Source organism: Leptosomus discolor, chromosome 9 (genome assembly GCF_034619465.1).
Source record: "Leptosomus discolor isolate bLepDis1 chromosome 9, bLepDis1.hap2, whole genome shotgun sequence".
Lineage (NCBI taxonomy): Eukaryota > Metazoa > Chordata > Aves > Leptosomiformes > Leptosomidae > Leptosomus > Leptosomus discolor.
The window spans coordinates 42,056,557-42,193,507 of record NC_141399.1 but is presented as its reverse complement, the minus strand read 5'-3'; the positions used below and the strand labels follow the sequence as shown (position 1 = coordinate 42,193,507).

At 46.5% G+C, this 136,951-nt stretch overlaps 11 protein-coding genes and 1 non-coding gene across 15 annotated transcripts in view; 7 read left to right on the top strand and 5 right to left on the bottom strand.

Moving 5' to 3' along the window:
- The window catches only part of MCTS1 (MCTS1 re-initiation and release factor), a 6,450-nt gene extending 5,152 nt beyond the window's left edge, over positions 1-1,298 (bottom strand). The window contains exons 1-2 of the mRNA XM_086469796.1: positions 1,257-1,298; positions 287-439 (exon numbers count right to left, since the gene is read on the bottom strand). Of these exons, the coding sequence (XP_086325922.1) occupies positions 287-439; positions 1,257-1,267 (164 nt within the window). The 5' untranslated portion in view covers positions 1,268-1,298. The remainder of the gene's footprint in view (positions 1-286; positions 440-1,256) is intronic.
- A 4,528-nt stretch (positions 1,299-5,826) lies between these two features.
- CUL4B (cullin 4B) lies at positions 5,827-31,552 on the top strand. The gene is made up of 20 exons (XM_086470610.1): positions 5,827-6,424; positions 9,135-9,250; positions 14,028-14,131; positions 15,087-15,156; positions 15,632-15,705; positions 16,745-16,907; positions 17,008-17,097; positions 17,384-17,466; positions 18,605-18,672; positions 19,810-19,928; positions 20,764-20,956; positions 22,073-22,177; positions 22,455-22,565; positions 23,315-23,400; positions 24,222-24,329; positions 24,593-24,706; positions 25,661-25,766; positions 25,853-26,025; positions 26,576-26,728; positions 27,952-31,552. The coding sequence occupies exons 1-20, from the start codon at positions 5,896-5,898 to the stop codon at positions 28,045-28,047; spliced, it is 2,661 nt and encodes an 886-aa protein (XP_086326736.1). The 5' UTR covers positions 5,827-5,895; the 3' UTR covers positions 28,048-31,552.
- Positions 31,553-40,415: 8,863 nt separating this feature from the next.
- Positions 40,416-53,910, top strand: LAMP2 (lysosome associated membrane protein 2). Of its 2 annotated transcripts, none has more exons than XM_086469948.1 (9): positions 40,416-40,476; positions 41,524-41,642; positions 42,150-42,363; positions 42,975-43,136; positions 43,926-44,143; positions 44,678-44,797; positions 45,070-45,148; positions 45,971-46,138; positions 53,768-53,910. In XM_086469948.1, the coding sequence occupies exons 1-9, from the start codon at positions 40,419-40,421 to the stop codon at positions 53,908-53,910; spliced, it is 1,281 nt and encodes a 426-aa protein (XP_086326074.1). In that variant the 5' UTR covers positions 40,416-40,418. The 2 variants fall into 2 exon arrangements, with proteins under 2 accessions (XP_086326074.1, XP_086326073.1); XM_086469947.1 differs by lacking the exon at positions 53,768-53,910 and adding an exon at positions 47,388-51,806.
- A 4,465-nt stretch (positions 53,911-58,375) lies between these two features.
- Positions 58,376-68,215, bottom strand: ATP1B4 (ATPase Na+/K+ transporting family member beta 4). The gene is made up of 8 exons (XM_086470352.1): positions 68,153-68,215; positions 65,268-65,430; positions 62,393-62,521; positions 61,442-61,546; positions 60,964-61,160; positions 60,298-60,354; positions 59,470-59,565; positions 58,376-58,537 (listed from the first exon to the last, which is right to left on the bottom strand). The coding sequence occupies exons 1-8, from the start codon at positions 68,213-68,215 to the stop codon at positions 58,376-58,378; spliced, it is 972 nt and encodes a 323-aa protein (XP_086326478.1).
- A 2,907-nt stretch (positions 68,216-71,122) lies between these two features.
- Positions 71,123-97,896, top strand: TMEM255A (transmembrane protein 255A). Of its 3 annotated transcripts, none has more exons than XM_086470161.1 (9): positions 71,123-71,180; positions 75,579-75,721; positions 80,289-80,351; positions 86,005-86,094; positions 87,920-87,982; positions 88,963-89,051; positions 92,115-92,277; positions 94,097-94,240; positions 97,738-97,896. In XM_086470161.1, exons 1-9 carry the CDS (start codon positions 71,123-71,125, stop codon positions 97,894-97,896), a joined length of 972 nt encoding a protein of 323 aa, XP_086326287.1. The 3 variants fall into 3 exon arrangements, with proteins under 3 accessions (XP_086326287.1, XP_086326286.1, XP_086326288.1); XM_086470160.1 differs by having other exon boundaries at positions 87,920-88,000; positions 88,903-89,051; XM_086470162.1 differs by lacking the exons at positions 88,963-89,051; positions 92,115-92,277.
- A 5,625-nt stretch (positions 97,897-103,521) lies between these two features.
- ZBTB33 (zinc finger and BTB domain containing 33) lies at positions 103,522-112,340 on the bottom strand. The gene is made up of 2 exons (XM_086469900.1): positions 112,313-112,340; positions 103,522-106,464 (listed from the first exon to the last, which is right to left on the bottom strand). Exons 1-2 carry the CDS (start codon positions 112,338-112,340, stop codon positions 104,423-104,425), a joined length of 2,070 nt encoding a protein of 689 aa, XP_086326026.1. The 3' UTR covers positions 103,522-104,422.
- Positions 112,341-112,606: 266 nt separating this feature from the next.
- NKAP (NFKB activating protein) lies at positions 112,607-117,883 on the top strand. The gene is made up of 9 exons (XM_086469960.1): positions 112,607-112,860; positions 113,301-113,381; positions 113,747-113,820; positions 114,030-114,149; positions 114,578-114,623; positions 115,030-115,145; positions 115,256-115,331; positions 115,808-115,957; positions 116,608-117,883. Exons 1-9 carry the CDS (start codon positions 112,607-112,609, stop codon positions 116,780-116,782), a joined length of 1,092 nt encoding a protein of 363 aa, XP_086326086.1. The 3' UTR covers positions 116,783-117,883.
- Positions 117,884-118,170: 287 nt separating this feature from the next.
- AKAP14 (A-kinase anchoring protein 14) lies at positions 118,171-120,676 on the bottom strand. Its single transcript, XM_086470686.1, has 5 exons — positions 120,565-120,676; positions 120,401-120,492; positions 120,065-120,244; positions 118,626-118,678; positions 118,171-118,255 (listed from the first exon to the last, which is right to left on the bottom strand). The coding sequence occupies exons 1-5, from the start codon at positions 120,674-120,676 to the stop codon at positions 118,171-118,173; spliced, it is 522 nt and encodes a 173-aa protein (XP_086326812.1).
- A 3,829-nt stretch (positions 120,677-124,505) lies between these two features.
- On the bottom strand, positions 124,506-125,442 carry NDUFA1 (NADH:ubiquinone oxidoreductase subunit A1). The gene is made up of 3 exons (XM_086470313.1): positions 125,304-125,442; positions 124,917-125,006; positions 124,506-124,601 (listed from the first exon to the last, which is right to left on the bottom strand). The coding sequence occupies exons 1-3, from the start codon at positions 125,403-125,405 to the stop codon at positions 124,581-124,583; spliced, it is 213 nt and encodes a 70-aa protein (XP_086326439.1). The 5' UTR covers positions 125,406-125,442; the 3' UTR covers positions 124,506-124,580.
- Positions 125,443-125,864: 422 nt separating this feature from the next.
- Positions 125,865-133,801, top strand: UPF3B (UPF3B regulator of nonsense mediated mRNA decay). Its single transcript, XM_086469813.1, has 10 exons — positions 125,865-126,041; positions 126,224-126,330; positions 126,448-126,554; positions 128,049-128,147; positions 128,488-128,598; positions 129,306-129,349; positions 129,998-130,186; positions 130,682-130,833; positions 131,529-131,841; positions 132,724-133,801. Exons 1-10 carry the CDS (start codon positions 125,868-125,870, stop codon positions 132,868-132,870), a joined length of 1,443 nt encoding a protein of 480 aa, XP_086325939.1. The 5' UTR covers positions 125,865-125,867; the 3' UTR covers positions 132,871-133,801.
- A 95-nt stretch (positions 133,802-133,896) lies between these two features.
- RPL39 (ribosomal protein L39) lies at positions 133,897-136,351 on the top strand. The gene is made up of 3 exons (XM_086470100.1): positions 133,897-133,965; positions 134,235-134,338; positions 136,011-136,351. Exons 1-3 carry the CDS (start codon positions 133,963-133,965, stop codon positions 136,057-136,059), a joined length of 156 nt encoding a protein of 51 aa, XP_086326226.1. The 5' UTR covers positions 133,897-133,962; the 3' UTR covers positions 136,060-136,351.
- Positions 135,435-135,566, top strand: LOC147414923 (small nucleolar RNA SNORA69). Its single transcript, XR_015183801.1, has one exon. It is a non-coding gene; the product is annotated as a small nucleolar RNA SNORA69 (small nucleolar RNA).
- Positions 136,352-136,951: the final 600 nt, after the last annotated feature.

Here is a 136,951-nt window from a genome sequence, read left to right as displayed (position 1 = left end):
TGTATATGCATAAAAGCTGAATGCTTCCCTTCAACAACAGGCTGATCCCTGGAAAGCCCCCAACTATGTTCACTACCGGGCAGCATTTTTGTTTTCCTCCAACATCCCACCAGCATGCCTTCAAGAGCAGGATAAGCACACGCAAACCTTTTGGTTTGTCCAAAACATGGACTATTATCCCTTAAGAAACGATAGATGCTTTCCAAAAACACTAGGTTCACTACTATACAAAATAAACATATCAAGGAAGCATTTGGAAGCAAAGTTTGAGAGATAAGAAACTTACCATCTTACTATTTTGACTGGGTCTTTCTTTGGCATAATTTGGTTCAGCCATGGTTCAATAACAGGAAACTGGTCTATCAGTTGATTCTTAATACCTTTAATAACTGAAGTCTTCAGCTGGATGCAGTTTGATACATTCTCCTTTTCATCAAATCTATCAAGTGAGTGAAAGTATTTCAGAAATGCACAATTTGCTGCCCTAAAGATACCATACCTCGACAGCATTCTTCAAAACCGTTTACAAGTTTGCCATGAAACCTTAGCACTACCGCATCTATCCAATTTTCAAATCTAAGATTTCATAAGGCTTAAGTTTGTCCCCCTGGGAACACAGGGCTCGGGGAAGGCAAGGGGGTCCCCGCTAGGAAGCTGCCTTTATCCTTAAACTTTGTCTACATCCACAAAACATATTTTAGTCTCACAGATACACCAAGGCACACGGCGTTATTTCATTCAACTCCCAGAGCAGCCTTTGCCGGTAACACTAACACCTATAGCCCTGTTCAGGGGTATCTAGAGGAGTCCTTTGCCTTTACCCCAGCCGTACAAGCTGCGCCTTGTACCACCCCAAAGCTCAGACACGTTAATGACTCAGCTGACTCCCCAGCTCTCGATCTTTTGACAAGCAAGCGCCCGAACGGCTCAGGCCAGCGCGCCCGAAGGCAAAGCTGACGGCTGCGGGGCGGCGCTGCCCCGCGGGCTGAGGGCGCGCCCTGCGCCCCGAGGAGGCCGCGGGGGCCGGCGGGGAGCGGGACCGGCCGCTCCCACGCTGCCCCGACCCCAGCCCCCGAGCAGGGCCTGGCCGTGGCACTCACGCCAGCGCAGCGCTAAGCCCGGGCCGGCAGGGCCGAGCCCCGGGGCAGGGAGGGCGCTGGGCCAGTCCCGGCCCCCCTTCCCCCAACACTCCCGCCGCCCCCCTCCCCCCCGCGAGCCCCGGCCTTTCGGGGGCGGCGGGGCCCGGCCCCACTCACTTCTTGAACATCCTGGGGGCGGGGGGCGCCGGGCGGACGAGGCGGGCGGGGGCGTGGGGCCGGCGGGCGGCGGCGCGGGCACCCACGGCCTCCGCGGTCCCTCACACGAGGCTCCCGACCCTCCCCTCCGCGCCAGCCGGAAGCGCCGCGCGCTTTACGGCCTGTCGCGCCGCTCCATAACAACGGAACGCGCGTGGCGTCACCGGGGCGGGCGGGGACTACAATTCCCAGGGGGCGGTGCGGTGCCTCAGAGCATGCGCAGCGCCCGCGGGCCGGGACGGCGGCGAAGCCTGGCCGGGTTATCGCCGAGAGCCGCCGCGGCCCGGGGCGGTTCCTCCGCGGCTCGGCCTGCGGCATTTCGGGCCTCCTGATCGCTCCCCGCCGGTCTGATCCGGTACTGCCGTTCCTGCGCTCCTGCCCCACCGGCGTGACGTCATTGTGAGCGACAGCCGCGCCAGGAAGGAGGAACTCCCGGCTTTGGAAGTGACGTCATTTCTTCGGACCTAAAGCAGCCGCGCTGGGGAGGGACGTTCCGCCTGCGGTTTTCTCAGGCGTGCGTACAACCCGCGCCTGCCCGCGGGCGCGTACAGGCGCGGCGCGGGGGGCGCAGTGCCCTCACCCGGAAGGTCTCTGGCGCGCCCCGCCGCCCGCGAGCGGCTCTGTTGGGTTTGCGCAAGAGCTCGGTGCCGTCACGGGCAGCCACGGCGCTGGTCGCCCGGGTAATAGATCGCTGGTCAGAAAGGAACCCTTCAACACCGAAGCGCTGGTAACTCCTGACGTCATTTAAACACGAAATAATGTCGTACGGGCAAAACCGCAGCCACCGTCAGATGAGCAAAGGAGAAGCGGTGCTTCCCCCCGGTGTCAGAGCGGGACACAAGATCCTGCCCATCGCGTTCCAAGGGAATAAAAAAAGGCGTTTCTTGCTCAGCGGCTGGAGGCGGGCAGGGAATCGGTCGGAGGAGGCAGTGCCACGTCCTTCAGGGTGGAGCGGGAGCAGGAGAAGCGCGGCCTGCAGGGAAGGTCTCCGCTGCCAGACAGAGGGAGGGCTGCTGGTGAAGACAGGCATGCCACGCAGCGTTTGTTGGAATCAAATTAGGTTTTGCTTGGTGATGGCTGCAGTAATTGTGAATATTAATAGAAAAAAAGTAGAGGGAGGGAATTTACCGTGCTGCTTTGTAACTCTGAAGAGCAGACACGGATGGGTTTGCTCTTTAGGCCGGCAGCTGCTATAAAAGCACACGTACGGGTCACCATCCTGTTTCTTTTGGGAGTAATGGAAGTGTTTCCACTGGCACAAAGGGGAGAGGACATAAAAGACCAGGTCATCACTTATGCTAACTACCAAGCGCTTTTTTCCATACAAAACAAATTAATCAGCTTTGATACTGTAACAGCAAATTAAAACTAATACTTCAGAGTTACATCAGCCCATATAAAGTAAAATTAAGCCTTTACACATGCTATCATTTATTCAAATAGAGTCAGGAACACACTAATAACTTTTAACAAGGATAGGAATGAACTATGGCATTATATAAATATTCAGGCATTTAACTCATGAACACCACCTCCACCTACTTTGTAGCATCACTAAAAATACTAAGCTATAATCAAGGATTTAATTTTAACCGAAACACAGTGACATTGCTCATGCCCAGATTAGAAACAGAACAGGAGTTTATCACGCCGACAAAGTATTCCGTACATTTTTCGTGCTCCTCAGAATAACTTTTCTTAAATAATGCTTTGGCAAGGAAATAAATCCTTGCAGGTGTGCTCACATTTTTAAAAACAGCAGTGAAAAATTCATCACACTCCCACCTCGAATGTTAGAAACAGAAGGTAAGCTTTTACCCTCGATGACCCCCGATAAATACGGCACATCTCACCGAAACCAACCGAACCACCGCTTTCATGCTAGCCTAGAGCAGCAAGATGGGTTCCTAATTTTCAGAAGTCCCTTCTGTCAACAGGAAGCTCTTCTGTCCATTCTTCTGCTACCACAGAGCACCTGGTCTACTGGCTTCCTTCAGGGCTGACCTAACCTTGAGTCTGGTCTCAACATCTCCATCTTCTCTTCCAAATGCTTTTTGTTGGTGGAGCTGCAAGAACTTCAAGGCCAGCTAACTGCTTGCACAATCTAAATTTGCTTGTACAGAGGGTTTTGAAGAAGGCTCTGAGCACCTAGACCAGAATTTTGTAGTACAGCTCTTTATTCTCGGTCGGCCTCACCACCAAGGAGCTGCAGACGTTTGCTCTGGCTGCAGTGCCACTTGATTTTAGAAGCGTGGTACCTGGGTAAGACTGACAAAGCAAGAGGCACACCCAGCAAATGGCTTTACAGCCCAGCAGAAACCACCCCTCAGGATCCTATGCTAAATAGAAAGGATTTAGAATCTCTCCCCTGACATGTTTCTAAGGGGAAAAGGGCAAAATCCATTGCACCTGGCTTCCTCCTGGGTCCCCAGCGCTCTACCTTGCCTTCACCCACCTATCCCAGACTGTGAGTGGTCAGGAGCTGCATATCCTGACTGATGGGACACAGTCACTGACTCTTCCCCACCTGCATGGACAGGATCACCCTCCCGCTTCTCCAGGAAAAGGCACACTTACGTCTCCTCTTTTATAAGTCGTTTTCAGAAACCACAAATCTGTAGACATTTAAGATCTCTTACGTCTCTACACCTCTTGCCTAATTTGGCTTAAGTGAACATGACAGTTACTGGAACAGAGGAAAACCTGACAGCATAATTGTATTAGTTTCATTTACTTAGCAAAGCCGTTTGTTTCTGTTACATCTGACTTGGAAGGTAACTGTGCTTGGGAACTATGCAACCTGTTCTAAAGCCAGTCAAAAAGACACTGAAGATGTTTGTGGGTTTTTTTTTTTAATCTGGAAAAAATACTCTTCTACACATCACTAGCACTGCGTTTCAGGCCTCAAGAGCTGCCTGCCAGGTACTCAGACAGAAAACACTCCAGAAAAACCTCAGTAAAATTACATTCGCATCTCTAGGAACCACAGTTTCTGTCAAGACAAGTTAGCGTGTCTTTTTCTATCAAACACAGACCTGCCAACAGCCTTCCCCCGAGAAGCTCTGCTGTCAGGAAGGCAGGTGTAAGCTCACGGCTGAAGTCCTCGGAGAATCTCATCTGGAACGAAACCTCATCGCTCGCTTTGTTACTTTTGCTGCAGCTATTTCACAACAGGGACTGAATCACAGCAACGCTCTCGGAGAGGTCACGTTTCCTTTGGTAACGGACACACCGGCATCAAAAAAGAGCCACTAAAAGGCCCACGATTTCTGTTTTGCTTCCAAGTGTTTAAAAACAAACCAAACCAAGCCAACAACCCCAGGCTTTAGCCCAACGCAAGTCCGTACGGATTAAAATCGTACGAAAAAGTTGACACTAAACGCCTGTTTATAAATAAACGTAAGAAAAAACACTTCCAAACTAAGCCAACAGGCCGAGGCCTTCAACTCGACCCGGGCTCAGCGCGGAGCCCCCCAGGCCGAGCCCCACCGCCCCCGTTCTGAGCCACGGTTACCTCAGCCGAAGCCCGCGGCAGGCGGGGGGCAGGACTCCGGCTCCCCGCGCGTCCCCGGGGCAGGCCGGGCCGAGGGGACAGGGACGGGGACACCCCCCCCCCCCCCAGGTACGGGGCGCGACGAGGGACAGGGACAGGCCCGGCGCCCCCAGCCCCCAGAGCCCCGCCCCCTCCGCGCTCCCGCCACGCGGAGGTGCGGCCACGCCCCCTTCCCCTCACGACGCGCCCTGCGCCGGCGCGCCAGGGGGTTAACGAGCGCGCCCGTTACGAGCGGTCGGCAACCATGATCACTTCCGGTAGGTCAGCGGGTCAGCGGAAAGGAGCGGGGGGCGCCGACGGGAGCAGGGCCGCCGGGCCGGAGGTGGGGCCTGCCGCCTACCCGGACTGCCCGGCCGCGCTTCCGGGCGGCCGCGCCCCAGCATGCACGGCGACCGGATGTGCCGCCATCTTTAGGCTCCCTCTCTTCCGTTTATTGACAATAACAAGCCCCGGGCCGGGCCGTCCCCCCCCTCAGGAAGCGCAAGCAGGAGGCAGAGAGGGGGGAGGCGGGAGCCCGAGGAGAGCGGGCCGCGGGGGGAGAGCGGGCCGGGCGGCGGCGAGGGAGCGGGAGGCGTGTGGGGCGAGGGGCTGGAGCCGAGGCGTGAGGGATCCGCGCTCAGGCGTCCCCGCTGCTGCTCGGCGGAGACGAGGCGGCCGGAGCAGGAGGGGAGCGGAAGGAGAAGCTGGGGGAACGGGCAGCCGCGGGGAGATACTGGTGTTGGAGAGAAGAATTGAAAGAAACTAGTGGGTGGCGAGAGGCAGGAACGGAGGCGCTCCGCTGAGAGAGGAGTGAAAGCAGGAAAGCAAAGACAAACTACAAGAAGAAACAAAGTAATAAAGAAAAGGGGAAGAGAGGAGATAAAGTGATTCCTCCGAGAAAGAAGGCGGCGAAGGAGAGGGAATTCGGAAGGACTCCACTGATGAGAGAGAGGAGTTGAAAGACACCCCCCCTCGAGAGACACCAGAGACTGACTCTAAAACTCTCTCTCTCTCTTTGTCACACCACAAGGATTTGATGCCCCTCAGCCTGTTCACTTCTGTGTGTTCATGTTTCCCACAGGTTTCTCTTCCCCCAACCCCCCAGCTGCAGCCCAGGAGGTCAGACCTGCCACTGATGGTAACACCAGCAGCAGCTCCTCCTGCAAGAAGAGAAAGTTAAATAACAGCAGCAACAGCAATTCTGAAAGAGAAGAATTTGATTCCATTTCTTCCTGCGCCTCTTCTCCTTCCAAAAACACCTCCTCATCATCTTCCTCTGTCATCACCACCTCCTCGTGCTCCTCCTCAGGGGTTGCCTCCTCTAACCATCACCTCCAGAAGAAGCTACGCTTTGAGGACTCCGTGGATTTTATTGGACTCGATGTGAAGATGGCTGAAGAGTCTTCTTCCTCCTCTCCTGCTGCCTCTTCTCAACAGCAGCACCAACAACAGCTCAAAAATAAAAGCCTTTTAATTTCGTCAGTGGCTGTGGGGCACCATGCAAACGGCCTGACCAAAGCTGCCTCCTCTACTGTTTCCAGTTTCGCCAACAGTAAACCTGGCTCCGCTAAGAAATTAGTGATCAAGAACTTTAAAGGTAACAGGCCATAAATTGTCACAACCTATGGGGAGCTGACACTCGACTTTGTGTTTTGTTTTCAACATGAAAACCGGTTGGCTTTCAAATAGCTCCAGGTTTTACAGGAAATGCTTTTCTGTGGTAGATGTTCCTGTACTTATGTAAAGGGGGAGCAGTGTTTTATGGTGCATACTTGCCCAGTCATGTACACATCCTGAGCTACACTTCGCTGCTTGGGGTTATTTTTCAGACGCCTTTCACTCTTGTCTCGCAGGAAGGCCCTAACTTGTGTGTTAGACGAAAGATTTTGCTACATAACTGTAAATAGCCTTTCTTCAGACTTTTAATGTTTGATATCTCTTTTCTAATAATCCTGATTCAGGGCTTAGTATATATTTTGGCCCAGTTTATGTTAAGTCATTGCGCAGAATGCATGCTTTTTTAGTTTGGGCCTGAATCTGTATGTCTTGCCTCTATCCATGTCATCTGTTTATAGGTTAATCTGCCTGTGCTTAGTTTTAAATGTTGGAGCTAAGGTGATTATCAGGCTATTATGGCGGATTTCCTTTCTGGTTTCCCCACCTGCCTTTAAAATAGGTAGTTCAGATTTTTGCTGAGTGTGTTGCTTGGAATAGCCTTGCTGTAATTTTCGTTATTTAACTCTTTAATGTCTCTTTTTCTGTCTTGACATACTGTCACTTTACAAGCTTATATTATCTTATAAATTCTCTCAGAAGATGTTTGATATTCTTGAGTATTGTTACTAGAGACCAACTGAAGCAGAGAAATGAAACTTTTCTGCTGTGATGCTGCTTCATTTTCTAGTAAACAAATACAGACAGGTGTAGGCAGAAAGGTTATCTAAAATTATGTCATTTTTTTTCCCTGTAAAGATGGGAAAGTCATGGGCTTTTCTTATTTCCTGCCTCTTGGTATCTTCTAAAGCAGTGTGACAACTTGCTTTCTTGGGTGATTTTTCTTTTTCCCCATGTGTTTGGGGTTGGGGAAGATATTAGTGACATTATAATTAATTTCTAAATACACAGTTGAATCAAGTGATCTGTAGAGGTGTCACAGAAGGTAAGGATTAGGATGATTTTAGCCACTAATGTTTTACAGCAATTCGTGATCACAGTGTAACTTCTTGCTTTAAGGCCCTCTAATTCTCAAAAATGTTCTCCACTCATCATGTCATCATAATTAAATTTGACTGATTATTTTAAAATTTATACTTATGATGCATGATAGTGAGAAATAAATGCCACTCCTCTGTTGCTTGTACACTGTTATCTTTAAGGGAAGTCAACTTTTCGTGTTTAAAATATTTGTTAAATGTCATGGATTGCATGGTGCTGCAATCATCGTTGCTTAAGAATTGGTATTCAAGTCACTTGCTTAAAAAGGATGTCTTAAGGATCTTTTGGCTTGGTTTTTTTTTTTTCTGCTGTTGGATGCTGAACAGGATAATAATCATAAGATTATTGGTTTTATCTCAGTGTGATAGCAATAACATGCTTTACAACTTAAATAACTTCCTAAAATCCAGAATCTTGGTATTTACTGCTGCGTAGCGTACTCATTAGTTGCTAGTGAAAATAGGTAAATCTCACTCGTAGTTAGTTGTCTCTCTAGATTCTTACGATCCAGCTGATGTTGGGATGTTGCCAGTACTGTAGGGGAATGCTTGGGAGGACAAAAAAAATTACTTCTCTCTGCTTCTTATTTCTAGAGAAATCATAAAACTTAACAATCTGGGTTTTACCTTTAGGTATGTAAAAGTCGGTTTTAATAGAGTATAAACTGGGCCAATTTCACCCGTTGGTGGCACGGATGCACATGTGTCTTCCTAAATTTTCTCCTCCTTCCTTCTCTATTTGGAAACGTGCATATTAGAACAAAACCGGTCATTTTAGCTAGTTATGAGAACACACAGAACTTTAAAAGTCCTCGTATTCTGCGGATGTGACATGGGGAATCTCTCTTAGCCTGCTGTGAATGCTTTAGTCTTGTTGAAGATGCTGCATACATAGCAGGGGCACCTCTGGAAAAGAGGCTGAAAAAAATAATGGAAAGAGTCAAATTGCAAAGCTTGAGAGATTTGAACATTAAAAGAGGGCTTAACACCACCAAATATCCACTGGCCAAACCCAAGAGAGACATAAATGGGTTACTTTAAAATAGGAAGTTTTTCCTCGTGACCATAAAGCCTGCATTGTAATTACAGTATTTCTGTGCATGCTTCTTGAGACTTTCTTTCCAACTGTTAATACAGAGGAGAATTCATGAGCAGTAAATTAAAAAAATAAGCTATACACAACTCTGCATCTTTTAATCCATCATTTTGGGCTTTCTTTTAGCCGTGCTTTCCTGGTAGTGGAAAGGAGTGTAAAGATGGAGATCATTCTTGCTGGTTTTTAGCCTATATCCCTTCTTGAGCTGCTCAGACAGTGTTGTGATTTTTGTAAATCACACATACTGTGTGGGCCACAGATGCTGTGATGTGTATGTGAACAGTAATGCTGGGTTTTTACAATGCCTTACTATTTCAAATGTAAATAAGATGCTGCTTTTACACGAATGCTTTCTTTTCAAGTAAGTACAAATTAAAATCGAGAGCATCAGCCCGTGCCTCTTTCTTCTCAAAGCTGCATTTTTCGTTTCTGTAAAAAGGTAAAATGTTCTGCTTTTTCTAAGTACTTCCTCAAACTCCATCTAATTTCTTTTGAAGATAAACCCAAGTTGCCTGAAAACTACACAGATGAAACCTGGCAAAAGCTGAAAGAAGCTGTAGAAGCTATCCAGAACAGTACTTCAATTAAGTACAACTTAGAGGAGCTCTATCAGGTAAGTGCTTTAGGTAAAAGCGACGGGGTAGGACTTTTTATGGTGGTGTTGGATTATTTTGCTTAAAACACTTTTGATAGAGTAGTAAGAATATGACATTTTGCTTGATAGCTGCTTTTCCTCCAATAGTTTCTCAAATTTTAAAAATAATCAGTAAAAATTTCACAAGACATTGAACTCGGAATTATTTTTTTTTTATTTGCCACAACATAATCCAAGGTATGGTTTCCCTTGCAACAGTTGACAAGAATTAAATAAGGCAAGGAGCTGTATTCCCTTTACTGTTTTGGGGTTTATGGTGTGTAGCTGCTAAAGGAGAAATGTGATATCCTAAAACGTTGGTGTTTAGGTAAGAAAAAGACGATTTATATTAAAATATAATCCTTTTTCTGAAGACAGTATCTGTTCGTGATTGCGGATCATAAATCATTTAAAAACTGAAACTTTTTATTTGACTTCTTAAACAGAATTGTATTATTATGGTTTGATTGTCATTTTTTATCAGTCAGCATTCTGTCTAACAACTGCGCCTCAACATTTATTCCCTGCAAGAGCTCTGATTGTTTTGCCCTAAATGTTGCAGGAAGTAATCAGACTCGAACTGCATTTCCAAACTCTTTTTTTATAAGCTCCACTTCTGCTTTTTTCAGCTGACTGTGTTAGGGAGACTTCTCCCCCTCCTCACCTTTTCCCTACTGACATCATGCTACTTGTGGTTTTAGCGGCCTAGCAACAGTACTGCTTTAGCCCGGTATTAAGCAGCACACTTTCCACTCTACGTTAAAGCCTTTGTCACTTGGTTAGCTGTTTGATTTGTTCCTCTGTGTGTATGTAGCCTTCTCTCCAGCTGGTTTTAGTGTCTCTTCTTCCCCTGCTCTCTGCTTTGGATGTGACTGACGTCTGTGAAAAGTTGGGGAGAAAAACCCTACTTGCACAAGGTTTGGGGACAGATTTAGGGAAGGATAAATTGCCATTCCTCATGGAACCAAGAGCCTCCTGGGCAGTGTTCCTCAGTCCAGTGTGTCTAAACTCATTGTAATCTTCTATGATGTTCAATTGATATAAAAATAGCTTTTTTTAACAGTTTGGCAGGATAATACATAGAATTGTTAAAGTAACAATACAATATAGTATTGTTACTTTTATTACAAACCAATACAGTAGTAAGATAACTTTTGCAAAGTTTGGTGAAACTAATAACAAATTACGATCCACTGTATTGGCTGGTGTTGTAGATTACTTACTCTAGACTGAACAACAGAGCAAGTGACTTAATTAAATACTTGAAGGATATCCAAAATGGCTTAAAAATACAAAGTTCTATTGAAAGCCTTGCTTCTGCTTCACACTTACCACTTAAATTTCTGCTCGCTTTTACCACAGGCTTAATTTCATGTTGCTTGTGCTCAGAAAACAAAAAATACGCTTTTTTTTCTTTTAAATCTCAATTTTAACATTGTAATAACTTCGATATTTTTCAATGAAATAGAGTTCAATCACGTATGAAATTTTTCTTTATAAATCTGAAAGTAAATGTTTTGATTTAAAAGTAGTAATAGGAATCACTATTTTAAATGTTAACTAAACTCATGTCATTTCTGAACAGCTGCTTGGTAAATGGATCTGATGCCCAATGTGCCTTGGCAGACGCCATTACCCAAGCATAGAGGGGAATTGCAAGAGTCTGCAAAAGTTCTGCTGCACACCTCAAAATAAGATACTGCTTTTTTGAGTGGAGTTAAACTTCTTGAGTTTGGCTTAGCTCTCATCTGTGTTGGAAAGTCCCACTGAACAAACGTTTTGAAGCTTTCTTTGTGGGACACTAGATTCGTACTTGCTTTGTTCCTTGCCAGCAAGAGAAATGATACACATATTCTGAGCAGTTCAAGTGCTACAGAATTTAAAGCTTATTTATTAGAATAATTTTCCTTAGATTAGTACCAGAAAATAGAAATCTGGATATTTGGTACCAAATCCCTAGTGGTTTTTTTTTAATTAATCACAGAGTTAAGTCCTTCTGGAAAGTTCTAATTTTCTTTTATCAGAGCGGTGTTCAGTTCTTTTTCTTACTTTTCCCCAGCACACAAACCCAGCTGTGGATGCTGCAAGTTAAAAAACCACCACCAACAACAACAAACCCCACCAAACCAACACAAAAAACCCAAACCAACAGCAAAATCTCAATGTATGATACACAAAGGAAATACAACAATTTGCCTTCAGATGTTCAGACCATCTTCAGGGCACAGGTTCCCTTTTCAGAAACCTTTATTCCACGAATTCAGAACAAGATAATTTTGTGAACTAGAGCCCCTAAATTTGTTGGGAATTTTTGATACATTACAATTATTGTTGTGTAATGGCAGTAATTAAATTTGCAAAGCATCATATTGCCGTAGTGGTGTTATGCTCCACAGAGCAAATCTTAGTAAAAGGTTTTGTATTCATGTACTTAGAAAGTTTAATCTCTTTAAAAAAAAAAAAAAAAGCCAATTGAGCAGAATTCACAAATTAAAACGTTTTTATGGATGTTACCAATGAAGATGCAGAAGTTTTTGCTTGATGTTCAAACCCTCAGTACTAGCAGGCGTGTTTAATGCTTTGGCATTTCTGATACACAAACGCAAAAGCACAGCTTTATAGGAACACTACCTAAAAGTAAGTGTAAATTAACACATGTTAACTTATTTCACCAGGAGTTAATGGTATGCATTTGTCCATGTACAGTGCAGAGGCTAATTCTTTTAAGGATTTGGAGCAGCATGGTTAAGTAGTACTTGTTTTGATAGACAGCAGTTATGAAAATGTTGGTAGTTGAGACGGATGAACTGACCAGAAGTACAGCACAATGGCCGCTGGTGTCCTAGGCTGGTAGGTAGAAGCAAGACTAGCTGTGGTTATGTGAGTGACTACCAAGTTCTGTCTAAAACATTCACCTTCCCAACTCTCAGTTGGCTTCTCAAAAGTAAGCGGGAAAAAAGAAACCCATTTGTTGCACTTCCTGAAGGTCTAATCAGGGTCTTCAAGCTTAGTGTTTTCCAATCCCTTTTTCTTCTGAAATCGAAGCAGCAGCAGCAGTTATTTCCTGTTTTGCTGCTGTTTCATGTAGAGCCTGTGCCTACAATAGCAGAATAGACTTGAGCAGTGTCCATAACCTGCTCTGAGCGGTGAACTGTAGAGTGTGTTTTCCTATCACATCATTGTATTTGTTTGGGGTTTCTTAAGCGTTAAGGCCGAGAGTTTAATTTGTTGCAATTTCCAAATATTAAGATACGTACACTTCGAAGATAATTCTGCCTTTCCTGATAGTCATCATTCAGACTTGTTTTAGTCTTAATTGGCACACTCACTCTCTTGCTGCACCAGTTTGTTTCTGACAGGAAGCTTATGCAGGTTTGGTTTTCTCTTGTTGCAGTTCTTGTGTGGGATGGTTTTGTTGTGGAGGTTCGGTTTTGGTTCGGTTTTTTAATTCCTGTATCTCCCAGAGCCAATATTACCCTCAGTGCACTTGCTCTAGAGGGTTGTTTACTGTTGATACTGAGAATGATTACTGTTGATATCCTAGGATAAACTGAGGAACTCCTTGTTTAGTGCTTTTGATTGTTGCTGTGCTTTTAGTGATGACTGCTTACTGTTTGCTGGTGGCTTCTATTTGGACTGTTGGGAAATATTCTGGGGGACTTCAGTGTAATGGAGTAGATCTGCTCTGGGTACTTCTGAACTACGCTGTCCCTGCATGGTTGCCTGTGGTTGCTGGGGAACAAACTTGATCTTCCAGTCCTTTTTTTCCTGCGAGTCGGTTGTACTAGCAACTGAAGTATTTTCCATTTTTTTAAAAAAAAAAAAAAGAAAAAATTGAGGCATTAGCTGAAAATCATATATATTTCTCCTGTCTGTCTCCTATAGATGTTTTCCAGAATAATCACATATTACGTCCTTCGCCAATCTACAAAGAGTTAAAATTGCTCAGTTGCTTTCCAAATGTGGGCAATAGGTGTAAGTTTTGGAAAAGTGTTAACCCTTAGGGACTTAAGAATGTTTGTTTGCTTCATTGATCTCCAAGACATGTCCCTGTTAAATTTCTTTTCACGTCTCGCTGTGAAGCACAGCAACAATTCTTCTAATACTCGATTGTGATCTAGAAATCAGAGATGTGTCACTGTAAACATCTGGAATGTAGTCATGCTACTAAAAATTGTTAAAAATTGGTTTGGATTATTACTAAACTTATTCAGACAGGCAGTGATGGATGGAGATATATAGGTAGATGTATAGATGTGTATATATGTGCTTTTGGGGATGAGGGAAGCTTAATCAAGGAAAGGACTGCAAAAGGAAGTAACACTAGCAGTGCTTTTCTGCTAACACCAGTGCGACTTGCAGAGTACAGCAGTTAATAAAATTAAGACCTTAAGTGTCTGCTTTGAAGTATGAAACCCAGCAAGCTGCTGGAACATATTAAACTAACTTCCTTTTTCTTAGACATGCAAATCCTGCAGTTCCTTGTGAGATATCGGTACTCCAACTGAAATTAATACACTAAGCCGTTCAGTGCATGGCCTTCCTTTGTTTCTTATTACTGTTATAGTGCCATATGTAGTGCCATGTCTCTGGTGTTTTGCTTGCAGCTGTTAACTATGTTACAAGTAAAAGCTGGTAGATTTTTGAGTGAGAAGTGGGAGAATTCTATGGTTGTTTGGGGTTCCCCCCTCTTCCTTATAAAACCCCCTATAAGAATATAAATGGATGTCTTAGTATCTCTTTCTCTTTACTTCAGGCTGTTGAAAATCTCTGCTCCTACAAGATTTCTGCAAACTTGTACAAACAATTGAGACAGATCTGTGAAGACCACATTAAAGCACAAATTCACCAATTCAGAGAATATCCTTTTTTAGCTGTTGACAAGCCAAAACGTTTTTACCTGCCAGTATGTGGTGATGGATTTCTTTGACTAGTTCAAGACACTAGGCTGTGGTAATCTGAATTCCTAGGTTTTGCAGAATTTGGCCTGTTTTTTTTTTTTTTTTTTTTGTGGTACCTTAGAGAACAGTACTAGTTCTTTTATGTCTGTAACCATTTAAAAAGTTTGTGAGAAAATTTTATTGGTATTTATGAAACACTTTGACATCTTACAAAAGAGCTCATGTTAGACTTAACAGCAAGGCTTAAAAAAGCTGCATTGGCTGTGTCACTTCAGGCTTTTTTATGTGCTGAACTTGCCATGCTCAGGTAAACAGAAAAGTCTTCCAACAAGTAGTTCCTGTTTTCTTTTTGAAAGGGGCTAACGATCTGGCAGCGTACAATGTCAGTGCTTCTGAGGATCAAAATGTCTTATTTTCAAAAGTTTTGAGTTGTATCAGATGGAGATCCTGTTAAGTGGATATTAGTACTGGAACTATGCAGTGAGCTGAATACAAATTAAATTTCAAGGACAAAATTTATCTCTTAAGGTTATCTCTTAATATGAGCTGAAATTACAGTATCCGTGTAGTGGTGGGCTCTTACATGTGTTGTGGACTGTTGGTGTTTGAGGTGTGGGGGATGTGTATGTTTGTTCTATTCCTCAGGGATGGAGGATTAGACAAAACATTCAAAAACAGTTAGATCTTTTCTTTTTAATTGTTCAGATAATTTTGATTTCTCATTATTAACCCAAGGACCCTCATTAAAAATAAAAATAAACATGTTGTAAACAAGTAACCTGTTCTTTTGGGGAGTAGGTGAGTTTGTTGTGCTCTGTTAAGTGTGTGGGGTTTTTTTAAAAAAAAATACCATTGGTTCATTTCATTGCTAACACTACCTATGTAATCGTGATTTTTCTTAATGATTTCTTCATGGATTCATTGGATAGTGTCCTTTTTCTAAAGAAAATAGACAAATGTTGGCAAGATCACTGCAGACAAATGGTAAGTTTTTTTATCTTTTCGAAGAAAACCAGTTGCCTAGTCAGCTATGTTTTGCTTAGCTTCATTCCTTTGCAAATATACTGTGCTTCTGATGTGTCTTAAATGTATATCAGGCTTCTTCATGAAATACAACTGTATCTAGTTTGTTAGAAATCGAAAATACTTGTCTGTAGTGTGTTTCTTGACACATTGATCTGATCTTGGGCACGCACAGCTCCTAACCATTGTTTCTATGCAAACCTTTCTCCTGGTACATTATAAAAGGAGCTATTCTTTTATACAGAAGGATGCTAAATGTCACATTGCTCATCTCGCTGAGATTGGCAGAATATTTTAAACAAATCAACATTGTCTAAGAAAGCACTGCCTGAAACCCATCAGTAGGATTTTTTGTTGTTGTTGAGCATAATTTGTGTTGCTTTTCAATTTCAAGAGTAAAATGATTGTGGCTTTTTTTTATTCCTTCTCATAACAGATTATGATTAGAAGTATCTTTTTGTTCTTGGATCGAACTTACGTACTTCAGAATTCAATGCTGCCATCTATTTGGTAAGGGCACAAAGAGTAAAATTATTGGGGGGTGTATTTAAATTATTGCATATATCTTGCTGATTTTTCAGGGTTTTTTTTAGTATAAACTTTATGGTGACCTGTAAATTAGAGGGTGAATGCATACCTGCTTGGTGCAAAGGTAGATTTCACTTTTAATTTATTTGCCATGAATTATAAGATTCCTGTAGAATAGCTGTGATAGCAAATTTCAGCTCAGTAGATACCAACCTGCAGTTTGCACAGTTAAAGGAAAGGGCTTGTTCAGCAACTGAAGTACGAGGGTTTGGGTTGCCCAGTTACTGGCTTTAACATATATAGTATTCTAAGTTCTGTAAGTAGTTTTGAAGGAAAAAATTACCTAAAATAAAAGTAAGTAACTCCCTTTTGGACTTCAACCTCTGTGCCCTGCCCCCCTCCCCCCCATATTTTAGTTATTAGCAAATGCCGTGCGGTGCCTTTGGCACTACCTCAATTGCTTTGCCAGAGATTGGAGTGATGGATGGAGAGCCTGGCTTTTTCTAAAAGTGTCCAGACCCACAGTTTCAAATTCATGGAAGGTTTTAACTGGGATGCCCAAAGCAGAGATCCGTGTCTTTCACATCACTGAGTTGTTCTAAACTCTGCCTGAGAATTAGAGATTAGAAAATGATGGACAAAAAAGACTATTGACCAGCAGCTTAACCATGGAATTGGGACCCAGGATGACGTTATACTTTTCTCGTGAAGGCTGCTGTTCATTCGGTTTCCATCATCCTGCCAACCAAGTGAAAAATAAAGATGCTGCAGAAGTTAGGTGGTCATTTAGGAAGAAATATGTGCTTTGGTCTTTAAAATCTGTAGCTTAGGGTTAATGATTTTTCATGGTTTATTTTGGTGTTTATGTGTTTGTTCATGTTGAGCGATTTGGGGGCAGAGGAGTTTGAAGAATGCTAGTATTTATTGGCCTCTCTTTTGATCTGGTTCAAATTTTATTAATAGATAATATTCGGGGTTGATTCTTACTCAATTTATTGAACAGCGTTTATTTTCTTTTTAGGGATATGGGGCTAGAATTGTTCAGAACTCATATAATCAGTGATCAGAAGGTTCAGAACAAAACTATTGATGGCATTCTTCTGCTGATTGAGAGGGAAAGAAATGGTGAGGCTATCGACAGGAGTTTACTGCGAAGCCTTCTAAGCATGCTTTCTGACTTGCAGGTGAGTAAACTTGTTTCACCTTTAAACCAATGAAGAGCTCCGATTCTTATTTAGTGCTCAGTAAGCTTTACCCTGGATTGCTGTCGTGTTCTTTCCCTAGATTTATCAAGACTCTTTCGAACATCGATTCTTGGAAGAGACTAACCGCCTGTATGCAGCAGAGGGACAGAGGCTTATGCAGGAACGAGAGGTATTTTGAATGTTTAACAATATTTGTTACGCATAATAATGAAGCGTTTGTCAGGGAGAGGAACTGTTCTGCGGCCTTAGCCAGCATACAGGGCTGGCTAAAATGCGGCCTTTATGTTTTATGGTACTCTGAAAAAGGGAATTCACATGTTGCCTTCAGTCACAGCACTAATGATTTCTGCTTAAAACTGGACCTGCTGTTGCTGTCACACCAGTTCTGTCTCTTTTTGTTTTTATTTTTCCTCTTAATTTGTTTAAAACATACAAAACTACTCTGGCATTTTCAGGTTCCAGAATATCTTCACCATGTCAACAAGCGCTTGGAAGAAGAAGCAGACAGGATAATAACTTATTTAGATCAGAGCACGCAGTAAGTGCAATCTCTCTTTGCTCGGTATTGTTAGCTGTTCGGCTCCTCTTCTGTGGAAGGCCATCTAATAGCTACAATTTATTTCAGTTATTGACTGACCATCAAATGCTTCTCACTTCCCACAATTCCTTGTTCATAACGGAGCACTGTCTTGGCTCACACAGCTAATATCCTTTGCTTCTAAGCCACTAGTTACCTTGACATAAATGTTGTTGGGTTGCATTTGGTTGGAGAAAAATAGTTTGCCACCCCTAGTCCAAACATATCTCTTTTTTTTTTTTTTTTTCTGAAATGCAATTAATCAGCTGTTGTCCTACCTGAGAAAGGTAGGAACTGGGATAGAGAATTCTCAAGCTAAAGGCTCTGAATATTTACATTAAGATATTTGCATATACTTTATAGAGTCTGGGAATTATTGACTAATGTCACTCTTCAGGCATTCTACTTAGAGGCAGGATTTCCTCAAATACAATCAAGTGGAGGTCACGACTGGTAGGACAGGAGAAATGTTCTCTTAACATAAAGCCACAGCTGTCATGTCTGAGGGAAAATGCAGGTCACTAATATAACAAAACTCTTTGAGCAAGTGGTCACAACTTCTTAAAGAGCAGGTACAGGGGATCTCTCTGAGAGGAAGATGTTTTAATGCTACTGTCATATATTTTTATTCCCTTCCTTCTTCAGCTATTAAAAACACTTAGCTTGTTTAGTGGCTTCCTTCTTCCACTTCATTACTAGTGGCCAACTCCCTATTTTGTTTCAATACCTCTTGACTTGTGAGGTGTGTTTTTTCTTCTCCTTGGTTTGTCTCCCCAGACATGAATCTCCTCCCACAAAACAGAAGGTACATTCTTTGACAAACTTGCCCAGTTTCTTCGCTGATGGAATCATTGTACGCCTGCCTGGAGGTCATGTACAACAGGCTTATTGTGTGAATAAAATCCTCAGTCAGCAAACAGAAGAAAAAATTGCTTACTGGGAAGGAAAAAGGATAAATATGTGTATAAAATTTTAGGTCCTTGGCCTCAGATAATTAGAGCACTCCCAATGACAAGTGTAGTTAACTATCTCAAAATAAACAATATAAAACTGGTAATAATGGAAAAAGGAAAGTAATTCTAAACATTTTTTTCTGTAGGAAGCCACTAATTGCTACTGTAGAAAAGCAACTTCTAGGTGAACATTTAACAGCCATTCTTCAGAAAGGTAATCTTTTTTTCTTGATAGAAATGTTTGTAATTACTGCTTCGGGGCTTTCAATTCCTGTGCTGAAAAAGAAAGTGCCAGATTCAGGTGCTGGGGGAGGACACAAGCACGCCCTTTGCTACTCAGTTCATGAAATAGCATTGACCATGTTGCAGGAGGGCAAGTACCCTTCTCCTTGTGAGAGGTAAGGAGAGGCAGTGCTGTCTTCAGATACACAGCGAAGCAAAATGAAAACTAGAATAGGGGACTCCTGAGTTCAGTGTGTTAAGCAGCATTTTGAAGACTTGGAGGTGAAGGAGTAGCCTTTGAATTATGGCTGTAGCAGAAAGGGGAAACATTGATTACTTGCTGCTCACAAAAAGCAGCTTGTTTTCAAAGTTTAGTACAAGCTGAGCAGTGAAGTACATTGCCTCAGTTCCACAGTAGTCTCTGTGGAGTCAAGTGCTGTTCTGTTTCTGTGAGGGATAGTCTGGAAATAGATAGGGGTGCAGCAAGAGTTGAGTGATAGAAGAAAATTGTCAAGTTCTTACTAGCCAGATTCTGGATGAAACAGGTATGTGAGCATCTTCCTGCCCATCTGTAACAGACTCCTTACTGAGAAAAGTATCAAGTTTGCAGTATTTACCCATCTACTTTCTTAAATCCTCGCTGTGGAGCATTGGGCCTTCTCTGCAAAAAAGTTAGAAAGTGAAAGGTGAAGATATTTCTTGCAGCTGCTTGCTTTCAAATGTCTGTAAAGTTTATTTTACAGCTGGAATTGACTCAGAGCTCTGTCTTGCCAAGGAACCTTTCCTACAGATCAGTACAGCGTAAACTTTTCAAATCTTTAGGGAATAGTAAAGCACGAGTAAGCAAAGGTGTTGTGATAAGTATGTTATGTAAAGTACGTGTAGCCTAAGATATCCAGTGCAATAACAAGGTTTTTAAGGTTTGAGGCAGTTCAGGTAGCCATTACGTGTTTCATTCTTAAATTGGGTAGCTTAAAAACAAACAAAGAACCAAACCCAAAAGCACACCACTGACTGCTTGGTAAAAATACCAGCTTTGAAGAGGTCCCTTACTACAATAATACGCTGCTGAAAATATTTCTTTGGCTTACTCTGTTTTTAATTTCTACTGAAATTCTGTCATTTGCAGGTTTAAACCACCTTCTTGATGAAAACCGAATTCAAGACCTGTCTCTCCTGTATCAGTTGTTCAGTCGTGTGAGGGGCGGAGTACAGGTTCTCTTGCAACACTGGATTGAGTACATAAAGGTACTGTCCTAGAACTCTGGAGCAGGTACCACTGTTGTATCGGTGGGGTGTATACACAGATGTTTGAGTCATCTCTCTAACCTATTGCATTTTTCTAAGAATTAAAGACTACTTGCTTACAAATAGGTATTTAATAGGCAGCTTTTGAAACTGTACTAGGAAAAGTACAGTAACTGTTCTAGCCCTATCGAAGAAAATATTGAACCTTCAGTTGAATTATTGAACTCCAAATAAATTTGAGGTTTTTATCTTGCTTACAGTTAGTTGTGGGCAACAATTACATTTCTCCAGTAGACATTTTGGTAATGGCAGAATGTTTCTGTCTTCTCCCTGCTAAAATTTGTTGTCAGAATGAGTGGTAGCTGAAGTTACCAACCAGCTGAAGTTCAAAAAGCACTTGAATATCACTTAAGGTATTTCATCTTATTACTTGGTGAAAACGTTGCCACAGAAAGTGTGGTGGTTGTGAAGAAAGGCTTTGTAACGGCATAGAAGTACTGCTAAATCAAATTGAATTTCGTAGGAGCTTCACCTGTGTAAAACCTGAGGATATAGATGTTTTAAAAGAGTGTGTTAATTTTGTCATGCTTAAGTTGATTTCTTCAGACAAAAGTTCTGGATCTCTTCACTTATTCATAGATTGGCTTTGAAGCAACATACAAGTTCTAGGTGTGGTTATATAGTAAATACACCATAATGCTCTTACTTCTGTTGTGTTAGTGGAATTAATGTGAATACCAGAAACAAGACGTTACAAAGATAACTTAGGCTTTTAGAAGTTTTGTAATTTAAATTCATTATTTAGGCTAATTGAAAGGTATGTTTTATTTTGCAGGCATTTGGTAGCACCATAGTAATTAATCCAGAAAAAGACAAAACCATGGTCCAAGAACTGCTTGATTTTAAAGACAAAGTTGACCACATTATTGATGTTTGCTTTCTCAAGAATGAGAAGTTTGTAAATGCCATGAAAGAAGCCTTTGAAACATTCATTAACAAAAGACCAAATAAGCCAGCTGAACTCATAGGTATTTTTCTTCAGTTTCTTCCCATGTGAGAATTTGGTTGGGGGCAAGAGGGAGTTGCTGATGCAGCTTACAGATGGGATGCGATGTTGAAAGACATTCTGCGCAATGCATTGTCAAACTGGGGATCTGCCATGCCTCGTGATGCACGGGAATTATTTGATAGGATAGCAGTAAGCATTAAGAACAAGCTCTATTCATGGGTTCACTGGCTAGGCTATAGAAGAGTGAAGAACATTAGGACTTGGACATTCCAGCAATTGACTGTTGTCCAGATGCGAGGATACTGCTAATAATTTGACTTTTTCAGAAGCTGGCATAAGTGTGCCACCCACACATGTGCACGCAGCTATTGGGGATCTACATAAATATCTGTGTTTTAATATCTAAAAGCAGAGAGAGGTGAGGGTGCGCTGTACCTCTCGTTACGGGGACAGAGCCTCTGTAGTTTGCAAAGAACATCGTTTGCAGAGGTGTGCATGACAAGTCTGGCTCTCTGCGCTTTGGAATACCGTAGTCATTCCCCCACCCAGTGAATGATACCTGCTTTGCACTCTGTTGTGCTCTTAGGCTTGTGGAGTGATGCTTTCTGCCCTCCTCCTTTAAAATTAATTCACCAACTGTAATGTGCTTAACAAACCATTTGAAATTAAAACAAGCAGTAATCTGCTCGAGAAATTCAGCAGAATAGTCAACACATTTAAATAATTAGTTTACATATTTTTCTTCTGATCTTTTTGCTTCTATTACAGCCATGTCAATCTATAGCAATAGTGACTTTTTAATTTGAGATCATGATATGGACCAGGATTTTTACATATGCAAAAATCTTTTTTAACTTTATGTATGCTAATAAAGTTAAGATGCAGTAAAAAAAAAAAATGCAGATAAGATCGCTTATCTGAAAAAAGAGATTAGGCTATAATGTTTTTATAACTTTGTAGCCTCTATGAAAACTGGGATGAAACTGATTTGAGGGTGATTTCAGGATCCTTTATATTTCCAAAAGATTTCACAATATTAGATTTAGCAAAAAAAAAAAAAATCAAAAAATTACGTTATTGTTTCACTGTGATACTAAGCATATGCTATACTTTTTATTCCTCAACACACTTTTAGCTAAATATGTAGATTCAAAGCTTCGTGCAGGCAACAAAGAAGCTACTGATGAGGAACTTGAAAAAATGCTGGATAAAATTATGATCATATTTAGATTCATATATGGTAAGTATTTTTTTGTGGGCATACAGTTATTTAATCAGTAACATAAAGGTACTTCGAAATAATTTTTGCAGTGTCTCTGCATTTGTAAGTGTTCATTCTCTGTAGATGCTGTTTGCGCGTTAAAATGCCGATAACAAGACCTGACTCAAAATCTGTGGAAATCCTAATGCCAAGGCCCTTGTTAGCTTTACTGAGCTTTGAATTGGGCCTCTTGTAGGTAATGTTTGTTTAAAACAAACAATGATTTGTGATCACTGTCAAATCTCATCTCTTACAGGAAAAGATGTCTTTGAGGCCTTTTATAAAAAAGATCTAGCCAAGAGACTATTAGTTGGGAAGAGTGCATCAGTAGATGCTGAAAAATCTATGCTTTCCAAACTCAAACATGGTAAATAATCTCTATCAGCTTGCTTTCTTTTAAAAATAGTCGTTCTAATGGGCCTTCCTGGAAGTGCTGTTTGTACTTCCCCTCTACATGAGGGCAAAAACCTCGTGTGCAAGTCTTGATTGACTGGTGGGTTTTGAGGAGACTCATTTGCTTTTAGTTTTGTAGTTGTAGCAGCAGGAGCCAAAAAATGGGAGCTTAAAGTCCACAGTGTATCTTGGCCTGTGGGACAGAGTCAAGGTTCCCTGCTGAGTAAATCAGTGATGTGCTCAGAACTGGAGGTTCCCTTCTGCTTGTTACTCACCCCGTATGAGGTCTGAAACATGAAGCTGCCAGCCAGCAGCCTTCTAGTCTGGTCTTCATGGTTTCATAGGATGGAGTGTTTGGGTGGTAAGAGTAAGGTTTTTATAGAACTTGATCCTGTTCTACCATCAAGAGACAGTGGCAGCAGCTGGTGGGGATTAGAATTGTTTTCTGAGCGACAGGTTGCCAGTAGAGCCCTAGGATGAACAGTCATGTCCCTGTGGAAAACCAGCTGGGTTGCAAAATAGCTGCCATGTGGAAACATTTCCCCCTCTTCTTGTTTATAACCTTACTCTGTATCTTAATTCGAATCCACGTCTTTATGTAAGAACATACTCTAAATATCAGAATGTTACTTTGAAGCAAGATGACATATTTCAGTGTAAGTACTTTATGGTGTTGAAAATAAACAAGATTCATTTTTCAGATTTACATTTTCTCTTTTGTAGAATGTGGAGCTGCTTTCACCAGCAAACTTGAAGGAATGTTTAAAGATATGGAGCTTTCAAAAGACATAATGATACAATTTAAACAGGTACTGTGGGAAAGCCTGCCATGGCTCCTTCATTTACTTTGTTTTTGAATGAGTTATTCTCAGAAAGCCTAACGAGAGAGTTCAGGGTGTCTTCAGTTGCAAACATTTGTTGTAATTGTGTTTAAACTCCTTTTGAATTACTCCAGTTGTCTGTAATGTTCTTTCACTACAGCAAAAAGGACTTTGTAGGTGATTGCTTTTGGAAGGGGTGGACAAAAGCCCAACTTGGAAAACAGTCTCTACTGAAAATCAGTCAGAGTCTATTTCTTCTGTGCTGTTTGTGTTTTTGAAAATTTTACTGAATTTATTAATGGTTTTCCTGAATAACAAAGCAAAAAAACCTGAAATAAGAAGCTTCTTAAAAAAAAAAAAAAAACACACACAACAAAAAACCCCAAAAACCTCACCTGCAGTAGTAAAAGTTTTCAACATCAGTTATAAAACATTAACACCACTATATTCTGATGGACTGGCTTGTGAGTGCCCATTAGTTCTGCAGGTTCTGTCATGTTTTGATTACAAGCAAGTTTTAACATTCTTTCCTCCATTCACACGTATTTAGGTACATCTTCACATCAGCCTGCTAAAACACTTCTTTTGCTGTTTTCTTCCTGTATGGAAGTGCCTTTAGAACTTCAGAAAAGTGCTTTTTCTTGTCCTAATTTTCTAGTATGTAATTTTCAGTTTATATAGCAAAGACATTGTAAGGTCACTTGTCTTCTGTGCCCTCATAATGCCTGTTCTAACTAACTCTTCAGTTCTCCCTGAAATAGGTTTTATAAACATTGCTTTATTCCCATTTCCTTTGTGTCTTTCTGCAGTATATGCAAAATCAGAATGTACCTGGCAACATTGAGCTAACAGTGAATATTCTGACCATGGGTTATTGGCCAACCTACGTGCCTATGGAGGTCCACTTGCCCCCAGAGGTAATCGATATAGACATCTTAAACCGAGTATGAGCCTATCAGTAATGTGTCTTGGTACCAACTGCAACTTCATTTTAAATATGCATCTGATATCTAGAAAGAAATGCAGAAGTGTGTTTTTGGAAGAAAGATTGTTTTCTTTTCTTGCAATTCCCTTCATCTTTCTAAGCCTTTATTTACTGCTTGCTTGATTGTTGAGGAGGGAAGGATGCTTTTAAAGTAGAAATTGTATTTTAGTGGTTTGGGTTTTTTCTTTTTTTTAGATGGTAAAACTGCAGGAGATTTTCAAGACCTTTTATTTAGGAAAACACAGTGGTAGGAAACTTCAGTGGCAGTCAACACTAGGACACTGTGTACTAAAAGCAGAATTTAAAGAGGTGAGTGCATTGTTTCTCTTATTCCTGTTGCTTGGCCAATTCCAAGTCTGGGTTGTACCTTAGGGATACATGGAGAAGCATTTTGTGCTGTGATGGAAAACTTCGCGCTGATTTGCAATTACTTTTGACCTCTTGCTATCATTTCCAGGGTTGGTAGTTTCTGATATAGATGTATTAAGGTCTAATTTCTGTCTCGGTGGAGAAAAAAAAGTTGTTGGTTACTGCTTGAGGAAAATATTGAGTGGGTTTAGTTCTGTATTTAAAATGGCACTAATTTTTATACTGGGGAAAAATAAAAAGGGGCAGCGTTCCACAGATGATCTTACTTCATCTGACAGAATTAAGCATCTTTACAGTAAGCTTTTCAGTACTGAAATACAGAAGAGTTTTTTGGATTGTACAAGAACACAACTGTTTTTAAAGGGCTTCCAGTTATTCTCCTTCAGCATTTCTTCATGGGCACAAATACATTTCAAGAAAATTTCCCTTGGAATAGGAATGCTTACCAGTTCTAGTTTTCAGAAAAATGTTAATGGTAAAATAAGTATTATCAAACTTAGCTATTTCAAAGATCCTAGTTCCTAGTACTGTGTTGCTTACACTTTGACTTAAAGGTCTTTCAAATTGTAATTTTAAGCACTCAGTGCTTTGAGATTTGTCTTAAGTTGATGCGTATCTTGGCCGAGTTCTGTCACTGGCTATAATAGTCTAACCTTCTGGCTTCTCATTTATTCTGCACTTTGCAGTAAACACAAGGTGACCGGTAACTTTTATTCTTTCATATTCCCACATGAATGAAATACCAATCACATCCTTGAAGTGAAATTAATTGACATACAAGAGTGACTTGTTCCTTGTGCCCTCTGCTGCCCCCCTCCCCCCTCAAAAAAAAAAAGACCAAAAAAACCCCCAAACCAACAGCCTAGTGATGTCTGTTCATTTCCCTTGTGACAGGGCAAAAAAGAACTTCAGGTCTCCTTGTTCCAGACACTGGTGCTGCTCATGTTTAATGAAGGAGAGGAATTCAGTTTAGAGGAGATAAAGCAAGCCACTGGGATAGGTTGGTACTGAAAACAGCTGACTGCTTCCAAGTGTTCTCACTAAAAAAAAAAAAAAAAAACCCTAAACAACTTGTTTCTGCTTTAGAGGACGGAGAGCTGAGAAGGACACTTCAGTCTCTGGCTTGTGGCAAAGCCAGAGTACTGACTAAAAGCCCCAAAGGCAAAGATGTGGAAGACGGTGATAAATTCACATGTAATGATGATTTCAGACATAAGCTCTTCAGGATAAAGATCAACCAAATTCAGATGAAAGAAACGGTATATTCTTTTTAATCCTCTGGGGTTTAGATCCTTGGGTTGAGTATCTGTCTGCCCATTTACAAGCTTTTTTCCCCCGTGGTTGTAACAGACATACTGATATCTCTGTAAAAGTTACGTGTATAATTTGGATGATGGCACATACCTAACAGTGCTGATTTAAATGCGTGCTTCCATACTAACCTGGACACCAGTGATGCTAGGTGTCTCTAAATAAGGTTGTTTCAGAGAAGTTCCAATTAGTGAATGTTCTTTTCACCCTTGATCATTCCCTGGAGCTTTACTGAATGGTTTGTGACCATAGAAACAAGTTCACAGTGAATTTTCCCTGACACGCATCCAATGTAAAATCTGTGCAAAGGTTTTAATTCCTTGTACAAGTGTTCTTTTAATAGACAGTCGGCCTTCGTGTTTGTAAGGGATTTGTGTCAAATATTTGACAACAAACATTTTACTGTCTTACACTGAGAATTGTCTTAAAAGATATGAAGAAGAATTGTTTTGACAGTTCTAGTGTTCTCTTTAAAACTCTTCTAAATGGATCTTTCAGGTAGAGGAACAGGCAAGCACTACGGAGAGAGTATTCCAGGACCGGCAATACCAGATTGACGCTGCAATTGTACGGATCATGAAGATGCGCAAGACACTGAGTCATAACCTGCTTGTGTCAGAGGTCTACAACCAGCTTAAATTCCCAGTAAAGGTGTAGTACTGTTTTTTTTTTCTTCTTCTGAAACTTTATTACTTCTTTTGATATTCCCTGGCCAGTCCTCAGTTAAACAGTGCTTCTGTCTAAAACATGCATCTTTTTTACTATTAAGAGACAAATACTCACTTTCAGGAATTTTTAAAGTGTCAGTTGCATTCGTTTATCTGAATATGACCTCAGGTTTTTAGTAAGTTAATAAAACCTGTTGCCAAAGGCTTTCAGAACCGTAGTCTGTTCGCAGTTACTGTGAGGCAGCTCTCCTTGTACGCCCTTCTTCTTGCATTTAAGTGTTCTGGCAGTGCGTTCTAGGGGACAAGGGAAAATGATTCAGATACGTAATGCAGAATTGGTTTTGCTTCTTAATTTGGTTGATACTTTTTAATAAATTAGAAACCAATAAATGTGCAGTGGTTTTTCCAGACAGATTATATTGGTTAATGTATGTACACACATCTACACGTGTGTGTGTGTGTGTATATATATGGAATGAAAATTAGATATCGGTGAATGCCTCAGAGCTAAAGAAGCCCACAGTTGCAATAAAAAATGAACAGCTTTTTGCATACAAATGAAATGGATTTTCAAATAGACAGTGATGCATCTGTTTGAGTTCAAATATACAGTGCTTTCCATCAATGGAAATGTAAAATAAAAGGTACTGCCATCTCATTCTGTTTGGTTACTGTGTTAAGTTCCTGCTGGCCTGTAAGTATTGCATAAACTGCAGTTGGGCTTTGCAGGGTTTTAACAGATGATTTAATGCTTTTCCTCACTCTTTATCGTGAGGCATTTTTATAAAGTCCTTCATCCAAGAAATCCATAGGGCACTCAAATTGTTGCAAAACTCGCTCGCATCAAGATAAAATGAAACTTGTACCATCTTTTACCAGGTAAAAGTCAAAAATAGAACACTTTGGTACATAATGCATGAATTGCAGTTCTTTAGAGTTTAGTTTAAACAGTAGCAAATATCTTCCCCTGCTGTAAAAAGCCTATACTTAGCTGCAGGTGACAAGCTAATTCTGTAACTTTCTCTTCAGTCAGTTACACGTTGCAGACTTTAGAAGCTTTGATGCTTTAAGGGATTTTTTTTTTTAACTATATTTGCTGTTTCCTCAGCCGTCTTAAACAGTGTGGATATTTGGTTTGAGTAGAAAGAACGAACCAAGAAACATTGACTTCAAGGTAATAATGCTGACATCTGCTTTATTTTACAGCCTGCTGACCTTAAGAAGAGAATAGAATCCTTAATTGACAGGGACTACATGGAAAGAGATAAAGAAAACCCGAATCAGTACAACTATATTGCATAAACATATGTTGGCCTTTGTTTTACTGCACACTTGGTGTCATACACAGTTGCCAGTGGATAAACTAGCCTGTTGATCCTGTTAATTGACTTTTTATACTACCGATGATTGAATGAAAGCAGTGTAATGGAAAAGTATAGTAGAGTGGACTTCTTTCAGTGGTTAACATGCCCATTTAAAGAGTACTATTTACATTTTAAGAAGAATGCTGTTGAACTCTTTGCATGTTATTTAGTAAGATGTGCAGAAAGCTGAAAGAAAGTACCTGGTCTTTGTGATTCCATTTGTCTCTGGGTCTGAAGAGGAGTCCCTTGATATATAACAGATGTCTTTCACACCTTTAAATGGAAACAGAAAGTTAATTAATATAAGAAAATAGCCTTTAAAATGCTTAAACTGCATGCAAACTTTTAATTTACTGTATAGAATGCATTTCAGTTAGTAACATACCATTGGTTTGGTTGATGCCTGCACTTGGATTTTTCCCTTGAGGGAAGGAAAATGGGGAATAAGCCAAGCTATGCTTATTGCTGATCTAACGGAAAATGTTCTTGGTCGCAGTTAAGAGAAAATGGTACCAATATAAAACAATGTATAAAGTTTGCAGTGTGGGCATATATACTGTATATACAAACACCATTCTTAAATAACTGCTGCAACAAAACAAGTTCAGATTAGATTTATAAGGCTTGCCTATAAGACTTAGTGTTGACCTTTGGGAATTTTAAGCATAAAACAGCCATAATGGAAAAAGTGACAGTTTTTACTAGTCATGGGTAGGAGGCCTTCACCTCTTGGCAGCAATACTCTAGAAAAGAGAATCTATTTACAGATATCTATGAAAAGCCACACTGTTCTTGTGGTGAAGCTGTAAGAACAAAAATTACAAATGGATTTTAATACTTGTTTTGCTTTGCAACATTCTAAACTTGAACTAACCTCAAGGTTTAGACAGGGCAGCTCTGCTAAGACTGCCCTGCTTTGGATTGCTTTAACTTAAAGCTTTAAGAACTCAGCCCTAGATGTGGCAGGCCTCCTAGAACCCAGAAGCCTACCTCTCATATAGAAAGTTAAGTATTGCTACAAGGCATCTAAAATATATTTTCTTAGATGACCAGAGATCATTCTTTGCATCTTTGTAAGACATGGGAGAATAAGTCACTTGAATGTAGAGCTTTGTTTCAGCAAAATGCATTTTTTTTAATTGCTATAGCAGCATGTGCCAGGAATATATGGAGAAAAAAAAAAAAAGGTGTCAGCAGAAAAGGTAATTCCTCCACATAACAGTTCTTCCTTTCCCAGCCAGGCTTTAGACCTACGATCAGCTGTGGTGCAGAGCGCCATGAAAAACCTCATCCTCTTTCAGGCACTGATAGTCCTGGCGAATACCAGATATCCCTTGAAAGCAAGATGTTACTTTCGTTCCATGGCAGCGTAACTAAGCTCTCTCTGATCTGTAACTTCTATCACTGTGATCCCACGTTCAGGGGTGTGCCTGTGCGAGAGAGGGAGAGTGTGTGTATGTGTGTGTAGTTTGTATCTGACACACCCCATCCTTACTGCTTTTGTGATCTGCTGTTTAATTCCATATTTTCTCCAGCTGTGTTTTCTCTCAAGCTCTTTTATATGCAGTCCTCAGCTGACAGATGAAGCAGATGGGGTTTTTTTTCTCCTACTAAATTATTTGCTGTCACCCTCTGTCGTACAGCGCTCTGATCTGCAGAAAAACTACCTTATCCTTTTGACGCTATTGCAGCGTAACTACTGGTAGACATCCAGGACCACCCTTGCCTCTGTAAGAAAAGTAGTAACAGTAGAGTTATCTGGTAAGAAACTTGAAGACTGCTCCTGCAAATCTTTTAAGTATTAGCTCAAATAGCGATCCACTGGGGAGGAAAGAATGCCCCCCCCCCAAAAAAAAAAACCACCAACCTTCTGTATTTTGCATTCAATGTTCCTTTTTCTTGTATGTGTTTTTTATCTTTAGCCAATAAAAAGATTCCTTTTAAAAAGGTGTTTTTGGAGAAGGAGCATAAAACTTAACTCTTTGGGAGACAGGAGATGATGACTATCAGTATTGAACTGGTTCCATTCAGTCCGTTGTAGCAGGTAAATCTAAGACCACTACATGTCCTAAATGCCATTCTGGTCAAATCCTCCCTCGTTAGACAGGAGTGTTGCATTCAGTCAGACTAACCAGAAAGGTGTGAAGGTTTATTTCATTTTTATCCCATCCATTTCAGTAACTGAAATGCAGAGAATCCTACCTAGAAAATGTCCTCAAATCTCATCGGACTTCCATGATCCGAGGCAGACCCTAAGCGGCCATCTAGTTAAAGCAACCCAAAGAATGGACTTTGAGAACCCTGGCTAGGCCGAGAGAGGGGGTTAGAGAGGGGAGGGGAGAAGGCTTCTCCTGCTTGTATCTTCATGGGTTTTCCCCAAGAACTTGTTAATCTCTTCTGCTAAGGTCTTGCTCATTCCTGGTTAATGACAAAGCTGCAGCCAAGATTTATCGTCCAGCCGTACAACTCTGCAACTTCTTGCTGGGATCATGTGCCTGCCTATTGAGCCATATATATCTCTGTAAGAAAAAATTAAAGTGGGCTTGGACCACAGCTCATCTGGCTATAACACAGCTTGTCTGTTTGGCCACACATTTTTAATCTTGACTCTTGCATGCAGTTTATAGCACCTTGTTCATAAGAAATTGCAGTTTATTCTTAGAAATATATATTTTAGGTTTTTTAATCTTTATACCCATAAATGGACTATTTTTTTGTCTTGGCTGGTTTAAAAAGTGACCATTTTGTTTAAATGCTGTAATTGCAAATGTGTTGTAAACGTTGTTTTGTTCTATAGTTTACACAAAGGTGCCAAAGTAAATAGTTAATAAAAAAAACAAACCCTAGCAAATTAAGTTGCTTTAGCTGTTCTTCATATTTTGGTCTCTGCTCTTTTTTTTTTTTTTTGGTCAGCCTTCCATTTTTTCCTAGACATATCATTTGCCCTAATGCTTTCTTTTAAAAAAAAAAGTGCATCTAAAGAAATGTTCAAATACCACTTTTTTAGTGATTTCATATAGTAGGGAGAATATTTTCTTTGAAACGTTACACTAAAATTGTAAGAGTACAGCAGCATTCAAAAATGTAATATACTTTTTGTATAACAGTTCTTCAGAGTATGTCTGGAGTGGGGGGAAAATTAACTAACCCTGTTACTTTTCAGAAGCCTCTTCCCTCGGCTACCGGAATATGAAAATTGTGCTTTTTCACTGCATCAAAAAGTTATAGTTTCTGCAGACTTGCAAACAGGGCATGTGTCACCGTTGCATCCTTCGATGCAAAAAGCAGCAAAACCTTTTTTATGTTTCATAAGTCTGATATGGGTACAGAGAGTCTTTCTTAAGTTGGTAAATAATGTAAATACATGTCCTTTCAGAGAGTGAGTCTGTTATCTAGGTATTTTGTGTCATTTAATAAATATTAAACAGTTTTGTGTTGATAAACTCTTGTGTGTAAAATGCCTTCTTACTCAAAGTTCTGTATGTTGGGCTTACTAATGTTTGTGGCTTCTTTAGATTCTTTAGCTTGTGCTTTGATAGCAAAATACTTGTTTGCTACTTAAATAATAATAATCATTAGTTCTTCATTCAGTCATTAAAATCCCTTGAGTTTTCTAAGTGGCTTCCATTCCTGAATTTTTTTATTAATTTTTTTTTTTTACTAAGTCTTCTACAAGGTTGTTGGAGGGGAAGGAAATAATCATCCTCACAAACTCTGAATCGGGACTGGAATGTGGAGAAATTTTTCTTCAGCGATTTGGAACTTTTTGGACTAAATCTGAGCAGAGTTGTCAGGAATATCTTCAGCCCAGCCTTTCCCGTGCAGGCGCTTTGAGGACGTAGTGGAGAGGGGAGGCGGAGTGTGTTGATTTTACTTTCTGAGCTCAGGAGGGGTGGTTTGGAAACAGGGGTAGCTGTAGCAGAGCACGTGCTGATCCTCCAAACTGATCTCTGTTGACGGCTTGCATGTGCTGCAGGGAGGCTGACCTTGCACAGCACTGCTGCAATCACGAAACAGCCTGCTGTGTGGTGGTTCTCGGTAGGTATGGTAAATTCTTCCACCAACAGTGCTCAGGTGCTTGCGTTCTCTGTTGTAACTTGGAGGCATCTAAATGTCTGGGGTGGGTTCTCCGCTAACAGTTTCTCCTTAGAATATTTCCTACTTCCTACGTTCTCCACAATCCTACAGAATTTTGTTGTAAAAAAAAAAAAATCCTACAGAAGCAGATGGATATTTGGAGATTGATAGAGCTATCCACTCTGACAAAAACACCGGAGAGCAGTAAATACTTTTAATTTCTGTTACTGGGTGAAGTGCAATATACGCTACAGTACTTTCTCCTGATTTTGAAAGAAACTGGTGCCAAATCAAATTTAACGTGGTAGCTTTGGATTTACCTTTTTTTTTTTTAACCCCCTTAAAGATGTAAAGGCCTGTGAATGTACTGTGGTATTTTTAGAAAATGAACGCCTCAAAACACTTGAGGGGTTGAGAGACGCTGGACTTTGTGCAAAGGGTATCTTGTAAATATGGAGTTAACTGGGAAGAGGAGCAATGGATGTCGATTGACCTACAGCAGAGCAGGTTCTTCTTCTGGTTAAGTAACCGATACAAGGTCATGTTCAAAATGACTCATAACTTCTCTTGCTGCTGCTCATGGGAAATGAGTATTAGCATATAAACAAAAGAAAAAAAGTAACTTGAAAGTTAATTTTTTTTAAAAAAAATCAGTAAGACATTGCAGCACTGTAGATAAACCCCTTTTCTTAAGCCTAGGAAAGGTAGTACATATCCAACAAATACTAAATTTTTATTGATTGCTGTGAATTTATGCATCCCAGCCACTGTAACAGGGTCCGACCCTAGGATCCTGCTGAGAATGCCAAGTCCGAGCGAAGGTTTCCACTTAAGTCTTTTATTAGTTCTTTGGTTACAGCTTGAGCTGGGTGCCTGCAGAGAGGGTCCCCTACCCCAACCCATGCCTCCCAGTTATACCCATTCCACCCATCACCTGATCCCCAAGTCCAATCACCTAATTCTGGTGGTCTCTTGATTTCTTACTGGATTTCACTGTTGCTGGGCTGGCCGCCTTCTGAAGTTACTTGGTTCTCTTGGAATTGTCTCCTTGGTCCTTATCTGATTCATTCCACTCGTATCCGCTGAATTCAGTGATTTCTTAGCAGCAGTTCTAGCAGAAGTTTACGCTTGGACAGCTCTTGCGGCCTAAGGCTTCAGCTGCTTTAGCTGCTAATGCTGAGCCACTAATGCTAACCGAGACTCTTCAGAGAGAAGAACACAGTTAATCAGATTTCTTCTATAACATTGGCGATAGTTCTTTAGCTTACTCCTTAAAACAATCAGTTGTTTGTCAGCTTGAAACACCTGTATTTTGGAGCTGGAGGAAAACGGGGATATCACTAGGTACTTCTGTATTAAAATGCCTAAGTAATCTGAACTTGCTTTTGCTACGAAGTTTTGTCTTTTCAAAAATAGGCTCTGCTCCATCTAACAATATTCTCAGTAATAAGGAAGTTGCAGTAACTGCTCTTCCAGTAGATCCAACATTTAGATGCTTTATGCAATCCAGGCATGCAGAGGGTCAGGTATCAGACCGATAATTCCCAGCCATTGCAGGACTCAAGGGCTGTAATGCTTCTTTGCAAAGCTTAGTCACTGTGACTTTGCAAATAGAGAGGGTCTAGTATGCAATTGCATCGCAGATTATATGGAATGGATTTCTTTTTACCATTTGGAGTGTTAAGTAGTTTTAATATAGCATGAAATATCAGTGCTGGATTATTAGCAAGATGTTCATGTAATATGTAGCTTTTTTCCTCTCCCGGGCCAAACCTCATATGAAATTATCACAATATCTGGTTTACCCTTGTCTAGTCTCTGAGGCTTTAAGTACATCTGAGAACAATTTACCTTTTTCAAAAGCGGTCCCTTGACTGCATCAAGAAAATCTTTCAGTTAGTGCTAGTTTGAGGCTCAAAGCAAGGCTGCTTTACCAATTTTCACTAAAGGCTGGGCAAGACACTGCAGACCAAGTTCTGCCAGGTGCGTGCTGGGGTGGAGGTACAGCATTTGAGCATAAGATGGGAACAAAGATTACAAAATACAGCCTCTGCAGAGGTGAGCTGAAACCTTGTCACCACGCAGGTAAGGCTTGCTTGTAGGCTGCAGCCAGGGAGTAGGTGAGGCTCACTCCTACAGCGAACTGGTTCTGCAACCAAAGGGCTGCGATTCTGATGCTTGCAGAACTGGCACTGTCTGCGTATCCTCTCAGTTTCTTCATTCCTACAGCAGTGGCTGCTGCTTCAAATCCTAGCTACAAAAGCATGAAGCAGGCACGCCACCTCAAACTGGAGAGAGAGAGTTCCCCAGAAGAGTTTGTTGCTCAGGACAATGTGGTGAACAGCTGTTAGCTCAGGGTTTGCCAAGCCTCGTTTCCTACCTCTGTCAGAGCTCGAAACTGTAGACTAATCAACTCTATCATTATTACGTAGATCATCTGCCCTGATGTGCCCTCTGTAAAAGGGATGTAATGTCACTCTAGACACTGAAGTCCTGCAGTTAAAATATCCAGATATGAAAATGCCTCCATAACGCATAGTCTCCCTTCCAACCCTGTATTTTAGATGTAACTTCCTTTCCTGCTGAAATTTCTCAGAAAACAAGTTAGTCAACACATCTTTCATAAGAGTTGGAAGTGGGAGGTGCCTCGTGCAGAGCCAGTCATTTTCACAAAATCATTTCTGCTCTGAAGCTGACAGATGTATCCCCAGCAAGTTAGGAATGTATGTCAATTAAAAACCCAAAACTGAGAGTATTGACATTTTTCTACTTTGCTGTTACAAGCCCAGAGAATGTGTTGTCAGTCAAGTTTTTTTCACATTAAACAGATCTACATCCAGAAGTAGCTTGGCGTGACTCGCAAAATGCACCAGTCTCATGGGCTGCCACGCATTAACCCAGCTGCCGAGTGCTCTAGCACACGTCACATCCAGCAGCTGCTGGAAACGCTTCGGAGCACCACAGGGTGCCCCAACGCCAATGGTACCACCTCACCCTGCATCCCACAGCATCCCGGGTGCCCGCAGTGGGACAGCAAAGGAGCACCATGCCAAAGCCCAGCTCCTGCTTCGCTTTCACCTCCCCGGGCAGCCAGCGTGCGCTCAAACCAAGCTGCGTGCACAGGAGTCGTGTTTGTGTAACAGGCTGGTGACGAAACACCGCCGCCTTCTTCCTGCTAAGCTGGGAATGTGTTTTTCCAGCTGGGTCACACCACCAGGCTTCAGAGTGCTTCTGCAGGAAGTTTTGCAGCTGTCTGCTCCAGCCTGCTCTCTGATCTCTTCACCTCCCCACCAAGGTTTCTTTTTTTGGTATTTCACGTGATTGCCCCAGTCTTGACTCAGCACTTTCCTGCAGCAGCATTTAATGGTTTGGTTTCCTACCACCACCTCCTCCAGAAACCTGACAGCTCAGAAACTGCCATCTGCTCAGAGCAATAGTGAACCACAGCTTTCACACGTTTTAGATGATAAGCGACTTTTTCAGAGCTAGCACAGCAGGGCTAGCGGGAGTCATCCCTCTCGTACCGTGAAGCAGGCTACCATACACAGCTGAAGCACTGCAGGTGTCACGCTGTGCTGGCCAAAGTATGGTCTTTGTTATGGTGTCCGGCTCACAGCAAATCCTTATTCCCCAGGCTACAAACTAGGGGTGCATGAGAAGGAAAACTCTGGTGAATAGCTGTAACTCTCACAGTTGTTGGCACAGTCCCAAGAAGGTCCCCGTGGTTCAACCCCCTCTGCAAAGTGTATCTGTGACCACTCTGGCCAGCATTAATCTTTTCCTCTTTCCACCCCCCCCACCCCCCCACCCCCGGCCATGTGAAATGGTACCAAATCCTTCCTCTGCCTCCTGGAAAGGTTTTGCCATAATCTTGTCCCGAGAAAAAATACAGAAAATGCCATGGTGTTTAAAGAGACAACTAAAAGAACAAATAAAAATACATTAGAATAAAATTACTGCATGTCCGAGGTATGATCTCTTTCTTCTTTTTATCACAAACTGTACTCTTCTGCACCAGAGATGAGAAACATCAAGTTACTCAGTGCTTCATTAAACACTGGACGCTTTACTTCAGACCACACACATCCATCAATTTTTGCAAGTCCCAGGGTTTAGAAGAGTTCGGTTGCAGGCATAATATCTAACCAGCTGACACTGTGACAGGATTCACAAAGGATTAAGCATATGCTGGACATCAAGAATATGATGTGATTGAAAGTCACAGAACAGCCTATACACTTGAAATTAGGCACGAATTTATATTCTCTGACAAACCAAAACTTTAAAAAGAAATCATAAGGTTTTGCGTATTTGTTCTCAGTACATGTCAGTACCTTCTTAAAACTACTGACATCAGACTAAGTATAACATGCAGTAAAAATGTAATGCCGTCCAGAAACATTACAGTCCTCATTATCACATCCAGCAATAAACATAAGGAATGTCTTAGAAAACCAGGACCAGCTTGGCATCCATCAGTGGCTCCCAAAATCACGCCAAATGCAAAATCATTTCTCTCTAGTAAGCAAAAGGGTAAGGCATTTTCTCTGCATCATGGTAAGTCTCCTTATCGTTAAAGGAAGCAGCTGATCATATGAGTTCAATCTTATGTGACTGAAGTCTGACTATCACATAAAACTTACCATTCTTTAAGACCAACACAATCAACAAAGAAATTAGTCATGACAAATAAGATGCAGTGGATATTTGTTAGAGTTCGAATCCTGCAAGTACTGAATAAAATAGCTTTCCATGGAATTTAAGAGGAATCAGACAACAGCTGACCCCAACCACTAAATTTTTTTCCTAAGGAAAGCTGGAAGATTTGTTAAACGAGAGAGGAACAGAGTTTCATTTTGCTCCCTCCAGAGCTACAAACAGGAGACAGGCTTTGGGAACTGCCCAAAAATTCTCTGTTTAGGGAGGACAGTGCCAAAACCAAACTTCTGTCAGTTGGCTGGGCAAGAGGAGACTATCACTGTGCTGACGCAAGAACACATTGTTTTTAACAACCTTCTGACACATTCAGAAGGCTGGAGCACGTGGGCTTCGCTGGTCAAACTTCCCCCCGTACGTGAATGCGAGGTGGCTGTACCAGCTCCCTGCAGGTGGAATTTGATCCTTTGGTCTCCCCAAGGACCCCACACAAGGGCAAGAAACCCTTTGGGCAGCTTTTGTGGCTGCCTCATCACTTCCCACGTTGTCACTAGGGTCAGCCTTGATGTACACACACCACAGGCACGTCGGTCTCTCCTGTCATATTGCGTGACAGTTACATAAACACCAGTTCACAGTCTCTGAACTGATACAACTCCATCCTTCCATTAAGCTACTCCTACAGCCAGTTTGGCATTGACTGAGCTGAAGCGGGATTAGCCCATACATTGTTTTGCCATAGCTCCAAGGGAGGAACGACACGTCCTCTCATTTGTCTTCACTGATGGCAAGCAAGAAGTAAACCTCCGAACAAAAAGTGCACCTGCTGAGAACTCATAAAACACTGTAATACCACAAAGCCCCCGTGCAACACAGTTACATGGCAGGGGTGGAGATACAAGGAGAGCAAAGCAACCAGGTGCAAAGAAAGAAAGAGAATAATCTGCGTTCTGATAGTAACGATGATATATTTTTCATTATGCTAAATGATATAAACTACACTGTTCTTTTCATCCTACACCAGTTGCTACTCCTGTTCTGTTATTAAACAGAAACGGATTTGCTTGTTATGCCAGCTACCATTTGATTTCATTTCAAACTTCACTAAATCGGCATAAAGGAATCAAGGTAACCAGTCTTCCTTTTATGTCTGCAGAACACCTAGTCATTTTACAGTCTATTTCCTATGTGCTAGCAAGAGAGCAAAATATTCCAGATTCTTCACTCAGAACAAGGGGGTGTTTGAACATACCAATGTTTATACATAAAGCCACATGTCCTGAAGTAAATGTTCCAGCTGATACAAAAGGAGACATTCCACCAAACAAACTGCCTGAACGTACCAATCATTTTCTCCTCCTCCAATTAATTAAAGCCTAATTCACTGTCTCTCTCTCTTAATAGTCAAATCCTCTTAATTTAATTGCTCCTAACTCCCTGAGAGATCACTTTTCAAAACCAGGAATTTGCACTAAAACAGTGAAGCCTGAGGAAAGGTAAAAGCCCCAGCAGCAGGACTCGCCCTAGCCTCTGAAACGCCCCATTCTTTGCGGTGGAGGTGAGAAAGACGAAAGACTTGCTGCTTTCAGAATTCGTGGTTTCGTCTGTGCTGCTCTTACTGGATGCTCCCTCACAGCCTACAGCAAGTGCTGGCTTGGTTTTCAAACATAAAGTTTATTTCTTCAGATAAGTTTTCAGTAAATTAAGCCCAAAGAATAAATAAAAAAGTAGTCTTTATTTTGAAATTACATGAATCCTGATACTCACACGCAACGATGCTTAGACATAACGCATGTGCAGGTATGTAATATGCATGATAAGTTGGTTCTAGGTGCAGTTATTAAGCACAAAAAGAAATGCAAAGACACAGTGAACATGTCTGACCACACAAGCATTTGTGCATGGACCATTTGTACAATGCACTGGTTTCACTGGTGGTCCTGACTTGCCGGGTTTGGTTTTGTGATACTCTTTGGAAAAGTACAGCGTTGCAAGTATACAATTGAGGGTGTTTAACTCCCATTTAATCACAAATTGCATTTCATCTTCCTCAAGACTTCATAACTTCTTTCCTGTCAACATTGTCTACATTCCCACTGTCTCACTGTATCAGGTCTATGCGGTTTATTGTCTTCTGCAAGAGCTTTCATTTTCTTCCCCCATAACTGGGCATGTCTCTTAGTGCCCCATTATTCAAAATACTATTCCTACAGCTCCTGTTATTCCAGGAGGACCCTTCCTTGCTGAATATAGAGCTCCTGTCTCCTCAGGCAGCTGAGCATCTGCCTGCCATAATCCTTGCTGTCTCCCAGCCTCAATCTCTTCTTCCCCATCTCCCCTTCCTTTGCCAAGCCAGCTTTTTTTTTTTTTTTACCCCTCATCAATATTCTTCATGCTGCAATCCAACATCCATCATATTTTATACCTCATTCCAATCTCAAATCCACCAATTCTTGTCCACTCCTACCTTCTTCCCCCCTCCACCCCACTGGCTCTTTTCTCCCTCATTCGCACCAGGCAGCTGCTTTCTCCCACCTTCTTTCTGCCCCATGTTTTGCATTTTGGCATCAGTGAAAATGCAGCAAAGCAGCCCAGTTCTGGGTGCTGGTGCCAACTCCCTCCCTGCCTTTCAGAGGCCATCGCTGGAAAGGTTTCTGCCCAGTCACGGTGGTGCCACAGTTCCCCGGACAGCCCGAGACCATCTCTGGTCGGCCCTGGGTGCCGCGGGAGGATGGACAGCCATGCCAGCCGGGAGGACACCGGCAGGGCACCCAAGGCAGAGGACCCAGCACAGGGCACCCCGGGCAGGGCACCCAAAGCAGGGCACCCAAGGCAGGGGACCCAAGGCAGGGGACCCAAGGCAGGGCGCCCAAAGCAGGGCACCCAAGGCAGGGGACCTAAAGCAGGGCACCCAAGGCAGGGGACCCAAGGCAGGGCACCCAAGGCAGGGGACCCAAAGCAGGGCACCCAAGGCAGGGGACCCAAGGCAGGGCACCCAAGGCAGGGGACCCAAGGCTGCCCCAGCCCTAAAGCAGAGCCATGTCCCCAGGGAAGGCCTGCCTGGTCCCCTGAGCCTGCAGGTAACTCACCGCCGTGCTCTGCCGCTCCTGCACCACCGACTTAAATATTGAGGGCAATTTAGCCCATTCCTCCTCCATTTTATTTATTGTAAACATGGAAAATATCTTTATTCTTTATTTTTTTGCACTGAAAGCCTCTACATTCAACTTGTTTGAACGCGTGTCTCCTCTCAGCTTGCCCTTCCCAGCCTCCAGCAGCCCCAGGCATCCAGCAAAGGTGCCGCGGCCCAACGCCAGCCGCCCCCAACCCGCCTCTGCAGGCGCGGCCCCCCGGTGCCGGCGGCCCCGCACCGCCCCGCCGCCCGCCCGCCCGAGGCGGTGCGCGACGAGCGCCCTGTCCGCGAGCCATCGAATCGAGACGCGGCGCGGCGATTGGCGGCGCGCGGGCGGCGGCGGCGGCGCCGCCCCTCCCCTCACATGACCGATGGCGAGTTCGCGATCGCGCCCGCTCGCCTCGCCCGCTCGCCGCTCGCCGCCTCTCCCCGCCGCCGGCAGCATGGCGCCGCGCCGCGCCTCCTCCTGCCTCCTCTGCCTCCTGCTGCTCGGCACCTCCGGTGAGCGGGGCGGCGGCCCTCCCCGGGCCCGCGAGGGGGCGGCGGGCCTGCGGGCGGCCGGTGGCGCGGGGGGGTGGGGGGGTGCCGCTCCTCCCCCGCCCCGTTGCGCACGTGACGCGGCGTCAGGCAGCGGCCGGGGGCGCCGCGCGCTGCCGAGGTCCTGGCGGGCCCCGGGGCCGCCTCAGCCCGGCGGCGGGTTCCCCGGGGCGGGGGCTGCCGTCACCCGCAGAGGGGGAGCGGGGCGCGGCGGGCCGGCCTAGCGGAACCCTGTGGCTCGGTGGCGGGGGCGGAGGGCGGCGGGGAGGGGAGCGGTGGGGCCGGCCAGGTGCCCTTCCCGGGCCGGGGTGCAGGCCGGGCGGCCAACGCGTGTGTTTTGGCCTGCGGGCCTGGCGGCCAGGGCGGCTGGTCTGCCGCTGGCCCGGCCGGGCGGCGCTTGGCAGGCGGTGTGTTACCGGCGCGGGTGGGTCCGGTCAGCCCCGCTCCCCGGCCGGCAGCTCGGGATCAACGGTCACACCGTGCACGTCACGTCAGAACCGAGCGTGGGCGAACGCCTCTGTTGAGATTCACTGGGTTGAGAAGCCAACAGCTGTCAAAAGTGCTCTGAAAATGTAAAGGGAATGTAACATCCATCTCTTCTGAGCCCGAGACTGTGGGAGCACGATGAAGGCAGCCCGGTCTCCTCTCTTGGAGGAGATGGAGCTGATAATAATAGGAAGACCCTGGTCTACAGGCAGTACACTAAGTGCTGTGTTCATGCACTTCAGTTTACTTGGTTTGTCACCAGCAGGCTAATGCTCCTTTAGGTTGTTAGTCCTTGTCAGGTAAATAGACTATAAAACGTTCTCACATTTTTTACCTAGCTTTGATAACTTTGTGGTGTGCTTCTTAGTATTAACGCTTTTTAGAAATCTCTCTACTCTTCCAGTGTCTGGCAAATTGAACCCAGTCTTGAAATAATTTACTACTTTGTAGTGAACTGTCCTCTTAAGTGGTTCTGGAAAAGGAAGTAAAAGCGATGTTTTAATAGCCAGTAATCATATCTTACAGGTTTTTTCCAGTCCTATGCAGTGGAAGTAGATGTAAAGGATGCCTCTAATGCTACGTGTCTGTATGCAAAATGGATGATGAGATTCTTGATAAAATATGAAACAAACAGTAGTGATTATGTAAGTATTTGGAGGTAATTTTTGTTGAGAACTGTATTTTGTCCTGGGTAAAAGTTTAAGTTCACTTTTTTGCCTGGGGTGTTTGGTTTTTTACTAAGTCAGTTGTTAGGAGTATTCGTAAATACTCATTTTAAAACAAAGTGTAAGTTCTCAATTAATAATACAAATAACTGAAAGTGCCCTGTGGCACTTACTCTACGTGGCATACTGCTCAAACTTGGTGGGTTTTGTGTATCAGTGTAGTTAATGTTCTCAGCCCAAATAGTAAATGTAAATTGCAGCTCAGCGCGGTCAAGACTTACAGCCAAGTTAGATTTGTACTTGCATACATGAACCTGATATGTCTCCTTTCTAAGTCAGGGAGCCTTTTTCGTATCTTTCTAGAATAACCTAAAATAATCTCACTGATCATGTGAAAAGTTCCCTCTAACTCCAGGAGGCTTATAACCTTGTCATGGGGAAGAACTGCTACCTGTGGAAATATTTAAAATCACCCTTTTGTTGTAGAAAAGCACAACCTTGAATTTGTCATCCAGTGTGACACACAATGGGAGTGTCTGTGGGAATGACACACAAGCTGCGCTTCTGGCAGTACAGTTTGGAGGAGGTCACTCGTGGAGCGTTAACTTTACAAAAACCAATGAAACTTACCAGGGGGACTTCATCACGTTTACCTACAACACCAACGATACTGCTGTTTTTCCTGATGCTAAAAGAAAAGGTAATGCTCTGTGCAGAATCCTCCTTGCAAAACAACCTCGGCTGCAAGCGTCAGGTCTCATGTACCTGACCTTGGTTGGCTTTTTCGGAGTGAGAAGGACTAATAATGTATCTAACGACTTCTATGCCATATACTGCCTGTTGTTCATCATAGCTGCCTGCTAGATGAGGATACAGACTAGTGAGCTTCACTGGATGTGTGATTCCTTGAGGTGGAACAGAAGGGGAGGGTTGCCTGTTTGAACAGCCTTGCTCAGTGAGGTGTTGCTGATAGACATCAGGAGTATGGAAGATGCGTTTTAATGTGCACTACTTGACCTAGCAAAGCAGTACCGTGTTAGGCTTCCTGTGTACTAATACCTACTAATAATAGGATTATTTCTTTCCATAAATAAAAATTTAAGTAAAAGGGTTCACCTTCCTAATGCCTTGCCTAGTTCTGGAAGCTTTACTTAGCACTTCAGGTCAGGACACCTAGGTAAAACATTCAAGAGAGGTTAGGATTGTTAAACTTGGTTATCTTTTTGTCTTACGGAATTACATAAAACATAACACTACCTGTAAATGTTCTTGTAGTTCATATGGCATTGAAATATTTCTGCTTATTTGTAGGACCAATTACTGTTGTTGTAAAGGATACTATGCATCCAGTTCAACTGAATAACGTCTTTGTGTGTCATAGTACTGACTCTCTTGAAGCTGAAAACGTAACACAGATTTTCTGGAATGTTACTGTGCAGGCTTTTGTTCAGAATGGCACAATTGGTAAAAAAGGTGAGCGTTTCAGTTTGTGAATGAGGGGTTTTTTGTATTGTACCTTAGTGCAGGGAGCAAAGTCCCATAATAAAGAATCCACCAGTTCTAAGATGTGCTGTGTTGAATAGTGTTGATGTAAATATCCTTTAGTACATCTTTCCTTGTTCCTGGAAAAATAGATTAGTAGGATGGATTTAGTAGTATATAACAATGCAGATTGTTCCCATGCCAAGGTGGCAGTCTAATAGTGTGTATTCCAGTAATTCGGGTATTAAAAATAAGCATTTCAGAACTACAGTTGCTGACTAGATCATTTTGAGCTTCAAGGTATTTAACTGACTGCCTTCCATTTTCAGTGTAGCCTCTGCTTTTTCATTTTAATAGTCCAGAGCCTGTTGTCTCATCCCGTAGCTCAACTACTCAAAAGAGATGAGCACATCATCCTGCTGCATAAAGCTTAATAGGGTTGCTTACTTCATCTACAGCTAAATACACACCACGCTTTTATACCCACGTGGCTATCTCTGTGTGTTTCGCTCACATGTGGTGGAGGTAAGTAGTACTGCATATGCCACATGGAGCTAAAACTGTGGGCAGTACAGAATTTCTGAGAATAAAGGGTAGCTGTAAATTGCTTGGGATACTGTGCCGTAGTGCTGAGTTTGAGGCTTCTGACTTGGTAATTAGCAGACTCCCAACGAGCCTAGATATCAACAGGGAAATTGGTATCTGTATTGAACTGACCTCTGAGTCATAAGATTCTAATAAAATTTCAGCACTGAAATGGTGGTTGAAATTTCTTTTCAGAGTCTAGATGTCGTGCTGATACGCCTACTTCTGCACCTACTGTTCCGCCCACTATTGCGAACGTAACTACCGCATCTACCACCACTTCATCGCCTGCTCCAACCACTGCTCCCAAACCTGTGCAGGCTCCAGACACAGGAAACTATTCTCTTGAAAGTGGAAATAAAACTTGTTTTCTGGCTAGTGTGGGGCTGCAGCTCAACGTTTCCCAAGACAAGGTGCTGTGCTTCTCTTTTAGAAGAGTGGGAAGGTTGCTGTAGTTATTTGGTATGAAATGAGAGTGCAGGGTATTTGCTTTGTACGCTGCTGGCTGTCCAGAGCTGCCCCTAAGTATTGTACGTACTGACATCAGGATCGTTTGGTGGCATAATAACTACCTTCAAAACCTTATGGGGATTCAATGTGACTCGTTACTGGGAGTACCTCTTAACATCATTAAAAGCCTGGAACTTTCTTAAGCTTTTTAAGGCTGTTGGTCCCTGCAGATACTGTCTTTCCCCACAGAGGGAGCCAAAGATAACCTGTTGTATTAAGTCAACAAAGTAAGACTTTGCTGGGCGATTTGTTTGCTTCAGTATTACCAGTGTGTAACTAAACTCGGGTAGCCTTGGTTCAGTAGTAGCCAGGCTCAATCTCCCTGCTGTCATCTTCATTACAAGCTCTTCTAAGGCTGGCTATCTAAGGCTGCTGCTGACTGGAGCAGTGGATTCCTCATGGCTGCATGTCTTTGACACGCTATGTCTGTATTTCAGCCTCTTCTGATCAACATCAATCCAAAGACAACTAGTGCAGATGGTGTATGTGGCAACACAACAGCTACTCTGAAACTGAATGATGGAAATAGCACGTTGATTAGTTTCACATTTGTTGTTGTAAGTAACTTCTTTTATTTTAAACTAGTTTCCACTTTAACAGCATGTGTGATGATCACTTATAGTAAAATCCTTCTGTCACTTGCTGGTGGAAGGCTGTTCCCTTGTAGGAAGTGGAACTGGCTGGCTGACTGCCTCAGGACAAATGGGGAATTGGGTTAATGTAGAAAATGTAAGACTGTGGTAAATGTGTTAGCCTTTGTAACGCATGTGTTCCTAAGGTTACGAATGCAGAGTTGCACACTGACAGTTGGTTCTTGCTTCTTAAACAGAGAAACGCAAGTGCAAACGTACAAAAATACCACCTGAAAGAGGTCAATGTTACACTGCTCAACCGGCTGAATGGTTCTGGTAAGAAACAGTATCTGCCTTAAAGCAAGTGTAAGCTTTTATTCAGTGTCTGTGTTTATCAGATACTTCTGACTTTTTTTTTTCTTTTTCCCCCCAGTGCTGTTCTTGCTTACTGTTACTTCCTACTTTAAGTTGGTAGGAACAAAAGTAAGAAGCAGAAATGGCTGTAAGAGCTACTTTAAACAGCAGTGTGGGATCATCCTTTTTTCCTGAAACTTCTGCTAGTGGGGTCTCTTACTTTGTGATAAACATGTGTAAATTAAGAGGGCTTCTTTATAACTGTTTTCAGTAACATAATTTTTTTGAGGTCTGAAATAATACGGTTGTACCAACTCCTGAAGCTTTTTGTTTTTCCTAAACCAGCTGTTGCCGTCTTTGAAGATGCTGCTGTATCTTCCAACCACTTCTACTTAGCTCTCGCTGGGGAAAGAGACCAGTCCTTCAAAAACTTAAGCATGCTTTTTTCCAAATCAGAAGTATGGTTTTCTTAAAAGTTGCTTGTCATGGTACTGCAGTTGAAAGGGCACTAAAGGGCAAATGCTGACAACTCTGCAGTGCTGGGATGAGCAGAGGTGCAAGGAAAGCTTGATGTCAGTCTGTAAGGAGGACAGGTTACTGCCAAGTACTGTAGTAACTTCAGTGCCTGACTTCTTTTGGTTAAGCAGATCAATCACACTTCAGACTACCTTGTTTTTCAGAGTAGTCAGTGTTGAAAAGTTGGCCCCTCTTTTTTTATTATATTAGATTGTATTAGCAACTCTCTTGCGTTTAAAGTGGGCATGCAAATTTCCTTTTTTTTTTTTCTTCCCCCCCTTTCTTTAGTCATTTCAAATGCAGATAACAACAATTTCAGCAAGTGGGATGCTTTCCTTGGTAGTTCTTATATGTGCCGAAAAGAGCAAACTCTTCAGATTAATGAAGAATTTCAAATACATACTTTTAATCTATGGATTCAGCCATTCCTTGTGAGGGAAAATAAGTTCTCAGAAGGTAAGAGTTGTTTTTTTGTTAATTCTTGCAAAATTCTTACTTGCTAAAAAGCACCAGCATTGGGCACAAGCACTTTATTTTTTAAGCTCTTGTTCCGTTGTTGGTTGGGGTTTTTTTCTGTTTGTTTTTGGGGTTTTTTTACACATGGAATGAAGAGGGGTTCTGAGACTGCCATTCCAGTTCAAGGAAAGCCTTGTTCTCAGTTAAAAAATGTCTGCTAGGTATGTTGGTTGTCCTTCATAAAACTTGAAGGAACTAGAGACACTGAAGAGGGACTTAAGCATTGCCTTGTGGAATAGGTTAGAAGTTAATCTGACATGATCTTGACATACAGCTTTTTGTAACTCAAATGTATAAGAAAATGGGACAAAACTTTAGCAGAAGTGGACTCTGGTAATACCATGAGTTGTTTCGTTTCTTTTTACCTGTCAGCCTAAGAGATAGGAGTGTGGGGGGGGAAAAATGAACTGGCGGAGCTGCTTTCAGAAGCAGTGTTGAATATCCAGAACTAAAGAAAGATTTAAAAATCTTTGTTTGCTGCATTATCCTGGTTTTGTCCGGGGAAAACTGGAATGGGTTAAATGACATCTTTCTTGATCTTTAGTGTAATCTGACCTTTGTACTTCATGATAATATTTGCAGTACAGTCTTACCAGACCAGACTAGTCTGTTGACAAGTAGATTGGGTGCAGATTTTTGAACTTTTTTTTAGGCAGAGGTAAGTATACAATTGTATGCAGGGTAAACACTATCATAATACATTGTAAAGAGGTTCCATTTCACTGTGTAGTTCAAGTTGCAGCTAGCTGCCTTCTGCTCCTAATGGTAGTTATTTCATCTCTCTGTAACATGTCTTCATTCTTTCTAGATAGGGTCCTGATACCAAATCGAGGTCACTTTATTCCTAATGCGTAAAAGCACCAGACTTGCCTTAAGCATGAAAGAGATAAGGCTGGTTCTGTCTTAAAAGCAGAAGAATGGCTGCTCCCTTGGCTAGTACAGATCTTGTGCACATGAAAACTCCTAAACTGGTAGCCTACTGTAGTTTATCAAACGTTCCTAGTGATTATAATGCTTAATATATGCTAGATGTATCCATAAGACCTCTGCAGTTCTTTCTGTCTTAGTTTAAAGATGTAATACTTGATTTTTGAACAACTTCTTATTAAGGAAAACAGATTTTTGTACCACGCTTGGCAAGTATTCTGTCTTTATTTATTCCTTGTTGCAACCTTTTTTTCACCTACAGCCCAGGAGTGCTCGCTGGATGATGACAGCATTCTAATCCCAATTGTAGTTGGTGCTGCACTTGCTGGCTTGATTGCCATTATAGTGGTTGCTTACATAATTGGCAGAAGAAAAAGCTATGCTGGATATCAAACTTTGTGAATCTAAACGTGAATCCTGTTCTGATTTCACTCTAAACAAAGCAAGTGCAAGTTCTGAAGTCCGAAAAAGACCCAAAACTTAGGAGTAATTACTAGCCACACCTAATTGGAGTTGAGAAACAGAGAATGTTTGTCTCAGATGAAGCAGAACTACATTTTTAGTTTTCCTGCTCAAAGAAGACGACGTGGGTTTCATAGCTGTTTTGAAGATGTCAAATACTGGGTGAATTGCTAGGCTAAGGATTTTATCTTGCAAAAACCCTAAAGTGTTTAGGATTTATCTCTGCTTTTTACGAATTGTAGCCTGAAACAAGATCACATTCTAGATGTGCATTGGGCAATTCCCTGAATAGCATAGAATTTGTACTTGCTTCTCTCCTCTGCGTTCCTTAGTTGTTGTCATAATTGTGGGTTAAGCTGGCAGCGTTAGTCACTGTGTTGACTCGTATTCAACGGGGATTGTACGATGCCCAGTAACAACTTCGTTTTTCATAGAATTGAACTTTAGGCTGGTGATTAAGTGTTCTTTTGAAGTGGCAGCAGTAACTTACTTAGCTTTGACAGAATTTGAGTAGTTTATTCCTGCCTTGGTGTAGTTTCAGGAACCATTCCTATACCCTGGCTGTAGAAACACAATGGGTAACCTATACTTGCCAAATGGTGGATAATATAGGAAGACTTCAGTGCCATTTCCAAATGCTTTCAAAAAAAATAATTACTGTTAGGCACTGAATTCTTCATCACTTACTATACCTTGGCAATCGTCTGAAATACTCAACCGAGGCAGAGTTCTGCTAAATTAATGCAAGCTTTTTTGCTGGCATCAGTTTAAAGGGAATAACCTTTCTAAATATTCCAGAACTTTAAAGTGCACTTAACTTTATATCTTACTTGCACAGAACTGGTCTGTCTTGTTGCTTTGAATGACCATTGTTTAAAGATGCTTTCATTTAATGAGCCAGTTGTTGCAGCTTGAGCTGTCCTTAAATCTTCATCTTGAATGGTTCTCTGCCAATCAAAATTTACGTTATAACTGCCCGCCATTGGCATCCTGAATGTTTAATGTACTTTGTGTTGGATTGCTGTGTAGCATTTATTACTGTTAAGAATGCAAAAGCCAAACAAGTCTGATACGGACCCATGACACCTGTTTTTCCTTGCTGTATGGAAAGGATAACTAGCTTAAAAAATGCAGTGCAACTGGACTATTCTTAAACTGCAGCTCTGTAGAGACTAACCCTTGCTGCACAACTCTTCTCTGGCCTCCTTGTGCTGAAATACATAGGTTTTACTGCATGGAAAAAAAAAAAAAAGTCTTGGACCTTTAGGTAAGTGTGGCTTTTTTTGCATATGTCATCACATAAGCTGCCTAAACCAGTTATTTAATGAACGTAACATTGTCTCCCCCTTTAGAATGAGTTTAGCCTGCATCAAAGCTGGTTTAGTGTTTTATTAGTGTTTTCTAGGGCTGTAGAGATGTCTGTGGCATGTTTGTGTACAAATCATAAAATACACTTCTTTCAGTAATATTTTTTTTTTGTAAAAACAGTTTACTCTTGACACTAGCCAAGGAAGCAAGTATGGGTGGATAATGCTTACTATAGCTTCTAGTCTACAGCTTGGATTTTGCATCAGTTACTGAAATTCATTTTAATGAAAGTGGGGAACTACTGTAAGTTTAATCCTGAAACAGGCTTCAAGACTTACCATTTTAATTAAAAAAAAAAAAAAGTGGATCTAATGACTTTCATATTAATATCTCCTCAAACAGAGAAGTTCGTATAGATTTTTAGCATTTTTGTGACTGATGTTCAGTGGCACCAGTTACACATGCATTTCTGTTAAGGAGTAGTTACCACACTATATTCATGCAACCATGCAAATTTTTAACTGTGCACGGTTTCCAAGGGACAGTATAGAAGATCAGTGCAAACTGCTCCCAAAATTCAACAATATTAGAAGTATCTTTGCAAAAACCCGCAACTTAAGATTAATTTGCAAGCGTATTGGCTCAGAGATTAAAATACTCCTGGACTGATGTGCAGATAACTGGTTCAAAAAACATCTAAGTTTTGCCTGACTGCCTGTTATAAAACCACTAGTTTTCCTGTATGTATTGCTCCATAGGGAACTGTCAACCTGTTCAACATGTGCTCTAAATAATAAAGGTTGTTCTATTTCGTAAGGAAACTGGTTCACATTTTTTCACTGATTTGGAAACAGACATCTTGTACTGTCTTTTTAAAAAAAAAAGAAATAAACTAACTGAGTGAGGTCGGCTTCAATCAGTCTTTATCTGAGATTCTGTTGTGTAGCTGGTGAAGGTGCTCCTTGGAGAGCCCTCTTGCCTGTGTCTGAATGCTTTGTTTTGCAGCACATGCCGAAGTGTGCTTGGGCGCAGTCCACGGGCAGAAGACAGCTTAGGCACTGACTGAGAACACTGTACGCCTGGTTCGTCGTTAGAAATTTGTTTGTCAACTTTTTTGCCAGTGGTAGCTCCATCCGGACAAGACGTTTTGTGATTTGATTTTGCTAGCCATCTCAGACTGGTGTGCAGTTCGGTTTCTTCTTGCAGTCATCCTGGGAAATGAGGCAGGTCTCTGCGTTCAGCAAAAGGGGGAGAGCATTAGGGAGCCTTCTGGGAATGGGTTAATAGCTTCGTCCTCTGTGGTAGAAGCTGTGTTGATGCTGCCTGTGCTGCCAGTTCTTCTGGTAACAGTGCTACTATATACTTTCTGCATCAGGAGGGACACTAGTCTTCCCTTTCCCATACCTCTTTTTGGCCTATCTTGTCAACTATATGACAAGAGGAAGAAGTGTGGTCTAATGCTACACCCTTTCTTCTTGATTCTAGCCTGCACTGCTTAAATAATCATTGTGTTAAAGCTACCTTCTTATCTGCTACACAAAGTCAGAACAACATGAGCACCTTTCTGAAGCATAAGCTGAAGTCAGCTGAAGCTTTTTTAATGTGAAGAAAAACAAATATTTTAATAGGATCTTGTTAAAGAGCTTAACAGTGGGGTTCCTAAGGATGTAAATCAGGGAAAGTGAATTTAAAGTACAATGGGACTGCAGGCATCGAGTTCCCATCAAATTACCAGTACAAGGCAGTCTGCGAGAGTCTGTGGCAAAACTTGGAACAAGCAGGGATTACTGCTGTCCTCTAATAAGTGTAAACACTCTTGTTTTCTTTGTCAAAGCATTACTATTTTAACTGTAATTCTGTCTCCAGTATTGTCTCTCCTGGAGGCTCGCAGTGAGTATCTATATACAGGAAGACTGGACTTTGTGGTGTACAATAGTGATAAATCTACAGGAATATGCACATACCTGCTTTTCAAGAAAGTATAGAATGGAATTATGAGTCTGTTAGTTACGGTGTTTGGGAAGGGGAACTCTTGCTATTGTATTTTGAGGAGGGGGAGGAGGTTGGGGGTTTGTGTCTGATGTGCTGTTGCGGTAAGGTATTAATTAGAGGGAGATTATAGTGTTAAATACTTCTATTTAAATGCATTTCTTTTTCAAACTTGCCCTTTTTCTATTTATCTGAAGGCTGCAGCCCAGAGGTAGAGCGCTTCATTGTACCCATAGCAGTAGGAGCAGGTTTAGGGGCATTAGTTGTCCTGGTACTTACTGGCTTACCTTCTTGGTTACAAGAAATGCTGGATACAAGTAGATTTAAAATGAGAAAGTTTAACTTTATTTAAAAAAAAAAAAAAAAAAGAACAAATCTGAACTCAAAAGACAGGTTACTTGCCAAGTCAGGCAAATGGTTTGTTAAAAACAAACCTGCTTAAGAAATAACACAGAATGTTTTGTCATGGTTTATGTTTGAGCCTAATGGTTGGACAGAACATGTTCTGGTTCATAATCGATTGATGAATTCATTTCAGTTCTTCCAAAATACAACACTTTTAATTTCAGAGTATTAAAGACGTGTGGTAGCATTATGTGAATAAAAATAGTTTTGTTCTGGTCTGTGGAAACATCATTTAACTTCTGCGTGCTTGTGGTTGTTGAATATTAATGGCTATGTTCTGTCAAAAGACTGGGTTGTTTTGATTACTATTAACTGTGCCTTATATACAGTTTACTAAATACTAAAACTGTGCTCTAAGATAACAAGATTTCTGATCTTTTAGCTTAAAGATGCCATGCTAGTAGTTCTCAAGCTTTTCCAGCCACTGCATGCCTTTTGTTTGCTTGTTTGTTTGAAATTTACCACGGTATTCTCTATTGTATAGCATATACTAATAAAACCACAAAATTCTGGGCTATTGGTTGCATCTCATGATTGAAATTAGGAAGATAGCTTTTCTACTGGGCCTAAAAACGTCGGGGGCGAAAATTTTGAATGGAGACACATTCAACCAAACACATCGAAAAAGCTGTTCTTCCTGGCCTGGACGTGGAGCCGTGTTTGTCGTGGTGGGCAGTTACCAGGTTCTGCAGCTGAAGACACTTCCCTGAAGCCTCTAACCATTGCGCAGGAACGGTGCGTGGATAGATGTGTGCCAGCAACGGTGGCAAACCGGAGAGAGGTAAAAGATGGAACGTTCCTGGTACGAAACTTTAAACCCTTTTTATCCTGGGAATTCCTCGTAACAGTGCCATATCGTGGTGGTGCGTGTTGCAGTGATCTCCTTTAACGAAGAGAGAAAGGGAATTCTGTCGCTGCCTGCTGGGCACCTTTCATCCTTAGGGAATTCCTTCATGTTTAGTATTCAGTGACCCCTTACCCACCATGTCGTAGTTAAATTGTGTACGTTGGTCTTCAGTGAACAAAGTGAACTAAACGTCAAATGCAGTTCTCTCTTTTTAAGATGCTTAAATACTTTCTCAGTAGTCAGAGTATTTTGAAATAGCTCACTGTGTAAGGTGCGTATTTCCTTTTTATCTTTTTTTTTTTTTCCCTTTCCAAGCGTTGCTCTACTTGGCAGTGGGTGCCTTCAGATTATCTGAGTTCAGTATTTTCAGGAGCTGAACTTCCATGTGTGTTTTCTTTCCTCTTAGCCAAAGGCTTTGTATAGCCTTTCGTGAAGGTGTTGTGGCAAGAGCGTTCTGGACTGTAGTGAGCTAAATCAAGGCAGTAAATTTCCTGTAACTAAGGGTGATTCAGTTAGAGACTGAAACGGTTTCAATATGCACTTAATAACAAAAACTTTTGCTAAAGCACTGCATGGGTGCATGACGCGTGCTCTGCTCTGATACAACCTCAAGCGAAAAAGCTTGATAAGGAGCTCCATGATATTAAAAGTGTGTGAGTCAATCACTCTTACAGTGCTGAGCAGCTCACAGGCACCGTACCGTGTCTTGCTGAACGTCCCATCTTGGCACCGCGGAGGTGGAGATCTGCTTTCTTTACAAAGGCGAGGAATGCCAAGCCCCGCCTGGGTGTCTAAGGTGTATCACCGAGTTCGGAATCGGTTCCCAGCGTTGTTTGCTAATCCTTGCATGAGTGTTTGTATCAGCAAGGCGTTCATCACATATTTTACAACCTGTGTATTAAAAATAACTGTAGTATTATGGCTGTCTTGTCTTTGGGGTTTTTTTCTGCTCCTATGTTGATTTGGTAAGGTCTGTGTAGTTCTCAGCTGAAACTGATAACCCTTTGCTTGTATTTGGATTGAAAATAAATCATTACCCACCCAAAGAGAGTCTTTCGGTGTTTTCCATTCAGTGCTTTCAGCATACGTCTCTTGGCTGCCTTCTGTAGTTTTCAGTAAGTTTCTGCTTTGTTACTTGGTTTGCCCTCTTCGTGTCTAGAACCTAGAGAAGTGCTGGTGACTTGAGGGTTTGGGAAGTCACTTGGACAAGGCAGTGACATACCATTCTGTCTCTCTTTGTTGCTGTATGTCTGTTAACGCTGAGGTGTGATCAGCTAATACAAGCTCAAGACTGCTGTTTCGTCCTCACATTTCTGATCCGAGTGGACTGCTTCCTAGAGGAAGATGAAATTAAATGTACAAATCGGAAGAAGTATATTACCAATACCAATTGTGTGTGTAGTATATGTGTTTAAAGAAATCAGTCTTATCAGTTCTTTACTCAATACTGATTTTGCCTTAGATATATTATTGTATCAGAGGTCCCTTCCAACCCCTACCCTTCTGTGATTGTATCTAAGACAGTGTAAATTCTCAACAACGTCCGTTTGCTCCTTGCTTTTGGTTTCTAGTGCTTGATTTCCTTTACTAATTTATTCTCCCTTGCTTTTTTGTTTTTCTTCTTTCTGCAGCTGAAGAATGCTTTGCTGATTCTGACCTGAACTTTCTTATTCCCATCGCAGTGGGCATGGCACTTGGCTTCCTTATCATTCTTGTCTTTATATCTTATATCGTTGGAAGAAGAAAAAGTCGTACTGGCTATCAGTCTGTATAATCTCTTAATTCCACCCCTGTTGCCACTTTCCCTGCTCTTCTCCTTTTCCCAGACTCCCTGATCTGCCCCTTTAAAGAGAAGAAAAATGAATTAATAGTTTCTTTATTTTAAAAAATTTAAAAAAAAAAAAAAAATCATGACAGAATAAAGTGCCATGAGTCTGAAGATGAGTTGCAGAATTACTTGAAGCTGCTGTATGGTTTTGGAGAAAGTAAGTGTTCTGAGGACTATAGAATTGAGTAGGGTGGATGCTTGTCTATGTGTGAAATGGGATTGTTTTGAGTAAAGAAGACATCTGTGAAACTTTATTTCTGTTGTTTTATCTTTTTATACAAGAAAAATTCTAGTTGCATATAGCTTATCTCAGATAATGCTAAAGCTAAAACCATAATTAAAGGTGTGGCTGCTCTGTCAAAAGGGACAGTACGTGCTGTGGGAAAATGAACGCCAAGCTCTTGGCAGACTTCTGCGGGGAGCGTGGCATATGGCTGTTGTCTTTTTCCATTAGCAGCTTGTTCTTGTGAATCAGTCTGAATTTCCTGTTCCTTCTGAGTGTAAAGGTAGTACCCAATCTCACTAATAAACTAACGTGATATAAGAAGAACAGCTGATTCTTCTAGTAAATTAATTTGTTCAACATCAGTACGGAGAAGTTGGCTGCTAATGTAAGTTAAGTAGCTTTGCACTAGCACAATGTGTTTAACGTCTTTATTCACTGAGATAAGGCTCAGTCCTGGAGAACTTTCACTACTCAGAAAAGCCAACAGTCTGATAAAGGAAGTGTGTCCTGTGCTGTTTTGTTTGACTCTGTTTTCCCTTTTGTTCTGAGCTCAATTGTGAAATGAGGGCGGGAGGCTGGAATTTCACTGGCTGCGGTTTGTCTCAGCTTGGGTTCTGTGCACATAGAAGAAACTACAGTGTTTCAGCACTGGTCCGCGTGAGGCTCAAGAGCATTTTGGGAGCTCTCAAAGCCTGACTGAAAATACAGATTGTTCAGAGATTCCTGCAGTTCCTTTGAGTGGCTTTCATGGGTTAACAGGGGATCACTGAAAAGCTGTGATCTAGGAATGCAAGTGAAGATATAAAAAAAGTCTCTTCTGATAGGATTAATCTGCTTTTAATCTCCTAATTATTGCACTCTGAAACAAGTTGAATAGTGCAAGAGCACAAAATTTCTAGGATGTGGAATGCTGATCATAAAGCAGAAACTAATATATATATATTCTTAATATATATTCTTATATATATAGTGAAAAAGTGACTTCCAAAGGAGTGAGAGCATCTGACTTGTTTGAAGATGCTTCCTTTGCTATTAATGCCATACCTTTTGCAATTCTGTGTTCCATATCTAAACTGTACCAAAATAGAACCTAGCCATTTGTGGTCGTGTTCTGCTTCATCCCCATCAGGTTCGCATTGATAGGATGAAAGAAGCCTATTGTTCTTTCAGCTGTTTTGGTCCATCTTGGTAAAAGCCTTTTGCAGCCAGAGAACCCTGATTTCCAGCTGTGGGACAGCTCAAGAGCTGCCAGGTCTGCAGAAAGCTACTGACAGCACACAAAGTTTCTGTCCTCTGCAGCAAGTGTTTACTAAAGCGACTTTAATATTTTATCTCTTCGTGCGTTGAGCCTGTACCTATGTCGTAGGGAATGCACCATCGGTAATTCACGTGCACAAAGATGTTTAAGTAACTCACAATAGCTGTGTATTCAGGGAAGAAATGCTAAAGAGTTAGTTTTGTTTGAGGAATACTTGTACGTTCAATTGTTCTTGTCCTTCCCGTGACCAAAGATAAGCTTCACCTGAATCTGACAAAACCGATTTTTGTACCACAAACGGGCTCTTGAGCCAAATTGTCTTTTTTTAAGGAGTGTAACTTAATGCTGCGGAGTTGGACAGGTTTTGGTTGTCTTGGTCTTTTGTGTTGCACCTTTGCTCTTGCAATATTTGATTTCCCCGACAGGATGGTAAATGGTGAATTATTTTGAGACTGGTGATTTCTGAGTGACACCTGCTTGTCAGAGTGTGTTGCTTCTCTGCTGCCAGCAGATGGATTCCATCCATGGTTTCATGCTCAGATTGCAGATCAAAATATTTTGCATCACTTCTGCTAGATTGCTTTAATAAAGTGTGGCAGTAGATGCACATATATTTATATATATATACACACATATAAAGTATTGCTTTGGGCTTCAATAGAAGTCAAAAATTGAGCCAGCACTTTTAAGGTTGTTGTGGCATGAAGAGTGGTGTATACAATTTTCCAAATCTTGACATGACTGTACAAATATGCCAAAAGCAGAATATGTGTATGGAAAATAAAGTTAACTACGGTGTTTATAAAGTTTTGGTTTAGTGTAAGTAGACACGCGTGCCATTTCTGAGAGCTTTTCAAATGGGATTGTGAGTGTGCCTGGATCTGGATGTTGGTGGGGAAACAGAACCTCTTGCTTCTGAGCTGTTCACGCATTTACATCCCAATTAGTTGATCTTTCTTTGTTGATTGGAACAAAGCATGGGTCCAGTGTCTGCTAAAGACCCAGGTGCTTCACGAATCCTTCCAATAGGCAGGTAGGGAGTAGGTATAAATAAAGTTTTGTCCTGTTGCTAACTGGGGAGATGTTAATTTCATGGCCTGAAGCATGGAGAGTTTGGTTTCCTTTCAGGATCCTACAGAAATCTAAGTGTTTTAAAAGAGAGAAAGCAGTCGGCAGTCAGGGAAAAGTTTGTGGGTTTACCTTTGTTCTGATGTCAAAGGAAGAGCTGCTACCACGGCAGCATCCTCCTTGGCAGAAGGCGGTTTCTGTTGATCAGAACGTGCCCTTTCAGATAAGTTGCACAGGCAGAATGATTGTGTTCCCCTGGCTCTGTCAGTGTCGTATGAATAACCTCATCTGAGCAAAATTAGTTCCTAAACTACCTCTGATTCGGTTTTTAACAGTTCTTAAGAAATACTTTTTTGCCCAATGGTTGGTTGTGATACTTGGCATATAGTGAGTCTTACTGTACTGGGCTTCTGAACTCTTTGGCCCTAGAAAGTTAATCAAGTGTTCAAAATTCAAGGATGACATTATGTGCTGCTTTGAAATGTAGTCTGTAACTGACCGCCTAAAATCACAAACTGCATCTCTTACACCACTGTTTTAAGAATGGTACTATAGAGTTAATTTTACTTAGTCGCTTTATTTTTAATACAAAAAAAATTACTTCTTAGAGACTTATATAGATCAGGAGATGATGGCAGATTAAGGACCTGGACTAGGATGTAGGACAAATATACCATAATGCTCTTGTTCAGTCAGTAATTTTAGCAAGTGTGCTTTCCAACTAGTACATTATCCTAAGGTGTCCTGCCCTGCTGTGTTGTCGTAGCTCCTAACGTGCAGGGTGTAGTTGATCTCTCTCAAATAGAAAGGCTGTAGGCTCACAGGCCCAGGAGGGTCAGGCTGCCCGCGCAGCAGAGGTTGCTCTGACAAGGGCAAGTGTGCTCCATGGGTCTTTGATAATGATAGATTGATGATTTCATTAGTACCATCGATCTCTTAACAGTAAAACGACCAAGGATTTCCCTGTGGTTTTCTGCAGCATTATAGCTGTGACCTCTCTGGAACAGGGAAGAACAGGTCCGAAGTATTTGGGGGGGTCTAACGTGTTTCACTGGCACTTCTGTGCCTGAACGGGGGAAGGAGGAGCCGTCAACCTGCAAACCGTGACAGGGAGAGAAGAGCTCCCCTCACTCGTCCCTGCCTAATAGACTTGATGAGGATTTCTGGGGCAGAGAGAAGTACTGGAGTGAGGGGGAGGAGGGAGAAATACATTAATCTTCCCACTTCAGAAAGGAACAGTTGGAAAGGTTCAAGGGCAAATGATTTTCTACACGGCCTTTGCTCCAACACCTTGGGTGTGCTGAACAAGCTGTGTAAAATGCTGCAGTCAAGATGCTCCTGGTGCTGAAGATCCTAGGAGGCATTTTGAGATCTGCCATTTTCACTTTTTAGCTGTATCATTGCAGGCATAATCCAGAATTTTTGCTGTTTATTTTAACAAAAATAGTGCTAATAAACTACCCTCCTGTTAGCTTTTGCCTGAGATATGCACATAAAACTGTGGTAAACATTAAAATTTAAAGCCAGGAAAAATGCATTCCACAGGGGTGACTCGTAAAAGACCTTATGAAAATAGTATTCAGATACCAGAGGGTTTTTTAATCAAAACTGAAATGTTTTTGCAGGTTCTCTGCCCAGGAGATAACTTTTAGTTTTTACTAATAATGATTTACATCAGATGATGAAAAATGTGGTTCCATGTTCCATTGCATCTCATTTGTTTCCTAACTATGAACAAAAATAAATTAACAAAAATCTCTATGTGCTGGATTTTCCTAGCAGAAAAAATGCTGGCTTTATGCTTTAAAAAGGAAAAGGCCTCTGATTGACTTAGCCTAAGTGCCCAGTGTTTGTGGTGGCTACTTTCCAATGCTGAGTGTGAAGATGATTCGGCCCAGGAAGCGGTCGCTGTTAATGTCGTTGATAATACCTTTCCCATTCAGACTGCACTGAATAGGGACCAAGTCGTCCTTCTTCACATCTGTAAAGTGCATAGCCACCAGTGGGGACGTATAGTTGACCTGAAAAGAAGGGAGATTTAAGTGTAATTTTTGAGAGAGCAGAAAAGCAGGCAGTGCTTTCACGTCCAGTAAAAATCGTTAGTAATTGGTTCACGGTTCTCAGGCATCTGAGTGCGCCTGCCTGCTGTCCATCATGGTCCCTTGGGATGCTGAAGCTGAGCCTTTCTGTGCCTGTGCCTCAGAGGGGTGGGATCGCATTGGAGTTTTGCACTGCGCTATGCCTCTGGGGTTGATTAGCCAGGACAAGTAACACTGGATAATGGGACTCTCAAACACTTTCTGCTGTTCTAAAAAAACGACCTAGGGCTTGTAATAAGAAATCTGCAGTGTTCCTTGGCTCTGTGTGCTCAAAGGACGTGCAGACCTGGTGTCTGGGGATGTTACTCAGCCAGCAGCAGTACGACAATAGGAATCTAGTGCCTGCCTCACCTTCCATTTCGGCTTTTGTTGTGAAGGTGTGTTACCTCCTAGCGCTGTACAGCCCAGCGCAGACCGAAGCAGTGCTGGCCAGCACGTTCAGAAATAGCCACCAATGTTGGACTGCTCTTCTGAGCCACCCAGCCTGAAGTGGTTTTGTCATAGCTTTGACAGAAGCCCTGTCCTTTTCCTCTTGTGTCACCTAACCCCTGACTTCCCTCACACCCTGGGAAAGTGCTGGTGTTGAGACCTCTCTGGGAGTTAGCAAAGCCAGTCTTAGTCTTCGGATGATAAATGTAATCATTCCCATTGCTGGCAAGAGGGAACCAGAGTCCCCAAGGATTTCCCGCAGTTTGTCAGAGACAGAAATAGAGCACTGTAATCCCAGTACCCATGGCCTCTCTCCTTCCTGCATCTGCCCAAAATAGCCAGAAAGCACATCTGTACTCTGTGCAGCAGCTCCTGCCCTCTCCTTCCCAAAGAGACATAACGAAGATGCCAGAGTCCTTACTTACGTGAGTGATCTTGCCGTAGTAGGGATAATACATGAGATCAAACGTCCCGTTCCCAGGGTAGAAGTCCACCGATCTGAGATCGCTCTCATTGCCTTTCTGTGATTGGAAAAGAAATAAAGGTACACACATAGCACATGGGACACAAAATAAAGCTCCCTCCAGAGTGAGGTGAAGGAGCTTTAATACGGGCATCTCTTGCAAGTCCACATCGGGGCTCAGCTGCGCCTGCCTGCCTGCAGGCAGCCTGTTTGCTGTGAGAGCCAGCTGCTGCTGCAGTGAGCCACAGCCTACCGGTGCCATGGAGGCACAGGCGAGGGTTACAGAATTTGCTGCCTGTCGAGCCCTCCCTAGACTTGCCTGCTGCTTTTTTTCTCTCTAAGGGTGTGATCCAGCTCTGGCCCGGGCAGCAGGAGCCCTTCCTTCACCCTATCGCTGCTGGTTTGCAGGGTGCTCTCCAGGACCAAGGGTCCTGTGGAGCAGGTGAGGATGGACATGAGGAGCTCCCGCCTCTTCCCGCCCCAGCTCCAGGCTCTAGCTGGCACCCCAGCACCCAGCCCTGCAGGCCTGCCCTCAGGGGCTGAGCAGAGCGCTGCTGGTGAAGCTGGCAGGAGCTGGCAGCACTTGGAGGGTGAGGACCAAGGTGGGAAGCAGGAGACTGGTGGCCTCTGTCATTCTCAGCAGATCAGCCCCCACTTGTGCTGAGGCATTGGCAGCACTGGGTCCTGTGAGCATCTGGACTAAAATGAGGACAGATATTGGTGGGGTCGATCAGAGGGAGGCATTTGGCCTTCAACACACCACTCTGCTGAGCATGAATGAAAGCAGTACCTGCACTTTGCACTCCACGCTCACGGGGACCCCAGCACCAGGGCGGTAGCCTATGATCTGCAAAAACAAAAGACATCCAGGCTTGTATGAAATGCAGTGCCTCCCTTCTCCAGGACTTAAGCTCTTCTACCTGCCAGTCACATTGCTCAGGACAGGAGTTACATGCCCCTAGAAGCAGGGTCTGCCACCCTGAGCAGTGTAGCTTGCCCATGCCTGAGAGCAGATGCAGAGCATCCAGAGGGCCCAGACACCCTGGAGCAATACAGCCACTTCCCCACGCAGCTCACACACCCCCCACATTTATTTTCCCAGCAGCATGCACTGAGCCAGCATGCCATTAGAAGATTTCAAATCAAGTCAATTATGTGAAAAGTCCCATTATAAAGAGACTGGGGTCTGGGGTGCAGCCCTAAAGCTCAGTTCCTCCCAGAGAAGGGCCTGGCCTAAGACCCTCCAACCACTCAGGCCTCAGCAAATTAAATTGAACAAGTTTTGTGTTGTTTCTTTTTTACATTTTCTAGTCAGTATGAGCCAGCAGGTTTTGGGATTCTAGTTCCCTTTTTCCCTGGGCCTGAGAAGTGGAGGAGTTTCAGTTTCTGCGTGGTCTACTCTGTCACACTGGGACGCACTGAAGGAAGGAATTAAGTCGACTGGCTTTCTCTGTACCCGGTTCATCTTCAGCAGGATGCAGGGCTGGCCTTTAGAGTAGCCAAACGTTGGGTCCTCAATGCCAGAGCAGTTCTGCAGCAGGGAGCGCTTGAACTGGCAGGCCTTCTTCTCCTCGCTTTCATTGCCCCCTTGGATGAAATACTGTCCTGAGACACACTCGATATTCTTCTCCTCTTGAACTCTGTCATCATAAGCTGGTGGGGACCAAGAGACTCATTAGCTTCTCAAGACCTGCACAGACCCACACTTTCAGAGTACATCTGCGTGTCAAGTGAGTTAGAAAGTCCCACCTGGAAAGGCAAGGCTCCCTCCCACAGAAGCTCACATGACGACTTTATGAGTCTTCCTTTCTAGATGGGGTTCATGAGATGCTGAGTGTTGATCTGCACCCCGAGAGGAGACCCCTGCACTGTGTGCATGCATGTGTGGATGAAACGACTTCCCAGCACGACTCCTGGGGTGCCTAAGAGCTTACCTGCTAGGAAGTGGTGCATGCTGTCCACGTAGGGTTGCCACGTGCTTGGCTGAGAGACGTTGAAGGCAATGGTGAACCCGTTCAAGTACGGTCTGATCATTACTCCTGGAGAAGGAAACAGACCCTGTTAGAGCAGACATGGGTGGACTGGCCACAGGCTTGAAGTGCGCGTTGCGGGGGCTGGTTGCACTGTGACTGAGCTTGGGCCTGGGCACGGGCACGAGAGCGGCAGCACCAGCTCACAGACAAACTCTCTCCTCCAGCTGCTGATCCCTCACCTCCATTTCACACCCAGAGAACACCACGCACATCAAAATATCCCTGGAAACACAGGAGACCTGGAGGGTCTCAGCAGCACTGCAGGGAAGAGATGGGCTTGGGTCTGCACACAGAGAGTGCGGGAACCTGCGTGCTCCCAGTTGCACAGCCAGCTCTGGGCGGGGAGCAGGGCAAGGGGGCCTTGTGTTCTCCACTGACACAAAAACACGGGGAAAATGCTGCTTCTGTCATAGGGAAAGGAGGTTTTGAACATTATCTTGCGAGGACTTCCCCAAATAATGATGCATAAAAGCTACTCTTGATTTGCATTTTGTTTTGAAGAGACGAGGTATAAAGGGGCAGCAACTGAAATGAGTGGGCATCACCGATTAAATGCCTAAACTTACTCATTTACCTTGAGAATAATTAGCCTGATAATTAGTATAATTAGCATAACAATTAGTATAATTAGAATGACTGCTTCATGTGGGGCTATTTAAGATGCCTGATCCTCTGCAGAGAACCTGCAGCACTGTCAGTGCCCTGAGGTAAGTGATAACACCGTGTGTTACGGCGGGCTGGTTGGGCATACAGCTCTGGCAGGGCTTTACCCGAGGTCCCTGCCACACCGTTTCGGTAGCACTTTGCTGGGTGGGTGCCGGCGGAGGTGGCTGGGCTGGCTGGGGTACATACCTGGTGGAGACACACGGTCTCGGTATGTGGGCGTGTAGGGACTCAGCGTGAGCAGCATCACGTACATGCAAAAGGCAAACATTCCCGCCAGGCACGTGTAGAAAATGAAGTAAAACAGTAAGATCAAGCCTGCAAAAAGAGAGAGGGCATGTTGCTGTTGACGCAACCGGAGCACATCCCGTGGGCTGTGTCCCACAGGGATGCACAGCCATGCTCAGCATGGCGTCCTCCGCGGCTCTGAGCCCATCGTGGAGGTGGGAGCTCGCAGCCCCCGCTCTGTGCACATTGACCCTGGCATTTTTGGGTGCAGGACTCTCAGCCAGACATGCTCTCTGCCTGGGGCCGGGGCAGCTGCCGTTTGGCTCGGTAACCCTTTCGTACAGAGCTGGGGCAAGGCCAGGACTCTGTGTCCACCTGCCTCGGCTCTCTCTGACAGACAGACCTGACCTTGGCTCTTGCCCTTCCTGCCGCCTCTTGGCATGGTAACACGTGAGGGTACCCAGTAGCTTCAGCACATCCGAATTCCCGATGGGGGCTGCGGGGCGATGCTCCTGCCCCAGCTCTTGTCGCCTGTGTGGCAGGGACCCCAGCGCTGGGACCGAAGCGAGCGGCATCGCTCGGGGGCTGCGGCACCGCTGGCTGTTTCATAGCCCTGACGTCCAGGGAGTGGGTTTGTTTTTCCTCTGGACCAGGCTGATGACTGAGGATGTCTCAAGAGGCCACGGCCTATGAATAAAACCCGGTGGCTCAGAAAGCAAAATGAAGCCCTAACCCAAACATTTCCCAGAAGAAACGTGCCGGCAGCTCGGAGGGAGCCCTGGGAACACAGATGTGTGCTCCTGCCGTGCTTCTGCCGGCGACGCAGTGCTGGGAACCACTGTGGGGCTGTGTCCTGCTGCAGGCTGAGCTGGGGCGAATGAGACCATCACCACTGCTAGTGGCATGGCAAAGACAACATCCAGCCCTGCCACAATGATGCCGAGATGGTGCCTCTGCACCAGCCTGGCGGGGCTGGAGCTGCTGCTGGGGTGCCAAGCTGACACTTGTTGGGACATGGTGCTGCTACTGCTCCCGTTCTTAGGTTTCCTGCAACGCAGCAGGAAGCATTGTCATCAGCAGAGCCAGGGGTGCAGCCTTTCCCAGGGGCTGGGGCCTCCAGTGCTGACCCTGTGGCGCGCTGGCTCTCTGCATTTTGGCAGCACAATCCCCTGAGCCCCCCATCCCTGAGGAGCACCTTCAGAGCCGGTGCAGGGGAGCAGCGTCAGGCTGGGCAAACTCCCTCCTCCTCATCCATGAGATGAGAGCAGGAAAGTTCAGCTCCATTCACCTCCAATGCTCTCCTTTTAAAAGAAAATTTGATTTCCACAGTAGCTTCAACGCCTCTCTCCTGCCTCCCAGTACAGGTGTGTGAGCACCCATGCGTGTGCAGCCAGGGGTACGTGTGTCCCTAGGGCCGTGGGGCACACCGTGATGCTCCTGGGTGCAGGAGGATGCTGCACCTTCCCCGAGGCTGTAAAATAACTACCAGCAGTAGCCAGCCAGGGCCACATCCACACCAGCCTGAGCATGTGCTCTCCCAGGGCTTTTCTCAGCACCGGGCTGAGCCTCTAGAAGCCTAAACCGATGTCCCTAAGGGCTGTCACCCCCATACTGCTCCTGCACTCCAGTCTGCACCTTCCCATCCAGCAAAGGAGCAGCAAAACCAGGCTGCCTCCATGGCCGGCAAAGGGCACAGGGGAGCAAACGTGGGTTTCAAGGCCTGCCCCAGACTCGCGCTTGCAAGTTTTCAGACTCCTCTGGTGTTCATGGGCAGTTTCCTTTGTTTCTTCTGGCTGTCACCGCAGGCTTTGCAGGAGACCCAGGGTGCCTGACGGGGGCATGGGCAGGCTGTGGGGCTTGCAAGCGCGTTGCCAGTGCCGGCCGACAAGGGCTGTGAATGCTGAGCAGCAGCCCCCAATAATTTGCAGCCTTACACTGGTGCAGAGGGGCCTGTGATGCTGGGCTAAGGTGGGGATTTTCACTCCACTGTGGGGGCTCCGTGCTGTCAAGAGAATAGAGCTGCAAAGGTGGACAGCATCATGTCTGCTGTGGTCTTTGGTCTTTGATCTCGGACTGAGCCTGCAGCAGTGGTCACACTGCAGCCGTGGGCTACTCTTAACTATCCAGGGCACCTCCAGGCTCAGTGATGATTTTTGGAGGCCACATGGATACACAATAAAACAGAGACAGGGCGCTCAAAACCCTCACTGGCACATCCCAGCCCACTGGCCCAGATAGCACATGCAGGTTCTGCTGTGGGCACCGTGTCACACACTGGGAAGACACAGGGTGACAGTGATGACCAGCCCTTCCCCCCCCCCGCCCCCCCCCCCCCGGGAGCCAGGGTACTGGCAGACAAAGAGGGCTGCTCAGCCCTGCAGTGTCCACCCTCCCCAAAACCCCTGCCCTGCAACTCGGGTGCTCTTCCCCACCAACACTGATGACCCCAAAGCCACCTCCCCATGGCCTCCTGACTTGCACAGGCAGGAGCTGGGTTGCTGTCAGCAGCAGGGGTGCGTGGCTGCAGCAGACTGACCTGCAGTCCCCACGTTTGCTCGGGCTCTTAATTTCTTCCCAGTACATGGTCTGGACAGCTTGAAATCTTTGCTCTCACATTCTCAGTAAACACTAACATCCAGAGCAAGAGTAACTTTCCCAAGCTTTTCTGCTTGTCCTCCTCACTAGCCCTTTATTGTGCTGGTTAGAAACATCTACCCTGAATATGTGGGACAGGGGTGGTCTGTCCAAGCCATCAAGGATGTTTGCAGGCAAGTGCATCCATCATGAAGCAGAAAAGGCAACAATTCCCAAAAGTGGGGCTCAAGCAAGGACCTACCCCAGCTCTTGGCTGTTCTCCCCAGGCACGTTCTCTCCTCTGGGTTCCACAGGAACATCTTCATCTCCCCAGCCAGGTCTGCCCAGGTTTTGCTTCCCATCTCTTCCTTGGTCTCGTCCTCCCCTCTGTCAGGATTCTGGACCTTCTCCTCATGCTTATTTTCCTGGAAGAGTTACAAAACACAACCCCCATAGGCAAGCTGAACATCTCATTGGCCAAAAATAAATGCAAAAGCACTTAATAGCTGGAAATGTTTCAAATTTCCATTTTCCCATCATCACTCTTGAGTTAAAGAGAGGCAGTTTTGGCTGTTCTGACTTAAGATCACTTAGATCCCAGCATCCATTTTTTCCATGACACGTACATCAGTGCCATCACATCGAGTGCTGTCTCCTTGTCCTGGCATTTACAGAAACTCATCTTTTACCACCCGCGTGAACGTGACCAAAGAAAACCTGTGAGCAGGAGGGCTGGGGTTGTTCCCACGCTTCTGCAATGTCTCTGAGCTCAAGCGCACATTTTCTGTGCTACCACAGATGACAGCAGGCGGCATCATTTAAGAGGTCGTCTGGTTTGTTTTTCTTGGCATGTGCACAGCTGCTTAGTCTTTGGAGAAATCCCTGTGTTGTTATTTTTTAATTACACTAAGTTCCAGGGAAAAGCATCTCCCAGGGCCGCAAGTGTTTGGTTTTTGCCTCAGTGGTGAAAATTCATTTGTCCAGAGCTCAGGAACACAAAACTCTCTGTACCTGCACTTGGCCAAAAGTTGCCTGAGACGAGACATGGCAGCCATCCCTTATCCCCCCTTGAACCTGGCTCCAAAAGCAGGCAGCAAGGTCGAGAGGGTGCAGATCTCACTTTGCGCTCAGGGCAGGGCTGGGCCAGGTACCAACAGGCAGAAGATGCTGAGATCTGGATGGGTTCATGGCCTCCCCGCACTTTAGTGCAAACGCTGCTGCAGAGCTCAGCCACTCGCAGCTGGGTCAGGGCCACAATTGCCCGTCCTGGCCATGTCTCTCAGAGGCTGCTGTGCCCACTGCGAGTGTGGCCTTGCAGCAGCTGCACTGGCACGATTGCCTTGTGTCTGCGCTGAGGGACATGGAAACCCGCCGGCAGCAGGCACCTGTTGGAGCCAGGGCCGACAGGCGAGATATTTGCACCCCGCAGGTCGCCCCGAGGGAGACGGGAAGAGGCCGACAGCTTGGCAGAAAGTCTGGATGGAAATATTTTCTAATCAGGGGGGGATTAAACTCTGCTCAGACACACAAATACTGTAAAACAGCGTGAATGGGGAGAGAGTACTGACTCCAAAGCCTGAATTTGTGCCTTGGAGAGGCTGGGTCAGACCCAGGGGGGCTGTAAACCATCACCATCCCACTGATTGCCCCAATCGGACCTGGTTAAAGCCCCCAGTGGGGCTCTTCTGGGAACATGCCTGCGTCAGAGCACTGCTGCCAGCAAAATGCCCGCAGCCACCCGTACAACAAAGGCAATGCTTGGCCCAGGTCCCGCACCCCGGGCTGGAGCCCTGCCTGAGCCAGCTCCTGCATGGCCACAGCTCTGTACCATGCTGGGCTGATGAAACCAGAGGATTTCAGAGTGGGGAAGCAGCAGCCCCAGCACGAGTCGCTGGCAGGGAAAGGAGCTGTGGGGGCTGCTGGCTACCAGGACATCCGCAGAGGAGCAAGCGATGGAAGAAGAGGAGGAGGAGGAGTTCTCCTTCCTCCTGCTCTCCTCCCCATTAAATAAAAGAGCTACTGGCAGCTGTTCTGGAAATGGTTTCTCAGACTGCCAGAGTAGCGGGGACTGCTCAGAGGGAGTCTGCACCAATGCTTAGTGCTGCTTTGGGAAAAGCCCTTTGGATTTCACACCAGCTGCAGCTCGAAGGCAGTGAGGGCAGCACATGGGCTGTAGGCAGAGCCCTCGCCCAGAAGCTGCTACTGATGCTGAGAGCTGGGGGGGGACACGCAGGGACAGATCCCCATGGGCTCCCACCCAGGGAACCCCACAGCTCTGCCCTGCAGAAAGCTTTCACGAGGAGGGAAAATTTTCTGGCACTCCTGGCTCCATGCTGGGTATCCAGCACTTGGCGAAGGGTCCTGTCCTGCCAGCTGGGAGAGGTCATGGGGGTTCTGTGGCAGCACGGGAGGGCTGAGAAGTCCCCAGGTTCTCCCCACAGGCAGGGAGCTCTGTGTGGGGCAGCCAGACAGGGTGGGATGACCCCACTGCCAGGTCTCTGGCAGAAGTCCCTGAGCTAGGGAGCTAGGGGAGGTCTGGATTGAAACACCTCCCAGGTGTTTCATCTTTGCAGCCCAGGACGAGAGGTGGTCTCAGAACAGTCCCTTGCACGTGGACGAGGGGCAGAAGGAGCAGTAGGAGCAGGGGTAGGAGTGTGCTGGGGCAGGGAGGGGGCACAGCCATGGCAGGACCTGGCAGGACACTAGACAGCCGCAGGCTGCCGCCTGCCGTGGCAACTGGGGTGACTCCAGGAGGCAAAGCAAAGCTGGAGTTCACCCCTGGTGGCATCAAGCTGTGCTGACGGTTGTGGGCGCCCTGAGGGAAGCCAGGGTCTTTCCCCCATCCTCACCTTGGACCAGGTCAGCTTTCAATGGTGGGTTCCTCCTGCTGAAAGCCAGGTATGCAGAGGATGGCCCGTGCCCAGGTGTCCCCATCCCTCCTAGCCCTCCTCACTGCCTAGGACCATCAGCCAGACCCCCTACCCCCTGCTGCCCTTTCCCCTCTCAGTACAAAGTACAAAGTGCCTAAGGGACAAAGCAGCATTTCCTAAAGCAAAGTAGCTATATTTATCAGCCATGAAGCAGGTCCTTCACAGCAGCCTCTGCCTCACCTCTCGGAGGGTGGTCTGCAGCCCCCAAAAGACTCACCGCCTTCCGGTGGGGGCTTGTGTACTGGCCCTCTGCGCCCCTGATGCTGGTGTTCCCGTCCATCCCTGGGTGGGAAACGCAGAGAAACGTGAGTGTTAGCACCGCAGGAGCCTGGGGCTGAGCCCAGAAGAACCAGCCCCATCGTGGGTGCCACGTCGTCCCAGCTCTCAGGGACTCGCAGGCACAGCCCGCTCCCCAGCACAGCTCCCCAGCCCTGCGGCACCCCCCAAAAAGGCTGAAAGAGCACAGCTGCGCCAAGACCTTTCTCTGCCTGCGGGGAACCACACTGCTTTCCCTCCCTACTCTGCAGGACTTCAGTGTTCAGGAGTGGATCAAAAAATAACTCGCTTTCCTAAGGGCGGTGAGCTCAACGCAACAGGATCCTGTCCCAAGCCCCCTGGCATCTGGTGCCCTTTGCAGCACCCTCGCAGCATCCTGCCCCGCACCCGAGTCCCCATCAATGCCAGCCAGAGCCCTACATGGGGAAGCCAGGTTCTCCGCCACGGGGAGACTGTGTAGCTGTTAATAAACATTAGCAAATCTCTAGGGCTTTCGATGGCCACATGTGTCTGTCAATATGTGCTTGTCAGTCATGGTGGGACCACGGTTAATGCTTGCAAAATGTCTTTTGCAGTGAAGGGGTAGTGCGAGGGGCAGGTCTATATTTATCCCTTCAAATTGAGACAACAGCTAGGGGCGCCCAGCGTCAGCTTCCCCGACCCGTCTGTAAGAGCTGGCCACAGCCGCAGAGAAAAAATCCAGAGGGACATCTTGCTGTGACACCCTGCAGACCAAAGCTGGGGAGCATCAGATTTTCCCCCAGCAGTAAATTATGAGCACAAGATGGTGCATTAGGGGCATGGGGGAGTGCGTGCTGGAGTCCTGCTGCTGCGAGGGGCTGGTGTGCTGGGAATGCTGGAGGGCAGTGGGGGGGCGAAAGGGCACTGGTGTTGGGCCAGTCTTGCCGAAACCCTGCCTGCTGCTGCACATGCAGCAGCACCTGGAATGGCTCCAGCAGTGTGATGGCAGCATGCAAGGGCTGCCTGTCCCTGGCTGTGCCCCATGCAGCTCTCGAGGAACAGTGGGGCTTGTCTTACACTGTCTGTCCCAGCATAAGCTCAGCATCATCCACCAACTCATTCCCTCGGCATGTTTCCAACGGGGCTGACGACCCTTCCCTTCACAGGAGAGCCAGGCCCTGTTCAACGGTGGGGAAAGGCTGCCTTGCCCTAGGCTGGGGCTTTGCCCGAAGGCACAAGGACCGTGCTGTCCAAGCAGGCAAAGCACCGTTTCTCCCTTTTCTCTCCTGAGCATGGCTGAAAGCCGCTCACCGGCTGTGCTAATAAACGGGCGCAGCAGGAAAGAAAGAGGTCTGGCAGCTGCCCCGGTCTGCGCCAAGTTGGCCAGGGCTGCCGCGCGCCTGCTGCCGGCTACGCAGGCAGGGCTGGCTCGATACCGGTGCCTGCCCGCAGCCAGGCCTGCCGGCAGGAGGGCGTGCGGGCAGCCATGCTCACAGCTGGCTCTCCCTGGCCAGGCTGAGGCCTCGGAGACGGAGAGTCGCTTGCCCAAATCTTGGCAGCTGGGATGATGGCGTGCAGGGATTTAACACGGCCTGGGCAACTCTGGGGCACCAGCAGCTCCCTGGGGGCACACACACTCTGTCACAGCCTGGCCTTGGCACGGCGTGGAGGAGGGAGCTGAGACCCATGCCCTCCACCACTAGCATGGAGTGGGGGCAACGGAGCAGGAGGGGGCTAGTGCCGGCCCCACTGCCTGGTGGGGCACAGGCAGTGAGCACAGGGCTCCTCTAGTTCATCCAAGGTAAATAACCGCTGTTTTCTCTGGAGGTGGTGCGTTCTTTGTCATTAATTGATCTGGGCATTTGTAACTTGCCTCTTGCACCGCTGTCAGTGTATGCTTTCTGTTTTCTCCTGGGAGAAGCTGGTAATTAGGCTCTTATTCAATAAAAGTGGGGGGTTTTTTGAAGCAGAGATAGGATTAATTTCTTTTAACTTGATGAAATATGCTTTGGCTTGAAATAATTACATGATTTGCACTTAGCACCTCTCAGCCCAGGGCACTGAAGTGATTTACAAGCAATTATGAAGCCTTCTGGGAAGATGCATTTGTCCCCATTTTACAGGCACAATACGGAAAACAGAGGTTGAGGGCCTGCCCTGGCTCCTTGATCAGAGACACATGGAGCTTGCAGGGTCTCCTGGGAGTGCTGTCTCCATGGGACAGGGCACAGGCAGCAACAGGCATCGCCACCGGAGCAGAGGTCTCAGAGCACCGAGAAGTCTGAAAATTGGGCCAGTGGCCATGGCAGGGCGGCTGCCCAGGAGTGCCACCAGCACCACTCTGGGGTACAGCACTGCAGGGAGGAAGGAGACGGGGAGGATGAGGGGACAGAGGGGTGCCGGAGAGATGTTTGGCGAAGGACAGAACAGGCTGGAGGTGGGGTGGGAGCTGCTGGGGTGCAAAGGGGCTGGGGAAAAGATGGGGAGGGGGCAGGGAAGACCCACCACCAGCGAGGCGCTGGGCTCTCCGGACTGCTGGTGGGTGCAGCGGGGCCGAGCGCTGGGAACCTCCTGGAGATGGGGCAGGACTTCTATCCCTCCTCTCCCCAAAAGACCCCTCGAGGGTACAGTCACTCCGCTGGGCTCCAGCACAACGGTACCGGCTACGCGTGCGGCCCCAGACCGCCACACGCCTGGGGGGGGGGGGGGGGGGGGAGGGGGGCGGGAGGGAGGGGTTAAGCCGTGATTTTGGAAGGAACGGCACATATCCACAGCCCTTCCCTCTGACACCCGGGGGCACCGCCGCGGCCCCGCCCCCGGTGCGGTGCGGTCCGGCCCCGCGGCTCCCGCCGCTCCCGCCCCAGCGCGCAGGCGCGGCGGAGCCGCTGCCGGGGCTCTGGCCGCCGCCGTGGCCCGGCGGGCTGCGGCGGGGACCGGCGGCGGCAGCAGCATGCGGCAGTCCCTGACTCAGCAGCGCCCGGGCGGCGTCGCCCTGCCCGACTCCGTAGGTAAGTGCCGCGGGGAGGCCCCGCCGGCCCGGCAGGGTGCGGGACGCTGCGCGGGGGCCGGGGGCGTGCGGCCATTTTGGGCGGTGGGTCCCCGAGCGCCGCAGCCGGACCGGACCGGACCCCAGCCGCGGTTGGACCGGACCCCAGCCGCGGCTAGGGGCTCCAGCCCCCCCACCCCCGTTCCCGTTGCCCTGCCCGCCCCGCCGCCGTTGAGGCGCGGTTTCAACCGCAGGGGGACTGTCCGTCTCCCCCGCCCCCGGAGCCGCGGCAAAGACCCCCCCGTGGGGCGGGTCGCTGCCCGGGCAGAGGCAGGCGCCGGCCCCCCGCAGCCCCCGGTCGCGCAGCATCCTTTGGAGCGGGGCTGGAGTGCGCTGCCGCTCCCCTCGCAGCGCTCCTGCACCTCCCGAATGAGGTCAGAGAGTCCCTCGTACCGCTCCGCACCGGCTGCTAATTGCCGGTGTCCCCCCCCCTCCCCTTACACCCATTCGGGCAGGAGCGGAGCACCCAGGCGCCTGCAGCCGCCCCCCTCCCCTGGGCCTGCCGGCAGGGCCCTTGGTTGGAGCGCGGTTTGGGTCCCCGCTCGCACCCTGGCGCTTTCTTGAGCGGAGAAGTGGAACAAAAGGAGAAGGGCCGGGAAGGAGAACGGCTCGGTGCCGTTTGCCCCCGGTTCTCCTAGGGTAAAAGTTAAAGCTGGCTTTCTTGGACGACTTTGTGCTTATTCTTAGCTTGTGGCTTTTCCCTCCAAAGAACTACATGGAGAAGTCGGTTCTGTTTCTGTGCCACCGTGTCTGTTTTTCTGATAATCGGGAAAAAAATTAGAGTAAATCGGGCAGTACAAAGATATGTATTATTGCAAACTTTTAAAGTAATCTTGAAAAACTCGCTACAACCTTGTTTTTAGAGTGGGCTTGTATATGGCAGCTATAATATGAGGATGTTTCTGAGGCTTAAGATAAAAAGGGTCTTTCTAAAGCCCGTCTGCATTTTGAGTGCCATTTTAGCAAAAGAAATGGCTATGGATAGTATTAATTTCTTTACATCTTCCTCACGGAGTTAAGCACAGTGTTACCAGCCACCTTGTACACTCAAGTTGAGGTAGACACTGCAAGGTTTGAGGTACCTTACTTGGACAAATCACAGAGAAAAGGTTATTACTGTCTCTTAAAAGCAGAGATAGCAGAGCTCTCGTAGCTCCACTTCTGTGCGTAATGTTATACCAACCTCAGTAACAAAGAGGAAAACAATCTAATGGGGAATACTTTCAGCAAAAATTAATGTTAAGAGAGAGGATTTTGCCAGGGAAGCCCTTCAGTAGCTATCAGTGGAGATACTGAGTGTGAGTCCATGTATGGTGAAGCAGCTGCAGGCTTCCTTACAGAAGTACAAAACCACTTTCTCAATATAGACATAACAAAACATGTTTTCAGAGAAAGAAAAAATGGAATTAGTGTCCCAGTACAGAGCTGAAGTGGGGGTAATCACGTTATCTCTTCAATTTCACATCTCTCTCCAATATCAAGTTAAGGGATTATGGTTGGTTTTGACTTGGAATAAAAGGGGGGGTTTTTTTGGTTGGTCGATTGGTTGGGTTTTAATCTTGTGAGGAATATTGACACACTTTCAGAAATTTGTCAGTTAGAAGCCTTTTGTTTCACTTCTGTATTGCGTTGTTAGTATGTGCCAGCTATGAGCTGGGAAACCATGTAGAAACGTAAGAGTGGAAAACATGGTGGCTCTGAAACAAGTTCAGAATCCATAAACAGTTTCAAGCTGCTTCTTTTTGAGTGTTTTCCAGCAGAAATGCTATTAGAAAATACTCTGGGTTTGAGGGAAATAGCACGTTTTGCAGGTTCTTTCATTGTGACTTTTTGAAGCGTTCTGATGGAAATGCAGGAATACCAGTTTGTGTGTGTAAACACCGTGCTCGCGTACCCAGGCGTGCTCTGCAGGGGGTTTTGTATGGCACACAAACATCTGCACACCCACACGGCCTAACCGTAAAGAATTTAAGCTGTGCGGGGAACATATGGCTGGTTTTACTTATCTTCTGCTCATTTGCCAGCCAAGGCGTAGCAGTAATCAGCGGTTTGATAATCTACCGCGTGTGTAAGCAAGACAGGTTCATTCTTTCTCTCCTTTCAGAACTAATCTATGTAAGAAGTAATAATTTTTTCTCCAGTTTCTAAAGTTTTGTTCAGCTAAAGCTTTGGTCCCAATACTTTGCAATTTTAAGATGTTTATGTGACGCTTGCATTTAAATTATTACTTTGAAACGGGAGCGTGGCACAAGCTATAGTATTTGGGAGGCAATACATATGGAATGGCCTAATATCTTGATGAATTTTGAATGCTTTAGAAGTCCAGATTTTATATTATTAACTTATTTGGCAGATGTAGGAGAATAAAAAGATTAACCGCAAATGCAACCTGCAGCAAACAGTTGGGTACCTTTATCTCCATCCTGTAAAAAATGGCATGAAAAACTAAGGATCACTGATAAAAGATCCATCCTGGATCTTGGGGTTCTCTAGCAGTTATTTAATTATATTTTGTTTGGAGTTAGTTACTGTCTAGCTATTAATTTTGACTAAGAACTAACTAGTTATCAGGCTCCTTGCCCTTAGACCAGTGGTGTCCCAGTGGTGGGGTCACAGCTGTGCTCCAGGACATGAGCAGAAGGTTTGTGGGTGGAGAGCTTTCCTTCCAGAGACACTGGTCAGTCAAAAAGGACATTGCATTTCGTTACAAACCTCTCTTGCCTTTCATCTCCTTGTGTTGGGCTCTCAAGCCTGAAGTTTAGGACTTGTCTGTGATTTCAAGCTCGTCTGATTGTTGTAGGTGAAATGATCCAGCCCCATGCTCATGGCAGCAGTGCCAGCCCAGAGCACGGGCTGGCATGGAGAGGGAGCACTCCTACCAGCAGCACGGCTGGTGGGTCAGGTTGGAGTGGTGTGGTGGAACAGCAGGGAGCTGCTATGCTTTTCCCTGGGGGGGGGAGAGCTGTCCCTGCCTAGGAAGGAAGATGATTTGTGCCGGTGTGTGTCTGTATGGCTGCATCAGTGTAGCTGTTGAGGTGAAAAGATCTCTCTAGCTGTGCTGCAGATATGTGCAGACTCTAAAGAAGGGCCTGTGGGCACCTGGGGTCTACACAGAAAGCTGCCCAGCAAGGCCTGGCCTGCTCCTGTCTCTGCAGAATTTGGACAAGGAGGTTATGCTTAGCTTGGCCAACTCTTTCCTCCTGGCCTTTCTGCAGGTGCTTTATCTCACCACGTACAGGCTGTCAGGGAGCCCCTGAACGCCTCAGCTGGGGGTTCCCAACACGGTTTGCTTTAGGGAATATGGTCGGCGATGGTAGAAGCAGCTCCTTGCTCTTGGGACATGTCCCTGCCCTTCTCTGAAACACTCTGAGAAGTGCTGGTAGCATGCACGTCACTTGGGAGCCTCTGGGGTGGGAAATACCTTTGCCTGCTCCCGGGGTGCGTTGGAGGGCCCCAGGCTGTGGGGATGGGGTTCAGGGTGGCCCCGGCAGCCCACAGGGAGCACGGCACGGGACTATTACAGTCCATTATCCTGCCAGCCATTCTCGCAGGGGCTGGTTTATTTGTACATAATGTATGAAATATAATCAAAAGGATTGTTTCACAAAGTGATGTAAAGATGGCAGAGCACACGCTGAACAAACATGCCTAAAGATGTTGCTCAGCGCAGCGTCGCAGCCAACTTTCCTGTTGGCTGATGGAATCACTATTTTATATTTATGCTCATTTGGGAGATCTATAAATATATAAAAGAAAAAAAAAACATAATCAGGCAGCTGTAGATGAGTTTTACTAATCCACAAATTCATTATTCAAACATCTAAAAATACCTGATCCTTGCTGAAAGTAGAGGATGATACTACAGGAGGAGGAGAAGTGGCTGTTAGTGGTGATGGCTCATTTACATGGAAAATTGTGGATGTCTTGTGATATGATTATAGCCAAGATTTCCCCCCTCAAAGCAAGTGGCATACAGTGTGGTTATTTAGCTTGATGTAAGTAGGCAGATCAGAAAATATATAAATGCCTAATGGTAATATTTCTCATTAGCTCAACTGCCCCAGGCCAGAGGGGCTGGGAGGCTCTGACGTATCCAAATGAGCTTTGCAAAGTTACAGTTCTTAAGGCTCTCTTCGTCTACATCAAAGCAATGATAAGTAAATATGAATTCAGATGCCCTAGTAACGCTTGATAAAGCGTGTTAGTGAAGGTGAAAAGTGACAGCCAAACCGAAAAATATTCTCAAGTTAGAAGAAAGAAGATTCACCACGATGTTGTTGGCGGTGGGAGGAGAAATTTGCGGTACTGTGACTGTCCCCAGATGGAATCAGCAAAATCTGTTGTGTATGTGTGTTTTTAGGGTCGTTCAATAGAAGAAAAAGAAATTCCCTCTACGTAACTGTGACTCTCCTCATTGTGTCAGTATTAATTCTAACGGTGGGCCTAGCTGCTACAACAAGAACCCAAAATGTGACTGTTGGAGGTTATTACCCAGGGGTTATTGTAAGTATAGAACTCCTAGGTAGGTCTAGAAAACTTATTGCCTACAAAGTCCCTTGTAATGCTGCAAATGTTATAAAGGGTGATCTTGTCCTGAATATTATGCTCAGCTACTTCATTGCCATTTGATTTATTTGTTTTATTATTATTTTGCACCTGCTGCTCATTCCCATGCAAAAATCCCATCCAAGTGGCAGCTTCCTCTGAGCTTAGGTCATAACACGCTTTTGAGCTAACAGTGAGACAGATAAATAGGTCTTATGTCAGTCAAAGCAACCTTAGAACTTCTTTGTTTGCATACATCACATTAACTCCAGGCAGAAGTAAGGAAAACAAGGACCATAGGTGGCAAGAATGGTTGAGAGACCAGGTCTTGAAATACTGTTCACGTGAGCTCGTGGTCATGAAGTTCACTTGCAGAAGTGTTTAACGATTCGGAGTCCCTGAATGAGGAGAAACACATTAGCAATAGCTGTGGCAGCTTGCCAGGGGAGCGTGCACATCAAAGCAGCTAGCACATCCATTTTTTCTTTTTTGTTATCAGGAGATGAAAATGGGAAAGGACAATCTCGTAGCTTCAAATGGCTTAATTTAGAGAAGACCACTGCTGCCCAGCCTTCTTGCCAGTAGATGTATGACCTCCTGAAGAAGTGTAAGGGGCAAGTACATCATGCCCCTCCCAGCATGAGCAGAGGTCTAACACAAGCTGGAAAGCAAGTTCTAGTCTGTTCGTGTGCATGTCTGAGACATGCTCAAAAAGAGGCACAAAAAGAATTGAGTTGCAGCCAAACCGAGTGTCTTAGCAGGTTGAGTGTACCTGCAGCCCCCCCAGCTAGAGGCTCCTGGTGTTAACAGCTGTGGAGTGCTGTGCGTTTAGGTTTGGAGCCTCGAAGTTGGAAGCTTAAAGCCAGTCCAGATAACTAGGTGGAGAATTGTTCTTGCCTTATTGCAGTCTGATTTATTTGCTACGCGTTGCTGATCTCAGAGAGGTTTATGCTTCTCTGTGGACATGCTCTTCTATGACTGAAGAAAGCCCCTTTACAGCCATTACTGTGGAACGTTGTTACAGACTGTGCTGGGCCTCTTCAGTTTAGGATTGGTTTTCTGGCTTGTCCCAGTAACTCCTGCATTTAGGCCTGATCTTTTTTAAAGAGAAGTATAGAAGGAAGGTGTAGAGAAAGGTGATAGGCTGGCTTCAAACTCTCCGTGCTTAGCCTGTGTTCTGTCAGCCTAAGTTGTACCTCACACTTCAGAGCAGGTCCTGCAGGCTGATGCAGATGGGTAGAGCCTGTTGTTCACGTCCCTTTGACGTCTCCTGTGCTATTTATGCTCCAGGAACATCAGCATCGCTTACACTTTTCTAAGACTCCAGGAATTTTTGAATTCCTGGACTTGGGAAGGGCATTGAATTACTTTATTCAGGTGCACCCTGGCAGTTTCTGTTTGTCACCAAGTTCCCACTCTCAATTAGTTCATTAATTCGCTATATGGAAATGTGTGGTGACCTCGCCTGTCTCCCTGCACAGGGAAACATTTTGGTGTGCTGCTGGATGCTTCAGCAGGTGCTTAAAATAGATGATGTTTCATAACAAGCTGGGATTTCTCCCTTTACTGTGGAAAAAGGGCTTGCTGTGGTGCATGAGTACTCAGGGAGTTGTCCCCAAGCAGATGGCTTCCACGGCCCCGAAGAAGCAGCTCCTTGCAGGTGTTGTCATCCAGAGCTTCACACAAATGTTAGGCCTGCGTGCATCTCCATCAGGGCTTTCTGTGCACCATTACTGGTGCACCACCATTAGTCATACCCTGAGTACCCTGCATTGTTAAGGAAAAGGCAGAGCCAGAAGTCTGTTCGTGCGCTGGGTGACTTCTCCGTGTGTGGACCAGCCCCCTGGATGGGATCATCTCATGGAACATCAGATATCTCATCTCTGCCATGCCCAATGCACTGTTCTTTCCTCCTTTAACTTGTGTGTCTTGGGCAAACACCTCTCGTGCAAGGAGGAAACATGCAAAGAAGTGGCTGTCTGAGGTGGGGGATTATCTTCCCAGGCCTCTGCTCCCCAGGAAGGACAAAACTGGGCACTGGAGACCACCGTGCTCCAGTGGGATTTTGGATTTTGTTTGGTTGGGTTTTTTGGGGCGTTTGGGGTTTTTTTCCCAGACAGTGCAGTTCCTCATTGACACAACTGGAGGAGCCGAAGCAGAGGGTGCAATGACATGTTCTGTAGCCAGGCTGCCTTCATCCTCCTTGATGACCACTGGCACCTTCACAACTACATCTGTGAACACCCTGGCTCTGCCTCTGTGGGAAACATCCTCACCTGTGGCTGGATGAGTGACCTGGGCCTGGGAAGCCCAGAGTGTAACAGTGATGCTCGGGAGACAAGAGTAATGATCAGGTGCAGAGGGCAAGCAGCCTTATGGAGGTGAGGCTCTGTGAGATACATGTGGTATCTCCAAGTTACATCAGCTTCCAGCTTCTGTATAATTGACTGACCTTTCTTAGGCTTTGACTGGCAAACCTCCTGTGTAATGGTTCCTTGTCCAGTGTGTTGGCCTGGGGCTTTACTCTGGAAAAGCATGTTCATTTTGTGTCCTGTCCTCCTTTCAGACAGGCATCCCAGGGGATCATCTCCACCAGCAAATAAGTGAAGCAACTGATGCAGATCACTAAGATCTCTTTGTCCCGTCTGTAGAAGAATGAGTGGTTTTGCTATTAATGCAATAAGAATTCCCATTAATTAATGTGGATCCACTGATATGTTTGGTCTTCCGCTGTTGGATGTACAGACTTGTTCTAATTTTTTCTTTTTGAATGATCTTAAATTATCTTAAGTATTTCACCTTTTGGTTTGAGGCGGCTCTGAAACACCACATTCCTCTTAAACGTGTTGGATCGAGCTCAAAGGGCACAAAACATTTTTCTTGAGCAGTTGCCTTAGGTGTGTGTTGCCACACAACTTCCTTGCCGCTAAACATCACCAGACTGAAAATAGTGCCTGGATCTCCTAGGTTTGGGCTTGGAATTGAGCTTTAAAACTCCTGTCACTTGGGGAAGGTGTGGGTTGTTGCTTGCCCAAACGGAGCAAAATAGTAAGCCCAGAAGCACCATCAGATCAGTTTGGGGCAGTTCAGCAGTTCCCCTGGCTTTTTGCCCTGCCTGCCTGCTGCCCCAGTGTTAAGCAGCACCTGGCTTTGTTGCTGTGCTTCCCACCCTGGTAGTTTGTCCCTGATGTGGGGACAACGGTCTCGGAGAGCTCAGAGTGCAAGGCAGGCAGCTGGGAAGCAGCAGCCTGAGCGGCTGCTCCGCTTTAATCCCTGCTGTTCCAGCCAGCAGCCCTTGCTGCCCGCGGCACTGCACCAAATCTTACTGGGCTTAAGCAGAGTGGGGGAAGATTTAAGCCCAACTTTTCATCATGTTTGTGTCTGCTAATCTCTGCATATGCCTCTGCTTGTTAGTATCAATTTATTAAACCTTTGTTGTCTATTCCTGGATTTTAAAATATAGATTCCAGGTTAGTTGACTCATTCTTGAATCACTGCAGCTTGTCTTGTGCCTTATTCTGCCTCCTGAGGACTTGGCCAGTTATTTGGCATTCTCATCTGGATCTTCACTGCCCCCCTAGTCTATTGACTGAATTTGTACCTGCTTAATATGACCACTCCAACTGCAGGACTTTTCTGGCATTTCTTATTTTGCCGACCCATAGAATGGAGTTGGATATGCTCTACACCAGTCAAAGACCTTTTCCAGTGTGACACAGAAGTACTTCTGCATCTCCCTGCATAGTCTGTAGTTCCTGGTTGAAGTCCCTGTTTCTGGTCTGGCTGAGGCATCTCTGTCCTAGAAAATTCCATTTCATGTAGCTACATAGCTTCAGGCTATGAAGAAAGGAGGTGGGAGATTGCACTCCTGGCTGACTTCACTGAGCTGAAATAAGAACAGTGTTGTCAGTTATGGCAGCAAGAAAAGATGCTTTTGCTGGAGTAGCTTATTCTGTTGGCTGGGCTGGCATGAGCTCTTCTGGTAGAAGACCCTGATTGATACATCCTCACCCCTGGAAATGAAGGAGGAACAGAAGAAGGCAGAAAACTGCTAAATCTTCCCGAGTATAATTCTCCCTTATTTCATACTTTACATCAAGAAAATCTGGGAGTTGAAAACTTAGGTGATTGCTCACACCCTTGGTGAGGTTACAAAAGCCTGGTCCTGCAGATGCTAGTGATGTGGTCCTGCTAGGTTTGCATCTGGAGGCTCCTGAGTTGGTAGGGTTGTTCCAAGACAGCGATGCATATCCTCATCCACCAGCCATTTCTCAGCATCACTGGGGAGGGGATGGGATTCAGAACTCATCCTTTTGGTTTCTGCACACGCTTTTAGTGTCATGTAAGGGATACACTTGATAGTTCCTGCTAGTGAGAGACTCCACTGATTCCTTGCTGAAGGAAGAGTGCTTACGCATCTGCAGTATGTTCTTTTCCTGCTTCAGGATTTAAGTGCGTTCTGTCTGTATGTAAAATATGTTGGATATCATCCTGATCTAAATGCTAACAATATTTTTTTTTTCAGCTTGGGTTTGGGTCGTTTCTTGGAATAATTGGATCAAACTTGATAGAAAACAAAAGGCAAATGGTAAGTTCACCGTAAAAACTTTTTTAAAAAAATGACAGTAACCCAAATTTTGTATGTAAAGAGTATTATTGGTTTTCCTAACTCTTCCAGGGTAATGTTGCATATCTCTTGAGAACTAGAGATGGTTTCTGGCAGCCCAGGAGAACAATGCTGTTAACCCTGATATTTTTAAATTAAAAAAAAAAAAAAAAAGCTTGAGGAAGCACAAAGTGACTATACACAGTCTCATTGAACTCAGTGTGATTGTTGGAGTTTTGTTTTGTTTTTTTTTTTAAAGGGCTTGAAATTGAGTGTTTGGAGTTTTCAGGATAGTCAGGGCTTCACAGACTCATGCCCAGTGCTTTTTGTGTTGAGCTGTTACAGTATGTGGTACGTAATATGGTAAATAACATAAACATAATCCATTTATTTTAAATCTTTTAGCGTAAATTCTTAGAGGCTTGGGGCTCTGCAAAAATTGCTACTTTCTATTCTAAGCAAAGGATAGAGAAGAAGATCAAGCAGGTGATGTAACAGCCAGCCCAGAGACTGGAGGTGAAAAACCTTAGACGGCCCAGCAGAAAGTCTTTCCTGAGGACAGGAGTGCTCAGGGCTCTCTGCTCTAGAAATGTCTAGAGAATAAGTCACTCAAGATATCGATATGATAAAGAGCATGAAGACTGGTAAAACTGAAAAGCAACCAGCTTCTCCAGTGTTGCTGATTAACATGTGCATTGCTGGTCCTTGTTTCCAACACCAGTTCAAGTAGGAAGGAAAACCAAGAAATTTTGCACGCTGTAAACCAGCAGTTGGGGACCTGAGAAGCGCAGAAGATGCTGGCTAGACCAGATGTGTGGACCACAGCGTGCTCTGGTTCCCTCCTCACGCTGCAAGGAGGGTTTTGTGGGCTGGGCAGCCACTGGCTAGGCAGGTCTCTGGCTTCCCATCCTGTGGGAGCAACGTTCAGAAGAGAGAGAAGAGAGCAGGCAGGCAGTGAACATGCAGATAGCACAAACCAGATGAGACCAGTGCTGCTGATTATGATAAGATCATAACTGAGCTAGTGCTGGGGTGGGAGGGGGTCTGTCAGTGCAGCAGAGACAGAGCTGGCCCAGATTACCCGCTTTGGCAAGCACAGGAGACTTGTGTGGACTTGGCTGGGTCTCTGATGGCACCTAAACATGTTTTGAAGGCGCTGTTTCACAAACCCCCTCACCTTCCTGCCTGTGCATGAAGGTAGGGGCTGTAGTGCTTGGAGGTGTCAGTAACAGGGCTTAGGGTGGGGGGAAGTCTTTTGGGTGAATTGATGTGAACCTGTGCAACCTGCTGTAGGTGAACCTGCTTTAGCCAGGGGGGTTGGACTAGATGATCTCCAGAGGTCCCTTCCAACCCCCACCATTCTGTGAGTCTGTGATTAATTTAGCAAAAGGTGTGGTAGAGAGAGATCAAAAGAAGTTGGTGCCTGATGTGGTCCTGGCAAGCTGTCAAGCTCAAGCTTTCCTAGCCTGTTTTCTCTGCTTGCCGTGTGTGGCTGCCTAGAGGTAGCGTATGGGGAGGTACCATCCAGCTCCTGGACCGTGCTGTGGGTCCTTCACTTGGCTCTCCCAGGGGAGCAGCTGCAATCCCCCTGCCCAGTGGTTGTTCCATGCTCTGTCGGCGAGATCCCTACAGCTTTCCTCATACGAGGTTACACAGGGCCAAGGAGGGATCGTGCTGTCCCCACAGCCTGTCTCGCTGGCCAGTGCTGCTGCCTGCTTTTGCAGGGATGGAGCTGTCTCCACCGGGGCCTCAGGGATCAGATTAGCAGGGTGTGTTGCTGGCCAAGGCTGAGGCACGTTTTTCCAAGATGCAAAGGGAGTTGGGAGAAATTCCTGCTTGTCCTAATCTGGAGGCTGGGCTGGGCTGCCTTGCCCTTTGCTTTGCAAATAGCAGGAGAGAGAGTGTGAGGCAGAGCCTGTAGGAGAGGAAAAGTGCCTCTCCCACAGTCAGACAGGGTCCAGGGGAGGTGGGTTTCCCAGTGGATATTTTTGTCGTTTTCACCCTGGCTCTGCAAGAGCAACATGTCCTGTTCTTTCTGTCCTAGCAGGGTTTCCAAGCCTCTTGCTCATCATGTATTAGCAGCATGTCAGGGTCTGGTTGAGCATTGACCGTGTTGTGCCAGTCCTGCATTCTTCACAGGAGGGAAGAGCAGCGTGACTCTGACTTGACTTGTTTGTTTATTCTGAAGAGCCCTGGGTAGCCCGTGTTTATTCTTTCCATCTCTCTGTCGTTTTGTGTCCTAAAAAGCTTGCATGACCCAGCTTTGCTGGGATTGCGTCACTGCTGCCTCGGTTGTCAGCTAGCCTGTCTCTGCTCTGACCACAGAGAGGACATGCAGTAGCTATCACTTACTGGCCCCATGCTTTAGTCACATCTCCTTGCCCAGGAGCACTTTACAGTGGCAGCTTTGCCCATTACATGTTTCCATAATACCACTGGCAGCGCAGGATTTCTGTTTCTTTTTTCTTCTGTGAACTTCTCCAGTGTCCCAGTTTGCTAAAAGGCAGTCTTGGTGTTGCTTGTTACGCCGTTGCTCCTCAGTGATGGCAGGAAGAGCTAAAAGGAACTTCTGCTGCTGTGTTCTTGTGCGTGTTTCTGCCCATAAGCTGGCTGGGGAGCGTAAGGAGTCGAGCAAGCCAGTGTGGCTGGTGGGGAAGGCTACCCTGAAGCAGCACTCCTCACTTCTCTCCAGCCTGCCAACAGGAATAGACCTCTTGTTTTTCCCACCCAAGCGTATTGGCTTTCATGCCGTGCGTCTGCACTTCCCAGTTGTCGAAGTAAGGGAGAGCTTTTGTCCCGCCAGGAAGGGCCAGCTGCCCAGCACACTGCCTGCCAACTGCAGGCAGCTCTGACTTACGCCCAGCTGCCCGCTCAGCGGTTTTCAAGTGAGGAGTCAGCGTTTTACGTGCCTTTGTGACAGTCATCCATGCCATGGAAAAATAATAACCAACAGATTCATAGGCCATGTGTCGCTGGACCGTGGCCTAAAGGCAACCTCAGCCCAGGATGCTCCTGCTTCATGGTTCTTGCACTATCTGAACCCAGTTTGTCTTTTCTTGTCCAAATGCTACTCGGTGTGGCAGGTGTTGGCAGGAGTTAGATGAGCAATCACTAATATCGCACAGCCTTGAGAGGCTTCTGCTTGCTGCATAACAGTACTGTCAACAAATCAGAAATCTTGTTGGCAAATCATGAGATTAGTTGGAAACCATGGGATTTTTTTTAAAACTAATTTGTATGGTTTTATTTGCTGTTTGTTTTTCTTTATCGTAAATTCAGTGTTTGGTTTTCAGGTTTTTCTTTCCCCAGCTGAGAGAGAGGGAACTGTATGTAAATAAAGTGAGCAAATCCATTTCTAACATCAGATCGTTATGTCCTATTAGGGCTGTTACGAAAGTATCATCATTAACCTTGTATTATTTTAAATAACCGTATTAGCAGCTCCTATCTGCAAACAGGGGCGACCGACAAATACCCTAATTGTATATATTTAGTGTTTGGCTCACTTCCCATCTCCAAGGGTGATGCTGTTTAGGGAGAATATCCTCTTTCATGTATGTATGAAACAAAGGACGGTACAGAGAAAAACTAAACTTGCTAAAAATAACCTAAGCCATAAATCCCACTTCCTCCACTGAGACTGTGAGAAGCTGTGCTTCCCTGCATTGTGTGGTTTCACTGGTTGTGGTAGTGAAGAGGTGTGACTGCTGTAATGAATAGTGCGAGTTGTGATCCAGATGTGGAGATGGTGTGGGTCTGAGGGGGGAGGAAATGCTGACAGAAACAGGGTCCCAGCATAGGACCTGATCCTGGAAAACTTGTCACCTGCTGCCATCTGCAAGTACTTTGTGGCACAGCATCTAATATTCCAGTAACAGCTTGTTACTGGCAACCATGACTTGTTTGTGTGGTCATTGGGTTAATTTCACAGTCTGCCCTATCTACTGCTGCAGTTCTTACTTGCAGTAGGGCAGTGTGTGTCTTGAATACTTGCCTCATCTAGAAAAATGTTTTATTTCCTCTCATTTTGAAGTAGTGGAAATGGAAGGGACCATTTCCACTGTCCCAGGTGAGCCCCTCTGCATCTCCACTCGCTGCTCCAGCTGACCTGGCCTGCACGTGGATGTTGCTGGAGGAAGGTCTGTTTTCACTGAGGGAGGTTTAGGTAAAAACAGTGTGATTAACCTAAAAATCCTGAGATACTTTATAAATACATATAGGATCCTTCTGGCTTGTGTTTGTCAAGGGGTTTGGCTTGTCTTTCTCAGAACATGTGCAGTGGCAGGAACCAAGGTTTTTGAGCAAACTTAGCACCTGGAGCTTTAAAATAAACATCCCTGTGCCAGGAGACCCAAGGTATCTGTCGGTGCTGACCAAGCTAACGGTTATTTTTGTCTTTGTGCTATTAGTGATATTTACTGTGGCTCAAAGCTCCCGATGACCAGAGTCACCTTTACACTTGTGGAGAAGCAGTATTGAACAGCTGCCAGCAACCAGCACTTGAAGGCTGTGATTGCTGGCATAGAAAACCACCAGGGAAAAACCCACTAAAGCTTTCAGTTCTTTAAGTGGAAATACTGTTGTTCCCAAATCTACATCTTTGTGAACCTGTCCATTTGAATGCTGTGCTTGCCCTCCCTCCATGGCCCTGCCGATACCCCTGATGTGCTTTGGCAAGGGGGATTGGGATCAGTATTGGGAGCTGTGTGTGTGATGGGCTGGGCTGGAGCCCGCTGGCAGCGGCTGAGCTGCTACTCAGGAGCGAGGAGAGGGGTTGTGTCAGCACTCATGCATGGTTCCCCCAGCTGAGCACTGGCACTTTGGCAGGGGCGGTGTTTAAAATCGTGTAGTGGGAGTAGAGACTTTGTTTCTCATACCTGGGCTAGGGTATTTCTGGGTTACCTTCTAAATACTTTCGCCCTAATTTTAAGAATGGGCAGGATGGGGCCAGTGGAAGACCTGTCTGACTTCCCTCCTTGAGCTGAAGGTGGAGATCTCGCTCCTTGGAGCTCCCTCAAGCCAAGGGGAGGCCCCAAGGCCTGTGCTCACCACAACCCGGCACCGGGGAGCCCCGCCAGGCTGCTGTGAGGGTCTACAACAGTGGTGGCATAGGCTGGTCACCTGTCTTCTGGTCTCATGGCTTTGTGCTTATGCCTGCATGAAAGCATTGTTTCCTGAAGGCGCAGTCCCACCAGAGAGGTTCGTATACAGCCTTACAGCCTGGGAAGTGTTCCCAGGAGCAGCTCCCCACAGCGCCCCAGGATGGAGGGAAGAAATCCCCTCCTTTCTTTGCAGCGAAGAGTTAAGGGCAACAGCAGCCAGAAAAGGAGATGTATCGTCAGCCTAAGTTTAGCGCTTTGGAGTCACGGAAAAACTTGCATTACAATATCAAGTCCCCAGAGAACCGGTCTGGCACAACGCTACTACTCCTGCCGCCTTGCAGGAGCAGACGCTCTCCTTTGAGGTGCACATCCCATTGCCTTCAATGAGACCAGTGTGTGTGGCCTGGGCAAACATTTGGGTCATTGATTGCATGAGGGCTTATTGACGGTGGTTTACGTATCCCTGTGGAGAGGGCATGAAACGCTTGGTTGTGGAGAGGCAGATGATACTTTGCTTTGTTTTCCTTTCTCAGCTGGTTGCATCGATCGTCTTCATCAGCTTTGGCGTCATTGCTGCGTTCTGCTGTGCCATAGTAGACGGCGTCTTTGCTGCCAGACACATAGTAAGTGGTTCCAGGAAAACACAGGTCCTGCAATGCTTTTACACTAGGAAAACAAGCGGTGGTGTCTGTGATCCCATATTAGGCCACATCAAACCCTCTAAATAGATGTCATGTGCTGAATGCTGTTTTAAATCATAAACTGTAGAAAAATATAGCTTTTCTAAAAAAATATTTTTCATTTAGCAGCAAGCATTAAGACCTGAAAACTTTGCTTTACTTTTTTTGCGTATGCTTTGTGTGTTTACTGAGTCTCAAAACTGTTAAGGTGTAATGTGAATTAGAGCTATTGCCAAGGGACGATATATGAGCAGTAACATCTATTGTATTTTAAATGTTAACAGAGGTAGTTCTTAATGCCGATTGAACTGCTGGATGTAGTAAGAAAGAAATTTGATACGAAACTCATTATAGTGTTACAGTATAAACTTGCAGTAGGTTTTCAGTTTCCATTTGATGACTTAAAAAATACGAGCTACTTGCTAGTACAGCGGGACGTGCAAAAGCTTCAGTTATTAGTATAGAAGTGAAAAAAAAACACAATTCCATTTCAACTTTTTAATTGAAATTTATCACTGCAAACAGATTTTTGTCCTGCAACTCTGTATTTGGTGACTCTTTTGGAAAAATGGGATTAAAAAGACAGATTTGGTGTTTATTTGTGATCAGAATGGAAAGGAGTTTCAGAAGGTCAGAATTGCCCATGAAGTGGAAGCTCCCTGTGTCAGCTGGCTCGTTATTCTCCTTGTAAAGCTAGCTCCCTTTTCCTGCCCCTGAGCATTCCGATGGCAGAAAGGCGGCTGGACGGCAGGATTTGCTGACAGAGCAATGGGCAGCTCCGCTCAGCTGCGTGATAGGTCTCCATCTGTCTGGATTCAACCAGCAAGTCTTGGCCATCTCTTGCGAGGGCATGTGAAGCTCCTCTGACTCCTGATCCTGGATGTGTGGGTCTGAGCCCCGCAGACTTGCTCTGGGATTTTTAGGTGCTGACCTCATGGGTTGGGTGATGGCATGAGCTGGCATCTCCTCCTGGCTGGCCCCGGGGATGTCTGCGCGTCTGAGGCAGCCAGAGCTGAGCAGTTGGGATGACGAGGGCTCTGGTTTCTACCTCCTGATGAACGGACGTGCGTTTGGCCTCGCTTCACCCCCTAACAGTCCAAAAATGTCGTGGGCTTGCTGGAGACGTGCTCCTGCCATGCTAGCACATAGCGTTCTCCTGTCACCTGCCACTGCTGCTGCCCTGCCACCCCGAGCTTTGGATCAGAGACCCAGAGAGCAAGTCTGGCTGCTCCTGGGACAGACTCACTGGTATGGATACACATCCAGCGTTGCTTTCCTTGAGGTTTTGCCCTGGGGACCAGGCTGCCCCAAAATGAGACGTTAATGCATGTTTGCAGGCTGAGCCATTGGTAACCCAGAGCTTTCCCGCAAGTCACTCAAGAGCCCAGAAAGACGAGTTTGCCAACAATTTAATGAGAAATTGTTATGATTCAGCATGAGGAACCCTCAGAAACACGTCAGGCAGCCCTGGGATGTGTATGGGGGGAATGAGGAATGAATCATTCAGTTTGGGGTGGCTGCCCTCAACCAAACAAACCCAGCTTAAAAGCCTGCGCTTCCCAAGCTAGCTGCAACAAATATATGCCTCCAAGGACCAGGGGCTCAGAGGGGCTGGGGTGGGGAGCTGCCATGAGTGGGGATGTTGCAGAACAGCCACTGTATTGAGGTGTGAGAACAGGGTCTCTTTGAAGCCTGGCCCGTTTCCCCAGAGCAGCTAGCTGATGATGATTTTGCTGCAATGCTGAGACTGGTGCTTTTTTGTTGGCAGGATCTGAGGCCACTGTACGCGGGGCGATGTCAGTACTACTCTAAGAGTACAACCCCACCAGAGGTGAGAGCAGGTTCGGCTGTGCCGTCTCCGTGAAGGGGACGGCTTCAAGGTGCAGGTGGAGGAACCTGCTGCCAGGCTGCTGCTCTGGTGTCCCGGAGGTCTGCGAAGCAAGGAGGGGGTGGGAGGCTGGGTCTGGGATGGGAGCAGGGTGCCCGGAGGACTCGGGAGTGAATTCCTCCATGCTTGGTACTGCCACATTAGTGAAGGAGCAGGTGGAAAGGCGGGAATGGGGGATAGGAAAACACACCAGTTTCTCTAGCTCTTTGTCTGTGCATTCATTACAGGAGCAGGGTGGTGGGTTAAGAGTTCAGACAGCAGTAATTTCCATGGATGTGAGCAACATATACCAGCCTCTGCACCTCTGCTGTCTATTGTCTTCTCCAAAGAGAAGCCTGTTGAGGACGGATGTTCCTGCCACATACTGATAGTGTGCGTGGACATCTTTGGCTGCCTTTGCTGTGCACTGAGTCTCTCTTAGATTTCCTCACAAGTTTCCAAGTAGTTTTGAATAACCACTGTATTAAAATGCCTGCTTGAGGCACAAGGTAAGTACTACCCGCTGGCATTCGTGGGGTCGATTATCTTTTCAGCCCAAAGGTGTCCGTGTGAGCTTGGGTGTTACTACCCACCGCAGACAATTAACTGTTAGAGTTGCTGTGTGGTGAGGCGTGTTAGTTCAGCAAGGTCTTGGCTGCTTGTAAGAGTTGCACAACCCCCTCCCTATGCAGGCACGTGCTTATCTATGACTTCCCCATGGTGAAAGGAAATGCTGGTCTGTTCTAGTCTAGTGCGTCTTTATTCCAGTGTAACTCTGTACTTTATAGGAGCTGTGCTGCAAGATAAGGAAAGAAAAATCTGCCTGGGGCTAATCTGGAGATCAGGGCAAAAATGTACACGTAAAGCAGGCCAGATAGGAGCAGAAACCATGTTTGGTGATTGTACCCTTGTGCACTGCATGTATTTCTTCTGTATTCACACAGGCCATCTGTCACCCGCAGCGCCGTGCACCCTGCACGCCGAAAATAAAAACCAACACCTGCTTCTGCTGTGACCTGTACAACTGTGGAAAGTGAGTAAGCTAAAAATACCCTTCCTGGCCGTGGGAAGGGCAAGCAGTGGTCGTGCTGGTTTGCCGGTATCTGAAGGGCCAGGATAGGGCAGGAGCAAAGTATTGGTTAATGACAGCTGTTGTGGGAAGGGATCTGAAGCTGTGGTTGTAAGCCACAAGGACTCCCAGGCAAAAGATAACCAAGTTAAGGGGTGTATGAAATAAGCAAAAGCCGTTCCAGCTATGGGTGAGCATGCTCCGGGCCAGCTTGGCTGGAAAAATAAAGTGGGCAGAAGTTTCCATTATTTCCATGTTTAGTGCCTTCCCCAGTTTTTCCCCTAGTGAGTGTCCCTTGTCCTGACACCTTCCTTCTCTGTTGGCAGTGCTCGTTGGCTGGGTTTTATTTTGTTTTAGGAGATTGAAGATGTGAAAACTGGGACGCTGTTCTTCCTCGCCTTGTCACTGTTTCATTCCCACCCTGCTAACAGGGAGGAGAGTTCACAGGCTGGTGCCACCTGCGTGTTCATAAATCAGTGTCCTCTCTGTGCAGTGAATGCCTTTCGTGGTCACAAGAGTGTGTACCAGCACTGTGCAAAGAGGAGTCAGAAGGGTGGTTACCAATCGAGAGCCCCTGCGTGGTGATGTCTGTTTAGTCTGTACCTGGGGCTCAGTGTAACAGTTGCTTTGTCACCAGATGAATCCTCGCCAGTCAGGGAGGGGATTGGGGAAAAAGGAGAGAGGACCTGTAGGTGCAAGTACAACAGATCTAATGAAACCACCACCAGCACTGACAGAAAATCCTTAGCCGAAACAATATGCTGTTGTCAGAGTAGTCCTCAGCAGAAGAGGAGGAGGAACCCCAGCAGGAATAACTTCACAGGAGCACCATCTCCTCAGCCAACTCCTTCCTTTATAATGAGCAGACATTATGGTATGGGCTACACCTGTAGCCAGCTCACGTCAGCTGCCCTGGCTGGCTTGAGCCTGCCTGACACGGCTGGCCTATGATTCTACCCCAGCCAAACCAGGACAAGTGATCACACCATCATTACATCTGGCTGCTGTGCCTGAGCCAACTTAATTTACAGCATGCACTGCTTTTATCATTTGGAGTGTCTAATGTGTGTCAGCAAGGCATTAATAAATTGATTTTTTTAATTTTTTTTTTTAGTGCTGGCTCTTGCCTAGGGCTGTTTCAGGTTTAGCATCTCTCACAGTACTTAGTTGGGCTGGTCCCCGCTTAAATGATTGACTGTGGTGGAGCGAGATCAAAAGCTGCTGTTGGGAGAGGGTGGTTCCACGTGTTGAGAAAGGGTAATCCCTGGTCTCTGTAGGACTTTGTTTCTGTGGAAGCCACTGCAGAGGGGTGAAGCTCAGGCTGTCCTTTGACAGTGTACAGAATGTGATCCCTCTTTACTACTGAAGGAAGCGATACACAGAGAAGTGATTGCAATAGAAAAACTTCCGTATTTTTTTTTCTTCCCCCCAACCCCTAGTCAGGCTGGTTCGGGGTCCTGCCTCTGACCCGTTTTCCCCTCTCTGATGCAAGATATCAGTTGTTATCACCTCAGTCTTGCTTACTACCACACAAGTGTTCTGCACCAAGGAGGTGCTGGTTCTTTTGGGATCTCCGTAAGAAAGGCACGGACACTCAAGGCTGGTTAGCTCACGTGTCATGTAAAGGATAGAAATTATAGAAGAAGTGACAGCAACCTTGCATCCCTCCTGATGCTGGGAACCCTGGCTGTGGCAGCATCAGACAAGCCCCTTCCCGTTGATAAGTACATGCTGTACTTATCTGTACAATGCTGAATGTTCCCGGTGGTGCAGCAAGGCTTGCTGAGAGATTTACACTCTCACACATTGCCATGGGAACGGGCTCTTGCAAACAGTACATACAGGTTGTGTTGCTAAAAGCAGTCACGGTGTGTGCTCGGGTTATCCAGAGGTCATGCAGGCTAAAATGCAGGTTTTTACAACCTGTGGTTACGCTCTGCCTCGATTCTGCTTGAACTCCGTCTCCTTGTTGCAATGTCTTCTGCAGTGTCCTACTACAACAAGAAACAGAAAAAAGGAAAAGAAGAAACCAAAATTGAGTAATGAGGCAAGGAGGCTGGCTCTTGTGAAAGGGGGCAGGTTCTTGCAGGCCTTGCAGAGTCTGCTGGGGAGCTGAGCCTAGACCTCCTGCTCCTTGGCCTTAAACATGAGCCTGTTCTTCTCCATTTTCTCAGAGCCCTTGTGCGTGTGAGCCGGGAGATAAGTCATTCATAAGCACTTATATTTATTGGGGACAAACAGTACTGTTTCCTTAAGGGGATTTTGCTGTAGTCCACTGCATCTGGTAAGCTGTGCCGTAGGCCAGCCTGTTCCCCCAAGCGGCAGTCAGAGAGAAGTCATTGCTGAAGAATCCTGCCTGTGAGACTCCGCTCTTCCCTTTCCAAAATAATAACCTACATGGATTCAGCCGAGTTTTCTCCATCTCCTTTTTCTGCATGTGGAAAAGCTTAAAAATGTGAGCAGAAAGACCTCTCTCTGCCAGGGCTCCTGCCAGCCCATGCCATTGTAGAGCTGCCCAGGGCAGAGCAGCTGAGTTGGATGTGCTGTGTGGCCAAGCCCTGCGGTGCCAGGACGCCAGCTGTGCTGTCCTCAGCCTGTCCCACCCAGCTGCTCCTGTGGCTGTGAGGAGCAGCCAGCGCTGCCTGAGGGGCAACGGCTGCTTCTTGGGCACGGACTCATTTCCCTGGGTAATTCCAAGACCGGTTTGTCCTTGGGAAGCCTCCAGGATCTCTGTGGAGATTTCAGATGATAGAAATAAGAGGCAGATTCAAGGTCGTTTGGGTATTTGCAGGCCTTGCAGGATGTGTTTGTTTCACAGCAGATCAAGCCATCTTCTGCCGCTGTCGTGCAGGGAGATCTCAAATGCCACAAGCATGGGATCTCGCAGGCTCTATCCCCACTCCTTCGAATGTTAGGCCCAGGCTATCATTAAATTGCAGAATGCATTTTACTGTCCAGCAGAAGTGCTTAGGTTTTATGATGTATGGTGCATTTTTTTATCGTTATTGTTGTTTTTTTCTAATCTAGTAGAGTAGAGATTTCTGGAGGCTACTATGAATACATTGATGTCAGCAGCTGCCAGGACATCATCCACCTTTACCACTTGCTTTGGTCGGCTACAATTCTCAACATAGTGGGGCTATTCCTGGGGATCATTACAGCAGCGATACTTGGAGGCTTTAAAGACATGGTAAGATGGTACCAGTTTCTCTGTGCATTAAACAAAGCAAATCAGGCAAAATGACTTAAAAATAATCATGAAAACAGCTATGTTTCATGAGAGAGTGGAAATTAATCATTTTTCTGATCTGGTGTCACTGCCTGAGCACAATTAGAAAAAGTGAACAGAATTGGGGGATTGTATTTTCAAAAGGAACCTTCTCAGAGGTGTTGGCAATACCAGGTTGAAAAAAAATAAGCTCTTTCCTAAAAATTTGTCTTCCTTTTCACAGCATTGACCTTCTACAGGGAAATGCGTGGTGGTTGCTCATGAATTGTTGATTTTATAGCAATAGTAGCGTTCTGAGCTTTATAGACTGTTTAAGCAGCTGTGTTAGGCTGAAACTCTCCATCTTGTTTCTTCATGGTGCAGAATCTGAGAGGGTGAACTGGGGACCAAAACCAGGTGAAAGATTGCAAACTTCAGATAATGAAAAAAATGCTGTTCTGACAACGTGAGCTTTGAAATACCCTCACTTAACCAGGCTGCCTGTTACCTTCCATACAGTTTTGTTCTGCAAAGGACAAAACAATGGGGAGAACTGAACATCCAACAGATAAATTTGGGGTTTTTTTCAGTCTCTTGTGACTCATTTGGAATAATACAAAATTACACACCCAGAAAAGAGCATTTGTTGTCCTGGCAATACATTTTTCTTACAAACAAATCTTGGGCCCTGCACTAAGGGTGCCTTATTTCGGAACTCTGAACTTTCCTGCACTCTTTTCAGATTCACCAAGATCTTCCCAAACGAAACAGGAGACACATTCCCAGCTGTGCATCGTGGCTGTCGTGGTTTAACCCCAGCTGGCAATTAAGCACTACACAGCCACTCGCTCTCACTGCCCTGCTCACAGTGGGATGGGGGGAAGAGAATTAGAAAGAAAAAAGAAAAGTAAAACTTGAGGGTTGAGGTAAAGACAGTTTAATAAGACAGAAGAGGAAGGAATAATAATAGCATGTGCAAAACAAGTGATGCACAGCACAGTTGCTCACAACCTGCTGACTGATGCCCAGCCAATCCCCAAGCTGCGGTGTCCCCTGGCCAACTCCCCCCAGTTTATATACTGGGCATGACGTCACGTGGTGTGGAATAGCCCTTTGGCTTGTCTGGGTCAGCTGTCCTTGCTGTGTCCCCTCCCAGCTTCTTGTGCACTCCCAGCCTCCACTGGCAGGGCAGTATGAGAAGCTGAAAAGTCCTTGCCTTAGTACAGACGCTGTTTAGCAGCAACTAAAACATCGTTGTGTTACCAACGTCATTCTCATCCTAAATCTAAACCAGTACTATACCAGCTACTAGGAAGAAAATTGACTTTATTCCAGCTGAAACCAGCACAGTGGCCTTTTGAGATTTGATCCACACCAGACGGCCTGTAAACAGCTGCAAAGAAAAGATGTATAGAACTGTCTGTGAGCAGCAGTAGAAGAGGAGTTGAAATATGGTGATCAACAAATGCACTGAGTAACAGAGCAATCAGAATTAATGGATTCTTTCTCCTACTTGTGAAGATGCAATCTGAACAGTTGTTTTGTTTGAGTCCTGGTGTGCACTGGGCTATTGCCAGCTTGTTCTGTGGGATCTGAGAGGAAACTATAGGTGGCTGAGGGATGAAATAGCCTTGGGACTTACCTGCTGCCGAAGAGGGAACTGGATTGCCAGTTGCTAATTCAACAGATTTGAGCTCTAAAGACACACAGTGCTCCTTTAAATCATTTCTGCTTTCATTCAGCTGTCAGCTTTCTGTGACTTGGTTAGTAGCCTGATATTCTCCTCTTTTTGTTTCAACAGACTCCTTCCCTTCCTACGCTGAACTGTACGGTTGAAAATGCACACCCTTCCGTGTCCTACTACTCAAGGCCACAAGTGACATCTTACAACACCTACTACCACAGCACTCCTCACCTGCCTCCCTACTCTGCATACGACTTTCAGGTAGGGAAGGCTACAGGATGTTTTCTTGTTTAGCAGCAAGGTTAAATCCAGCCAGTCTGCAAGACTCTGGAGGCCTGTCTTCCTGTCATTCACACAGTTTAATATTCCTGTTCCTGCGGAGAATACCAAATCTTTCCTGCTAGGCATTGGACTTTGGCAGTGCTCTTACTAAGGCAGAGTTTTCCTGAAAGCTGTCCTTGAAGAAAAGGCAAGAGAACCTGCTGCCTGCCTCCCCCATCCTTCATTAGTAGAGGCCACATTAAAAATAGGCATTGCCTCTGGCACCAGCAATGCTCTGAGGGTAGAGGCAAAGTGGGGTGTTCGGATGCTAGTTTTTATTAGGCCAACTTCTGTGTCTCAGAGAAACAGATGAGCTTTTGGAAACAAACTATTTGAGCTCCTAAAGACACACAACTGACTGAAAAGCTATTCTGTTGTGGGTTTTTTTCCACACACTTCAGCTAAGAATGGTTGCTGCAAACATCATCTCTGCTGTAATGGATCCCTTCCTCTTCTGAGTTAGGGAGCTGTGCTGTTGGAAACAGTGATTTCATGTGAACCTTGCTGTCAACATCTGCTTTCACTTGTTGAAGCAGATGAGGACATTTCCTCCTCAGCTTTTCTGTCAGATGGATGTTACCACAGTGATGATGTTAACACATCATACATTTTTTTCTTTGCAACTGTCAAGGCTGGAGACGTTTTTTATTAAGAGAGCTTAAGGTCTTGGACATCAACTAAGAGGTGTGCGCTGCGATAGCCACCATCTCCCTCATGAGCCATGTATTAGAGGTAACATGAATCCAAACCTTTCTGGTTTTACTGCTAGTGCCACTAGACAACACAGTTGTCAGGGCTTCCTAAAAATATTTGAACACTTACATCAGAATTTCTAGGACTTATTTATACAGATTTGTGACTCATTTTTGAGATTAACGCAACCTGGGACAGTCACTAGTGTTGTATAACTTTTTACAGTTACAAAAACGCCAACCTCAGTGCATATCAAACCAAGCTCTGCTGCAAAGTCCTCTTCTCAGCTGCTCGGCTGGTACTAAGCGCTGTTTAACTCGGGGCCTGTCTGTACTGCAGCCACAGTACCAGCAGGTTGCTCAGCATGGGTGGATTTGCCCTTCTTTTCAACTAGAAGTACTGCTGGAGCTCTGCTAACACTTATAGCTCAGCCAGACGGATGAAAGTCTCTCTGTGTCTTACTGCTGTGAGCACAGGTGTTGGCTTAGGAGCTGGCACAAAAGCTGGGCATAAATTGAGGTAATCTAAATTTAAAATAGCCCAGTCTCTCTTTCAAATGCAATTCCAAGTCTGAGCCTTGCTTATCTTCCAGGGAACTTGAGGGCCTGCATGAAAGCACTAGCTGAGGCCTCTGGCTATGGAGACTTTCTCTTGCCTTGAGCCCTGCTCTGACCCAAACAGAGTCTGTACTACCCTGCCAACTTCTCCCGTGCCACCATCCTACAGCGCATGGAGCAAGCCCAGCCTCACCTCTCAAATCCCTTCTGACGGCTCCACTCCCTCTCGTGCCAGAATTGGCCAAGTCAGTGCTTCCCACTCATCCCACACATCTTTCACAGGAAAAAAAACCAGCACTCGGGATTCCTAAGGAAGCCTGTGCCCCTGCAACAGCCTGGCTTTCACACACAGCTCTTCAACGGCAGACCCAGATGGGTGTTGCAGCGGCCACCGCTTGTGCCGTGGCTAATGACGCTCCACCCAGCTGGTGGTGGTGACGATGGCAGCAGGCCTTTGCAGTGGGCCATGACAGGAACCGGGCAGGAGGAAAGGGCCCTGGTGGAAGTAGTGCCGGTCTCTTACTTCTCGCTCTGTGTGCTTGGCTGGGGCAAGTCTCGATCCTGCAAGCATTTTGACTTCTGTAAGCCCTGAGCCACGTTTGGCTCTGACAGGAGAATGCAGGCGAGCAGTGGCCTTCTCTACCTTTCACCCCCTGTCGGAAGAGGAATTAGTGCCATCTTCCCAGCCACTGGCTTTGTTAACAAAGCCAGGCCGCTGCCTGCCATCGGTGCGAGCCAGACTTGCTTGCAGCCACGGCAGCTCTCCTCCAGGACTCGTGGCTGTGGCTGAGGCAGCCGGGCCCAGGCGCTTTGTAATGGTGAAAACCCCGGGCTGCATTTGCTAATGAGTGCCGGCGCCGTGTCAACGCGGCCGTGCCCTTCCAAACATCTCTGCAATCCGGGGGCTCCCACCCATTGGGCTTTAGGTGAACTGGGGCATGATGGAAGAGCTGTTGTGTTGGGAAATGGGAACAGCTTGTATGGCTTTCTGTGGGGTCCTCAGTGAGCCGGCTGGGCTTTCGTGGCCTATATATCCGCTTAATAAACCATCGCAGGTTGGTGTTAGGGGGGTAACACAGAAAAGATGCTGTTTGAAAACAACCTGCTATGACTGCATCTCTCCACCCACCAAGGTAAGATCCTGTGGTCGCTGCTGACCTTGTACATGGTCACCGCTGCGTACCGCTCAGTCTCGCCGCCCCTGCGGCGGGTCCCTCGGTATGCACGCCCGTGCCCTTCGCAGCACAGTGCAAATCCTCCTCGCGCGTCTGTCTGCCGGGGCACCAAGCCAGGCACATCTGGGGTTTGCAGCCGAAGGGTGGTGAGGGGGGTGTGGTGCCGGAGCACCAGAGCAGAAAGGTGCTTTGCCCCAGCGTGCCGGCGGTGCGGCCAAGCGCCATCCAACACTGCTCGCTCTGCGGGTGGCTGGTGCAGGTGGGCCGGATGGCCAGAACAGCAGCACAGGGCACAGCGTGACTGTCAGGGATAAAACCAAGGGGTACTGGTGGCCAGAGGAGCGAATTTAAGTGACTGTGTTTCATTGCCTGTTTGCCTGGCCTGTTCTGGACAGAACACAGCCTGTGCGCAGGTCTCTGGCAGTGCCAGCGCCATATGACTCAAGGCTTTAGACCTGAGGTATTTTTGATAACAACGGTATTTTGGAGAGTGGAAATTAATCTTCAGGCATGCTCAAGTTTTGTTTCTCCACCTTTTCAAGCTTTTTACTTACTGGAGGAATAAATTGTTTTGTTATCACTAATTTCTGGGGGGGGTTTTATTTGTGATGAAAAGTAATGTAAAAAGAAATTATCTGCAGCCTGTTACTACTGGCTGATGTGTGAAACCCAAGATTTGAGAGCAGCTCATCTGTTTTCAGTTGTCCAGCCTGTGTGAAATGCCTCAGGTACACAGAAGGGAAGAGAGAGAATTTTTTTTCATTTTTTTTTTAAAATGCCGCCTTCAGTTCTAGGTCTAAGGAGTCTCATTATGCAAAACTATTACTTACAGGCTGTGCTTACCTTGAATGCAACAAGTTATTTGAATACTTATTTGTATGTGTACGTATGTTTTGCAGAAGCGAGCTTTGAAATGTTAATTTTGCATTGCTTGGTAATGAAGTATTGCTTTGCCAGGGCCATTTACATTAAGAAGTGGTTACATTACAGCCTTCTTGCTGTCTCCCTGCAGCATTCCAGTGTGTTTCCAGCCTCTACTCCTTCTGGCCTCTCCGATGACCCCCAGTCTGTGTCACCATCTCCCAGCTATATGTGGTCCTCTAATGCTCCGCCTCGTTACTCGCCACCGTATTTTCCACCTTTTGAAAAGCCACCACCTTATACACCATAAAGAACGTGGGAAAGAAGAAAATAATATTTGCCATTGAAATAATTGTGAACATTTTGTATTTATATTTTACTGTGGGAGGGAGCGGGAGGATAGATACAGAAGATAATTGCAAATACAAGTATTAGATTGGACTGTTCTTTCTTGCGAGACTTATTTCAGAGGTTTAACAACGGAGTGTGAGGAGGGGGATGTACTGCTGATGTTTTGCAGTGTCAGTGAGTAGCAGGTGACCTAAATTCCAGCCTCCTTGTTTTATTGCGAGGTTCGTGTAGTCCTTGGTTTTTAATAAAGCAGTACAACACAGATGATAGATTCTGGTCTGCCTTACTCCATCTTGTGCCAAGCTGAAGTAAGGGTAGCCAAGATTGATAGTTGCCAGCGAGTATCAGTCTGTTTAAGGTGAGGGTGCTTGCAAACAGCTCGACTTGATGCTTGTTTTTTTGGCCTTGGGGCTCCAGTTGCTGGGATTTTTTTTTTGGGCCGCAGAAGGTAGCTCACGTCACTTGTTGGTTACAGCCTATGTGCTGGAAAAATCTCGGGGGAAACAGCAACAGTGTCTCCAATTTTAACGCTCATGAAAAGAGGTAACATCGTAGGATATTTTCATGTATGCCTAGCAAAACAATTTGAATAATGTTTTTTTTGAGGGGAAAAGCTTTGACAGGCAAGCTGATTTTATTTCAGGGTGCTTCTTAAGATAGAAGGTGAAATGGAGTTGTCTCTCTGAATTCTGCGTAATTAATGCTGAAGTCAAACAGTTCAGGTGGTTGCACTGCCTAAATCTTCCTTGTATTCCTATAAAGAGCATCAGGAACTGTCCACGAGTCACTGAAACAGTGCAGTGAAAACTTTTTTGTTTTCTCCTTCTGTTTGGTTGGAAATTTTAAGCTTGTACTTTTAACTTTTTTAATGGACTGAATCAGCACCCTGAATAAGCACCAGTTTAGTAGCTGTATTATGGGCTGCACATAAGGAATATCCACTGCTAGTTCTCCAAGGTGTAAGTCTCACATGGATAAAATTCAACACCCTGTAATATAGGATGAAACTGATAGGAATTTGCAATTATTGTTGTGACTTTCATTTAATCTTCAGCTGATGACTGTGCTGATTGATCTAGATTCCAACAGATTTTGCATGCGTCCTGCATAACAAAAGAAGGTCAGCTTTGTTATGTGACACACTGTCCTGTAAAGTGTGGTTCTACTCCAGGAAGTGATTTCAGATGACAGCGTTCAGATCTGAGCTGCTCAACCTGAACGTTCTCAACTGCTTACTTCAGGGATAAAAATAAGGTATTGCCATTTTACTCCTTGTTTCCTAAAGATTTAATTTCCTTGGCATCAGATTGTTGACCCTAATCCTCAGTTGTCTACCTTTACTTTCAACTGATGCAGACAAAAAGGTACCTAAAAGCTAAATCTGGCTTTCAGAATCTAAAAGTGCAATACATGCGGGGCCAGGGCATCCTCTTGGACTTTGAACTGTGGCACCTCTCTGCTTTTAAGCTAAAAAAAAATAAAATAAAAAAAAAAGAAAAGTACTGTCACCATGAAAAACAAACACTGGTCTCTGATCTCACTTTTCAAAGTACACCCACACTTTATAATGTTGGTTTTAATCCTATGCATTTGCAAAGCCTTTAGGTTAGGCTATGTGTTAACCTTATCGTTTCCACTGTCAAGTACTAGTCAGTGTATTAATAAGCTAAAGGATGACACTGTTTGTCCAGAAGCAAGTGTAACTTTTCTCCAGTAACAAAAATAAAATGGCTGGAGAAAGGAAGACAACTCATGGGATTTAAAGCAGTAGTGTATGCAGAACATATTCTGGTGACATTTTGTTTTACTATAGATTGTTGAAATGCAGCTCCTATAATTTCCATGCTGGAAATAAATTTGTATACTAGGGCATCATCTGTTTTATATTATATTTTCCTGAATTAAATCTTGATAAAGAGATAATGGGCGATTTCAAAATAAACAGTACTTGTCCTGACGAAACTCCCCACAGATCAGAAGTGCACATTGATATCAGAAAACACTTTATTGCTGCATCTTTGAAATAAAAGCTAACAGTCCGGTCCCACATACTCTACCATTTGTGCCTGTCAACTAAATAGGGCTAGAAGGACTAGGGGACACTACAGGACAGGACTAAAACTCATGAGGGGAACATAACTTAGTGGCAGAGAAACAATTAGGAAAGGGTTGTGTCATTGGTTTTGAGTTGACAAAGACTAAACTTAGGAAATTATCCAAATTCTCTTTTTTTTTTCCCCTAAGGAACGTTTAAGCAAAAGTTACATTGCTGCTTTAAATTCACTATAAAGGGACATTTTCACATTTAAAAAATTACTGGTGGGATTTTCTGTTGAACTACCCATTTCCTTCTGCTTGAGTAAAACTAAGCGTTTAATGTAAATGCAACATTCTGCACTGTATTCATCATTTCTTATGAGAATGTCAAGATTGTGACTCATATGTACCCTTTTATTACTTTACCAAAGTTAAATAAAATTGTGTGACTTTTGTAAACATTTATAAATTGCATTTGACATTTTAGCAACTTCTCTGTTTTACCAGCATCTCTAATGTTAGTTGAGGAATTCCAGTGTAATAGCATCATGCATTTAAAAAAAACGAAAACAACCAACGAAAAAAACCCCACCCCAACAAACTGTATTTGCTATATTGGAAACTGGTGTTTCTACTAGCATTAGCCAGAGCCACCTTTTTTTAAGTTCTGTCTTTAAAAGCCCCAGACGCCCCCACACTTCATAGTTCTGCAGCTCTACCCCCACACCAGGATGCCCTGACTTCAGGCACTCTAAAGTCATTACTGCTAATATTTTGCTAAATACAGAGGCAAATAACCCAGCCAGTGCAGCGTTCTTCTTTACTTACTTTGATGTTTTACTGTATTACTTTGGGCCCAGTTCTGTCCTGATGGTGTCAGCTGCTCTTCCATATTAGCAGAAGTAGGTGGAAGCCCTATGCCAAGGAGATAATGGCATCTAAACCATCATTTGATACGTTACTTATTAAACTGCATTCCTTACCTGTAATAAGAAATCCACATCACCTAACTAATTTTCTCCCTGTCAGCCACGGTTCGCCAACAATCTGCCTCTTCCAACTCATAATTAGTTGGCAGCCTGGTGAGAAGGGGAGCCCTAACCATGAGTTACCCGAAATGCACTGCGCTGGTCACTACCTCTGTTCTTGACTTCTAGCTCACCCGCAATGACGGCAGGAGTTGGACAGACTGTTCCACAGGAGCTCCGCCTATTCTAAGAGTCAGTGTGTATCACACCATTCAGCTCACGGTACACAGTAGCTGGAAAACTCCAATTTGCTTTCTTGGAAAGTGCTCATGCAAAAACAAATGCACACCCACCAAAACCCAAATAAAAACACCTCCCCCTCACCCCCGGGGGCGTTCCCTGCTATTCCCAAAGACCTGGAAAAGGAAGCTACAAACTGTCAGTGATCTAACACGTTAGACTGCAGGAGTTGAGTTGTCGTTAAAAAGAAACATGCTACACCCATCTTTAGAATTAAACTTTTTTTTTATTATTTTTTGCCATAGAAAGCTCTAAGAACTAATATCAAGTATTGATTAATGAAAAGTAGAACACAACTTTAAAAAGTATGTTAAGGAAAGACTGTACAATTATATACATTACAGACCCGGCAAAAATGATGAATGTTTCACGCGGAACAGTTCCTAGGCAATAGCTGTAGAACTCGAGTGTTCAATGTATATAGTCATCAGCTTCTGCATCTTTTTATAAGCTGCATGCCTTAACAGTACAAAATAAATAAGCAGTCAACTGTTATCTCAATATTTGATTAATTCACATACTGGAATGCTGTGGTATGAATCCCCGAAGAAACCATACAGTGAGGATGCAGCCACCATTACCGTATTTTGCAGCAGATCTGTTAATGTTTTTATATGCATATAAATGACTGTCAGGTTTGCTACCATACTCTGTTGAAATTTTTAATTTTTATATAAGTGCTTTTTCAGCTTCAATCTTTTTCTTCTGTTACCCCAAAGCCAATTTCTTAATATTTACATAAGGTTTTTCATTAAGTTAAACTGGAAGCTAAGTGTTTACAAAAAACAAACAAAAAAACAAATATAAGTGCAATAGCCAGAAATCTAAATATAAAAGCTCATGGCCCCATAAAAAGTTTTAAAAGAATGGACTTACCATGTTTCCAAACCAATAAATACTGGAAGTGAAATTAAAAAAATGCTTTACATGACCTCTGGACTTTGGCTATCAAAAAAAAACCACTTCCAAGGAAAACTGAAGACCCTGAGACACATGCAAGCACGAGTCTTCTAGCAAAAATAGTTAGAAAGCCCTAATTTTCCAGTTTTCCTCCCAAAAGAGACCTTTAGGAGACAGTTTAATTTAAGGTTTTAAATACACCAGCAGCAAATATTGATAGCCATTATGTTTAATTACGACTGAAGGTACACTTCGCAACGTATGCTTAATTCCACAGGTGTCATGTCAATTACAAAAAGAACATTGCATTTTCCTCATCAAGAAGTTCAGGAACTCTCCATGGAGCAGCCAGCCAGCTGCCTCAGCGCTACCTGAGCTGCCACGGGCAGTCAGTACTGATGTCCTGCGAGGATTAGGTTCGATCGCAGGGAACATCCAACCTGTAAGGCTTGCGAGCGAACCCCACTATACGCAAAGGGGGCTGCAATATGATCTGGACATAATCACGTGTATCATGTTCTTGGCCTACAGAACAGAAGTGCTGAGCATTACACGCATAAGGTCAGTCCTCCTCTTTCTCCCATTGTTACTCGTAGGGATTTCTGATACCCTTTTTGATAGCTCAAGTTGTATTTGAACCATTTACCATTTGAATGTCTTTCTGCCTACAGTACTGTATGTCTAAAACCTTAACCGTGAAGTTCATAGGATCAAGGTCCTTACTTAAAACATGAAAAAGAAAGGAAAAAACTTAAATTACAGTTAAAGTAATGAAAGGTTACGATAACTAACTAGTGCTATGCACGACAATCTTCCTCAGTCATCTCTAGAAGTTGAGCAGTTTTCACATTACCATTTACAAAAATTCAACAAGTCACTAAATCTGAAATGCTAAACTATGACTCCGGTAAACAGCTGTTTGTTTTTCTCAGATCTAATGTTTCCTGTTGGACCTCCAATTTATCTTCTAAGTGCCTAAACATGTACCAATTGCAAGGAGAAAAAAAAAAAGACAATATAATAAACCCCAAATGGAAAATAGATGACAACTAGATAACTGCAGAGAAATGATACTTTGGATTATGGGGGATGGAGGCTATTTTTTACTTGTTGGTTTAGTCCTCATGCTTCTGCACCCTATAAATGGCAGGGGGGCAGAATCCAAATCCCTGTTTCATTTAAAGATCTAGCCAAACAGGTATACAAGATGCTCAGCAGTCTCAGCGCTAAACTGATACAGCACTTAGATTATTCCATAGTTTTGAGAAGTAAATTTCAGAGCCTTCAGCTACAAAAAAAAAAAAATTTAGCATAATTATTACCTTTTTTTTTTAAATACCAGACTGAAGCCTTTATTCCTGAAGAGAAAAAAAAAAAAAAAAAAAAAAGGAACAGCACTTTATTCCAAACTAACTACTGGCATCTTAGTAAGAAAACCTAAACATTATTCCTCAAGCTTTGAAAAGGCAAAATTATCTCCTTCCTAAGCGTTCTAAGCTTCTTCATAATTGAGCTTTGTGTGTTTTGGGGCTTTTTTCCCCACTGCAAAAAAAAGTAAAACATGATGGTCCAGACACCGAATACTCTGCTCACCATACTGCCAAGTATAAATAAAGTTTGTTCAAGTTAGCCCTAACTATCTCTTGCTGGCAAGACTATTTGCATAAAGGCAGCTGATTCATAGTGCTTATAAAAGCAGAACTAAGATGCTAGTTTGAAAACACACTACTCCAAACTACTGAATCAGTTATTTTGGACCCTTGCAGTAATGCATTGTTCACAAAAATAAATATGAGTTGTGGGATTTTTTTTTCCTTCTTAATGGTTCCATATTCAAGAGACTACAATGAAACTCTGTTTTCTTGGTAACATCTAAACAGAATTCAGCATTGAAGTGCTAACATGAAAAAAAGGGCTTACATAATAAGTACGGTACAGGAAATACCTCAATTACTTTAGAAGAACGGTTCCTAGCTCTTTAGAAGAAATTGTACCTTTTCAAGCTACAAATCCCCACGATTTGATCAAAATTAACATACCAGAAAACACTGCCAGCTCCTTGGAAATGTCTTATTCTCTATTCAAGTAAACTTTCAGATGAATCACTTCCACAAATCACTTGCAGCTACTAATGATCCACCTAAGTGCTACCACCATTTGATGACTTGGTAGAACAAGTTGTTTTCACTTTAACATTTGATTTTACAGTGGTTTTAACAGTTCGTTTAAAACAGCTGCAGTATTTCTGCAGAGAATCCTTCTTCCAGCATTTAATGCGTTTCAGTAAGACTCCGGTATTACAAACTCAAATTCAGTACTTCCCTCTGATGGATTTTGTTTAAAAATTGCTTCATTTCCCTGCGGAATGAAAATGTCATCCCAGGTAATTTGTTTGGCTGGAGGGTTAGATGTTGTTCCTTCAGTGCCATCCTTCCCTGTGCCAACGCGATAAACAATTCCACCCTCGTTTATGACTGGTATACTGCTCGAGTGATCGCTTATGTACGCGTACTGTCTGATCTGCAAAGACCTGCAAGGATGCAGCCGATAAAGCTTGGTATCTCCAGAAGGGTCTTGGCTATGAACTGATCTTATGTGGGAGGCCGTAATTTGGTAGTTGATGAAAGTTTTGCCACACGTCAAGCACTGGTACCTTCGCTCACCGGTGTGGTGAATTTCATGCTTTGTACGGTACTCTGCAAGAGGAAAAACCTTGTCGCAGTATCGACACGGATACTTCTTCTCCCAGGAGTGAACGTTAAAATGTCTCCGCAAGCTCGTCAGGCACGCGTACGATCTCTTGCACACGATACAGATGTAGTAGACTCTTCCATCCACTATGAGCTCGTAGTGGTCGTCGTGCTTTACTTTCATGCGTTTTCTGTTCGGAGAAGCACCACCAGATGTCCTAGGTGTCTCAGCAGGCTTGGCTTCGCCCTCCTCGGAATCACCCTTGACAGGAATGACTATGTCGTATGTGTCCTCACCGATATTCGCATACACCTTACAGCCTGTGGATAAGCCTCCTATTTCAGTTGCTGTATCCAACGTTATGATTTTCTGCCCTTCTGCCACATGCTTTGGTGCTACACCTGAACCAAATTCCTTGTTGTTTCCAGTAAGGACATCTGAGATTTTTATTTTAAATTCTCCAGGTTTAGAAAATGGCTCTTCTGAAAACGTAACCACCTGTTTTTTCTGTACACCCGATCCTTCAGGGGTTGCTGCCTTGGGTAGAGAAGGTTGCTGAACCAAAGAGCTACTGCTGACTGAACCAGGACTAGAAGAGCTAATGACATCGACATCATCTTCAGCAACCTCTTCATCATCAACAGCAGTTGTTTCCACTTCAGTTAAGGAGCCATTATTAGACGGCTGCTGGTTCTCCTCAACTAAATTAATTGTGGGGGTCACATGTGTTTGATGCAAGGAGCTGGCACTGAGCGAGGAGTTAAGCAGAGGCTTATTTAGCACAATGATATTAGGAGTCAAATGCTGCGGCGTGGCAGGGACAAGCGATTCGGCACTTGATTGTGTTTGGTTTGGGCTTAGCTGACTGGCAGACGGAGTGAGTTTTGGAGCTGCTGTGCTGCTCGTCAAATGGGGAGAGCCACCACTGCCACACGATTTTTGGTCAGAAACTCCAGCTGGACTTGAGCAAGGCAGGTTCTGGGTTGCAGCATTTGTATCTTTAGTACATTCTTTTGGGGGAACAATCTCAGAGCAAAAAATTACATCATCATCCTCATCGTCTGAATCACTCACTGTAATTTTCGTAGTCTCATATTCTATGCCATGTAAGGAGAATGATTGCGTTATAACCGGCATCCCATCCGCTACCTCTCGACTCTCTGGCCTTATTACAGGTACTTGTGTTTCAGCATCCTTTTGGCCTGGGCTAGAAGTTGAGGTTCCTGAAGCACCACCTTTGACCTCGCTTGGCATATTTTTTCCTTCAGACGGAGGTATGCCCAGATCAGCTATGAATTTCACACCCAGCTGTTGTCCTGATTTAATCAGTTCATCAAGTAAATCGGATCGAATGCTGATTATTTTGGAACTATAAATATAGTTAAGAATTTCTGCAAAAATCTCTGCCCTTACAAAGCTCAGTTCGACCACTTGCCCAGCCACTGAGAAAAGCTGGTGGAAGTAAGTGCTTGAGGCCGAAAGGATGTTTCTGTGAGCTCGAAATTTCCGGTCCTCCACGATAACAGTGACATCACAAAAAAGTCCGTGGCCTCGTTGTTCATTCAAAGACTGAAGGAGCACACTAGAATACTGAGTGTCTGTTGCAGAAATCAGTTTTTTCCCCTCCATTCCTACAAAGAGAACGTAAAAGGCAGCAAATTAGTAACGCCACAGATTTATGGCTTTAACTGCATGACGACATTCCCACATTTACTGTTTATTCCTTCTTTTCAAAAAACAAATCTGAGATACTATTCATAAGCTTATATGCTACAGCACTCTGCAAATTTGTTTCTTATTGTTACTTGACCCCTTCACCTTCCACACAAGGTACGTCCCAATTCTGAATATATCCTCTGTTCTTACAAGGTGAGGAACAGAGAAACAACTGCTTGCCTCATTCAGCAGCAAATAAGGTAAATTTGAAAACCAAGAAGGTGCAAGATTCGGGTCCCGCAAAAGGCTTTAAACATTATTAGCGATTTGTTTTTAACTGTGAAAACGTTCCGTAAATTGTTATGAAAAGCCCGATTAACATCCAGGTTATTTACGGGCCAGAAAACAAAATCTGTGCATCCGTATCTTACCAGTCAACCGCGGTTCATGAAAACGCTATTGATGCTTCACTTCCTCGCCCAGAAAAAGAAACTTTTATTTTTCACCCCTGCTCATACGCTTTCAGGGTCGCTTTGTGTTTGAAACCGAGGTAACAGCAGCAACAGCAGCAGCACGGTAACAAAAAGATCTGTAAAGTCAAACTAATCCATCTACCGGCACTTCCGACGAGCTGCCCGCCGACGAGATGCAAAAAACAACATCAAAACACACGAAGAGCGAGGTAAAGGCCCTAAAGCCCTTCATTTCACTCGCCAAACTCCCCTTCCGTACGCCTGGAAGGGCAGGACGAGGCGCTGAGGCCGAGCCGCCCCGGCCGCCCTGCGCCCGCCTCCCCGCCCCCGCCCCCGGCCCCGAACACCCCTCGCTCCGCTCCGAGGCCGACCGCTCGCCTCCCCCCCTGCAGCCCCCGGTGAACTTTACCATGAACACGAGCGCTTCGGGAGGGCACCGTCGCGGGAGGCGTTTCGCGGGCTCCCCGGGCGGCCCCGCCTCAGCGAGACGGAGCGGCGGCGCTGACGGGCGGCGGGCGCGGGGAGCGGCCCCGCGGCGGCTGCTGCCGTGGCTGACGGGCGGCCCCTCCGCCGCCTCCGCGCAGCCAGGCCGTGCCCGCCGCCGTGGCTTCCTGCTCGAGGCGAAGCGAGCGGAGCCAGCCCCCACCGGCGGCGGGAAGGGGAAGGCAGCCCGCGGCGCGGAGGAGGAAGGCGATGCCCCCCCCCCCCCGTTACCTGCGCTCCGGCCGCCAGCAGCCGCACAACGGGCAGCAGCAGCGGCCGCCGCCGGTTTTCGGGCTTGGGCGCCGCCCCCGCTGCGCGACCGTCAGGGGGCGCTGCACCACGCTGCCCTCCCCGACGGGCCGCCACGCTCCGCCCGAGCGCGCTCGTCACCCTTCGGCTTCCTGACCCGAACGGCCTCGGGAGCCTTCGGGCGCGCTCGGGAAAGGAGGGCGGGGCGGGGCGGGCCTCCAGCGGGGGCCTCAGGCCGGGCCCCCCGGGGCGGCCTGTACCCGTACCCGTGCCCGTGCCTCTCGCCGGGCCCCTCCGTGCTGCCGGGAGCCCCCCGGCCGCGGTAGCGGCGTCGCGGGCTGAGGTGGTAAGCTGCTCCCAGGAGCCCCCGGACGCCGCCTGGGGCTGCACCGCCCGGGTCACCGCTCCCCCCCCCCCCCCCCCGCCCCCGCGCCGTCTCCCGCCCCTTCGTGTCGGCGCCTTCGGGTGCACGGCAGGCCCGCTACAGGCCCCGAGCGTCGGCCGCTGGCGGGGCGGAGCTCCGCACCTCGCCGGTCGCCGGCCCTGCTCCACCGGAGGCCTTGGGCAGCCGAGGGCCGAGCACACGGGCCTCGCTTCGGCCTTGGCAACTCCTGCCTGGCTCCCAACTCCCGCTCTCCTCGCCCCCGGCGAGGCCCGCAGGGAGCCCCCCAACACCTGCCTGATGCCTGACCCTGTTGGATGAGGCTGTGGAGAAGTGATGGCAGCAGGTCATTCCCCGCTGCGGCTCATTTCCTTCCCGGGGGCAGAGAGCGGGCTGGCGCTGCTCTGCCAACCGCTGACGCAGCTGGCACCTCCGCCCAGCAGCGAGGAAATCTCCCGTCACCTCCACCCGAACACCCCGGCTCGCACTGCAGGATCATTTATTTTGTATTCTTTGCACCACGGCGGCCGCGTGTTAAGAGACTCCGCCAGGGGCTGTACGGACGTAAGTCCTTTGGCAAAATGCGGCGCTCGGCACATTCGACATGTGGTCATCAAAGTGACACAGCCACAATGCGGTCTCTTGGAAACTGTCACTGCTCGTGAATGCTCAAAGAGCACCAAGATCAGAAACGATATTTTTCATCTTCAGTTACTGATCTGTTCCCTTTTTTTTTTTTTTTTTTTTCCTATGGATTGTGTAGACTTGAACCACAGGGGTTCTTGATTTTTCTTAGGATTCAAAAACTTTGCCAAGAACAAACGTCATTCTATCAAGTTTGACCAAAAACATTAACAGGCCACAGTCACTGGCACAAATGACTGCAATCCTTCACTGCCATGTATCAGCAATGAAATGGTCCTGCCCAGGTTTATGAGCCCTTCTAGCAAGAAAATTGCCAGCCATTCTCCCTGTATTTGTACAGCTGGTAGCAGAAGTGCCTGTTTGAAGTGACCCTTCAGCTCTGAAATGTTACAATCTTTCTGTTTATTTATAGGTTCTTCCTGAGAGCTGAGGGAAGAAGAATAAATAATAGAAAAGAATACTCAGGGGAAAAAATAGGCTTTTCTTCCTCATATAACCCTTTGATTAGTTTTCTTCTTTGATATAGGTTCTTAGTCATTTTTACACTCTTAATGTATAATCCAGTGTTCTTTTTTCTCCTCCGAAAATGTCTGATGGTCCAAATTGAACCATTTCTTAGCCTTTCGTCCTCTGCCTTTAAGGAGTTTTCTTCTCCTCGTTGCCTACCTCATTTCTAAACAACTAACAGGAAAATTTACAGATAAAGATGAGCACTGATTTGGAAGGAGCCCTGCTCCTGAAGCATCATCAGTTCTCAAAAATCAAGTTTGAACTGCTTACCCTTAGGCAAAGAAATGCTGGCTAATTTCAAAAATGCTGGTCTAGCTGTAGGAGTTGCACCATCTCCTTGACTTTTACTTTTTTGCAGAAGCTTCTCCCTACGGCAACTTCTTATATCAGATATAAAATCTGAACCTGTCACCTTGCCATGGTCAGGGCAGAGCTAATGCTGTAGCCAGCATAAAAAATGTTACTGAAGCTGCCACTCAGTCCTCCTGCACCTGAATGCAGAATTTCAATGTGAATATTTTTTTGTCTAGCATGCATCTCTTAGTTTTGGGGAGTTTTTTTCCTCTCTTATTTTTAGATAAGCCTGGGAAGTGTTTGGTGATTTGTCTCACACAACAACTTATATAGTGACAAAATAAAAAAAAAACATTTTGTCTAAGTTATTGACAAGAAGTATCTACGTGGTGTTCTTGGAACTGAAAAAAATAGGTAAGAGACACAGTAGCAACTTTTATTTTGATGCATACAAGTGATCCAAAAAGCTCTGGGATGGAGGCTCTGAAAATACGAAGCACAAATTTAAAGAAGTGATGTATAAGTTTTTTGAGAAGAAGAAAGCTGTGCAATTCAGTGACAAGTTTTCAGTTAAGTAGTTTGAAGAGCTCTCTTTTTTAAAAATACAGTTTGTGGGAACAGAAAATTCTTTTAAAGACTTGACAAATCTGAAAGACGAAGCATTCTCTGTCATGAAAAAATGCCTTTTACATTAAAATAGATTAGATTTGATAAACAGGACAGTGAGTTTCCCCTTAGGGCCTTCGATAAAATCAAAATTCAACAGTTATCCTAGCTAAGACTACGTTTAGGGACAGAAATATTATTCCACTGTGGAATTTCAAATAAAACACCACTGCATCTGAAGGACTCTAAAATACTAATTTCCACCATTCGTGCTTCAAGGTGTTTTCAGAGAGTATTTTTCCTGTCAATCCTGTTCTATAAAGCATCATATAACTGAATTTAAAGTCCAACGATACTTCTTACTGACATTAGTAGTTGTTGTAGATGCTGTTACGTACTGTATGTATGTGCATTGTATAACCTGTGAGTAAAAATAGTTCAAATCACTTTACAACCTTGAGTAACAGAGCTGCAGAGCGCTCCTGAGAGGTAGATGTTTTAGTCAACATTTTGCCAAGGCAGACCCTCGGGTGCAGACGTGAGCAGCCTTACCATGAGAGCTGCCTCAGCGCAGCCGAAGGCCGGTACCCAGCTGTGTGCCTCTGAAACCCCCTGGCTACCCACCTCCCTGCCAGCCCACCTCAGCGCACAGCAAACACAGGCTCCGGTGCACAGGGTGCACATTTCAGGGTCTTCCACCCCTTTTCTGCGGCAGCCCTGAGCCCTGGCTGTGGGGGATCCCAGGGGAGAAGCTAGGGAGGGCCATGTGCCCTCATGAAGGCCTCAGGGGTACATTTACTTGCCACATGGACAGGTCCCTACATTATGTGTCTGGCCCAGCAGCTTCCATCTCTCTCATGGGTTGGTGCCACAACCTCCTGTAACCCTGCTGGGAGAACATAGTGGCCTGGACTTCTTCCTGGGGACATCTGACTTCACATAGCACAGGGGTAAATGAACTTGGGCAGCCTGAGGAGAATGTGGATATGGGCTGGTAAGCCTCAGGATCACTCTAGTTTTCGGGTTCTTCCCGAGACTGGAAGCTCAGAGAGACAGAGTCACTGAGCTTTAATTCATGCAGCATGGATTCGGCTGGCAAAACTACAGCCACTGCAGACTTCCAGCTGTCTCATTCAAACAACCTTACTGCCGACCGAAACAACAGCCTTTTAAAAGATAGCCTTATCTAGTTTAAATAGGCAAGCAGTAGCCCCTGACATTCAAAATATTCACAAAGCCCCACAGCTCGGAGATACCGGGCTGTCCCCGGACAGACACAGGACACGGTAACACCACACACATATGCAAACCTCTGGTAACGTCTTTTCCATCCCCATTCTGCATGTGGTTGCATGCACACAAGGCAATATACAATTTAAATAGCCTTCTTCCTCCTTACAGATGTTTTTATGCTGCTTATGATAGGTTTGGGATCACTGAAATAGTGTTTCATTTGTGAAAAAGAGACTGACATACTCAGACCTCTTTTCTAGACAGCATAAACCAGCGTGGGCTTTCGGGGATGGAGCAGCCGATTGAAACGCCCTGTTTAGGCCGAGCTCGCAGGCGTCCAGCGATGTTACACTGCACTTCCCAGGGCAGAGCAGAAAATTGGAGTTTTTTTAAGAAAGCACAGCTGCAGGGGGGTCAAACCTGGCACCCTGAAGGGGCTCACAGAAGGCGGCCAGTGAGCGTCTTATTTAAATCGTAATTTGCACAATTTTCTTCCCAAATCGCTGCTGTTTCGGGTGGTCCTTACGTGCAGCCGCCGAGACCGGCGGCCAGAACCACGACAGGCCGCTCCGGGGGGTGCCGCGTTCCTGAATGTTCACACATCGGCCGCGAAGGTGCCGGGCGGCGCCGGGCCCCGCTGCCCGGGGAAGGGCGAGCCCCGGCGCCCGCAGCCCCGCGGGGCCCGGGGGAGGGTAACGGGGACTCCCCGCCTTCCTCCCCCGGGGCGGAGGAGCCGGGCCCGGCCGCGGGGCGGGCCGTGAGCTGTCCGCCGGGCAGTGCTGCTCCCGGGCCGCCCTGGACAGCTCCCGGCCGCGGCCCCGCGCCCGGCTCCCCGCCCGTGCCCGCGGGGCGGGGACGGGCCTGCGCCGCCGCCGCCCGCCGCTGCCCGCCCCCCCCCCCCCCCCGCCCCCGGGGCACGGCCCCCCGCCGCCGCCCGCGCCGCCTTACCTGGCACGGCCGCTGCCCGCACGTCCATGCTGCCGGGCGGCCGCTCGCGGGGCCCCGACCCGGCCACCGCGGGGCTGGCCCGCCGCCGGCAGCACAAAGGGAGCCGCCGCCGCCGGGAACGCCGCCGCCGCGGCGCCGTGTTGCCGTCCGGGCGGGTGGGGCGGTGCGCCCCGCGGGCGGGGCCGCCCCGCTTCCGCCCCGCCGCCGCTGCCCGCCCCCGCCCGGGCGGGAGGGCGCCGGAAGCCGCGCGCCGCCCGGAAGTGGCTCCTCCGCAGCGGCCGCCCCGCTGCCGCCATGGCGCCGGCGTCGCGTTCCCGCAGCCCGCCGGCCGCCAGCCCCGAGCGCCGCGGCCGCAGGTCGCGCTCCCGGTCCCGCTCCCGCGAGCGCAACGGCGTGAAGCGCCCGAGCCACCGGCGGAGCCGCAGCTGGTCCCGCTCCCGCGAGCGCACCCCCGGCGGGCCGCGCTCCGCCGCGCACCACGGCCACCACCACGGCAAGGCCTGGCCCGAGTACTACGAGAAGGAGAAGGAGGAGATCCTGCGGCAGAGGCGAGCGCCCGCCCCGGGCTGCCCCCGCCCGGGGCCTTCCGTGGGGCCTATCCTGCCGGTTCCTCCCCTCCGCTCGGAGGAACCGGGGAGGGGAGGGCAGGGCGCCGGGCCTGCGGTTCTCGGGGAGGCGGCGGCCGGGCCTGCGTCCGTCCGGCCCTTCCGCGGCCTGCCGGCGCTGTGCTGCGGCGCTGCGCGGCGCTTGATGCCGCTCCGGCCGTGCCCGAGGCGTTCCCCGCCGCTGTGCCGGGTGCTAACACCCGTTACCCGCCGGTCCTCCGCAGCGTGCGGGGCTTTGCTCCCGGCTTCCCGGGCTGCTGGCGGTCTCTTCTCCCCCCTGTCGCTGCTGTAGGCGATGAGCAGTGGCAGCAGACAGCGGGGTTGGGAGGTGGGTGTGCTGGGCACGGCACCCTCGGCGTCAGCGAAGGTGTTTTCTGCTGCAGGAGACTCAATGAGAGAGAGAGGATTGGAGAACTGGGGGCACCTGAAGTCTGGGGACTGTCACCAAAGGTTCCCGACCCCGAGTAAGGCGTATTCCTTCTTTCCTTCTGTTTTTTGTGGGTTTTATTGTATGTCAGTTTAATTTACACAAATCTGTTACCCCTCTGCTAGTCCCTCTGCCACAATGCATGGTGTGTCAGTTCATTTCTGAATCAACAAGTCCCCCGTCCCCCCCATTAATTCCAGCATATTAATTATGCAAGAGCTGATTTACTGTAGGTCAGGTGACCTTTGTGTTGTGGTTCTAAATGCTGCAAATTAACCATTTAATAGTTTACTGTACTGCAGGTATTGACTCAAAATACAGAACCCTGTGTTTAATTTAAAATCTGGTTTGTGGTATTCAAGATCAAAGATTTTAAATAGCAAACTTTTCTTTTTCGTTCAGTTCCGACGAGCATACGCCGGTAGAAGATGAAGAGGCGAAATCTAAGAGTAGTTCATCAGATTCCAGCTCAGAAGGTATTTTGTTTTGCTTACACAGCTCGTTTCGAAAACGGGAAGCTACCGAAATCTGGGCTCTGCCATTGTTGCTTGCAGGACTTTGACAGGTGAAAGCGAGCGTGGTGGGCTGCAGCCCGAAGGAGGGCGTTGCTTTGGCAGTATGGGGAAATTCAGCTGGAGCTAGGTGATTGTCTGCTCTCTAATGTTCGCTTTTTAAAACATTCTAGAGGAAAAAAAGAAAAAGAAGAAGAAAAGGAAGAAGAAAAAGCGGAAGGCATCCAAAAGAAAACGCAGAAAACATTCTGAGGACAGCGACAGCGAGTCGGACTCAGAGCAGAACTCCAGCGGTAAGAAAAGAGGGGTTTGGCTAACGTGCCCGGTGCGAGAGCTCCCCTCCTGCTCCACTTCTGACTTCTGCGGTGTGCTTGCAGTGCGCCGAAATTGCGGCGTCCATCCCCTAACCCTTTTTCTTTCACCGTCTCGCTGGATTTGCAGTGCCTTTTCCCTGAGTGCTTATGGTCTGGCCTCGGGAAATAGGATTTCTGAGTGGAGCACCCGTTGGGCGTCTCGTGCCAGAGGTGCGTTCGCTGTGTTCTCCTGTCGAACAGCGCTGCAGGCAGCGTTCCGCGGGTGCTCTCGGTTTTGTTTGGTGCCAGAGCACATCGCGTCTGAGAAGCCCTGTACTGAGGTGGAGGCAGTTATTCACCGTGCAGTGAGCTACTTATTATAGCTGATCATTTCTTTTTGATAATTGATGTGCTTTCTTTTTCTTCAGATGAAGATAAAAAGAAAAGCAAGAAGAAGAAAAAGAAAAACAGAAAGTAAGTTTCCAGGTGGCTGTGTGTAATTCTACCTGCTTCCGGCAGAGGGCAGCACCGCTTGCCGAGCAGGCGGTGAGGAAGGCGGCGCGCTCGTAATTAGGGCTGTAAGTCCTGTCGGATGATCTTAATGGGATGGATTTTCTTGAAGTCTGCAGAACCGAGCAGCGTGGAGGACTCGCTGCAAACGCAGGGAGCCTCTTGCTAACGCTCTGCGAAAGGCACAGCAGTGTCTGCATTGTCTTTGTTTTGCCGGAAGGCGTTTTCCATGAAACGCCAACAATCTGTGCAGCCAGCCTTCCCGCAGGTGGAGGTTGTCTTGAGAAACTAATGATGTGAGTGTGATCCTGGTGTTTTCTTTCGTCTTAAGTTTTGGTAGGTAGCGTGTCTGTCTTTGGCTTTGTCGCAGGAAGAAGTATAAGAAAAAGAAAAATAAGAGGAGCAGGAAGGAATCCAGTGATTCAAGCAGTGAAGATTCTGATGATGAAACGTTTCAAGGGGAAGATCTCTGGATTGAGAGATCAAGTAGGTTGAAACGTCTGGGTGTCCTTTCTGTGAGTTCTTAGTTGTAACTGTTCTGATAGCAAAGAACAATGGGCACAATATTAATCTTCCCCGTGATTTGATTGTTGCAGAAAATACAGAAGCTGATAGCTTGATTGGACCGGAAGCTCCCAAAACGCACGCGTCTCAGGATGACAGGCCTCTGAAGTGAGTAGCCAGCTCTGCAGTACTTTGACCCCGTCAGGTAAATCAAGCCTGAAGGCTGCCGTTCAGAAGGGCCCTTGTAACGATACGGCACGCGCCAGAGAGAAAGGCCGTGCCAGGAGCTCACGGACAGAAGCGGCAGTGGTGCTAGCCTTTACCCTGGCCTGAATTCACGTGGAATTTATCCTTTTTAGCCTTGATTCCTAGAAAATTAATTGCAAGGTGCCTTTATGCTAATGCTCAGCAGCATGGTGACTTTATAGTGTCTTCATTACTGTTTAATCAGAACGAGTTCAACTGATAATTTGAGATGTTGTTGCTGGTGTTATCTATAAGGAAGAAACGGGGCAGTATGTGGGAAAGAAAAAGTGCTTAAAAATGCAGCTGTAGCAAGTAGTGAACAGGGAAAATGGATGTTTAGCTCAGGCTCTCTCTACTTGAGACTGATTGAAATCACTGCTTTGTTGGGTTTTTTTAAGCTACGGACACGCCCTCCTACCCGGTGAAGGCGCAGCCATGGCAGAGTACGTAAAAGCAGGAAAACGAATACCCCGGAGAGGTGAAATCGGCTTGACCAGTGAAGAGATCGCATCGTTCGAGAGCTCTGGTTATGTCATGAGTGGCAGCAGGTATGGTTTTGGTGATGGGAACAGTTCAGTGAAATTTTCAAGGGCCGCTTCCTCTGTTGGCGGGTTGGAAGACTGCTTCCAAGCTCTAGTGGAAAGCACGGAAGAGAAGGTGCTCTGGGTGCTTGCAGTGATCTACACTAAACTGCCTGTTGCTATAGATAGATGGTGAGGTTTTTAAGGACACTTCCTCCTCAGGAGCAAATATTCTTTCCAGGTGATATACTTTGAATTACCTTATATCTCAAATGAGGAGATGCTTGTGTCAGGTGGCTCAAAGGTGGTGTGTTTGGACAGCAGTGGTGGTGTGCTGGCTCTTCAGCAGGAGACAAACCCAACTGTGAGAGGTTGGCTGCACCTTTTTCTCTTGAGTCCAGCAGGAATTTAATTTAAATGTTGGTGAGCCAGCAGCTGACACCCTGGGCGTAGGTGGGGCTTCTGGCTGACTGCCCCAGAGCAGACACCCCCAGAAGTCCGTTCCTTGCTCTGCCACGCTCCTTCCTGGGAGGGGTTGTGTGCAGTTTGGATTCTCTAGCGTAGGTGTCTGTATTTATAAGCCCCTGAAAACGTTCCGGCCAGTTGATGGCTGGAGGCCACAACGGGGCGTGACATCCCTCTGCCCGTGCTGACGTACCCCACGTTCTGCTCCGCAGACATCGCCGGATGGAAGCCGTGCGTCTGCGCAAAGAGAACCAGATCTACAGCGCGGATGAGAAGCGAGCTCTGGCGTCCTTCAACCAGGAGGAGAGGAGGAAACGGGAGAATAAGATTCTTGCGAGCTTTCGAGAGATGGTCTACAGAAAGACTAAGGGCAAAGAGGAAAAATAATTCTTCATTTGAACTCTACCCCATAGCTTCTACCCAGCAGCAGCGAACCTGTTCTAGTCATGATCTGAAAAGAGCTGCAAGTGCTGCAGTGCCTTTCACCCAACAGGGCCAAGCCTCAGGATTACTTGTACCGAGGAAACAGAGGTGCTTTTGGATGATTTGGTCACCATCTACAAGGAATCCCTGTAAAGTGAAAGGCTACGAGGCAGGAGCAGGCAGGGAAGGTGAGAGGTGGCAATGTTCTGTGCTCGCTTTGAGTGGGACAAGCAGAAGGATTCCAGGGAGGGCTTTGCCACCTGATGCCTATAAGTGCAAATTTTTCCTTTTGTTTTGATCAATGAGGGTAGACTGGCCGTCAGAAGCAAGCTACCAGTAACAGGAGCAAGAATGAAGGAACTCCTAAGTTCCTGTTTAAGAACTAAGGCTTAGGTATTTTTTTCAGAAGTCTTTTAGATTTATTTTTTTCTCAAAACAGTTGAGTTTGGTTTGTGGCTCAAACTAGACTTGTAAATAGAAAAGAGTTTGTAATTTAATACAGACGAGCTTCAGTTACTTTAAAGCAAGCAGATTGCAATTGGGGTGCACAGTAATAGTGACAGGAGGATCCGATCCTCAACCCACCAAAGCCCGTGGTGACGGACTAAGTTGCTTGCTGCTGCCTCTCCTATGTTATACATAGGTACCGGAGCAGTGGGGCGCAGTGCTTGGAACCCCTGGGTGTACACAGGCGGTAACAAGGGTGTATCTTTCAACTTACTTGCAATTGCTTTTTGTCTATGGAAGCGTTCTAGATTAAAACCTTATTTTAACTCCTGCAGTATTTTAATTTGGTCTGTTGCAGCCGTGTTACACGGCTCTCTTTAAACTCGGTACTCGGAGGCCAACTCCAGCAGTGCTTCTGTGGTGGTTATCTTTGATTCAACGGCGTATTTCCAGACATACCCCCTGTAGCTTTCTTTTTTCAAACTGTTTTAAAACCAAAGTGTTTTCTAGAGGGTTTTTTTTTTTTGTTCCCTTAATCTCTGTGTTGTGGTTCTGGCAGCAGAGAGGTCTTGTATGTTTGTATAAAGAAAATAAAAGTCCTACAACGTTTGCCCTGGAGTTGTGCAGACCTGGTGTTCGCAAACAGCAAGTCCAGCCCAGCTCCCTCCTCCCATTTAGGCTCTGGAGCCTGGTTCTGTCCTGCCGTACCCACCCATACCTGCAAGGGACTGTCATGTAACACCAGTTGTCAGGTCAGGCCGTACTTGATTTTACCCAGATTTCATGCTTTTCACATATTCACAGAGTAGAAATGCTAGTAAGGAAGAGCCGTTCATTCTTCATTGTGTTTATTTGATTCTCCACAAAGTACCAGCAGAGCGTTGGTGGTGGTGAATCGGAGCTGTTTAGAATCTAAGCCTTTCCATGAGGATTATTTTATTTTCAATGATGTCCTTAAGCCACTTTTCCCTAAACTGACACTGTTCTGCCCTGGAGGATGGAACAAAAAGAGGGTAAATGGTAAGAATAATATTAAATCTAGGTTTGACCAGCTGCGAGCTGCCCTTTATTGACAGGGCAAACCTGTCTGCCGAAAAAGAGACCACCTAGACCTGAACCCGGGACCAGTTCCTTATGGGGGAGGAAGTGCTCGTGGGGTGGCTATCCCTGCCTGCAGTGGAGTGAAGCTAATGATAAGCAGGGTCACGTGGTTTTGCGTAGCAAAGTTTTGGCAGCTTCCTCCACCTCTCTGCTATTATTGCAAACTTATTTACATCAAGCTCCCTGTTTGGTTGTGTCACGGAAAAGCTTGCGAGAACTTGGTGAGCTGTGTCAGTGGTGGAACACTGATAACATTTACCTGTGAATCAGCCTGCTGGACTCCAGAGTGAAGAATACCTCCACAGGCAGGGTCTGCAAGAGAGGAGAGATGGCAGAGTTCACATACAAGTGACCTCAAAAACCAGACGTTTTAATTAGGTGAGCGCTACTGTCTGCTTCTTCAAAAATAACCCATTTATTTGTACATTATTTCTGATATGGATTAGGATAGTTTTGGTTTAAAGCCTCTGTGAGTATTCTGTTGTGAAGGCAAAGACTCGTATGTTACAATTTTAAGCTTGTGCTAGGGTATAAGATTTCTGACCCCTGGCTATGAGCTGTTGTGCTGGTTTTGGCTGGGGTAGAGTTAATTTCCTTCGCAGGAGCTGGTTACGGGGCTGTGGTTTGGATTCGTGCTGGTAACACAGGGGTGTTCTTGTTATTGCTGGGCAGCGCTCACACAGAGCCAAGGCCCTTTCTGCTCCTCATCCCACCCAACCACTGGGCAGGCTGGGGGTGCACAAGGAGCTGGGAGGGGACACAGCCGGGACAGCTGACCCCAACTGACCAAAGGGATGTTCCACACCATAGGACGTCATGCTCAGCAATAAAACTGGGGGGCGGTTGGCAGGGGCAGGGAGGGCGCTGCTTGAGGACTGTCTGAGCATCCATCAGTGGGTGGTGAGAAATTGTTTTCATTTGCATCACTTGTCTGTCTGGGTTTTTAGTTTTCTCTCTCCTGGTTATTTTATTTCTCAACCCATGAGTTTTTTCTCGCTTTCACACTCCAGTTCTCTCCCCCATCCCACTGGGGGTGAGGAGGGAGTGAGCGGCTGTGTGGTGCTTAGTTGCCCACCGGGGTTAAACCACATCTGTGGACTCCTCCTTGGGGTTTCATAGCCAGCAAGCAGAAAAGCTGAGGTACAGTATAACGAAGCATAAGTTCTGGAGGTAAAAAGTCTGCTCAGTGCAATTTATTTCTTTTTTTCTCTTGAGCTGCAACATATTATTGTACAGGCGACAAACTTCAGGCTGATTTTGAGAGGGGTTCTGAGCATGAAGCGAGCCAGTCTCCCTCTCCTGACCCTTCATTCTGTAACTCCCCTCTGCTCAGCTCTGCTTGCAGCTGCCCAGAGCAGTTGCTGCTGCTTGGAAGGGGAAGACGGTATGAGCAGGAAAGCAGATGTGGGATCCTGCCAGCTTCTCTGTCAAGTTTCTGCCGGTCTCCACACTTTGGGAACTAAACCATCCTCGGGCTCTGTGCTCTGCTCCCCTCAGCGACTGACTGCTCGTTTCTGTTACACCGCGTTTAAATCTCCCGCCGTTGCTCTGGCAATGCCCGGGCCTTGCCAGCGTCTCTTGTGAGAGCTGCTGGCTCCTGGCCGGTCCCTCCGCTGCCCTGGCGTCCCCCTGCCTTGGGAGACCCCCCTGTACTCTTGTCCCTTACTGGGTTGGCACGTGCCTTTTCTGAGTACTTACAGCAGGCTTGATTTTGGAGATCTCTATAATGAAGTAGACGCTTGCTGTTGCTCGTGGGATGGGTTTCCGGCGTGTTGGGACGCTCCAGCAAACCCTGTAACGGTACCTCTTGCTGTACTTCAGTTCTTCTTCCTGGAGAAACTCTGTCCAGTGGAGCCAGCTTTCGTGAACCTCCCATGTCTGCTGAACAAACAGGTGGTACTAAGGTTCCCTCTGTCTAGTAGAGGTGACTTGAGGAAGGGGCTAAAAAGGAATTGAGGCACTCTCCTTCAATTTTTCACCGTCCTCAACAGTGAGAAGGCGTGACCTTCCTGAATGGACGGAATTGTCACTCACAGAAATGAATTCTTCAATCTGCTGCCGTCCTCTCTCCACTGTGAAGTTGTTGCCTGCGGTCCACTGGATATTTTTGATGACGCACTCCGTTCCTAAGATAGATAAAGTGCTGACAAATCCTTCTGGAAAGACCCTGACACATGCAAATAGAGCAGGCAGGCTACCTTTCTCATTTTTCTCCAGCTCTGGATGATATTCCTCTGTACCGCTGCTCCCATTTTCCATGAGAATGTCAGCTGTTTCCTCACTGGAAGCATTTTCCTCTCCCTTGTCCATTGTCTTCACCTTTAAAAGAGAAACACACAAGCGCAGTGAGAGAGAGTTGCTCTTCAGAGCTGCAGGAGCCATCTGAGAAGCCTCAGACCGATCTGGAAAGGGGTTCTGAGAGAGCGCGAAGAGCAGCGGGCCGGTCTCCCTCTGCTGAGCCCTCCTTCCCTAACTTGCCTCCGCTCAGCCGTACGAATAGCTGCCCAGAGCTATTGCTGCTGTTTCCAAACCGCCCTCGCCAGGCGGGTGGACCCGGGGCGCAGGCGGGTGGCAGCCCGGAGGAGTCTGGTTCCAGACAGGGGTGGCCGGCGCCCAGGGAGCTGCGCCCAGGCCCTGGCAGTGTGGCTGCGTCTGTCCTTTCCTCCCTGGGGACACGAGCCCCGCAGAACGGCTCCCCGGGCCTCAGCACCAGCAATCCAGGGAGTGTTTGCCCAGTGTCGCCATGGCAGCCACAGTCTCCCGGAAGGGGAAGACGTTGTGAGCAGGAAAGCAGAGGTGGGATCCTGCCAGGTTCTCTGTTTGTTATCTTTCTGCCCGTCTCCAGAGTTTGGGAACTAAGCCGGAGCTGTGCTCTGCCAAACACACAGTCCAGCCCGTGGCACAGAGGTGCTGTAGGCTCTGGACACCAATGCTCGCGACACAGAGCCCTGCAGAGGGGAAGGTCCACGGGTGCTGCAGGAGAGAGAGCAGAGATGTGTCAGCAGAACGCAGCGTGCTGACTTCCCAGCAGCCGCTCTTCCAGGGTGACCAGGGGCTGTTACAAGGATTCAGCTACTAGAGCGGTAAATGAGTAAAATGTGCATCCTAGCCCTTGTGGTCTGCTGGAGAGGCTTACTGCCTGAAGGCGAAAGGAGGGAGTGAGAGCGATGGGAAGCTGGTTTAGGTTTGTACAAGGTGCGAGAATGAGCATCAGCAGGTAATACCACAGAGAGAGAGAGCGAGCTGTGAAACTTTCCTTTGTTCTGGGGTTCTTACGGGAGTCTTCCTCGTTTGGTTTCATCCCCTTAGTAACAAAACTGGGAAGAATAACTGCAGCACAGGTGTCTGCTTTGAAAGACAGATGGGAGAAAAGGACCCTGGTGTAGGAGCTGTGCCAAGACAGAGGGAAGCATTTGAAGGGGAACTGGTCAACAGGTTGGAAAATGGCCTAGCAGCTGCTGGAAGGTCTTGTGCTGGAACTGCTGGGGAGCAAGACTTGGGACACAGACCCCTGAAGAGCTCTGTGTGTGTGACAGGTGAGGCCCACTCATTTTTGAATCTCATGCGACATTGGAAGCTTCTTCCAGCCGCTCTGGACATGCTGTAAGGTGAGCACAGCCCGAGGCATGGTGTCAAACAGAAAAGGCCTCTTTGAGCCCAAAAATTCTCCATGTAGACACACCCACCCAGGCAGAACAAGCCTCACAAGAGCTGTTCGAGGCCCCTTGGTGTCTGGAAGGATTACTGCAAACCCTACCTAAAGCATCCCTGGTTTCCTTTTCAGCTGTCTGTGTAGTTTGGGAGAGGTGCTCAAGGGTAGTGTGAGCCCTGGACGCTTGTCTCCTGCTCTGCTTCCTGTCCCGCTCTCCACATCTTTTCCTTCTCTTTTTTCCTGTCATCCTGGTCTTCTCATCCTGCCAGTTCTTCTGTCTCTCCAGCCGGCACTGTAGGTGACTAGCTGGTGGTAAGTGCTTTGGGCTGGAATTTCATCGATTCCCAAGCTCTTTTCAGCCCATCAGAAAACTGGGACCTTGACAAGCCTGTCAAGAGCCAAAGCTGACTGCAACTAGAAAGCACAAGCAGCTGGACAGCTTAATTTAACCACATCGTCTGGGAGCCCGGACACAGTGCCACAGGGAAGTGTCAGGTGTGTCTATCCCTGCTCAGTGACCCAGGCTGTGAGTTATGGTTCAGGACTACTGAGAGACCATCAGAAACACTTTGTCCCAACCCAACTAATCAGCAGAGGAATTCAGATGCAAATTTCTCTGTCTGAACTTGCTGTTATTCATGCTCATATAAATCCAGAATTCTGTTTACATTGGTGTATTTTCTTTTTCTCTCACACGGCTACAAGCAAATAGAGGGAATTATATTAGAGACAGGCAGTACAGACAAACAGACTTGGTTATGGTCAGTAGAGAACAACTTCTAGTGCTGCTGGGCAGCCTCAGCTCTCGCTGTGGAACAGTAAGAGGGTATTTTGCTGCTGGCCTGGCTGCTCTTTCCATAGACTCTGTCCAGCTGAGTGAGCATGACTTTCCAGTCACGGGGCTGGAAATTTCTCAGAAATGTCTCCAATTTATATGACTCTGCACATTGTTCACTCTGTGTGGTTATTTGTGGTTGTTCCACACCCTGTGCCTCACAGTGAACCAGTGTCAATGTCAGTGACACAAGGTCTGCATCTCACTCTCCCGTTTGCTGTACTTTAACAAGCGGACAAGTAAGAGTTGTTGTTTATAGCGGATTTGGGAATGTAGCAGAAACAGGTTCTGGCTGTACTGGAAGTTAAAACTGATGAACGTCACTGTGCTGGGAGGGAAGAAACACGAGCTGCAGGCGCTGACACAGTCAGCAGGAGACTGCTGCAGGGAACTGCAGCTCAGCAGAAGTGGGCACAAGAATAGGATCAGCCCTGCTGTCTTTCTGCAGTTTGCTAGTACTTACAGATGTGTCTGTGGTGGTAGTTTTGTGGTACTCCTCTTGGCATTCCTTTTCTTCCTGTGTAGTGTATATTGGAGTGCATAAAGTGAGGAAAACAATTCTGTCCAAAGCTTGTATGTGGCTGTATTGGGTTTGCACGGCAAGGTTTTGGTAGCAGGGGGGTTACAGGGGTGGCTTCTATGAGAAGCTGCCAGAAGCTTCCCCCATGTCTGACAGAGCCAATGCCAGCCAGCTGCAAGACAGACCTGCTGCTGGCCAAGGCTCAGCCCACCAGCGATGGTGGTGGCACCTCTGTGGTAACACTTTTAAGAAATGAAAAAAAAACCTGTTGCATGGCAGCAGCTGGAGAGAAGAGTGAGCATGTGTGAGAGCAACAGCTCTGCAGACACCAAGGTCAGTGAAGAAGGAGGGGCAGGAGGTGCTCGAGGCACCGGAGCAGCGATTCCCCTGCAGCTTCTGGTGAAGTCTGTTCCCCTGCAGCCCATGGAGGTTCACAATGGAGCAGATATCTGCCTACACCCCATGGAGGACCCCACACCAGAGCAGGTGGATGCCCAAAGGAGGCTGTGACCCTGTGGGAAACCCACGCTGGAGCAGGCTCCTGGCAGGACCTGTGGCCCCCCGGAGAGACAAGCCCAGGCTGGAGCAGATTTGCTGCTAGTGACCCCATGGGGGACCCACGCTGGAGCAGTTCATGCAGAACTGCAGCCTGTGGGAAGGACTCACGGAGAAGTTAGTGGAGGAGTTTCTCCTGTGGGAGGGACCCCACGCTGGAGCACAGGAAGAGTGTGAGGAGTCCTCCCCCTGAGGAGGAGGGAGCAGCAGAGACAAGGTGTGCTGGACTGACCCCAACCCCCATTCCGTGTTCCCCTGTGCTGCTGGGGGTGGGAGGCAGAGAAAGCGGGAGTGAAATTGAGCCCACGAAGGTAAGGGGCAGGGGGGAGGTGTTTTAAGGTTTAGTTTAATTTATTTAGTTGTGATTTGATTTGCAATACATTAACTTCTCCAAGTCGAGTCTGTTTTGCCTGTGACGGTAATTGCTCAGTGATCTCCTTGTCCTTATCTTGACCCAGGAGCCTTTTGTTGTATTTTCTCTCCCCTGTCAGCTGAGGAGGGGAGTGATAGAGCAGCTTTGGTGGGCACCTGGTGTCCAGCCGGGGTCAACCCACCACAGCAACACAGACACAAGGGCTGAATACACGTATATCTTTATTAAAGAGTTAAATCATTTTATCTAGATACGTGGATTCTTCAAAGTGCTGCCACCTTAGTCTATGTTCTCCAGACCCTGAAAAAGAAACAGTAACTGCACCATTCTTGTCGCCAACCTGCAAGAGGGCAGAGCTGAAAATGCAGGTTTTCAAACTATGCTTAAGTACCCAAGTCTTAAATTAAAAAAAAAAAAAAAACAAACACTAAATGCACATCCCCACAGGCAGGCCAGCTGCAGGTACAGAGCAAGCTCTGACAGCCCCAAGAGCGACCCGTGCCCACCTCAGAGGCCGTGGGAGCCCCCAGCCCAGAGCCTGGGGATGGGGGGAGCAGCACATGACTCCCGCTCCCCTCCCAGCAGCGGTGCCTGCCCAGTGCCCCGAGCACCTGCCTTGGAGACGTAGTACTTGTCGACCCCCGACAGCCGCCTGTCTCTCTCCATCAGGGTCCACTGGTAGGGATAGCGGGCAATCCTCTTCTCCTGCAGGTGCCCACAGTTATGGGGGCTGCCTGTTATGGCCCCCGGAGAAGGGGCTGCCCGAGGGAAGGGGGATCTCAGAGGGAAGGAGGGGGCCGGGGGAGGGGAGATCTGAGGGCAGGGGCCTCCCGGGGGAAGAGGGATCTCAAAGAGAAGGGGTCCCGAGGGAAAAGGGGGAAGGTGGGGCCCGGGGGGGGGGGGGGGGGGGGGGGGGGGGGGGGTAAGCGGAGCACCAGGATCCCGGGCCGGGTTGGGGCGGAAGAGGGCGTAGCGGTCCCGGTCGCCCCGCCCCGCGCTGACCTTGCCGCCGTTGCACCAGCGGTGCATGTAGAGGGTGGAGAGCCCGGGGATGCTGAGGCAGACGCCCATGATGGCCATGCCGGGCAGGATCTCGTACCACATCCCGCCGCTGCCGCGCTGCCCTCTCCGCCTCCCGCAACACCGCCCCGGGCTCCCTGCGGGCACTCCCGGCCTGCCCCGCGCGCCTTCCCGGCCTGCCCCGCGCCGCCGTCACTACCGAGGCAGGCCCGGAACGGGGGGGGGTGTGAGAGCGACGGCACTGCAGGGGGGCCGCGCCTCGGTGGTGCCGGGGCAGGAAATGAGGCCGTGGCCGCACCTCGCCTCCCCTCACACGGCCCCGGAGGCCGAACCCGCTGGGTGCGGGCGGTGCCGGGACCCGCAGGCCCCGCCGGGGCACGCCGGGAGCTGTAGTCCGGCGGGGCGCGGGGCACGCCGGGAGTTGTAGTCCGGCGGGGCCGCGGCGGGGAGGCCTGGGCCGGGGCGCGGCTCGTGGCCCTTCAAGGCGCAGTCGCGTGAGAGGCGCGGCGGGCAGCGGGGGCGCGCGGCGCTGTCCGGCGGGCCGCGATGAAGGAGGACAAGGAGAACGCCAGGCCCAAGGAGCGGCGCGGCCCCGCCGCCGGGCCGGGGGCCCTGCTGGGCCCGGGGACGGGGAGCGCCACCGGCACGGATGGCAGGGCCGGCGGCGCCGAGCTCGACCGCCTCGAGCGGCCCAAGGACAAGAAGGAGACGCTCAGCAAGGTGGGGCCTGCGCGCTGCGTGGGGTGGGCCCCCCGCCCCGTCCACCCGCGGGAACGGGCCTTGCGCGGCGGCCGGTGGGGGGAGAGCTGGGGCTGCCGCGGGAAGGACGGGGGCGGGGGGCGGCGGCAGCGACTCGTTCCCCGGCGCTGCGGGCCGGCCTAACCGCCGTCGCCGTGCCGCAGGTGGTGATCCGCCGGCTGCCGCCCAGCCTGACGAAGGAGCAGCTGGAGGAGCACCTCCAGCCCCTGCCCGAGCACGACTACTTCGAGTTCTTCGCCAACGACTCTAGGTACGGCCGCCGGTGCCCGCCCCGGGCGGCTCCCGAGAGCTGCCCCTGCCGCCAGCCGGGCCCCGAGGGGCACCGCCGGCTCGTCAGCCTCTCTCTCTCGGTCTTGTCTTTCTGCAGCTTGTACCCTCACATGTTCTCGAGAGCCTACATCAACTTTAAAAACCAGGAAGACATAGTCCTCTTCAGGGATCGCTTTGACGGCTATGTTTTTGTCGATCACAAAGGCAAGTGAACGGCGCCCGGCTGTACCTTTGCATCTTTCCTGTGTGTGTGTGTGTGCTGTGTGCTGGTTGAGTTGTAGAGGGATGGAAGGGAGCAGCCTAGTGTGCCCCTTCTGACCTGTTTGGCTTTAGTGCCTTAGGTGAGTGCCACGCAGTATTTCAAAGAACAAAGAAAATGTCTTATCCTTTGGGGAAACTAATCTGAATTGACTTTGTGTATTTCTAAGTTAAATTTGTATGTTACGTCTAAAACCCAGTTAAGTTTACATGAGGGTGGCAGCGGTATCAGTGTAAAACCAGTTGCTGCATTACTGAGGTTAACACTTGCGTTGTCATACCTGAGGATAAAGCCTGAGAAGTGAAAGCAAACGGTGGTGTTGCTGTCCAGACTTAATGAAGCTGAGGTTAATGACGCCACCCTCTGCTGCTCCCCTCACCTGTTCCGTATACTTCTAACAGTGTGACAGTCAGTTTTTAATTCAGATTATTACTTGTTCCGTTTTACAACCGAGTGAGTCGTCTTCGGTAAAGGGAACAGCTTGTTCCTTGCAGTCTAAGTTGTGGAAGTGAGTGCTCTCTGGAGATGTTAATCTCTAGGAAACAAATTTTGTTTAATTTTTTGGTTAAACATCTGAGTATTTTGTCAACCGTTATCTTTCTTCTAAATACATTTTAGTGTTCAGCACATCTCAAGTTTTTAAATTTCGCATTTCAAAACTGCTTGTATTGGGTAACACTAGAAGTTGTGAGTCTCTCATTGACAGAGCTGAAGCTTGCACATGTAGCAAAAGCTCTAGCAAGAGTCTTCCTGTTGGCTTCAGTAGGCAAAGATTTTACCTTGAACTTAGTTCCAAGTACACGGTTTACATTTCTTCCATTCAGGTGTTTTGTGTGACGCAAAGCTCTGTCCACACTAATCCTCTCTTATTTAGGAGGGTTACCTGACAAGGTTCTGGCACACAGATCTTTTAAATAAGCTGGTTGGCAGTGTAACAGCACGCTGTGTTTGTCGTACCCAACAGGGGTACTGGATTTATGCAGCCAGAAATGTGGCATTCTTGTCAGAAGACTTTAAAGCCTGCCAGTAAGGTGCTGCATTCTGTTGTATTTTGCCAGAAATTGAGAATTGCCTCAGTTGCGTTAACTTAAAATGTTCTTTTCTACTTGCACAATGGGTGAGGATATGGTGTGGTGTGGCTGAACTGACAGTACTGGGCAGTCTTAAACCTGGTGTTTCCTTCTTGTTGGGAGTCTGTGAACTTGCTGTTTCATTAATGTAGTGAGAGTGTGTAGTTCATGAATTCTGCTGTCTTTAAAATGTGTTTTTATTAAATAGCTTTCAAAATAGAAGATTTTTTTTGTGCTGTCCAAGTAGTCTCTTCTAGTGTTGCGTATTTCTTGTAAGGCTTGTCTTCCTGCTTTAGACGTGGACAACGTACTGTATTCCATATCGGTTTCATCTCCATTTTAATGTATTTTTCTCTTTTCTCTTACCAGGTCAGGAATATGCTGCTATAGTTGAGTTTGCACCTTTCCAAAAAGCTGCAAAAAAGAAGAGTAAGAAAAAGGATGCCAAAACGGGAACTATCGAAGATGGTATAACAGCTAGCTGCTTTGTGGTGCATGTGTAGGCTTGAAAGTCCGAGCAGTGATTTGAATGTGGTGTTTGTACTGTGCTGCTGTAGTTTATCAATAGACTCTTTGCTTAATTATAACTGAAGGTTATTAGCACTGCTTGGGCAGCTGCAAATCTGTTAAGTACGACTGTCCTAGGCAAACAAAATGCAGCAGCTCGTTTGGGAGCTGCCAACTAACGAGAGGGTGACATATAAACAACACAACGTGTGCAAATCTAACCCAGGCTTCCCAGCAGTGCACAATGCGAATTCCCTTTGTGCTACAGTATATCTTTTCTTTTTCCTCCCCCTCCCTGTAGATCCAGAGTATAAGAAGTTTTTGGAAAGCTACAGTGCAGATGATGAAAAATTAACCTCCACTCCTGAAACTTTGTTGGAGGAAATAGAGGCAAGAAACAAAGAGCTAATAGGTATGGAAATCAACGTGCTACAGTATTTTCCTACAGCACACACAAAGACATGCGTGTGGTGTAATTTGAAGCTGTGCTTTCTCAACCTTCAGGAGACTGAATTATTTTGTGTGCTTGCGTGGTATTTGTTAAACCTTTAGGCTAACGTTATTCAGTGTGCTTTATTTTGCTCCCATGCTCTGAATTCTTCTCTAGGTTTTTAAGTTTCATATGATAACCTTCCTTCCTGTTTTAAGCTGCTAGTCAGATGTTTGTTAGCCAGACTGTGGAGTGTGGAGTGGCTGCATCTCAGTGAGATGCAGTGATGTTTAATGCAAAATGCTGTGGGCAGTGATGGTCCTTGCAGGCACAAGTTAAGAGATACTGTGCTCGGGCAAAATACCATCACAAAAATGACCAGAATGTTCTTTTTAAGCATGTTACAGGTATCTCTTTCAAAGCCAGAACATCTGGCAAAAGCCTAATGCAGACTTTACAGATAAGTGTACTGGGTATCATATTAGTGTCCCAAAGGAGTTTATAGACTCCTCATAGCTGCCACTGTTCAGGGATAGGATTGTGGTGCTTGTTCCACTGCTCTGTTGCTGTACCTGAGAGGAGATAGGCTGGATAATCCGTCAGGCTGCTTCAGTTCACGTAGGGTGTTGCTGTAGGTGTTGCAGATCGGATAAGGCAAATTGTTTACATTTGTTTTATATATTCCCTAGCAAAAAAGACCACTCCTTTACTGAACTTCTTGAAAAATAAACAGGTAAGACTTATCTCTAGAATCTTCTTGCTTGCAAGTGCAATCTGCTCCTCTAAAGCACAGGGCGGGGGGGTGTATTGCAACGTGTGGTGGTATGTTTCTGCCCTCCCTTTTGAAGCAGCAGCTTTTGGCCCAACTTGTTGACATCTGGTTCATGTATTTTGGAGTGCCGGAGCGCTGGTGCTTTGTGCATGTTCTAGTCACGGCTGAATGCCTCTTGTGGCATTGCCAAACCAGGTTCCATTTTAATGCTTTCATTTGTGATGCAGTTTTGGCTGAGCTTGTAGGTGGGCTTTCTCCTAATGCATAGTATCATTTTAACTTTTAGAGGTGGAGAAAATCGCAGATGGGGCAGATTTAATTAAAATTAGAATGATAAAGGCTGAGACTAGTGTGGTGTTTGGGGCTTTTTAAGGCAGTACAAATCAAGGCTTGTGAGCAAGAAGAAATGGGAATGCTGCTGAAACGTGTTGAGGTTCACAACAACAACAGAGACAGCAGGACTTTATTTGTCTTTTGTAATAGGGGCAGTTTTGAGGCGAGTTCTTTGGAGATTAAATACTGTAGACTTTGTGGCTGAGTATCTTGTTAGGCTTAAAGGGATATTTTCTAGCGTGGAAATACAGTTTCTCTTTGCTTTTACGCATGCAGAGACTGAGAGAAGAAAAAAGAGAGGAGAGGAGGAGGAGAGAATTGGAAAGAAAAAGACAAAGAGAAGAAGAAAGAAGAAAATGGAAAGAGGAGGAGAGAAGGAAGAGGAAAGAAGCAGAAAAACTGAAGAAAGTAGACAGATGCCCAGAAAAAGAAAGAGACAGATCAAAAGAAGAACCAAAGATTAAGGTCTAGAACAGTTCTTTATTATAAACTGTTACACTCCCTTTCCTCTGTTATTTGTATATCAGTCTCTCAAAATGTGCTTTGAGTATTGTGTGAAGAATCACATGAGTTTGGTGTTAGTAAATTACCACTCTTTTGTAATACTCAATATTAGGCATTGTAAAGGTTCACATGCTGTAATGCTTCATAGTAATATTTAAGGCTTTTGTCATGTGACTGTTGTACCTGCTGTGGCAAACAGAATTGTGAATTCACTATGGAATGGAGACTATTTTTAAGCTTTCTAAAATGGCCTGTTTTAGGAGAAAAATCCTAGTCTGCTGTGTGGATTATGCTTACTCATACACTCCAGCTTTTAGAAATACTACGACTTGCCGTAATATTACTTTAATGTTTATTTCTTACTGGACTGTGGTTCCTTTGATGCAATTTCGGTGTTGTGCCAGACACTGTGTATTGGAGTGAGCTTTTTAGTTGAGACTTCTGTTTTCTTTGTAGCTACTTAAGAAGCCTGAAAAAGATGAAAAAGACTTGGAGAAAAAAGAAAAATTCAAGAAACTGGAAAAAGAGACTCTGAGGGAGGAAAAAAATGCGAGTAGTGCATCTGCCAAACGATCTGATGGGGAGACAAAAGAAGAGAAGGCAAAAAAGTATTCTAGTACTTGCTATAAATATATATATGTATATATAACTTGTTTCCTGATCCTGCCGAGGCCTAGGCCGCTCTGCCGTGACCATGTTCTGAAATTCCTTTCAAATTCTCTTTCTGGTATAAGGCACAGGATGTGTTCTCTGCGGCAGTGCACGTCCCCGTGATTACCTGACAATTCTTCACTAGTGGACAAATGTTAATGTTGTTGCAACTCACTGTAGGAACTCTGCAAAAGAAGCCCAGGTGTAGGTGACCTGCAGCAGGCTGTGAGCACTGTCCTTGCAATGAGACAATCACAACCATGGCAAGAGGAGAGGTGCACTCCAGTTCCTAGTCCCTTTAAGTCTCGTAAGAGGTCAAAGTGGAAAATGTAATTCTCAACAGCTCCGTGATCTGTTCAAGGTTCAGTTCTGCCATGTGAGAAATAGAGAGGAGACAGAGAAATTCATGTGTTTTCCAAAGCCAGAGGAGACTCAGCAGGCAGCTGTGTGAGCAGAAGGCCAGGAAATGCTAGCAGGCAGTGTCATCTCTGGTTGTCGTGCATGACTCGGGTTATTGCAGCTTCCCAAAAGCTCCCTAGAACCCACCACTGTGTCGTCCTTCGTATTGCAAATTTACAGCAGTGTTACATTGATCTCCCAGCTCTGTTTGATGAATCTTTTGAGCTTAATTTTCAGTTTTGTTTTCATACAGATCAGAAGATGAGTGTGTAAAGGACTACAGGGACCGAGATAGAGATTTTGAAAGAGACAGAGAATATGAGAGAGCACAGAGGGAGAAACTGAGACGCCAAGAAGAGGAGCGTCGGAGGCAGAAAGAGCGCTTTGAGAAAGAGAAGGTTTTTAGAAGAAAAGAGGAAGAGGTGAAAAAGGAGAGAGACTTGCTCAGAGAAAAGGGAAAGAAAAGTGATCTCACAGACTTTGCCAGCAGCACGGACAAATCTGAGAAAGTGACCAAAGACGATAAAAAAGAGGATACAATTAAGAGGGATCGTATCAGAAACAAGGTGCTGGATTTCTTTAAATTCGTGTGTTGATTCGCAGGGCCCAGTTTGTGGGTTTTGGGATAAAAGCACTTCAAGGAAAGAACCATGTGGTTTCTCTGTTGAAAGTTCTCCCTGTTCTGGTAACAAACCCTGCCATTGCTGGCAAGTTTGCCCATTTGTCCACTAAACTTTACTAAACTGTTTGTGATGGTTCATGTCACTGTGGGGGAAGTGAGCCAAGATGCCGTGGGCTGAATTGTAAAGACACCGATCCCTTTTCCTTGGCTGACTTACACCCTAGGCTGTATCTTTAAGGTGTCAGTAGAGCATCAGTAATCTACCTGTACCTCTGCTGGTGCTGTACATGCCTGAAAGTACCTCTTGAAGTCAGGGGGTGATTGAACAGGTTCCTCCAAACCGGGGCCAAGGCTGCTACGTGCAGAGTATGAGAGGAGATCTCCTGTAGACTCAGGAAATAATATCTTGAGTTTAGTTTTACGTACTCTGCAAATCTGTGTTGCAGCATCAGTGTACAAGTTTTCCATGTCATGTAAGGCGTTATTGGGTACAAATGAAACTCAAGGTTTTGAAGAAGCTTTGGAGCTGGCCTCTGTTGTGAGAGAGGGTGAGCTGAACTCACCGCGAGAGGAATTATTTACAAAATATTTACAAATAACTCCAGCTGTGTGCCGTGTTCTTTGTGGCTTGAACAGGGCTGTTGCCTTACAACAGAGACAACCTTGATTTGAGGCAGTTGAAGTTACATTGCCACCGTGGTGGAATAATTTAACTTAGAACACCTTGAAACGTTTGACTTTGAGCCGTTCATAATATCGCTGATGCCATAATAACCGTGACAGCACGGGGCTACGAAAGAGTCTAAATAGTTTTGATTTATTTCAGGATCGTCCAGCAATGCAGCTGTACCAGCCAGGAGCCCGAAGCCGAAGCAGATTGTGTCAGTATGAAGACAGTGCTGCAAAGCCCACAGATCAGGGGGCGGATAAGAAACAAGAGAGTGAGACCAGTAATACGAAGGAAGAGGAGTGACTAGCATGCAAGCCTTATGTGTTCTGACTGTCTGTGCAGCCAAAGAGCATGTACTACGCAATCCAGAAGTGCCTTCGAAGCGAAGAAGGAACCAAGGAAGAAAAAAAGGGGCATTGTGCTGTTGGATGTTTCTGGTTAAAGCACCTCAGTTGTAGATTCGGAATTTGAAATGTGTTCTCATTGTATTTTCAGTTATTTGAATTTATTTCCCAGCATCTAACTACAACAGAGAAGAGAATCTTTGCAAAGTAGAAAGACTTTATGGCCTTAAGTATGACAATAAAGGAATCATGGAGTCAGGAGAAGGTGACACCCGGAGCTAAAGCCAGAGCTTTACTGTAAAGCGCTCGGAGCCAGCGTCGGATGCACTGGAGCAGGGCAAGGTGGAAGTTGCCCGGAGATAACGCAGGTGTTGCTGTGGTGTGTGGTGCTCCCGCCTGGGCAGTGATAGCTAAATCATGTCAGTCTGGCACGGTGAGGTACGCAGGCTGGGCTTGCTGAGGTCCCAGCGACCGGGAGCCCTCTGGCCGGGCGAGAGGAGAACATCTGGCATTGCCGTAATCGTGTCAGGGAAGGGGAGACCTTCCTCTTCGGTGGTTCTCTGGATAAAGTAACTAAGTTGGAGTGTATGAATAAGCTGGCTTAATATTGGAATACTTCTTGACAAAGTCTCATGTAAAGTCTGCCTACACTGAAATGCTTATTTTTAATCAAATGTAGCTGGTTTGAGCATCCTGTTCTCTTCCAGTGTTCTCCCTTCTCTAGTCTGGAACGTTTCCCAACTCCCGCCCCCTCGGCACTGCTTCCTCATAACCTGAACTGTTGTTTTACAGCCCAGAAAGAGACTCCACCAGTAGCAGCTCCTCCTAAGCTAGCGAACTTTAGCCATAGCTGTTTTGTACCGAAACCAATAAACTCGCAGAAACGGGCACCGCCGCCGTCCCTCTCTGAGCGCCGTCTGCGCCGCGCCGGGCCGCCAGGGGGCGCTGTGGCCGCGGAGCATGCGCCGCCCCGCCCCCGCTCGCCGCTTCCCCCCGCCCCTTCCGCCTTTTCCGCCGCCGCCATCGCCGGGACGCCAGGCATCTCCGCGCCATGGTGAGACCATCGGCCGCCATCCGCCGCCCTGCCGCGACATCCCGAGCCCTCTCGCCGCCCTCCGGCTGTCTGGGGCCTCCCGGCGGACGGGCCGGGCGGGGAGGCCCCGGGGAGAGCTCTCCCCTCCCCGTTCCCGGCGCGCCGAGGCCTTGCGGCCCAGCGGCCGGCTCACCGCGGGGGTGGCGCCGGTGCCTCGTCGTGCGGGGCTTCCCGCGGTGGGGGCGGCGCCGGGGCTGCCGCGAGGGACTAACGGCCGCTCTCTCTTCCAGTCGTCTCACAAGACGTTCAAGATCAAGCGCTTCCTCGCGAAGAAGCAGAAGCAGAACCGGCCCATCCCGCAGTGGATCCGCATGAAGACGGGCAATAAGATCAGGTAACGCGACAGGCTGCTGCTGCCCGGGAGCTGCCGCCTGAGCCAGCCTGCCCGTGCGGTACGGACCGGTCAGAAGCTGATCCTGTAAAAGCGTTTATGCAAAAAAAAAAAAAAAAAAGTGGCAGTTTTGTGGCCGTGAGTGCCGCACGATCGTGCTAGTGCCGCTGCAGCCCTCGCTCCGCCCCGGGTGCTGGAGGCCCGTTGTGTTCTCCTGGGGCAGCGGGGGGCTTCCAGGCCGTTCCCTCCTGCAGCAGTTGAGCTCATTCCGGTGCTCGGCGAGGGCCAGCAGGTATTGAGTGGTGGCACGTTGAAACTGAAAGCGTGAGCCGTACATGTGCATAATTAATCCCAGAATTGTACCCTGGTGGCCTCTCTGCTTCTGACCCAGCGCCTTTGCCCTGGCATAGCTGTCCCTCTGGGTCCCTGCATCTCGGGGAGCAGCACCGTTCTGAGGTACAGAAAGTTGGGCATAAGGGAGCAGAGAGCTTGTGGGGCGTATGGGAGATAAAATTGATAGTATGAGAATTTTGGCACAGGAGTGCAGAATTAATTAGCAGCAGTTCCTTTTTGTTTGCCTATAGTGTTCGTTTTCAAGCATTGTATTTAGGAAAATGCTCTTACTGCGAGCGCTGCAGGATACCGGGTAATGTAGGGCACACAGGAGGTGGTGCCTGTCTGAGCCCTCTGGGTCAAAAGCCTCAGCCAGTGTAGTTTGGTCACTAGCTCTGTGCAGCTCGGGTTTTATCTCATAGGCTCCCCTGTCGAGACTTCTTAAGGGGACAGGATTCTTTCTCCCTCGTAATTTTTTGTCCTAATAGTGAGGAGAGTGACAGGGGCAGTGGTTGGCTCGGGCAGTGGAACGGCACCGAATTGCCGGGTGCTGTTCCTGTTACTTCTCCTAACTTGCATTTTTCTAGGAAAAATCGGTGTTGTGTGCCCCAGAGTGTAGTATTGTCTTCCAGATACCGACTTACAATGTGGTTCTGTCTTAGCTAAATTACAGGACTTTGGAATACTTTGTCATGGGGCAGAACCATGAATTTTTTGTCTTATGGCACTTCAGTACATCGGTCATCAGTTTTACCCAAGCTGTGCTAAAGCAGGCTGCAATTGCAGTGCTTCATTCTGTGGGAGCACTGCCATTTTCCTGCTGAGAGTAACTCTGTTGGCGCTGCCTTCGGCTTCACTGATACGGTGGTGAAACCGTTTGTTCGTGACATGTACAAATTTACGCTCAGGAACTCATACGCTTCCCTGGAAGAGGGTCTTTTCCATACGCTGCTCTGCTTTCGTATTTTGAACAAAGCTGATGCTTTTTGTGTCGGACGATGAACTACATTGAAGTTATCATTGGACAGTCGGTACAAGATGACAGGTCTCGTGGCCAAAAGAGGCGCCGGGATATTCACACAGCAGTGCTGATGCGTCTCTGCAGGCAGCTTTGTCCCTCTGAGGCTGCAGTGCTGAGCTAGGTGGTGAGTGAACGAAGAAAGTAAACAGAAATGGACATTTAAAAAAAAATTAAGTACGCTGCTGATTATCGTTGGTAGCTCCTTAGCACGTAAGGAAGATTTCAGTCCTTTACTGCTGAGCTAATTCAAGGTGGTTTCAGTCCGTGTGGATGCTCGAGTGTGTGTGTGCCCTTTGCTAATTCCCACTGCTTCTGCCTTAGGTACAACTCCAAAAGGAGACACTGGAGAAGGACCAAACTGGGCTTGTAAGAGAGAGACTGTCTCCTGGGAACTCTAATAACGCCTGTCTTTCTGCGTCAGATCCATACAGCCCGTGTGCTGTTCGGCGACCCCTGAGTGATTCCTTCTGTAGACTTGGACTGCCGTAATCCCCACTGGTGGTTTTTTGTGCAAGCTAGTCTGGGATGTTGATGTTAACTGGGAAAATCTTGAAGTCATTTGCATCTGACCCATGAGGACTGTGTTCTATTAGTGTTCTTTCTTTCAGGTGTCCTTGTGACTCTTGACAGTGTACAGGCTTGATAATAAATATGGACCTGAATGACTTGGTGGGAATTATTTCATATATATATATATATGTGATGGGATTGAAAACCAATGTTACTGTGAATATATGTCAGTGCAAGAAACCTTGTCAGCTCTTTTCAGATAGGATGAGCTGTGTCTTCCTTTTCACTTACTGTAAACCTTTGGGAGCAAAGCGTACCCATTTTTTGAAGAAAAGAGGTAAAAATAAGAGCTGATTTTAGGAGTTAACTTGAAAATCTTTTATTAGACAAACTGAAATAGTTTTTTTAAAAAAGTCTTTCAGAGGCACATTTGAAAAAGGCAGACTTCGCTTTATGACCCATAGACCACTGCTGGGGGTGTCAGCCTCTCATGACTTAACCCCGGGGAAGACTGGATTATGTTTCTGTTAGATTGATGAATGGTGACTAAGCAGAGTAAGCAGCGTTGTCAGAATTGGCTAGAGATGTGTCTGTACAGCCGCTGGGTGCACTTACAGGTCTGGAGAGCCAAGCACACTGAAAATGCTCCTCTGGGGTCAGGTGGCTTCCCGTTGGAGGTGCGCTGTGCTAGGTGAGGGGGATGCAGCCCAACAAAACATCTGCTCAACCGAGCCAATCTCTGGTTACCACCT

Bases quoted from the DNA above. Each gene is read 5' to 3' on its own strand.
- CUL4B (XM_086470610.1), top strand. From the start codon at position 5,896: ATGTTTCCCACAGGTTTCTCTTCCCCCAACCCCCCAGCTGCAGCCCAG. The intron at 22,178-22,454 runs GTAAGTATTTTT...CATCTCTTACAG, and splicing joins CATATTTAGATTCATATATG to GAAAAGATGTCTTTGAGGCC. The intron at 23,401-24,221 runs GTACTGTGGGAA...GTCTTTCTGCAG, and splicing joins TAATGATACAATTTAAACAG to TATATGCAAAATCAGAATGT.
- ATP1B4 (XM_086470352.1), bottom strand. From the start codon at position 68,215: ATGGACGGGAACACCAGCATCAGGGGCGCAGAGGGCCAGTACACAAGC. The intron at 62,522-65,267 runs GTAGGTCCTTGC...CTCTTTTTGCAG, and splicing joins GAGAACAGCCAAGAGCTGGG to GCTTGATCTTACTGTTTTAC. The intron at 61,547-62,392 runs GTATGTACCCCA...TTCCTTCTCCAG, and splicing joins AGACCGTGTGTCTCCACCAG to GAGTAATGATCAGACCGTAC.
- LAMP2 (XM_086469948.1), top strand. From the start codon at position 40,419: ATGGCGCCGCGCCGCGCCTCCTCCTGCCTCCTCTGCCTCCTGCTGCTC. The intron at 44,144-44,677 runs GTGCTGTGCTTC...TCTGTATTTCAG, and splicing joins TCAACGTTTCCCAAGACAAG to CCTCTTCTGATCAACATCAA. The intron at 46,139-53,767 runs GTAAGAGTTGTT...TTCTTTCTGCAG, and splicing joins GGAAAATAAGTTCTCAGAAG to CTGAAGAATGCTTTGCTGAT.
- TMEM255A (XM_086470160.1), top strand. From the start codon at position 71,123: ATGCGGCAGTCCCTGACTCAGCAGCGCCCGGGCGGCGTCGCCCTGCCC. The intron at 75,722-80,288 runs GTAAGTATAGAA...TTTTTTTTTCAG, and splicing joins GTTATTACCCAGGGGTTATT to CTTGGGTTTGGGTCGTTTCT. The intron at 88,001-88,902 runs GTGCCGTCTCCG...AGATAGGAGCAG, and splicing joins AGGTGAGAGCAGGTTCGGCT to AAACCATGTTTGGTGATTGT.
- UPF3B (XM_086469813.1), top strand. From the start codon at position 125,868: ATGAAGGAGGACAAGGAGAACGCCAGGCCCAAGGAGCGGCGCGGCCCC. The intron at 126,555-128,048 runs GCAAGTGAACGG...TTCTCTTACCAG, and splicing joins TGTTTTTGTCGATCACAAAG to GTCAGGAATATGCTGCTATA. The intron at 130,834-131,528 runs GTATTCTAGTAC...GTTTTCATACAG, and splicing joins AAAGAAGAGAAGGCAAAAAA to ATCAGAAGATGAGTGTGTAA.
- NDUFA1 (XM_086470313.1), bottom strand. From the start codon at position 125,405: ATGTGGTACGAGATCCTGCCCGGCATGGCCATCATGGGCGTCTGCCTC. The intron at 125,007-125,303 runs GTCAGCGCGGGG...GGGCACCTGCAG, and splicing joins GCTGGTGCAACGGCGGCAAG to GAGAAGAGGATTGCCCGCTA. The intron at 124,602-124,916 runs GCAGGTGCTCGG...TTTCTTTTTCAG, and splicing joins ACAAGTACTACGTCTCCAAG to GGTCTGGAGAACATAGACTA.
- NKAP (XM_086469960.1), top strand. From the start codon at position 112,607: ATGGCGCCGGCGTCGCGTTCCCGCAGCCCGCCGGCCGCCAGCCCCGAG. The intron at 113,382-113,746 runs GTAAGGCGTATT...TTTTTCGTTCAG, and splicing joins CCAAAGGTTCCCGACCCCGA to TTCCGACGAGCATACGCCGG. The intron at 115,332-115,807 runs GTGAGTAGCCAG...GGTTTTTTTAAG, and splicing joins CAGGATGACAGGCCTCTGAA to CTACGGACACGCCCTCCTAC.
- ZBTB33 (XM_086469900.1), bottom strand. From the start codon at position 112,340: ATGGACGTGCGGGCAGCGGCCGTGCCAG. The intron at 106,465-112,312 runs GTAAGGCGGCGC...TTCTCTTTGTAG, and splicing joins GCGGGCAGCGGCCGTGCCAG to GAATGGAGGGGAAAAAACTG.
- RPL39 (XM_086470100.1), top strand. The intron at 134,339-136,010 runs GTAACGCGACAG...CTTCTGCCTTAG, and splicing joins AAGACGGGCAATAAGATCAG to GTACAACTCCAAAAGGAGAC.
- AKAP14 (XM_086470686.1), bottom strand. From the start codon at position 120,676: ATGGACAAGGGAGAGGAAAATGCTTCCAGTGAGGAAACAGCTGACATT. The intron at 118,679-120,064 runs GTAAGTACTCAG...CCTCTCTTGCAG, and splicing joins TCTCCAAAATCAAGCCTGCT to ACCCTGCCTGTGGAGGTATT. The intron at 118,256-118,625 runs GTAAATGTTATC...TCCATCCTCCAG, and splicing joins TCCAGCAGGCTGATTCACAG to GGCAGAACAGTGTCAGTTTA.